Here is a 114,198-nt window from a genome sequence, read left to right on the forward strand (position 1 = left end):
AGAAGCAATAATCCATCCACGTGACTTCTTAACAAGAGAAGTTTATTACTTTTCACTGAAGGGATGCCGTTATCAACAGATCAGAGAGGACCAATTCCAGGGCAAGGATGGTCTGGATGAGTCAGGGTCTCTGCTCTGTTCCTCTTTGAACTTCCAGAAGCTCAAATACAGGAAGTATCTTGCAAACACTAGAGAAAGGGAAGGGACAGGAAAGAAAAGTTAGTAGGAAGTTGGCAGGCTGCTTTGTGGCTGCTGAGGCAGAAAGCTGACCTGACTGTGTCTCAAAGGAAATGAGCAGAAAGAGGGATCTCAGGAGCCCCTCCAGAGCATGTCCAGGAGCGGCCCACGAAGAGGCCACCTGCAGACCACCCTTACACTGTTGTCATCAGTCTCACTGCCAAGCAGAGACACAGATGTCCCCAGTGTACCTGGATCACATATATGTGTGTCACTGACACCTTGAGCAAGAACAACTTTAATGGTGCAGAAAGCTCAGTACTTGTCCCTGATGCCAATCCAACAATGAGGACCTGGTTTCGAGAAAAAGGAAAAAGGTTTTTATTGCTTTGCTAGCAAGGAAGAAACACAGAGGACTCCTGTCCCAGAGGCTGTGATTCTGCACACCAGCAGGAACAGGGGGCTTTTAAAGAGGTGACTTAAGGGCTACATTCCAGGTGTTCTCTGTCGGAGTTGTAATTCACTTGTTAATTTGGGAGATAGTCGTTTCTGAGATCTTCTGGTGCTATGCCCAAAGTCTGGATTACTTGGTTTCTATGGTGGGTATGTGCTCAAGGAGGGAGAAGTCTGTCTAGGATGGGGAAGAACGGTAATCCTGTTTCCCCTGAGATTAGGGACAGAGAGAGATTAGGGAGAAGCAGGGAGAGAAAAAGGGAAAGAAACATATCTATTTTAAAAATAAGTTGCAGTGGCTGAGGTGCAAGGGCCACATTCAAAGCATAAAGTGGACCACATTTATGTTACATTTCCCCAATGTTAATTTCTACATTCCATTTCTACAGACAAATGAGCAATGATATCTCCAAACTTCTTCCTCCTGAAAGGGGGTAAATTAGGGGGAGTACCTGTAAGAAACCCATGAAAACCACTCCAGATACAGGAAATCACATAAGGGAGTTTATTAAGCAAACAAAGTGTCTCCCTGCAGGGTAAGAGAGAAAATGAGAGGAAAAGAGAAAGGGCACATGCTAGAGAGAGTGGAAAAGCAAGGAGGAGAGCGAAAGCAAGTGAGTAGGAGAGAGAAAAGCATGAGAAAAGATGGCGGGGGTGCTATCCCTAAGCAGTTGAATTCTGCTGGGCTAATAGGGGACCAATAACGGAGAAGGATACTTGCAAGCTGATTGATGAACCAATAGCTAGCTAGGATGTTCACAGACTGACAAGTAGTTGGGAGGCGGGGAAAATGGCAGCAGTGGAAAGGGCAGGGAGAGCAGCTTTCAGTCTGACAAACTAGGTTGTGATGCAACAGAAAGGACGGGGGAGCAGCTTTGTATTACAGTACCCCAAAGTCCTTGTTCTCTATCAGATGGGGCATGGACAGTTAAGGGTATTCAGCATCAGAGGTTCACAGTGGCAGATGGCATGTGACTGGACAAGGCATATATAGGGCAAGGATCATGCTAGGACCACAATTAGCAATACAGCAAAGCATTACTTTTTGTAAACAATTAGCACAAAAGCAATTAGTATTTCAGTCAGTCTCTGAAAACCACAAGGACCATAACTCATAATATTATCAGTGAAAAACAGATCAAGTTTATCAATGTAGAAGTTTAGGAAGATTTGTAGGAATACAAGATCAGACTCAAATTAACTCAGGACAAATTTGCGTCTCTAGAGTCCTTTGCGATCATTATTATTAGGCACTCTTGCACAAGAACCCTTCCTTTATAGCCTCCACTTGAACTTACTTTTGGTACAGCTGACACAAATATACATCTTAAATTACATTAAAAAAAAAAACAATGTTTTTCCTTTTCAATGCCCATGTAGGACTGTGCTCAGGCTATACTCTCCTGCCAGGTGTTTAAGACCAAGATGGTCAAAACTGACCTTGTTCCTATCTATTCTTTAGAGTCAGCTGAGATTCCTAAGGATCACTCCTGAGGACATGTATGAAGTGTCCTGGTTCCTTTAGCTTTCCTCTACCAGTGATACCACCTGCCAGGATGGGTCAGGGTCTGACTGACTATATGTGACTTCTCTTGGAAATATCAGGAACAGTTCCATCTCAGATGACCCTCCTCTTTGCAGAATGTTCACTGGTTGACTTCCTGTTCTCTAGGATCCTCTAGATCTCCCTGATCAGCCGATCAAGTGACTCATGAAGGGTCCCATCATTCTCTGAGTCCTGGCTAAACTTAGAGGACCAAGTCCAAAATCTTGGCGGCTTTTTCCTTGGCCCTTTTACTTCCTTGACTTAGTCTCCAATTTTTTGGTTTTAAATACCCAGCAAGCCAGTTTCACCAGTCTTAAAGATGGAGTAACAGGGTAATAAGTCATATCTATAATTTTACAGTTACCCCTTTCATTTAACTGGGGTCCTATAGTTGATGGCTTATTATCTCAAATTAACCCAGATTTTTGATTTTTTAGAAGCAGTACCTCTGCAACACACCAACAGGCAACAGTTATAAAGTTCACAAGGAAAATGCAAAATGGAATTAACAGAGGGGCTGGGATTTTGGCTCAGTGATAGAGTGCTAACCTAGTACACGTGAGGCAATGGGTTCAATCCTCAGCGCCACATAAAAATAAAATAAAGGTATTGGGTTCCCCTAAAAAATATATTAAAAAAAGAAATTAACAGAGTAAAAACATGATTAGCCTTAAATCTCTTATACATTTAGTAAGCAGTGTTAATGAGCAGAAATTGACTTAGTCAAAGCAAACAGATATGAGACAGGTCTTCAAATGATAGTGTGACCCTTTTATGACAGACACAATGTATAAAAGAAAGCACTTATTGGTTATCTTGCCAGTGAACTTACCTGAATTTTTGTTTTATAAACTTTTACATAACATTAAGAAACGGTATACACAGATATAGTTCTCAGATGCATACATACACCTCGTCACATATATTGGGTGTCAACTATATTGTTATAACATAAATAATAGTTTCTTGTTTAACAGTTACAAAGTAATTATTTAAGACTTTAAAACAGGTACAAACCCTACTTCCTTCAAGACTTAGTTTCCCCAAGTAATAAAACCAAACAAATATAAGAAAATTATTTTGATAGATAAGCCCAGATCAATGTTTCAGACTTTGCTTCATATCAGTACATTAAATTTCAAATAAATTTAACTGTGCTATTTATGCCAATTTAATCACAAACACACACTTTTTCAGATTTACCTTCCACAAACCTTCTTCAACATACTTAGACATTCACCACTTCATTACATTCTTAGGTTTGTCCTCTTTCATCTTGGACTTTAGTACAAGAATATTACTTTAACAGACAAAATACTTTCTCTTGCAGAAACATTTCTTTTACCTTCTAATTTTCTGACTAAAATATATTTCCATATCCATAAATTTCTTTTATCTCTTCTAATTTCAGATCCTTTCTTTAAATTCATATTCTGAAACAATCCTTGTGAATGTTATCTGTGCATTTAATTTATACAACAAATTTCATCCCAGGAGAGGGTTAGACAATCCAGCATATGCAAAAACTGTGCCTTAATCTTTGTTCTCCCAGGTTGCATTCAAGGGGTTGGAGCACATGAAATTTTTGAACCTGACCTATCTCCATTATCATTATCACAATGCCATTGACTTTAAGTGAGTGCCCCACTGTCAATTGTACCAAAGGCTCCCTTTTGGGCTTTTTCCTTATACCAGGCACATTGATATGCAATAGAGGAGGCCCTTTCCATCCTTTTCTTTAGGCTTCCTGGAAGATCCCTTTGCAGAGACTGCCTACAAAACACAGATTAGCCTTAGTTTCTGTCTTTTTCTTTTCTGGGTGCAGTTATTTATTCTGCCAGCTTCCCTGGGCATTTGGTTGGATGGAATACTATTATAGCAAGAAATGCCTTGCCCCAGTGATGAATATCCCCTGGCCAAAATGGGGTGTCCTGTCAGATCTTAAAAGGGGAGACTATTCCTGTCCCCAGTTCATAAACTGACAGTGCTAGAATGAATTGCCACATCACACACACACACACACACACACACACACAAAGTATAAGAACCTTTACAATGTCTTCACTTCTCTGGGATAAATGCCAATGACGCAATTAATGTTTAACATGGTCATCAAGACAATTTCTGTGATTGAGTCTTTTTTTGTTGTTGTTTTAAGTAAAATAGGGGGCATGTGTTTGTTTTCTCCAGTACCCTTCTTTCTTCTGGAAAGATGCCCCTTTTCTTTGGGAACTGCTTTGTGCACATGGCTATTAGCGCTCTTGCCAATCACAGCAACTGCTCCTTTGCTGTGGGGCATGGAGGGCCTACCCTCCCCCAGGATTTTTCAGATTGTAATGAAGGGAAGAATAGCAGTTCCCTCAGGTAGTGAAGAAAACTTGAGATTCCTTTCCTGGTTATCAGGTCAACCTACAGATGACCAAAGAAAGTTAACACCATACTCCTGGGGAGTTGCTTGCCCTTGGGCCGATTCACCCTGAAGATACCCCTGCCATTCACTCAGAATAGAGAAGGAGATAAAAACTATTTTCGTGGGGGTTTTGTTTTGTTTTGTTTATTCATTTTGTGAGGGGGGGTACATTCTGAGGTGAATTTCTGTGATGTGGACTATAAGCAAAGGATCTTCCATTTCCCAGACCTGAACTCTTTCGTGCTCCCTGCTCAGAGTTCTGACTCTCCCGGCTGAGATTTGGTCCATCAGAAGCCCCCAAACTATGCACATTCCTGATGTGTCCTGCATAGGTGTCAAGAAACAATTCTTTCTGTTTTCCCAAAGGTTCAACCCTGAGACCTGGAGTCCCATGACTTCCTTGGGACTGAGAGTCAGGAAAAATCTTCAGAAAAGAACAGAGTTCAACACAATGAATGAGAACCAAGGGAAAGAGGCCTGGGATGAATTTCAGGGCAGGGCAAAACCCTGGGCCTGATAGAGAAGGCCCCAGATGCAGGATGTCTACTGTGCTTTGGGCTCCAGATCAGAGATGGCATTCTGGGTATGTAGCCTGTGCAGTCACACAGGGCTCTGCTCTTGGTTTTGTGCTCTGCTGTCATCATTGTTTTGAAATTCTTAATTTTGAATAAGGGCCCAGCACTGTCGATTTGCTCTGGCTCCTGCTCCAGGCCAATGTGTCATTGTGGATGAAGGCACTGTGGAGGCACTGTGTGTTGGCTCCTTCAGATGATGAAGCTGAGGAGCAAGAGGCAGAGGAGTGGCTGTTGAGCCTCCATCCAGGCCTGCTCTCCTTACAGGATCCTGGAAACTTCTGGTTTAGGGCAAGTTTTTCCAAGGAATTGCTGCCTATTCTCCAGGACCCCAGACATACCCGACTTGGCATCTCCTTAGTGACCCCCATGATCCCTTCAAGCAACACCCCCTTCTTATCTTCTCTCTCCAACCCGTAGGCCCCTGGACCTACTGGTTCCAGTTCCCCTCATCTCCCTGCAGGCTCTGCTGAGGCTAAAAAGGTCTCTGGCCTCTCTCTATGTTATACATGTGTCAGGTGTTCAGAAGTCCTCACTCTCCCTGGAAAGTACCCGGCCCTTCTTCCCCTTTTCTGACACTGTTGGCTTCCTATCACTTCCTGAGGTCAGTGGTTAGAACCCAAGTTTACCTGATTCTAAGGCCTATGTTTGTTCCATTAGAGATTGCTCTTGATACAATAGTCATTATCTTAACAATAGTTACCACGGATGGAAGTTTTCCTGTGGGCAGGTCAGGACCAGGGTGCAGGGAGTCAGTCACTGGCATTACACACCAGTGGGGTGCCAATAAATTTGATTCAGGATAAATGATATTTTAATGTATTATTTTTAAAAATCAAAATAAAAAAATCCATCATGTATAAAATATTTTTAAAAATAAGGATAAGTTGAGCACTGTGGCACATTCTTGTAATCCCAGCAGCTCAGGAAGCTGAGGCAGGATTGCAAGTTCAAGGCCAGTCTCAGCAACTTAGTGAGATCCTGTCTTAAAATAAAAAGGGGCTGGGAATGTGGCACAGAGGCTAAGTTCCCCTAGGTTCAATTCTAGGTACAAAAAACAAAAAAAGGAGAGATCCAAGATGGCGGACTAGAGGGAGGTTGCATTCCTTGTAGCTCCGTAACTCCGGTTTCAAGCAGAGGATATCTGTTTCTTGGTTCACCTCCCAATCGTCCGACAACAGTCAGCAAACTGATTGCCGACCGCCAGTGGAGCACCAGCTGCCTGCTGTTGCCTGGAAGTTCACTGTTACAGTACCTGCAGGTTTGATTACACGTGGCTGCTGCCATTTTGAGACAACAGTCAGGCCTCGTAAGATCCCTGGCCGTACTGACTGAGCCCCATCTCCAGGATCCCTCAGCCCGACCGATCACTACCTGCCTCTGGGGCCCTCACATGGACTGACTGCTCCCTGCCACCAGGACCCCCAGACCAACTGACTGCGCCCTATCACCAGGACCCCAGACCGACTGATTGCAACCGGTCTCCAGGATCCAGCAACCACACCAAACACACCCAACCTCCAGGACCCCTGCCTGACCAACTGCACCCTGCCTCCAGGACCTCCAGCTGACCGTGTCCACACCCCGAGCTGCAGCTCCCCATTTGCCAACACATTTCGAAGCCAGAGCAGCCATCTTGGATAATCCTGGAAGCCGTAGCTCCGATCTTTAGGTGGGGCAAATCCCATCCTGAGACACCTGCTGGAGGTTTGAAGCTCATTTTCAGGTACCTCTCATGCATCAGACTACTGAAGACTGGGAGTTTTCATTACTATATGACTGTTATACTGTAGATTTTCTTTTTTCTCCTTATTGAAAAATTTTAAGTTTTTATTTCTTTACCTTTCTTGTTCTCTTTTCCTTTTGTTTACCTGTTCACTCAGAGTCTTTTTCTCCCTTTTTTGCATGCTAACATCCAATTTCTTTTGATTACACTCTCACCCTTTTTATTACCTAGAACTTCTGTATATTCTTTTCTTATCCCATTAACAGCCACATTCTACATCCCTCTGCATCCTCTTTGTCCTCCATTTGAAACTGCAGACCTTATTGCAAATCTGTTTGTTTTACTGAAGATAATATTTGAACTCATTCTGTTTACTATGACAATTTTGTTTTTGTCCTCATAGGGGCTATTTGGTCTAGGATTGCATAGTGTCTGAATTGGGCACTGCTATTATTGATCTCCCCTTAAAGAAAGGGTTTTGGAAACCTATAGGGCCACTATAAGCCTATAGGGGGAAATCTGCAATATTGCAGATCTGCACTGCTAGAGGGGAAGATACATGAACAACATGAAAAAACAAGGGGAGAAAATGATCCAAATAAATCTAGATTCTATATTAATAGAATCCAATGACAGTATGGTAGAAGAAATGTCAGAAAAGGACTTCAGATTATACCTGATTAAGATGATTTGTGAAGCAAAGGATGAGATAAGAGAGCAAATGCAGGCAATGAATGATAATACCAATAAGCTGAAAGAGCAACTGAAGGAAGCAAAAGATCATTTCAACAAAGAGATAGAGATTCTCAAAAAAACCCAAATGGAAATCCTTGAAATGAAGGAAACAATAAACCAAATAAAAAACTCAATGGAAAGCATCACCCAAAGACTAGACCACTTGGAAGACAGAACCTCAGACAATGAAGACAAAATATTTAATCTTGAAAATAAAGTTGCCCAAACAGAGAAGATAGTAAGAAATCATGAACAGAACCTCCAAGAACTATGGGACATCATGAAAAGACCAAATTTAAGAATGATCAGGATTGAGGAAGGCACAGAGAAACAAACCAAAGGAATGAACAACCTATTCAATGAAATAATATCAGAAAATTTCCCAAACCTGAAGAATGAAATGGAAAATTAAATAGAAGAGGCTTACAGAACACCAAATGCACAAAATCACAACAGATCCACATCAAGGTACATTATAATGAAAATGCCTAACATACAAAATAAAGATAGGATTTTGAAGGCTGTGAGAGAAAAGCACCAGATTACATATAGGGGAAAACCAATATGGATAGCAGCCGACTTCTCAACCCAGACTCTAAAAGCTAGAAGGGCCTAGAACAACATATTTCAAGCTCTGAAAGAACATGGTTGCCAACCAAGAATCCTATACCCAGCAAAACTAACCTTCAGATTTGAAGATGAAATAAAATCCTTCCATGATAAACAAAAGTTAAAAGAATTTACAAATAGAAAGCCTGCACTATAGAATGTTCACAACAAAATATTCCATGAGGAGGAAATGAAAAACAACAATGGAGGTCAGCAAAGGGAGGAACTACCTTAAGGGAAAAACCACTCAAAGGAGAAACCAAACCAACTTAAAAACCAAAAATAAGCCAAATGACTGGGAATACAAATCATATCTCAATAATAACCCTGAACGTTAATGGCCTAAACTCATCAATCAAAAGACATAGACTGGCAGAATGGATTAAAAAGAAAGACCCAACAATATGCTGCCTGCAAGAGACTAATCTCATAGAAAAACTCATCCACAGACTAAAGGTGAAAGGATGGGAAAAAATCTACTATGCACATGGACTCAATACAAAAGCAGGAGTTTCCATCCTTATATCAGATAAAGTGGACTTCAAGCCAAAGTTAGTCAGAAGAGATAAAAAAGGACATTTCATACTGCTTAAGGGAACCATAAATCAGGAAGACATAACGATAGTAAATATTTATGCCCCAAACAATGGTGCATCCCTGTACATCAAACAAATCCTTCTCAATTTCAGGAATCACATAGACCACAACACAATAATTCTGGGTGACTTTAATGCACCACTGTCATCACTAGATAGATCTTCCAAACAAAAACCAACCAAAGAAACCATAGAACCCAATAGCACAATCAATAACCTAGACTTAATAGACATATATAGAATATTCCATCCATCAATGAGCGGATTCACTTTCTTCTCAGCTCACATGGAACCTCCTCGAAAATAGACCATATGTTATGCCACAAAGCAGCCCTTAGGAAATGCAAAAAAGTAGAGATACTGCCTTGTGTTCTATCAGATCATAATGGACTGAGAGTAGAAATCAATGACAAAATAAAAAACAGAAATTACTCCAACACCTGGAGACTAAATAATATGTTATTGAATGAAACATGGATAACAGAAAACATCAGGGAGGAGATAAAAAAATTCTTAGAGGTCAATGAGAATGACAATACAACATATCAAAATCTCTGGGACACTATGAAAGTGGTACTAAGAGGAAAATTCATTGCATGGAGTGCATTCCAGAAAAGAATGAAAAGTCAACAACTAAATGACCTAACATTACAGCTCGAAGTCCTAGAAAAAGAAGAACAGAATAACAGCAAAAGTAGTAGAAGACAGGAAATAATTAAAATCAGAGCTGAAATCAATGAAATTGAAACAAAAGAAACAATTCAAAAAATTGACAAAATGAAAACTTGGTTCTTTGAAAAAGTAAACAAAATAGACAAATCCCTAGCCACACTAACAAAGAGAAGGAGAGAGAAAACTCAAATTACTAAAATTCGTGATGAAAAAGGAAATATCACGACAGACACCACTGAGATACAGAACATAATGAGACGCTACTTTGAAAATCTGTATTCCAACAAAATAGAAACTACCGAAGACATTGTCAAATTTCTAGAGACATATGATCCTACCAAACTGAACCAGAAGGACATACACAATTTAAACAGATCAATATCAAGCAATGAAATAGAAGAAACCATTAAAAACCTACCATCCAAGAAAAGCCCAGGACCAGACGGATTCTCAACCAGGTTCTACAAGACCTTCAAAGAAGAACTCATTCCAATAGTTCTCAAAGTATTCCAGGAAATAGAAAAGGAGGGTACCCTACCAAACTCATTCTATGAAGCTAATATCTCCCTCATACCCTAACCAGGAAAAGACACATCAAGGAAAGAAAATTTTAGACCAATATCCTTGATGAACATAGATGCAAAGATCCTTAACAAAATATTGGCAAACCGTATCCAAAATCATATTAAGAAAATCGTGCACCACGATCAAGTGGGGTTCATCCCTGGAATGCAAGGATGGTTTAACATCTGTAAATCAATAAATGTAATCCATCATGTCAATAGACTTAAGGATAAGAATCATATGGTTATTTCAATTGATGCAGCAAAAGTGTTCAACAAAATACAACATGCCTTCATGCTCAAAACACTAGAAAAAATAGTGATAGTAGGAATATAACTGAACATTGTAAAGGCTATTTATGCTAAGCCCATGGCCAACATCATTCTTAATGGAGAAAAACTGAAACCATTCCCTTTAAAAACGGGAACAAGACAGGGATGTCCTCTTTCACCACTTCTATTCAACATTGTCCTCGAAACTCAAGCCAGAACAATTAGGCAGACCAAAGAAATTAAAGGGATACGAATAGGAAAAGAGGAACTTAAGCTGTCACTATTTGCAGATGACATGATTCTATATTTAGAGGATCCAAAAACCTCCTCCAGAAAACTTCTAGACTTCATCAATGAATTCAGCAAAATAGCAGGTTATAAAATCAACACACGTAAGCCTAAAGCATTTTTATACATAAGCAACGAAACAGCTGAAAGGGAAATGAGGAAAACAACTCCATTTGCAATAGCCTCAAAAAAAATAAAATCCTTGGGAATCAATCTAACCAAAGAGGTAAAAGATCTCTACAATGAAAACTTCAAAACACTGAAGAAAGAAATTGAGGAACACCTTAGAAGATGGAAAGATCCCTATGTTCTTAGATAGGCAGAATTAATATTGTCAAAATGGCCATACTACCAAAAGTGCTATACAGATTCAATGCAATTCCAATTAAAATCCCAATGATGTACCTTACAGAAATAGAGCAAGCAATCATGAAATTCATCTGGAAGAATAAGAAACCCAGAATAGCTAAAGCAATCCTTAGCTGGAAGAATGAAATGGGGGGTATCGCAATACCAGAACTTCAACTATACTACAAAGCAATAGTAACAAAACAGCATGGTATTGGTATCAAAATAGACAGGAAGACCAATGGTACAAAATAGAGGACACAGACACAAACCCAAATAAATACAATTTTCTCATTCTAGACAAAGGGGCCAAAAATATGCAATGGAGAAAAGATAGCCTCTTCAACAAATGGTGCTGGGAAAACTGGAAATCCATATGCAACAGAATGAAATTAAACCCCTATCTCTCACCCTGCACAAAAATCAATTCACAATGGATTTCAATGGACCTTGAAATCAGACCAGAGACCCTACATCTTATAGAAGAAAAAGTAGGTCCAAATCTTCAACTTGTTGGCTTAGGATCAGACTTCCTTAACAGGACTCCCATAGCACAAGAAATAAAAGCAAGAATCAATTACTGGGATAGATTCAAACTAAAAGCTTCCTCCCAGCAAAGGAAACTATCAGCAATGTGAAGAGAGAGCCTACAGAGTGTGAGAATATCTTTGCCACTCATACTTCAGATAGAGCACTAATTTCCAGAATATGTAAAGAACTCAAAAATCTCTACACAAAGAATACAAATAACCCAATCAACAAATGGGCTAAGGATATGAACAGACACTTCACAGAAGAAGATCTACAAGCACTCAACAAACATGAAAAAATGTTCACCATCTTTAGTAATAAGAGAAATGCAAATCAAAACTACCCTAAGATTCCATCTCACCCCAATTAGAATGGCTATTATCAAGAATACAAGCAACAATGGTGTTGGAGAGGATGTGGGGGGAAAGGTACAGTCATACATTGCTGGTGGGGCTGCAAATTAGTGCAACCACTCTGGAAAGCAGTGTGGAGACTCCTTAGAAAACTTGGAATGGATCCACCTTTTGACCCAGCTATCCCACTTCTCGGCCTATACCCAAAGGACTTAAAATCAGCATACTACAGAGATGCAGCCACATCAATGTTCATAGCTGCTCAATTCACAATAGCCAGACTTTGGAACCAACCTAGATGTCCTTCAATTGATGAATGGATAAAGAAACTGTGGTATATATATACAATGGAATATTACTCAGCTATAAAGAATAATAAAATTATGGCATTTGCAGGCAAATGGATGAAATTGGAGAATATCATGCTAAGTGAGATAAGCCAATCTCAAAAAACCAAAGGATGAATGATCTCGCTGATAAGCGTATGATGACACATAATGGGGGGTGGGAGGGGGGCAAGAATGGAGGAAGGAGGGACTATATAGAGGGAAAAGAGGGGTGGGAGGAGTGGGGGAAGGAAAAAATAACAGAATGAATCAAACATCATTACCCTTTGTAAATGTATGATTACGCAAATGGTATGCTGTTACTCCATGTACAAACAGAAACAGCATGTATCCCATTTGTTTATGTACTTACACAATGTAATAAGCAATACAATAGAAAATAATGTTTTAGGGATCAGAGATATGCCTGAGAAAGTGGCATCTAAGCTGAGAATTGTAAATTTGTAACAGTGATCCACTTTCTGCTTTGAATGTAGCCTTTGCTTCTCTGCCACTGAAACTTATTTTATTTATTTATTTATTTTGCAATACACATACTTGTTTACAAAATACACAAAGACTGTAAAACTCAACAATCAGCAAATAATGCAATTAATTAGCAAAACACATAAACAGGTATTTCATTGAAGAGGATAATCAAATGGTAAATAAGCATATGAAAAAAGTACCCAGCATTATTTGTGGTTAGAGAATTTTGCATTGAAACCAGAAACTTATTATTATTATTATTATTTTGAGTGGTGCTGGGGATTGAACCCAGGGCCTTGTGCATGATAGGCAACTGAGCTATGTCTCCAGACCCAGCAACTTTTTTTTTGAATTGTCAAAATATATATGAAAAAATGTTCAACATCTCTAGCAATTAGAAAAATGCAAATGAAAACTACACTGAGATTCCTTCTCATTCTAGTCAGACTGGCAATCATCAAGAATACAAGCAACGATAAATGTTAGTGAGGATGTGAGGAAAAAGGTATACTCATACATTGCTGGAGGGACTGCAAATTGGTGCAACCACTCTGGAAAGCAGCATGGAGATTCCTCAGAAAACTTGGATTGGAACCACTTTTTGACGTAGTTATCCCACTCCTTGATTTATACCCAAAGGACCTAAAATCAGCAGACTACAGTGACACAACCACATCAATCCAGGACTGCTAAATGCAGCTCAATTAACAATAACTAAACTGTGAAACCAACCTAGGTGGTCATTCAACAGATGAATGGATAAAGAAACTGTGGCATGTATACACAATGAAATATTACTCAGCCTTAAAGAAGAATGAAATTATGGCATTTGCTGGTAAATGAATGGAGCTGGAGAATATCATGCCAAGTAAAATAAGACAATCCCTCCAAACCAAAGACCAAATGTTTTCTCTGATATGTGGATGCTAATTCACAATAAGTGTGGGGGACTAGGAAAGAACAGAAGTACTTTGGATTAGACAAAAGGGGACTGAAGGGAAAGGAGGGGGAATGGTAAAAAGGAAAGATAGTAGAATGAATTGGACATTACCATCCTATTTTCATAAATGACCACACAACCACTGTGACTCTACAACATGTACAACCAGAAGAATGAGAAGTTATGCTCCATTTATGTATGATGTGTCAAAATGCATTCTACTATCATGTATAATTACAAAAAAAAGTCGATTCATTCAAAATAAAATAAGTATTTACTTAAGTTTCTGAATAACTTATGAGAGATGCCAAAAAACCCAAATAGATAAAAATTTCTGCTTTTGGTCAACTTATAATCTTTGGTGTTAATTCTTTTTTTATTAAAATCTTTTTTATTTTTACAGACTGCATTTTGATTCACTGTACACAAATGGGGTACAACTTTTCATTTCTATGGTTGAACACAATGTAGATTCACACCATTCATGTAATCATACTTACACACAGGGTAATACTGTCTGTTTCATTCTACTATCTTTCTGTCCCCCACCCCTCCCACCCCATTTTCCTCCACACCATCCAAAATTCCTTCATTCTTCTCTTCCCCCCACCAAACCCCTTGTTATATATTGTCATGCACTTATCAGAGAAAACATTTGGCCTTTGGTTTTTTGGGCTTGGCCTATTTCATTTAGCATGATATTTTCCAACTCCATCCATTTACCAGCAAATGCCATAATTTTACTCTTCTTTATGGATGAGTAGTATTCCATTGTGTATATATACCACAGTTTCTCTATCCACTCGTCAGTTGAAGGGCATCTATATTGGTTCCATAATCTATCTATTGTGAATTGAGCTGCTATGAACATTGATGTGGCTCATTCACTATAGTACGCTGATTTTAAGTCTTTTGTTATAAACGGAGGAGTGGGATAGCTGGGTCAAATGGTGGTCCATTCCAAGTTTTCTGAGGAATCCCCACACTGTTTTCCAGGATGGCTGAACCAATTTGCAACTCCACCAGCAATGCATGAGTGTACCTTTTTCCCCCATCCTTGTCAACACTTACTATTGCTTGTGTTCTTGATAATAGCCATTCTAATTGAAATTAGATAAAATCTTAGGGTGGTTTTAAGTTGCATTTCTCTAATTGCTAGGGATGGTGAGCACTCTTTCATATGTTTGTTGATCGCCTGTATATCTTCTTCTGTGAGGTGTCTGCCCAGTTGCTTATCCCATTTATTGATTGTCCCGGCCCGCGGGACATCAACGCGGAACGGCAAACCTGAGAGAGAAGGAATGAAGGGACAAGAGACACAGGGAGAGACAGCAAGACAGGAATTCTGATCAAGCTGCAAATTTTTATTGTTCACACAGGGGTATTTATATGCTCAGGGAATGAGGGGTATGACGAGGTGCAGCCTGGTTGGCTGTGTTCTTCTATTGGGCTCCTGATAGGCTGCAAGTTTGCGCCGGTGGGAAGGTGAGGTTCGCAACGGCGGGAAGGTGAAGTCCCGGAAGAGAAGCAGGGACGGCACCATAGGCGCCATACTGTCAGAATTATCAGCCAGGAGGGGGGAGGGGCGCTGCTGCTTATTGTAAAGGTCAGAATGTTCTCAGAATGAGAACTTCTTGGTCCCTGACAATTGATTGAGTTCTTTGTATTTTGGGTGTCAAGTTTTTTTAAGTTGTTTATAAACCTTGGAGATTAGTGCTCTGTCTGAAGTGTGTGTGGAAAAGATTTTCTCCCACTCTGTAGGCTCTCTTTTCACATTATTGATTATTTCCTGTGCTGAGAAAAAAACATTTTAGTTTGAATCTATTGATACTTGTTTTTATTTCTTGTGCTATGGGGGTCTTGTTAAGGAAGTCTGGTCCTGAGCCAACGTGATGGAGATTCAGGCCTACTTTTTCTTCTATTTGGTGAAGGGTCTCAGACCTAATTCCTAGATTCTTGATCCATTTTGAGTTGAGTTTTGTACAGGGTGAGAGATAGGGGTTTAATTTCATTCTATTGCATATGGATTTCCAGTTTTCCCAGCACCATTTGTCGAGGAGGCTATCTTTTCTCCATTGTAAGTTTTTGGCACCTTTGTCTAATATGAGATAACTGTACTTATGTGGGTATGTCTCCATATCTTCTATTCTGTACCATTGGTCTACCTGTCTATTTTGGTGTCAAAACCATGCCATTTTTGTTACTATCGCTCTATGGTAGAGTTTAAGATCTGGTATTGTGATACCTCCTGCATCACTCTTCCTGCCCAGGATTACTTTGGCTATTCTGGGTCTTTTGTTCTTCCAGATGAATTTCATGATTGTTTTTTCTGTTTCTATGAGAAATGTCATAGGATTTTAATTGGAATTGCATTAAATCTGTATAGCACCTTTGGAAGTATGATCATTTTGACAATATTAATTCTGCCTGTCCAAGAACATGGGAGATCTTTCCATCTTCTAAGGTCTTCTTTGATTTCTTTCTTCAATATTCTGTAGTTTTCATTGTAGAGATCTTTCACCTCTTTGGTTAGATTGATTCCCAAGTATTTCATTTTTTTTTTTTTTGAGGCTATTGTGAACAGAGTTGTTTTCCTCATTTCCCTTTCAGATGTTTCATCGCTTATGTATAAAAATGTTTTAGATTTATGCGTGTTGATTTTATATCCTGCTATTTGGCTGAATTCATTTATGAGGTCTATAAGTTTTCTGGTAGAGTTTTTTGGATCCTCTTAATATAGAATCATGTCATCAGCAAATAGTGACAGCTTGAGTTCCTCTTTTCCTATTCATCTCCCTTTAATTTCTTTAGTCTGTCTAATTGCTCTGGCTAGTATTTCAAGGATGATGTTGAACCCAGCAACTTATTTTTAAAATGGATATGTTTCTTTTCCTTCCTCTCTCCCTGCTCCTCCCTAATCTCTCCCCCTCCCTAAACTCAGGGGAAACAGGATTGCCTTTCTTCCCCATCCTACACAGAGTCATATGTCCCTGAGCATACACCCACCATAGAAATGAAGTAATTCAGACTTTGGGCATGGCACCAGAAAATCTTGGAAATGACTATCTCCCAAATTAACAAGTGAATTCCAACTCCAACAGAGAATATGGGGTATGTAGCCTTTGAGTCACCTCTTTAAAAGCCCCCTGTTCCTGCTGGTGGGCAGAATCACAGCCTCTGGGACAGGAGTCCTCTGTGTTTCTCCTTTGCTAGCAAAGCAATAAACCTTCTCTTTCCTTTTTCTCAAAACTGTGTCCTCATTATTGGATTTGTAAGAAAACCACACCGGACACGGGAAATCACATAAGGGAGTTAAGCAGAGTGTCTCCTTGCAGGGTAAGAGAGAAAATGAGAGGAAAAGAGAAAGGGCATGCGCTAGAGAGAGTTGAAAAGCGAGGAGGAGAGAGAAAGCAAGTGAGTAGGAGAGAGAAAACATGAGAAAAGATGGTGGGGTGGCTACCCTTAAGCAGTTGAATTCTGCTGGGCTAACAGGGAGAAGGATACTTGCAAGCTGACTGATGAACCAATAGCTAGCTAGGATGTTCACAGACTGACAAGTAGTTGAGAGGCGGGGAAATGGCTGCAGCAGAAAGGGCAGGGAGAGCAGCTTTCAGACTGACAAGCTAGGTTGTGATGCAAAGGGCGGGGGAGCAGCTTTGTATTACAGGATTGACGTTGGAGGCAAGGACCAAGCTTTCAGCAGCAAATTTGGCAACCCAGATGGGACCTGAGAGCATCCCCCACTTCAGCTTCTTTGGGCAGGCCTTTCTCTCCAAGGAACCCCACTTCCATGCTGAGGATTCAAGGTGCTGGTGAACTTATTGACAGCCAACTACAGGAGAGTTAGGAGATGGAATGAGTTTACCCCTGGTTGGACCAGAGGAGCTATTCCTGTGAGTAAAGGGAGGGACTGAGGGACCACCCCAGCAGCTGTGGCAGATCCTTTTGCTTCAGGGAACTCCTGCCTTCTCTCCCTGACTGGTACAGGTTGCTCCATCATGGTCTATTTTGAGAAAAAGGAAATTAAACTCAGGAAAGTCATGACAACTAGCCATTTGGTAAATCCCCTGAGCCAGCTCAGCCGGGATTCGTTGGTCTAGGATGCTCTCTTGCAGGGGATATCTGGGATCCTTCTCCCATGTGATTTCTCCTTCTTCAGGAGGTATCAAGGTTCCCAGCAGCAAAGCAGTGCAAGTCTCAACACACCAGCCAAGATCAGACCCAGAATGGGAAAGGACTCTGCAAGATCATGCACATGAATGGGAGGAATTATTGCAGTCATTTTTGCAAACAATCTACCAAAAGATAGAATAAGTTTAAATATTTGAACTAAGAGTCAATTTCAAATTATCAATGTGGTTTGGGAGAAACATTTGCATTACTTGAATTAGTTCCTACTAACTCAAGTTAGTTGGGGAAAAATTGAAATGTCTTTCTTTGACTTGGTGTTCTACCAAAAAGATAAACATAATACCTAGCATACAGGAATTGTCAGAATATATTTGAGGGACTCCATCTAATTACCACCCCAGAGAAGTGTTAATTGTGCTGCACAGCATAGACCTGTGGGCCTCTTTAAAAGGATTGAATTTGAGTCTGTTTTGTTTCTTGAAGGAAAGCCTGGGTCCAGTCCTACGGACATCAGGAGAAACAAAAGGATGGGTTGGTAGGCTCCATTATTTCCCCTAGAACTTAAGAATACTCTTCTCATGCAATAGTCAGGCACTTAAGATCACGCACACAATTATTTCCAATTGCAGATATTTATGGTTAGGATATGCAGGAAGTCATCCATGGTTCATATGAGAACTGAGCATAGTTCAAGCCATTAACCATGAATAGCTGGTCTCTGGAACTCACAGTTCCTAATAACTATACAAGGACGCCTGAGTCATGTTGTTATCCTGTGTTAGCTCACAGTTCAAGTTCTATATAAGCATCAGAGTGGGAGTGACCCACTAGAGACAAATGGCTTGCTTACCTCCACCTCCCCATTCCAGTTTCCATGGAAGAATCTCCCACCTGTCCCTTTTGATCTGTACGCTATAAATAAAGCAAGCACTGGCTCTTCATTAGAGCTAGACCCTTCTGGACTGCTCAACTGGTCACACCCCTGCTCTTAAGATAATTCTGTCTTCTGTCTTTATTTCTGATAAATAAATTTCATAGCTTTTATTTCACAGCCAGCCCATCCCGTCCCTCTGACAGGAACCCTTTCCCTCGCCCACCCAGGATGTGCCGGCGAGAATATATGGGAGATGCTGTGGGTCAGGAACTCTCCTCACCAGCCACCCTGGTTCTGCCAGTCCTGATCAGGCCTGTTCCTAACATTTGCCAAGACAAGAATCCAAAAGGAAGTTCCTATGTCAAGTGTGACAATATTTTAAACTTAAAAAGGAGGCTAACCAGGAGTGGTGGCACATGCCTATCATCCCAGTGACTCAGAAGGCTGAGGCAGGAGGATCACAAGTTCAAAGCCAACCTCAACAATGGCAAGGCACTAGGCAACTCAGTGAAACCCTGTCTCTAAAAAAAATACAAAATAGACCTGGGGATGTGGCTCAGTGGTTGAGTGCCCCTGAGTTCAATCCCTGGCACCAAAAAAAAAAAAAAAAAAAAAAAGTTAATGTACAGATTTGAGAGTAAAATGCATTGCTTAATATTCTATCCATGTGCATTCATTTGCCTATTCAGTCCAATTTTGTGAGTTCTACTACACAGATTGGAACACAAAAAGGAGCACCCCAAGAGAACAGCCCTTCATGATGCAGGAATGTATTGCATACCTGTTATCTGAGAGGGAAGATTTCGGCAGGCTGGTTGACTTCTCTTCCCAAACTGCTAAGCACTTCTGGTGCTCAAGTCCTCCCTGCAACCAAAGGGTGTCTGTGGCTAGTGTGGCAGTGACACCCACCACCAGAAACCTTCCCAACGTTCAGACTCAGGCAGACTTTGTTTGAAGGCCATGGGGCAAGAGAGGTGGAGAAGCATTTTTCTTTGAACAGAGTCCATACCCGAAGTGGATGTTTAGAGTCTGCGCTGTGCTGCACCAACCCTGAGCACCATGCCTCAAGACAAAGCGGTCTTTGTGCTCCCTGGTGAATTTGGTTTGGGTGTGTTTGTGATGTGAAGGGTGCTCTAAAGCATGGGGACTAAGACAGGGTCAGAAGAGCAGCCTCAGGTTGTTAACCCACTGTGTGGTTGCAGCAGTCAGGATCACCAAGAAAGATACATGAGCCCCGGGCAGAAGAACACTTTCTCACACCCAGAAGACCGGCTTCCATAGTGAGCATTGGTACCCTGTGGCTGACTGGCAGATCCCACTGCCAACAGAGGGCAGATCTACTCTCTTCCCACCAGGAACAAACATAGGAGTGAGGTTGGCCCGGTGCCATATGACACAGATGCTTACGAACAAAGGAGCACACATTGAGTCTGGAACAGAGAAAGATATTCTCACACAAGGCAATAAGCCCAGCACTTTATAAGAAGGGCGCCAGGCCCAAGGCCACTCCTATGTGCCCTACTGTGCAGGACTCCACTGCCCTTCTCAACAGATGCCAGCTGGCCTGAGAGAGCTGGATCACTCCCTTGCCTTTGTTTGGGATAACAATCTGAGCTCAAGGGAACTTTTTGGCTCATCTGGCAGTTTTCACTTCACAACTGAAAGAATTGTACTGGTTTGCTTGTCACTACTTAATATGAATAAATGCCTGGCAGGAAAAGTTCCCGCTAAGTCAGTTCAGAGACAGCTGGCATGGCCCTATCCCGCTCCACCCCTCACAGGTGACTTTGGCCTTTGCCCATCTCTAGTCCATCAGATGAGGTCAAGTGACCAGGATGGCTTCACTCAGAGACTCAAGGAACAGTGCCCTGTCCAGTGTAGGGCCTCCTTCCTCAGCAGGGAGCTGTATACATTGAGTCTGGAACAGAGAAAGGTATTCTCATTTTCAGCCATTTTCAGGCTTCATGACCAGTCATGGACAGACCCCCAAGGCATGGACCAATATGAAAGGGACAGCAGGTAAAATTGAAAGTAACAGAAGAAAATTTCCATAGATTAAGATCAGGACTGAGAAAGAAGGTGGGCTAGCCCAATGAGGAGACATTTTCTCTCCATGTGCCTATCCTTTGCCCTACACACCCATTACGGGTAGCTCAGCTCATTCTAGACATATGTGTTGTGCAAGCATACATGATGGGCTGTGGTGCCAGGGTCCAGCCCTAGCAGGGGTCAGGGGTCCTCAGTGGACGGGAGGCGTCGGTGTGGTGGAGAAACAGCACACGGAGACACCAAGTGCTCTGACAGAATCTACCTTTATTTTTTCTGCCAGCCTTTTTATAGATATTTTTCTTTAGTAATGATTATATCATTTTATGTTTAGTTTAAAATAAGAAAAACCTTCAAAAGTACAATCCATGCTTCTTCTCAAAGTACACATTCTCTCTGTATGACAGTCCAGACCAAAACAACCTTATTTCCCAGCTAGATTAAAACAACCTCGTCTCCCAGGTAAACTGAGGGCACCATGATCTGTCAGCCTTTAACCTTCAGAACAAGCACGTCACTAGATTTTCTGAGAAACCACCCCCACCATGAACTCCAGTGTTTAACAGTGAGAAGCTTTTACTATTATTAAAGGACAAAGAAATCCATTTATAGTTAATATTTAATCTATTTTAATTTCATATAATAGCAGACTACAATCTTATTCTGATTCTCAAAGAATTAGACAAAACATAGGAAAGGCACAAATTATATTTATGACTAACCTAACTGTTTTTATTATGTAAAGTATCTCTAGAATCAACTATTGAAACTAAGAAAGCAATAAAGGCTAAACATTGCATCCAAGTTCAGAGGAATGCCTCTTTATCTATTATTATACTAAAGCAATCACAGGCTCCTTTTAACTCAAGCTCAGCTACAATTGTTTATTTTCATATATTTTATCTATGTATTACTGCTAAATTTTTATTGTGCACTATTTTATGGCCCAATACAGTAAAATCTTCCCAATGTTTTTTCCAATAAGTTTCTAATGATATATTGATTATTAATGTTAAAAAGCAACTACACATGGAGACATGCCATGCCTATGGCCCTCAAGAGGGAGGACAATCAACAGAACTGTGTTGAGTCCTTTATTCCAACACACCGTGTCAAGTGTCAGATCCTCTACTCCAACAGAGCTGTGTCAAATGTCGGAGTGCCAGGAAATAGAAGCAGCACTGTGGTAAGAGCTGTGTTTACAGGCAGAAGTGGCAGGATATTAGGCATTTCTGTAAGGGCAGAAGTCATGGGGTATGCTAGGAAACACTGTAAAACAATTACAGTAAACACCTGGTAGGACCGTTGTGAGGTGGTGTCTGCAAAGTGCGTAACACAGATTCTGGAACACGGAAAGTGCTCAATAAGCATTAGCTGTTTTTATTATTAGCCCTGTGAGACCTCCCAGGCTGGAGCTGCCCTGTGGAGTAGTACAGTGCACTCCCCGGATTATGCCAAGCTAAGTAACAAATAGAGCTGATCTGAATCTTAAATGTCACCGAGGTGCTTGGTGGTGAAGGAGAAGTCACAAAACTCAGGAAGCAGACAAAAACCACCCATGAATGTTACAAATGTTTTCTATATTGAAGAGGTCAGAAATAGTAATATGTTATGAGATCAGACATTTGTTCCTTCACTTTTTTTGTTTTGTTTTACTGAACAAATATGCATTTGATCCTGTGGCTGACTCCTTGTACACCACTTCATCCCATCAGCCCCCTCTCTTGCTCCAGCCACCGCTACAGCAACCGCTGTGCATAGGCTTGCCCAGCTTCATGTAGACAATCTGACAACTCACCTTGGCTGTGGTATTACCCCTTCTGTTTCTGCATCAGGGATTCTCTGGTGCTGGGATTGAGAGGAAGCTGCTCCATATTCAGGAATGTGTAACCTGGACAAGTATTCATGATGGAACAGGCTCCAAAGCCACCGCACACACTCTTAATGATGGAAAAATTCATTGAGCATACACACAGATTGCCTTGTCTCCTGGATGCTAGCTGCCTCTCCCTCAGCCACAACAGAGCTAGTATATCAGGTTCATGAGCAGAGAGGCCGTGGTGGTGAGGACAGCAGCTTTGCAGTGGCCCAATCCCATGGGCCTCTCTTTCGCCAAGGTCACTTTAGCTACTACCACTGCTGAAAGCTACTTGGCAGTAGTAGAGGAGACTGTTGAGTCTCCATATGGTACCTCTCTGTCTTCCTCAAGGAGAAAAGCCAACCATATGAGTTTCTTGGGCTCTTGAACCCTGCAAGGGAAAACAATCCAAACCTAGCAGAGATGCTTACTCTAGGTCTGCTGTTCTTTCCCTCCCAGTAGTTCCTCTGTCTGCCCAGTCATCCAAGGACTTACAGCTTGTCTGATTAGATAGCATGGTATTATAGCATGCCCAACATTGCCTCAGACAAAGGGATCCACTTTATAGCACATGATGTGAGATAGCAGGCACAAGGAATCCACTGGGATTCCCAGGTACGTTATCACTTGGATAACAGTGGAGTGTTAATAACTTAGCTAAGGGGACAATACGTTTCAGAGTTGAGACCTGTCCTCCAGGATAGAGCTACTAGAAATAGATCTATCAGTGTATGCACTGAAGCAAAGGTTGTTATATGTTATGTCCCCAGGAAGTAAGAGGTTGATGTAGGATTGATCCCTCTCTCCAGGATTCCCACATGTATGGTTCCTTTCTCTGCAACATTAGGCTCTGCTGGATTAGAGGTTCTGATTATTGGCAGCAAGAGTAGAGCAGTAGAGATACACCAGATTACCCAGTATGGGTTCCACTGAACCTTACAGATGAATGAAACCAATGAACTAGACATCATAAACTAACATACTGGAGGGAAGCAGGGGGTGGACTCTAATCAGGTGCTGCTACAAATCCTTTTGATGCCACCCCTTACCTCAGCAAGTGCTTCGGTCACTAGGCTTCCTAGATTAAGAGAAGCCTCCCTCAGGTGTCTTGCCTCAGTCTGTACTTCATAACTTCCTGCCCTATGGCTTCTCTGATGCTGAGGTATGAAACGCCTACAAGAACACAGTCGACACAGCTGCATGAGCAAACCAAAAGGGTGGAGAAATTAAGATCTGTGATCCGTTATCCATAGACCAATGCTATCCAACAGACATGTGAGTCACATATGCAACTTTGAATTTTCTGGTGGCTCTAGTCAAAAGGTAAAAAGAAAGAGATGAAATTAATTTTAATGACATTTTCTTTCTCGATATACCCAAAATATTATCATTTCAAAAAATGGTCAACATCGATTTATTGAGATATTTTACACTTGGGAAGAGGTATTAAATCTTTGAAATTCAGTGTTTAGTTTACACGTTCAGCACATCTTGACTTAAACCAGCCCAGGGATTTGAAGAGCTCAGTAGCCACATATGGCGGTAGTTGCAACATTGGACAGTGAGTCTCCCTCTCACTCCTGTGTCTGGGACCTAGGCTGGGATGACTTGAAGGCTATGCTCATTTGGAACTGAGATAGAATTTAGGAGTACAGAGAGAACACTGAGTTTCAAAAGAGAAATACCCATAAACCACTAGAAAATAAAACAAATAACTTGGGATCTACCCAGCCTGTGTTTTTACACTTGCCTCCTGACCTGAAGCTTGCCAACTGGCTGGTAAAAGCAACAAAACCACAAAATAATGTCGGAAGTAGTATGATTAAAATATGTAGGACAAGTTCAGGGAAAACTGGCACAAAATTGTGTAACTCTGCCCCAATTCCACCTCTAGTTCAGCCCTCTAGCTATGGTTCCCCTACAAATGCTAAAACCTCTGACCAAGACTATTCATCTCTCTCTCTCTCTCTCTCTCTCTCTCTCTCTCTCTCTCTCTCTCTCTCTCTCTGAGTCTGCCTGCACTCCCATTCTTGAATGCATACTTTCCTTTATAATAAATCTCTTACTCTGCTATTTGTACCTATACATCCTCAATATACTTTCTATGACATGGTCAAGAACCTGGAAGATCTGAGTAGAGGTATCCTTCACTTCTGGAGACTTCCTCAGACCCTCCTACAGTGATAGAACTTTCTATCAGAGCTCAGGCATGTGGCCTGAGCTTCCTCACAGTATGGTAGCCTCAACCTAGTCAGCCTTGTCTCTCATGGTAGGTCAGAATGACTGTGGGCAGTGATTGAGGGTGACACTCCAAAGCTTTTTGTGAACTACCCTCAGAGGTCACATGGCAGACCCTGGTGGTTAAACCAGCCACAGGTCCTCTTAGTTTCAAAAGGAGAGGACGTAAATTCTACTGCTCAAGGTAAAGAGTGTCCAAGAATTTATAGCTATATTTTTAAAGTGCCACAGGGATAGACACCAGAAGATAAATGCTTTTCCTTCACTCTTCCAAATAAAATATTCTGAAATGCATTTCATAAGGTTTAAAAAAAAAAAAAAAAAGTCCAAGCAGAAGCAGGCACCAATCCCAATAAGTGATCTGGTCGTACATTCCTATCCCTGGAATATTCTTCAAATAAATGAAGCGCTCCCAACAGTTTTTATGCTCTGCTTTCAGGGAAACCTAGGCTAAAATAAGAACCTACAATATGTCACAGACAAAGGAAATGGCAGTGAACAATGTTCTCATGAGCATATGTTCTAGCAGCAGAGATAGACAGTCAAAGGTTTAGATATGAAATATGAAGTATGTTAGGTAATGTTGAGTGCATAGGAGAAAAAAATATTGGGACAGAAGAGCTTATAATTTTAGATAGTGTCCAAGGAAAAAGTCACTGAAAATATGACATTGAGACCTGAGTGAGTGAGAAAGCAAGACTTACAGATATTTGAGAGAAGAGAAATTCAGGCAGAAGGAACAGAATGAGCTGATCTGCATAACTGGAGCATATTAAGAGGAGGAATATTTCATACTCATTTGGTCTCTTCATTCACATGAAAACAGACCAAATTCATAAGAAAGCAGACCAAATAGGGACCAGGCTACTAGGGACTTGTAGCTTATTTTGAGAATTGGGCTGCAAATTAAGTGGAATTTAAAAGCTATTTGTAGGGCTTTGCACAGGATTGACTTGATCTAGCTAACACTTTGGATCATTCTGACTACAGTGTTGAGAACAAACTGCAGCAGGGTCAGCAGAGAATTAAGGAAAACTAATCAACAGGCTTTTGTAATGATTCTGGTGACAGGGTGGCTTAGACTAGGTGGAGGTGATGAGGACTGTAATATTATGATGTAATAAAAAAAAATCTTACATTTTGGTCTTTGTCCCGAGTTCCTGACTCAGAGTTCCAGAAACCCTTTGAGTTTCCTGAGTGATGAGTCCAAAGAAGCGAAAGAAGTATCATTTTTTATTCACAATAAGCAACTTTAAACCACATTTGAGTTTATGTTACTGAGGAGACTTTCGGGAAGCCCCTGAGAATGGAAGCTTGCTGCCAGGAGAACCAACCACTAGAGGGTTGTAACTTTCAGTTTCATTTCCCATTTCCAGGGAAGGGAAAGGGACTGAAGATCGGTTTGATCACCAATGGCTAATTATTTAATCAATTGTGTTTATGTCATGAAATCTCCGTAAAAATCCAAAAGCATGGGGTTCAGAGAGTTTCTACACTATTGAACAAGTGGAGAAGCTGGGAGAGTGGAGCACCTGGAGAGGGTGAGGAAGCACCACACCCCTTCCTCACACCTCATTCTATGCAATGTGAAAATAAAAGGAAAATTATGATAAACATATTGAAAGAGCTTTTCAAAATGGAGTTGGGAAACCATCAAGGGAGAAGGACTTGTGTACAACTAGGAATGTGAGCTAGGTTACTAACCTCTGACTGCAGATAGCGACAACAGATAATTACATCAGACCCAGAGACTCAAGATACATATCAAAAAGTTATCAGGTTCTTGTTTTATGGACTTTTTTAAAAACCCAAAGTATATACATTCTTTTCTTTATCTTCTATCAGTTATATATTCCTGTCACACAGCACCTGTTCTCAACGCCAACAGCAGTTTCGCCACAGAAGAGTTTATACCGCCTCGTAATAAATCAGCATTGTTTGCTTAATATGAGCTGATACTCTTTTTGACTTTTTGGAACAGCAGGTTAGAGTAATTTGAATCTGTGTTTCCCAAACTGCAATTCCTAATGTTACCAGGCTAATATTTAGGCTGCTTGCCAATGAAAGCCAATATTTCAGAGATGAAGGTGCATAGAAAGGAATCAGGCTCATTTAAAAGGGTCAGCACCTTGGGGATGTGCTACCAAACCCAGGTTCAAAAGCCCATCCCATGAAAAAACCAATCTCCTTGAGATGAGTGTTAGGGAGAAAGAAAGATTTTATTCAGTGGTCAATGAATGAAGAGGAGGAAGCTTTGGTCATGAATCAACTTCTCAACTTCAGGTATATAGGATAGGAATAACAAGCGCCGGGATAGAGTAATAAAGGGGAGGGCTAGTCATGTATGCCCTGGGAATGGTGGTGATCTTATAGGAGTACTTACAGATCTTGAGTGCCACCTCTTTTCACTCCTTTCATAGTTTGGTATTTCTGGTCATGGCAACTGGTAGGTATCTTTAGCCTTGAAAAGGGAAAGAAGAGATCTAGGCAGGTCTAGGTCTAGTTAACCCGTTGTGGAAACGACAAGACAGCACCTGGAAAGTAGGAGAAACCAAACTTTATTTTACGTCTGCAGGCCCAGAGGAGATTAGCACTCCAAACTTCTGAGCCCCGATCCACAGTTTCTCACAATATTTATAGGTTATTTGACATCCTCTTAGACCCATCCTATCATTGGGGGTTTTTCCTCTTTTTTTTTTTTTTTTTTAATTCCTAATCTAAGCAGCTGAAGGCCTGTGCAGGGTCTCTAGCATAAAGCATGCTCACAGAACAGATAAGAAGAAACAGCTCTTTTCACAGACATCTATTACATTTCAGAAGGAAGTAGTCAGACTCTTAGGGTATTTATTGACAATGCAAGAGGTAGGGACCCAGGGTTAATTAGGATTCCTGGAGAAAGGCTGAGAGAGGGGAGGGGAACTGACCCCTTCCCCAAGCATGGTCTCTTACAATAATGTTTTTGTAATTTCATTTTACAACCAGGTCTGATTTGCCATCGCAAACCCTATGGTAGAGTCTGAGACAAAATGTGTCTCAAATGGTCCACATGTCTACATGCAGAACTGAGGAGAATCTGTCCCAGAGGTAAAGGCAACAAAGGAGACAGACAAAATATAAAGACAAAGATGCCAAGTGAAAGCACCCAGAAACCACTCCGGACATGGGAACTCACGCATGAGATTTTATTAAGTGAATAGGCAAAGTGTCTCCCTGCAGGGTGTGTGTGTGTCAGAGAGAGAGAGAGAGAGAGAGAGAAAGAGAGAGAAGAAGAAGAAGAAGGAGGAGGAGGAGGAGAAGGAGGAGGAGGAGGAGGAAGAGGAGGAGGAGGAGGGAGGAGAGAGAAAATGACAGGGGAGCTATTCTTAAGTAGTGGAATTTCGCTGGCTAATAACAATGGACCAATGACTGACTAGGAAGTTCTCGGGCTAACAATCTGGGTTGTAAAGTGGTGTGAGGGAGGCAGAATAATGGTGGCAGCAAAATAGCAGATCTGATGCCAATACCAAGTGTTTTCATCATGTTCCAGTCACCCGTAGGTCATCAGCAGGCTCTTGTGAAGACGCACCATTTTTAGCAAAAATGGTCTTCGGATCCCTTAAAAGCAGCCTACACAACCATTATCATCATAACCCACATGTCGGAAGTATTATCTACACCAAAGCTAGTGGGAGACTAAAACTCTGTTGCCCAGCTGCGTGGCCTCCAAAATTAATGACTTTTAAGTCAACTAACAGCAAGTGAAGCTAGCGGGTTCACATTTTCCTCAGTAACAAAAGCTCCATCTTGGGGCAGTCAGGGCAGGAAGGGCTTCAGTAGGGAAGGAGAGGAGGAGCAGGGCAGGAAGGCCATGTGCCCATTGGGGTCTTTTCATCCTGCGCATGCGTCTCCTCTTCTCTTCCCCTCAGAGCCATCTCAACAGAACCTGGACTTCCTGGGGTTGGTTCCTGTGGTTCTTCTTAGACAAACATACACTTTTCTGCAAGTTAAACCTCACAGCAACTTACATGCTCTGTATCAGTATCAACTAACAAGATTTCAAGAATCAGGAGGGGCATTGCACATTCTGCTGTGGTCTGAGGGTCACCAGCTGCTCCAGACTCTGTAAATAGGAAGAAAGATTACTTAGCAGTTAACATCTTAACCCTGTAGGTGGGGCTTCTCTTTAGAATTGAGAATGGACATGTCCTTGCAAAAGGATTAGGGAGGGAAAGCAAGCTTGTGAAAGGGCAGAGGGAGGAGAAGTGAAATTAGTCCTGCCAAGGAAGGCTCCAACTGGAGTGGCCACTGTTACCCAAGACCCCAAATAACCTCTTTTTAGTGTTTGTTGGTTTTGAGTTTGGATTGATCAACAACACCTCTTTCTCCTGGAAGTTCCAGAGCTGTAAACTTTATGATAAAATGGTAATCTCAAAAGTAAATTCTTTCCCTGAGCATCCCTAGATGCTTTGACTCTATCCCTTGTCGCTTTGAAACTTACATGTTTTTATCTTTTTTCCAAGCTTTTCCCTGACCTTCTCCTCCCTGATCTTCTTTTCTCTGATCTTCTCCTTCCTGATCTCTTCTCCCTAATTTCATTGTCTCTGAATCACTTCTTTAAAGAAACCCCTGTTCCCCATGATGAGCAGAATCACACACAGCTTTGAGACAGGAGTCCCCGTGTTTCTCCTTTGCTAGCAAAGCAATAAACCGTCTTTTTCCTTTTTCTCAAAACTGTGTCCTTGTTATTGAATGGGTATCGGAGTCAAGGACAGAGTTTTTGGCAACAAACTGTTCTAGCAAAATATCAAGGGGGTCATGGGATCTTTCTACTGTAACCAAGTCAGACAGAAATTATGGGCAGCCTGCCACTCATGACTGACATTTGAAGCAGGGGCACATCTGTGGGACCAAGCCCTCAGCCTATGGGATCTGTGTAGATAGTCACAAAAGAAGTATTGAGAGTGATAATAGAAAAGAAACTGGGGGTTTTCTTCCAGGGAGTAGTAAAATTCTGGACAGTTGAACATTGTACAACTGAGTTGTACATTGAAGCTACAGCTGTAACTGTGATCTGCTTTATGCTCTGTCACTGTAACTTATTTTTTAAATGGACATGTTTCTTTCTCCTTCTCTCTCCCTGCTCCTCCCTAATCTCTCTCCCTCCTTAATCTCAGGGGAAATGGGGTCACATTTCTTTGCCATCCTAGGCAGTCACCTGTCCCTGAGTACACAACCACCATAGAAATGAAGTGAGTAATCCAGATTTTGGGCATGGCACCAGAAGATCTCAGAAAAGACTATCACCCAAATTAACAAGTGAATTACAACTCCGACAGAGAACACCTGGAATGTAGCCTTTGAGTCACCTCTTTAAAAGCCCCCTGTTCCTGCTGATGGGCAGAATCACAGCCTTTGGGACAGGAGTCCTCTGTGTTCCTCCTTTGCTAGCAAGGCAATGAAACTTTTTCCTTTTTCTCAAAACCATGTCCTCATTACTGGATTGGCATCAGGGTTGAGGACCAAGCTACACAGTCTAAAGAACTTCCTAATAAGTAAAGTATATCTCCAGCCACTGTGAAAGGAATCACGTGACTGGGTTTACAAGTCGGTGTTCTTGTTGGTGGACCACTGCGTTTATAGGATCCTGGGTACTTGATGGTTAAGTCCTGGGGGGAGGGGATCCCATGATTTAGAAGAATAATGAATCTTCCAGAAGGAAGGATCCTTCTTAAACTATTCACTCCCTTTGCCTGTGCCCATGAGGACAGTCTGGGAGCCCCCCAGGGTTGTCGGAGTCACTTGGTGGCGGTCTCTCTTGTTTGGCCCTCAGCCCTGCACTTCCTTCTGCACTGTCATCTCCGTGCCCTCTTTTAGAAATAGCCTACTAACTATGACGCAGCCAGTGAACAGCGCTCCGACCTCTGCCCGTGACTTCCTGATTCTCCTCTTATAAATACAAAGACAGGACAGGGAGTCAGGGAGCAGGGAGCCCAGGACTCCTCAGCCCAGCTCTGCCTGCCCACTGGGAAGATGAAGGTCTCCACAGCTGCCCTCTCCTTCCTCATTCTTGCTGCTGCCCTTGGATCCCAGGCCCGGGTCATACATGGTGAGTCCAGTGAACTTTCTCACTGGTGGTCAGGTCCTCAGTAACTCATGGTCTGGGGAGGAGATGCCGTGGGCACCAGTTTCCTCTAGTGACTCCTGTCCGTCCCAGACTTGGTGACGAAACTTACTTAATAGAAGAGCAGGGTATAGACCTGCTTCTGGAAAAGGTCTGCAGCCTGGAAAAAACTGTACACAGATGACTGCTCCCATTTGTGGACAATTATTACCCTTTTCATGGCGAGAATTATTCAATTCCCTTACTAGACATAGGACTATGAAGAACTGTAGTACAACTGGAATTTTTTGGAAAGAAGCATAGAATTTGATGATGTTTGAGCTGTTATATATCATCTAATATAAATCTATGGCCTTGGAGAGGAAGTGGTCCAACCTAGGCAAGTGTCTCACACAAGGTCACCTAACCATTCTATTTCTTATTTAACAAAAAATTGTCTAGTCATTCCTATGTACAGGGAAGGCACTATTCCAAGTTTCTTATAGATGTTAATACATTTATTCCTCCTAACAATCCTGCAGAGTAGATAATATGTACCTAATAGGACATCAGTCATTTTATAAAATTTTGCATATTATTATTGTTGTTGTTCTCATTTTGTAAATGAGACAACTGAGGTTTAAAAACTTTAAATAACTTGCTAAAGATCACCCAATTGGTAGGTGATGAAACTAAGATAGGAGCTAGTTTGAAAGTAGTTATGGGAAGGTAAGACCACTTATGATACTTTGTACAGACCACCTTGATCACCTCTAGTATATTACAATGTATACCTGTGCTTCATTATATACAATTCATATGTAACTAATGCAACCAGCCCTTGGTGTCCTTGGGGAATTGTTCCAGGACCTTACATGGAAACCAAAATCCCTGGATACTCATGACCTTATATAACCCATGCAGATCTTCCCCTGTGCTATAAATAACTTCTAGATTACTTATAATACCTAAAACAATGTAAGTGCTAGTAAATAGTTGTTATACTGTATTGTTCAGGAAATAATGACAAGAAAAATATGTCTCTACACGTTCAGTACTGATGCAACTTTTGTTTTTGCTCTGTTTCATTTCTGAAGTGCTACGTATCGAACCCAGGCTTCACACATGCTAGGCAAGTGCTATACCACTGAGCCACAACCCCAACCCCTTCATACAACTTCTTTCTTTCTTTCTTTCTTTCTTTCTTTCTTTCTTTCTTTCTTTCTTTCTTTCTTTCTTTCTTTCTTTCTTTCTTTCTTTCTTTCTTTCTTCTTTCTTTCTTCCTTTTGAATATTTTCAACCACAGTTGGTTGACTCCATAGGTGTGGAACCCCCAGGTATGGAAGGTTGACTATTCATAAGAAATAACAGGGGGGCACAGTGGCACACTCCTGTAATCCCAGCGACTTGGAAGCCTGAGACAGGAGGATCACAAATTCGAGGCTAACCTCAGTACCTTAGTAAGCCCTCAGCAACTTAGTGAGACTCTGTCTCAAAATAAAAAATAAAAGGACTGGGGATGTAGCTCAGGGGTAAAGTGCCCCTGCATTAAATTCTTAGTACAAAAAGAAGAAGAAGAAGAAGAAGAAGAAGAAGAAGAAGAAGAAGAAGAAGAAGAAGAAGAAGAAGAAGAAGAAGAAAGGAATGAACTAAGAACAAGAAAGCAATTGCTGAACTAAGTTGGTAACTGAATCCTTATTGCAAAATCATTAATCTATTATTTTTTTGTACACAATGTAGATTCACACAATTCATGTAATCATACATATACACAGGGTAACACTGTCTGTTTCATTCTACTATCTTTCTGTCCCCCAACCCCTCCAACCATCCAAAGTTCCTTCATTCTTCTCTTCCCCCCAACCCCCTCCCTCATTATATATTGTCATGCACTTATCAGAGAAAACATTCAGCCTTTGGTATTTTGGGCTTGGCGTATTTCACTTAGCATGATATTTTCCAACTCCATCCATTTACCAACAAATGCCATAATTCTATTCTTCTTTATGGATGAGTAATATTCCACAGTTTCTCTATCCATTCATCAATTGAAGGGCATCTCGAGTGATTCCACAATCTAGCTATTGTGAATTAAGCTGCTATGAACATTGATGTGGCTCATTCACTATAGTATGCTGATTTTAAGTCCTTTTGTTATAATCTGAGGAGTGGGATAGCTGGGTCAAATGGTGGGTCCATTCCAAGTTTTCTGAGGAATCCCCACACTGTTTTCCAGAGTGGCTGCACCAATTTGCAACTCCACCAGCAATGTATAAGTGTGCCTTTTTCCCCACATCCACGCCAACACTTATTATTGCTTGTGTTCTTGATAATAGCAATTCTAATTGGAGTTAGATGAAATCTTAAGGTGGTTTTAATTTGCATTTCTCTAATTACTAGGGATGATGAGCACTCTTTCATATATTTGTGGATCACCTGTATATTTTCTTCTGTGAAGTGTCTGCCCAGTTCCTTATCCCATTTATTGATTGGGTTCTTTGTATTTTGGGTGTCAAGTTTTTTAAGTTGTTTATAAACCTTGGAGATTAGTGCTCTGTCTGAAGTGTGTGTGGAAAAGATTTTCTCCCACTCTGTAGGCTCTCTTTTCACATTATTGATTGTTTCCTGTGCTGAGAAAAAAACATTTTAGTTTGAATCTATTGATACTTGTTTTTATTTCTTGTGCTATGGGAGTCTTGTCAAGGAAGTCTGGTTCTCAGCCAATGTGATGGAGATTCAGGCCTACTTTTTCTTCTATTTGGTGAAGGGTCTCAGGTCTCACTCCTAGATCCTTGATCCATTTTTGAGTTGAGTTTTGTACAGGGTGAGAGATAGGGGTTTAATTTCATTCTACTGCATATGGATTTCCAGTTTTGCCAGCACCATTTGTCGAGGAGGCTATCTTTTCTCCATTGTAAGTTTTTGGCACCTATGTCTAATATGAGATAACGGTACTTATGTGGGTTCTATTGTGTCTTCTATTCTGTATTCTGTGGTCTACCTGTCTATTTTGGTGCCAATACCATGCTGTTTTTGTTACTATTGCTCTATGGTAGAGTTTAAGGTCTGGTATTGTGATACCTCCTGCATCACTTTTCCTGCTTTGGCTATTCTGGGTCTTTTGTTCTTCCAGATAAATTTCATGATTTTTTTCTGATTCTATGAGAAATGTCATAGGGATTTTAATTGGACTTGCATTAAATCTGTATAGCATATTTGGAAGTATGACCATTTTGACAATATTAATTCTGCCTATCAAAGAACGTGGGAGACCTTTCCATCTTCTAAGGTCTTCTTTGATTTCTTTCTTTAATGTTTTGTAGTTTTCATTGTAGAGATCTTTCACCTCTTTGGTTAGATTGATTCCCAAGTATTTCATTTTTTTTTTTTTTTGAGGCTATTATGAACAGAGTTGTTTTCCTCATTTCCCTTTCAGATGTTTCATCATTTATGTATAAAAATGCTTTAGATTTATGTGTGTTGATTCTATATCCTGCTATTTGGCTGAATTCATTTATTAGGTCTAGAAATTTACTGGGGAAGTTTTTTGGATCCTCTAAATATAGAATCATGTCATCAGCAAATAGTGATAGCTTGAGTTCCTCTTTTCCTATTCGTATCCCTTTAATTTCTTTAGTCTGTCTAATTGCTCTGGCTAGTATTTCAAGGATGATGTTGAATAGAAGTGGTGAAAGAGGGCAACCATGTCTTGGAATGCTTTAAAAACTGAAATGCTTAATGAAATGCTTTCATTAAGAACGGTGCTGCAAGAATGCAAATAATCCAATCGACAAATGGGCTAAGGAAATGAAAAGACACTTCACAGAAGAAGATCTACAAGCAATCAACAAACATATGGAAAAATGTTCAACATCTCTAGTAATAAGAGAAATGCAAATCAAAACCACCCTAAGATTTCATCTCACCCCAATTAGAATGGCGATTATCAAGAATACAAGCAACAACAGGTGTTGGAGAGGATGTGGGGAGAAAGGTACACTCATACATTGCTGGTGGGGCTGCAAATTAGTGCAGTCACTCTGGAAAGCAGTATGGCGACTCCTTAGAAAACTTGGAATGGAACCACCATTTGACCCAGCTATCCCACTCCTTGGCCTATACCCAAAGGACTTAAAAATCAGCATATTACAGAGATACAGCCACATCAATGTTCATAGCTACTCAGTTCACAATAGCCAGATTGTGGAACCAACCTAGATGTCCTTCAATTGATGAATGGATAAAGAAACTGTGGTATATATATACAATGGAATATTGCTCAGCCATAAAGAATGATAAAATTATGGCATTTGCAGGCAAATGGATGAAATTGGAGAATATCATGCTAAGTGAGATAAACCAATCTCAAAAAACCAAAGGAAGAATGATATTGCTAATAAGTGGATGATGATACAAAAGGGGGGGTGGGAGGGGTTAGTGTTAGGGTTAGAGTTAGGTTTAGGGAGGGGGGCAAGAATGGAGGAAGGAAGGACTGTATAGAGGGAAAAGAGGGGTGGGAGGGGTGAGGGGAAGGGAAAAAAATAACAGAATGAATCAAACAACATTACCCTATGTAAATTTATGATTACACAAATGGTATGCCTTTACTCCATGTACAAACAGAGAAACAACATGTATCCCATTTGTTTACAATAAAAAAAAAAAAAAAGAATGGTGCTGACCATGGGCTTAGCATAAATTGTCTTTACAATGTTGTGGTATGTTCCCTATTTTTTCTAATGTTTTGAGCACGAAGGCATGTTGTATTTTGTCAATTGCTTTCTCTGTGTCAATTGAAATAACCATATGATTCTTAATCTTAAGTCTATTGATATGATGAATTACATTTATTGATTTCTAGATGTTGAACCAACCTTGCATTCCTGGGATGAACCCCACTTGATTGTGTTGCACTATCTTCTTAATATGTTTTTGGATGCAGTTTGCCAGGAGTTTTTAAAGGATTTTTGTGTCTATATTCATCAAAGATATTGGTCTAAAATTTTCTTTCCTTGATGTGTCTTTTCCTGGTTTGGGTACTAGGGTGATATTAGCTTCATACAATGAGTTTGGTAGTATTCCCTCCTTTTCTATTTCCTGGAATACTTTGAGAAATATTGGAATGAGTTCTTCTTTGAAGGTCTTGTAGAACTGGCTGAGAATCTGTCTGGTTCTGGGCTTTTCTTGGTTGGTAGGCTTTTGATGACTTCTTCTATTTCATTGCTTGAATTGATCTGCTTAAATTGTGTATGTCCTCCTGGTTCAATTTGGGAGGATCATATGTCTCTAGAAATTTGTCGATGTCTTCAGTATTTTCTATTTTGTTGGAATATAGAGTTTCAAAGTAACTTCTAAGTTGTGTTATGTATTTCAGGGGTGTCTGTCATGCTATTTCCATTTTCATCACAAATTTTAGTAATTTGAGTTTTCTCCTTCTTTGTGTTAGTGTGGCTAAGCATTTGTCTATTTTGTTAACTTTTTCAAAGAACCAAGTTTTCATTTTGTCAATTTTTTGAATTGTTTCTTTTGTTTCAATTTCATTGATTTCAGCTCTGATTTTAATTATTTCCTGTTTTCTACTACTTTTGGTATTGTTCTGTTCTTCTTTTTCTAGAGCTTTGAGCTGTAATGTTAGGTCATTTAGTTGTTGACTTTTATTCTTTTCTTGAATGTGCTCCATGCAATGAATTTTCCTCTTAGTACTGCTTTCATAGTGTTCCAGAGATTTTGATATGTTGTATCATCATTCTCATTGACCTCTAAGAATTTGTTTATCTCCTCCCTGACCTTTTCTGGTATCCATGCTTCATTCAATAGCATATTATTTAGTCTCCAGGTAATTGGAGTAATTTCTGTTTTTTAATGTTGTCTGAATGTGTTAATGTCACCCAGAATTATTGTGTTGTGGTCTATGTGATTCCTGGAATTGAGAAGGATTTGTTTGATGTACATGAATGCACTGTTGTTTGGGGCATAAACATTTAAGATCATTATGTCTTCCTGATTTATGTTTCCCTTAAGCAGTATGAAATGTCCTTCTTTATCCCTTTTGACTAACTTCGACTTGAAGTCCACTTTATCTGAAATAAGGATGGAAACCCCTGCTTTTTTACTGAGTTCGTGAGCGTGTTAGGTTTTTCCCCATTCTTTCACCTTTAGTCTGTGGATGTCCTTATCTATGAGATGAGTCTCTTGCAGGCAGCATATTGTTGGGTCTTTCTTTTTAATCCAATCTGCCAGTCTATGTCTTTTGATTGATGAGTTTAGGCCATTAACATTCAGGATTATTATTGAGATATGATTTGTATTTCTGATCGTTGGGGCTTATTTTTTGTTAACTTGACTTGGTTTCTCCTTTGAGTGGTTTTTCCCTTAAGGTAGTTCCTCCCTTTGCTGACCTACATTGTTTTTTTTTTTCATTTCCTCCTCATGGAATATTGTGTTGAGAATACTCTGTAATGCAGGCTTTCTATTTGTAAATTCTTTTAACTTTTGTTTATCATGGGAGGATTTTATTTCATCTTCAAATCTGAAGGTTAGTTTTGCTGGGTATAGGATTCTTGATTAGCAACCATGTTTTTTAAAGCTTGAAATATGTTGTTCCAGGTCTTCTAGGTTTTGGAGTCTGAGTTGAGAAGTCGGCTGCTATCCATATTGGTTTTCCCCTATATGTAATCTGATGCTTTTCTCTCACAGCCTTCAAAATCCTATCTTTATTTTGTACGTTAGGCATTTTCATTATAATGTACCTTGATGTGGAGCTGTTGTGATTTTGTGCATTTGGTGTTCTGTAAGCCTCTTCTATTTAATTTTCCATTTCATTCTTCAAGTTTGGGAAATTTTCTGATATTATTTCATTGAATAGGTTGTTCATTCCTTTGGTTTGTTTCTCTGTGCCTTCCTCAATCCTGATCATTCTTAAATTTGGTCTTTTCATGATGTCCCATAGTTCTTGGAGGTTCTGTTCATGATTTCTTACCATCTTCTCTGTTTGGGCAACTTTATTTTCAAGATTAAATATTTTGTCTTCATTATCTGAGGTTCTGTCTTCCAAGTGGTCTAGTCTTTGGGTGATGCTTTCCATTGAGTTTTTTATTTGGTTTATTGTTTCCTTCATTTCAAGGATTTCCATTTGGGTTTATTTTGAGAATCTCTATCTCTTTGTTGAAATGATCTTTTGCTTCCTGCAGGTGCTCTTTCAACTGCTTATTGGTATTATCCTTCATTGCCTGCATATGCTCTCTTATCTCATCCTTTGTTTCACAAATCATCTTAATCAGGTATAATCTGAAGTCCTTTTCTGACATTTCTTCTACCATACCATCACTGGATTCTATTAATGTAGAATCTAGATTTGTTTGGATCATTTTCTTCCCTTGTTTTTTCATGTTGTTCATGCATCTTCCCTTCTAGCAGTGCAGATCTGGGGTATGGGGTATTGCAGTTTCCCCCCTGTAGGCTTATAGGTTTCCAAAACCTTTTCTTTCAGGGGGAGATCAATATTAGCAGTGCCCAATTCAGACAATATGCAACCCTAAACCAAATAGCCCCTATGAAGACATTAACAATATTGTCATAATAAACAGAATGAGTTCAATTATTATCTACAGTATAAGAAATAGATTTGCAATAAAGTCTTCAGTTTCTAAAGGAGGGCAAAGAGGATGGGGAGGGGTATAGGATGTAACTATTAATGGGATAAGAAAAGAGTATATGGAAGTTCTAGATTGTAGAAAGAATGAAAGTGTAATCAAAATATGTTGGCTGTTAGCATGAGAAAAGTGAGAAAGAGATTCTGAGGAAACAGGTAAACAAAAGGAAACAAGAGCAAGAAAAGTAAAGAAATAAAAACAAAATTTTTCAAAAAGGAGAAGAAAAAAAATTTACGCTATCATAGTCATATACTATTCAAACCTCCCAGTCTTCAGTAACCTGATGTATGAGAGGTACCTGACAATGAGCTTCCAGTCTCCAGCAGGCATCTCAGGATGAGATTTGCCCCCACTAAAGATGGGAGCTACGGCTTCCAGGATAATCCAAGATGGTCACACTGACTTCCAAATGTGTTGGCAAATGGGGAACTGCAGCTTGTGGTATGGGCATGGTTGGCTGGAGGTCCTGGAGGCGGGGTGTGGTTGGTCTGTTTGAGGGATCCTGGAGGTGGGGCACAGTCTGTCTGGGGGTCCTGGAGGCAGGGAGTGGTCGATCAGGCTGAGGGGTCCTGGAGATGGGGCTCAGTCAGTCCGGCCAGGGGTCTTACAGGTCCTGGCTGTTGTCTCAAAATGGCAGCAGCCACTTGTCCAGTTATAGTTTAATGGATACAGTGTTTGAAATTTGCAAGGTGGAAAAAGTTGTGTGAATGGATGGTGGTGATACTTGCACAGTCTTTGGAATGTATTTCAGGCTACTAAACTGGACACTTTAAAATGTTTTAATAGCAGCTGGGCGAGGTGGCTCATGCCTGTAATCCCAGCAGCTTGGGAGGCTGAGGCAGGAGGATGGAGAGTTCAAAGCCAGTCTCAGCAAGAGTGAGGTGCTAAGCAACTCAGTGAGACCCTGTCTCTAAATAAAATACAAAATTGGGCTGGGGATGTGGCTCAGTGGTTGAGTGCCCCTGAGTTCAATCCCCAGTACCCCCCAAAACAAATATTTTAATAGCAAAAGTTTAAGCTATATAGATATTTACTACAATTTTAAAATTAAATTTCTTAAAAGACAATACACACCTGCATGTTACTTATCCTTTGTAGAATCTGGAAAGCACACTATTTCTATGAAATGCAGCAATATTTCTGTTATGGTTTAAATCTAGAAAGAGTCCCCAGAAATCCAAGTTTGGAAAGCATGATCTCCAGTGTAGTAAGGTTCAGAGATGGGCTTTTTAGGCAAGGGTGAGAGCTGTAAACTCATAGGTGGATTAATCTATTTTATGGATTAAGAATTTGAGTGAAAATAAAATTTAAAAAAAAGTTGATAGAAAAAAAATGGAATTTGAGAGGGTGATACCTATAGGCAAGCGGGGCATGACTGGAGTAGGTCATCGCGGGCATGACTCTGGGGATTGTATACCTTGTCCCTGGCTCCTCACTCTTCTTCTCTGCTTGCTGGCTGTCATGAGCTGAGCAGGTTTCCTCTCCCGTGCCCTTCTGCCATGATGTTCTGCCTCACCTTTAGGCCTACAGCAATGGAGTCAGCCAGCCATGGAATAAAATCTCTGGAACCAAGAGCCCCAAATAATGTTCCTTCCGCTAAATTGCTTTTGTCAGGTATTTTGATCATAGAGATTTAAAACTGACTGTCAGGAATCCACCCAGGTGACAGTGGTAATGGCAAACACCTGTCATCCCGGGGACTTGGCGGGGAGGTGCTGAGGCAGGAGGACCACAAGTTCAAGACCAGCCTCATCAACTTAATGAGACCCTCAGCAACTTAGTAAGATCTCATCTCAAAATTAAAAAGTATAAAGGGCTAGGGATGTAGCTCAGTGGCAAAGAGCCCCTGGGTTCAGTCCCCAGTACCAAAAAAGAAAAGGAAAAGCTAACCCAATTATTCAGCAAACATATAAATATTAATACCAAATGGGATAAATAAAGATTATAAATAGGCTCACTTCATTTCAAGGGACATTGTGCCACCAAATGAGTTGATGAAAAAGCTTGCCATGTGCCAGAGTCTTATAGATTGCAAAAACATGAAGAAAGAGTGTGAACTGAATCACATTATGAATACATTCCTTTAACTTAGCCATATTTGATTTTCATTATGCTATTAGTATTTAGGAGACAGTAGAATGTTTTTGTATCTCAAACATTTTCAAAAGGGCCCTGAAGAATCACAGGGCAAAATAGAACAAAGGGGCTGAGGCAGGCCTAGACCCAAACCGGTGACTGTGATCCAGGATCGGGGCCTCTCTGCCTTGGGAGGGGGTGAGGAATGGGGTGAGTGGAGATGCTGAGTTGATACTGAAACGATGCTGCCTACCAACAAATGCCACCCCCTCCTGTTTCTTTCAGATCTAGAGAAAAGTGAACTCCTGAGGGAAAGTTTTCCGACTCAGTCTCCTGAAGGTAAATGACCAAATATGGCATATTTAAAAGCAGCAGGAGGGCCCAGACCTGCACTAGAGATTCATCCACCCTGTTTATAGGACAGGCTGAGAACAAGAGGGCCCCTGAGTGTGGTGAAAGTCTCCAGGGAAGATCAGGATGGGCCATGGGTCCCTCCTTCAGTATGCCTTCTCTAGTCCCACCCAGCTGTTCTAAGAGTCTGCCCAGCTGGGGCCCAGGGATCTCTCTGATGCCTGCAGTTGCTTTCCCTTACAGGGATAATGCCTCTGTCCCTATCATGGTCCACCATGGGACCTTCGGACACACAGTTCAGCTCTGGGGTGGGAGTTCTGAAGCAAGGAGACGACAGTGAGTGCTGGCCAAGGAGGAAGCAGCGTCCCTCCTGAGTCCTGGTCCCTCACTATGGTACCCTTCACAGCAAGTTACATGGTACTCCTGATGCAAAAACATGACCCTCAGATGACCTTTCTCCACCTACAGTCTTTCACTCTCCTGCTGATTGCTGCTTCTCATATACTCCACGAAGAATCCGGTGTACATTCATGAAAGGTTATTTTGAAACGAGCAGTGAGTGCTCTCAGCCAGGTGTCATGTAAGTGCTAAGCTCCCCTCACCATGTGCTGGGGGCCAGGGAGCCAGCAGAGTCTTGGAGGGAGGACATGATGGATGGTGTCTAAAAAAGCCCCATCCTGGGATCCTTCCTGGCAAGAGACAATTTGTGACCTTACCAGGATCCTGCAGGGCATGAGGGATGAGACCTTCCTAGTGGAGAGGAGGAGAGGGGAGGAAGGAGACAGCAGGCAAGAGGCTGCCAAAGGACACTCCCATGAATCATCAGGGAGCCTCTCAGGCAGAGGAGGGTCTCAGAGGGGAGACTGGTTCTGAGCTGCCTTCTGCAGAGAATGGAAAGAACAGAGTGTTGGGTGGTGATCCCCAGGGGTAAGGAGGATGGGGCTCCTGTGTCCACTTGCTGAAGACAACTCGTAATCCTCTCCCCATTTTTCTCCAGCTTCCTCAACAAGAAGGGACAATATATCTGTGCCAACCCCAAAGATGAGAAAGTTCTGGAGTGCATGGCAAACTTGAGCTTTAACTCACTGCCCATGGATCTGGGACAATAAAACTTGAGGAAAAAGAACACAAGTTGCCAGCCGCCCCACCCCCCAACTCTCTCACCCCAACTACCTTCTGGGAGATTCTTGGCCTGAATTATTTAAAAAAAAAAAAAAAAAAAAAAAAAAAAAAAAGCCTGTATTCTCTTTGGTGTTAAAGCAATGCCTCTAATAAATAACATCTGTGTGGATTCAGCCTGATAGGACTGCAGATCCTGAGTTATAACCACCCACCATGACAGCCCCAGAATAACTCAAGTTGCTTTTTCCTGCATAGTTTTTCAGAAAACTATAAAAGGATAAAACCATTAGAGTGGTATGTGGAGCTTTATAACCAGTCTGGCTCCAGGAGTGTGCCTGACTCTTTTATATCAGTCTAAGGTAAACCAGGTACATTCCAACTTTGATGATGTCACTTTTCTCCAAACCTGGTTCTATGCCTTTCTTCCTGATTCAAATTGCTGCCACTTGAGTTCATGTGTCCATCAGTAAGTCCCCACTTAATGCTCCATCTATCTGCCTCTCAGGTCTCACAGCACCCTGTGCCAGTCCTCATACACCAGGACTGAGCATTATCCAATTGTTTTACCAATTTATTTTGAAATTTAAGCAGAAAAGGAAACAGGGAATTACTCATCTTGGGATAAGTATTATCATCAAAACAAGAGACATAATAGTATTGTTTTTTTAAAATAATTTCTAGTTGTTGATGGACCTTTATTTTATTCATTTATTTATATGTGCTGCCAAGACTCAAACCCAGTGCCTCACACATGCTAGGCAAGTGCTCTACCACTGAGCCACAAACCCAGCCCACAGTATTATTTTTAAATAGCTAAAACCCTGACATTCAAATACAGATTGAATGTGTGGATTTAAACCATATGTGATAGAGTTCATAGAGTTAATTGCAGGTGATATTCTAAAACATGTTTGCCAAATTTGAACATAAATGAGTACCTATATATAAAGCAATCATAAGCCTATCCCCTTTGGGGTTGTCTTCTAGGGGACAGAAATCATTTGCATGTGTTCTAGTCAAAATTTTCAAGTTAATATGTTATTTAATAAACTCTGGGAACTGGTAAGAGTAAGTAGAACGTCAACCCCCTACCTACATTCCTGTATACTTACAGGAATCCCAGAGTGGGCCTGTTAGACAACATTCCAAGATGACAAAGGAAGGCATGCATTTCCCTTTTCCCTATTTCTAAGTACTGTTTTTGTTTTTTTTTTTTTTTTTTTTTTATACATAAGTTCTGAAGAGTTTTTTTTTTTCCTCTAAAGGATATTTTAAAAACCATTTAAACTAGGCATGGTGACATATGCCTGTAATATCACCTATTTGGGAGGCTGAGGCAGGAAGATTGCAAGTTCAAGGTCAGTCTGGAAAACATAGGAAGATGCTATCTCAAAATAAAATAAAAAGGGCTGGGGATGTAGTTCAGTAAGAGAGCATTTTCTTAGCATGGGAAGGGCCTGGGTTCAATCTCCAATACTGCAAAAAAAGAAAAACAAAACTTTTAAAGATAGAGTAGATGCCAAACATATGCACACCTCTATTTAAACATATAAGCTTATTTTTACAATCAGTACATCTTGGCTAACTATCTCATGAAATCCAAAGGACAGCACTGAATTTTAAATTACAACAAAATGTTTTCTATTTGAAAAAGTTTTAAACCTATGTCTATCTACTTTTAGTATGATTTGCCTAAGAAATCAATCGGAGGAAACTTATAATCAAATAACTTTTATAGCAATAAGTCACTATTTGAAAAAAGTCCTGAGATAACAACAAAAACTGGGGATTATTATAACCCAAGGAAAATAAACATAACTTCACATTATGTCTCATCTTCTTCTCCCTACAAAAATAGCTAGTAATTTTTAAGGTTTTGTGGTAGTTTGGGAAACAGCATCTTTTACCACCAGGTGCTCAAATGACACAACATTTTTACCCACTTAAATATCTAACCCATGAGAATCTCATGTCAATTCATAGTTTTAAGAATTGTTCATTAATTTTTAGTTTTATTAACCAAAAGAAAATGATTTGTAAAAAAAAAACAAAACAAAACAAAAAAAAAAAAAAAAAAAAGAAAATGATTTGTCTTCATTTCATTATCACCATTCTGCATTTGCTCAGGGAAACTGGCACCTCTGGATTTACTTTATTTTCTAATAACTACCTCATCATTGCAGATATTCAAGGACCTTGTAACTGTGCACTGGGGGTTTTGTTAAGAGAATGGAGCTCCTTTGTCCTTTTAACCACACTCACTCGCCCATGCGGAAAGAGAAGGCAGCTGTGGGGATAGGGATTAGGTAAACAAGCGTTAGAAATAGTATGTGACTGGAACTATATATTTAAATACTAGATGCTGTGGAAGCACTTTGTAGGAACACCTGGCCCAGCCTAGAAGGAGCAAAGGCCTAGAAACTTCCTGGTAGAAGTCACTGCTGAATAGCGTTGATGAGTTAGTAGGAATTAGTATTAGCACAGCACCAATTTATCCATTAAGCACAACTACTATGGTCCTCAAGTATATATGTCCACTCCTAAAGAAGAAAATCTAAATTTAAACAATGCACCTTTAGCTGTTGAACTTATTATTCATTAAAGTGTCACTGTATTGGAAAGTGGAGGGGCCATGCATGGGAAGAGAACCTAATTCTTCAGGGCCTTCTACACTCAAAGACTTTGATGTTGGCCCAAATTCCATGAGAAGCCCCTGGAAGATCCTGTGTGATGAATCATATGGCCAAGGCTGCATGCCAGAGCATGCCTTCTGGAGTTACCCAGATTGCAGGTTTTGGGGCACTTGAGAGTCCAGGGTGCAGTGATTAGGCCTTGAGATCATCAGAGCTTAGGAAAATCTCCTGGTCCCTAATCTTGAGACACTCCTGATCTTTATTCCAGTGGGCCAGAAGAGAACTGGAAATGGGCAGTGTCCACCAAGTCCCAACCCTGAGTCAGGGAGTCTGGCAGAAACAGCCACCCTCACCCTGTGGTCAGATTTACAAGAGCCAATGAATCTCCTAACAGAAGAATCCTTCTTGGAATAGTTCTTCTCTGTGCCTGTATACTGGGACAGCTGGAAAATCCCCATGTCACCTTTGCCCTCTACTTCCTGTTACATTCTCAGTCTCTGTCTGTCTTATAGAAATAGCATGTTCACTATTAATCAGCCAATAGACAGCATTCTGACCTCTGCCCTGTGACTTCCTGATCCTCCTCCTTTGATAAATATAAGGACAGGCCATGGAATCAGGGAACTGTGAACTCAAAATTCATTTCTCAGAACAGATCTGCCTGCTCACGGGGAAGATGAAGGTCTCCGCAGCTGCCCTCTCTTTCCTCATTCTCGTTGCTGCCCTTGGATCCCAGGCCCAGGTCATACCCGGTGAGTCTGGAGAGCCCTCCCACCGGTGGCCAGGTCCTCGGTAACTCTTGGTCTGGGGAGGAGATGCAAAGGGCACCATTGCCCTCCCTGGCTCTGTCTGCAGCTGTCAGTCCCTGGGAGAAACTGCACACAGGACTGGTCCCATCTGGGGAAAGAGTTATCGTTCTTTGCATGGCCGGAATTATTGGATTCTTTCTCTTAGCTGGCATTTTAGCTGGATCAAAAGAACCACCATTAAAGTATAAATGTGTGGAAAGAAGTACAGAAATCTGTGATGTTTGCACTGTTATATATCATCTACTGTAGAACTGCTATTTTCAGAGGAATTGGCACTTGCCAGGTAAGTGACTCACCTGAGGTCACTTTCTCATTTGAACATGTTGAATTTTAATTTATGAGGGTGACTGAATCTTTATAAAGGCCAATGCCATCAAAAAAAAAAAAAAAAAAGAATGAATTACTTACATTTCAGGGGGCACAAGCAGGAGGGAGGGGAAACCTATGCCAGAGCCTTTTTTGAGGTTTCTGAGGAGGACTCAGGACAAAACACAGCATGCTGTTTAGGACTGGCTAGTTTGAATACATCCAGAAAGCTTTGGATGTAGGGATGGTCTCTCATTATCTGGTACCCGGCTGTAGGATGATTTGGTAGGGGAAATATTGGCATGGCATTTGAGAGTGAGATAAAGGGGGGTCTGGGCAGAAGCATTCAGCTTTAGTTGGTTTGAACCTTTTACTATCTCTAAGAATTGACCAGTCCTCGGAGAGGCTCTCTCCCAGCTGTCAAGATTCTTAAGAAGTTAAAATGTCACAAGTTGCAGGGGAAAAAAAATAAATAAACATGATTAGCAGTCACCTCACCATTCTAATTTTTATTTAACAAACACATTGCCTAATATGTGCCATGCTGTCACTATTCTGAGTGTCTGATGAGTGTTTAAACATGAGTCTTCCAAACAACTTTGTGAGTTAGGTATTAGTTTGAACAAGTTGTTAATTGGCCATTCAGGGAGGGAACAAAATAGTAGTATTAAAGCAATTTTATATACTTTGTGTATTCTTGTTGTTCTTCTTATTATAGTCTCACTTTCCAAAAGAGAAAAGAGTGGTTTAGCAATCTTAAATAACATGCTTAATATCACACAGCTAATAAGTGTTGAAATCAGGATATGAGCTAGTTCAGAAGTAGTTATGGAAAGATGAGGCTATTTCAGATTTCTTTCTCCTTCTTTTCTTTTTTTTGCACTTTGGGTTAAACTCAAGGGTGCCCTACCACTGAGCCACATCCCTAGTCCTTTTATTTTTTTTAATCTTGAGACAGTGTCTTGCTAAGTTGCTGAGAGTTTCGTGGGGCTGCCTTCCAGCTTTTGATCCTCCTCCTCTGCCTTCCAAGTCACTGAAATTATAGGCATGAGTCACCACTCCAGGCTTAGATCTTATTTATTTACTTTCATTGCAATTCTAACCATATCATATCAAACATGTAGAGAAATGTTCACATGCCTCATTAATTTTTATTTATTTATAACTATTTAAGAAATGAGCTAGAAGTTAAGTCGCACTTGCCTAATTAGAATGATGCAGGCCCACAACCTCTTACCAACAATCTTTTGGAGTTAGATGGTTTCTGGAATGCAAAATTTTTTCTGGTTTGGAAAAAATAATACATCCCTAGACATTACCTAACCTCCCTGGTGGTCTCTGGGGAACATATTTGAATTGAATACCTGGGAATATGTATCCTAAGTTAGATAAATAAAGACTGGAAATAGCTTCACATCATTTCAAGGGACATTGTGTGCCACCAAATGAGTAGATGAAAAACTTGCTGTTTCCAGAGTCCTGAGATTCCAGAAGCATGTAGAAGGATTGTGGACTGTTTCACATTATGAAGACATTCCATTAACTTATTCATGTTCAACTTGCAGTTTGCTTTTAGTGTATCAGAGTCAGTAGAATGTCTTCATTGTCTCCAACATTTTCAAAAGGACCCAGAAACATCTCAGAGCACTCATGGTACAAAAGGGCTGAGACAGGCCTAGACCCAGAAAGGTGACTGTGGTCCGGGATCAGAGCCTCTCAGCCTTGGGCAAGGACTGGGGTGAGTGGAGATGCTGAGATGATGCTGCCTCCCAGCTATTTCTCTCCCCACCTTTCTATTTCTTTCAGATCCAGAAACAAGAGACCTTTTGGAGAAAGAGCATAAGTTTCAACCTCCACTAGATAATAAGCGTAAATATTCCATTTTAAAAAATTATTTTGTTTTAGTTGTAGGTGGACATAATACCTTTATTTTTATGTGGTGCTGAGGATGGAACCCAAGGCCTCACGCATACTAAGCAAGTGTTCTACCACTGAGCCCCAGCCCCAGCCCCTATGGCATATATTTAAAAGCAGCAGATGAGTACAGATCAGTACTATGGTTCCATCCACCATATTTACAGGATAGAGAGAGATCTAGAGGGCCCTGGAGTGTGTAGAAATCTCCAGGGAAGATCAGATGGGCCATGGGTATCCCCTCCAAAGATGCCTTTTCTGTTCCCATTTGGCTGTCCTGAGAGTCTACCCAGCTGGGGCCCAGGGTGCTCTCTGATGCCTGCAGCTGCCTTCCCCTTCTGAGGAAATGCTACTGCCCCTGTCATGGTCCACTGGGTACCTTTAGACACACGGTTCAACTCTGAGGTGAGGGTTCTGAAGCAAGGAGATGACAGTGAGTGCTAGCCAAGGAGGGAGAAGCTTCCATTCTGAGTCCTGGTCCCTCTTCATGGTATTCTTCACTGTAACCTCCATGGTACTCTTTTTTTTTTTTTTCTTCCCCCCACCCCTCCCACCCCTCTTTTCCCTCTATACAGTCCCTCCTTCTTCCATTCTTGCCCCCTCCTATCCCCATTTTATGTCATCATCCGCTTATCAGCGAGATCATTCATCCTTTGGTTTTTTGAGATTGGCTTATCTCACTTAGCATGATATTCTCCAATTTCATCCATTTGCCTGCAAATGCCATAATTTTATTATTCTTTATGGCTGAGTAATATTCCATTGTATATATATATACCACAGTTTCTTTATCCATTCATCAATTGAAGGACATCTAGGTTGGTTCCACAATCTGGCTATTGTGAATTGAGCAGCTATGACCATTGATGTGGCTGCATCTCTGTAGTATGCTGATTTTAAGTCCTTTTAGGCCAAGGAGTGGGATAGCTGGGTCAAATGGTGGTTCCATTCCAAGCTTTCTGAGGAATCTCCACACTGCTTTCCAGAGTGGCTGCACTAATTTTCAACCCCACCAGCAATGTATGAGTGTACCTTTTTCCCCACATCCTCGCCAACACCTATTGTTGCTTGTATTCTTGATAATCGCCATTCTAATTGGGGTGAGATAGAATCTTAGGGTAGTTTTGATTTGCATTTCTCTTATTACTAGAGAAGTTGAACACTATTTCATATATCTGTTGATTGCTTGTAGATCTTCTTCTGTGAAGTGTCAGTTCATTTCCTTAGCCCATTTGTTGATTGGTCTTTTGAGAGAAAAGACTTGTCTCTAAAATGATCCTTTCTCCACCTACAGTCTTTCACTCTCCTGCTGATTGCTGCTTCTCATATACTCCACGAAGAATCCGGTGTACATTCATGAAAGGTTATTTTGAAACGAGCAGTGGGTGCTCTCAGCCAGGTGTCATGTAAGTGCTAAGCTCCCCCCACCATGTGTTGAGGGCCAGGGAGCCAGCAGAGTCTTGGAGGGAGGACATGATGGATGGTGTCTAAAAAGCCCCATCCTTGAATCCTGCAAAGTAAGGGACAACTTGTGTCCTCATCAGGATCCTGCAGGGCATGAGGGATGAGACCTTCCTAGTGGAGAGGAGGAGAGGGGAGGAAGGAGACAGCAGGCAAGAGGCTGCCAAAGGACATTCCCATGAATCATCAGGGAGCCTCTCAGGCAGAGGAGGGTCTCAGAGGGGAGACTGGTTCTGAGCGGCCTTCTGCAGAGAATGGAAAGAACAGAGTGTTGGGTGGTGATTCCCAGGGGTAAGGAGGATGGGGCTCCTGTGTCCACTTGCTGAAGACAACTCAGTTCATAATCTCTCTCCTTCTCGTCACCCAGCTTTCTCACCAACAAGGGGCAACGTGTCTGTGCCAAACCCGATGATCCATCAGTTCAAGAGTGCATACAAATACTGAAGCACTAACCATCATCCTTGGATTCAGGAATTATGAAACTTGCATAAGAAGAAAGCAGAGAATGGCCAGCCCTCCCACCCCCAACTCTCTTGCCCCAGCACCTCCTAGGAATTTTTTTGCCTGAACTGTTTTTTAAAGAAATTTACTGTTCTGCTCTGGTTGTAAAAGTAATGCATCTAATGAAGAGTATTCAATTTCACTTTGCTTGGATTTTCAGAGGAAATAAACTAAAATAAAACTGAAAGAACTTCTGAACCCCAAAGAAATTAAAAGCAAGTTCTCATGTCTCAGCTCCTCTCTTCTGAACTGGCTAATCTTTGAAGGTTTGGTTACAATCTTCTCCATCACTTGCTCAAATCACAGTACATTTTTACTTAATATCTGACCCACAGTAATCTTTTGAAAGATTCTTGTTTATTCCATAATATTCTCCTATTTACCAAAAGAGAGATTCTAGTCTTTGTTTCATTATTCTTGACTCGCACCTGCAGATTCACACCATTCATGATTTCCTGGCAACGACTTCATTCTAGGAAACATTCCTCAAGAACATTCTAACTTCCTATTCCAGTCTGCAGAGATGATTCTGGACCTGCCAAAAAAAAAAAAAAAATAGTCATACTGGGATTTTTTTTTCTCACCACACTCCTGAGTTCATTATCTTGTGACAAATGACCCACAGCTTCCCTCTTCCTTGAATTTTTCATCTTGCTAGAGTATATCCTCCAACTGCCTCCTACAGGAAAAGATGACAAGGCAAACACTCTTCCTTGCCTCCTGGGGTCGACCAGGGCAGCAAATCTGACCATTCTGATGCTCCCTTCCAGTATTGCAGAGAAGTAGGAAAAAATAAATAAAAAAGGAATCCACCTAGGGGACAGTGGTCATGGCAGCAGATTCCAGAGGTGGTGGTACTAGCACACATGTTCATGACCAGTTCTGGAGGTTGGCCTCGCCAGCTTCAGTGCCCAGCCGGGGCGTCAGTATCCACACCACTGGCTCCTGGTGCATGATTTTGGCTGTGGCATTCAAGCTGGTCTCTTTAGGTCTCTACCCGTTTTTCAAGCTTTCTTGACATTTCTTTGCCCTACTCAAGACCGATGTGATCCTACAATATGTATAATCAGAAAAATGAGAGATTACACTCCAGTTATGTATGATCTACCAAAATGTATAAATGCATTCTATTGTGTAAAACTATAGAACAAATAAAATTTAAAAATTTAAAATTAAAAAAAAATTGTTGTGATAGATTTCTCTTTTGCTTAAATCAACCAGAGTTATTTTCTACCGCTTTGCAACAAAAAACTCCAACTGATACAAACAATAAACTTTCTGGGATTTTGAGGATCTAAACCTTTTGATAGTTCAGCTGACTATGAAAGTCCCCTTTCAAAATCATTTTCTCTCAGAACACTGTAGACATTTCTCAATCATCCTCTCCTATTTCCTATAATGCCAAAATTCCAAAGCCAACTGATTTCTTATTACTGAATAAAAATACATTCTTAGAGCTTTTAGGAAATTTCCTTTAATCTTTGGAATTCACACATTTTACCAAAATGTATCTAAATGTGTCCTCTATTTATTATCCCTGCTAGTCCTTCAATTAGCTTTTTACTCTGAAGACTTGAACCTTATTTTAACTCAACTTTTTTCTCCTGTGGGTTCTTTACTTTCTTCCCTCCACTCATGCTATTGCAGGCTTGTAGATCAACCAATGAGTATTGGATTTTGTGCATCTATCCTTTATGAATCTTAAATTTTCTCTCATATTTTATAGTTTATCATGTGATGGAAATTTTCTTTTGTCTTTATTTATGTCCTTTCTATATTTAATTATCAAGAATTCTTTACTGACCTCAGACAGCTGACTTTTGTGTGAATGAGGAGAGATGGGTAGGAAGTGGCTGGGAATAAGGAACAAGGCACAAGTGCATTCAAGTTAAACCAGTGTCCTAGGTGATTCTTCTGCAGGTGTCCTAGGACCTTGCTTAGAGATAGCACTTGAAGAGGTGTGGGTGAACAGGTAGGCGGGCTAGCTGTGGACCATGCATGGTCTTCAGAAATGCCTAGCTTTTCTCCCCATGACACTCTTCTTAGCATAAGAAGAAGTTCCTAATTCTCTGGCTACAAATGCAGATTCTGATCATAGGAGCTCTGGTTCTGCTGAATGGGGAGGAAGGAGAAGTGCAACTTGCCAGGCTTTTACTGATGTGGTCAGACTATTTCCTGGGGCATGTACTGAGGGGTGGGGTGGGGCTTCTTGTGATCTGGGGAACTACTCAATTCTTGCTTTGGCCCAGGGTCCCCTCTGGAAAGCTCCCTCAGCAGATTCCTTCCTGGTTTAGAGAACCACACAAACCCTGCACCCAGCTGCCCTGAAATGGAGACTAGCAAGGTTGCCCCACCCAAGTTTCTTCTGCCAGCACACCTTTCGCAGGAATTCTAAAATAGGTATTTATGTCACTCAAACAAATTATTATTGACTATTTTATGTTGTGCATTGTGCTATACATTAGGAAAACCATGAGAAGAAAATACATTAGACTGCTGTCCTTAAAGAATATCTCAATCCATAGAGGAGCCTGAAAATACAAATAAGCTATAATACTTGGGTATAAAAATCACATCTAATTAAACACTAAATCTCCAAATTATGCAACACTGAACTAAAAAGATGAGGCTGTTTATATTTGAAGGCAAACAGTCTGGGACTCCCCATGCCTAAATTACATTGCCTAAGGGCTAAAGAAACCAATATAATGAAGCATACCAGTTAGAAATCTGTATTATATAGACAAGGGCTTTTGAAATGTTACCAGGCATAAGAATCAGTGGAGGGCTTGTTAAAACACAGATTGTCGGATGCCACCCTTAGAAATCTGATTCAGTAGGAATAGGAAAGGGCCAAAGAATGGCATATAATAATGTGGAAAAAAGTAATGTGGTCACTAACTATATTCCTTTTCATCCTGGTCATAATATTGTATATTTTTAACACCTTTATTCTTAAGTGGGAGTGAAGTGGCTTGATGTTGGCTATGGAATGTGGGTGACAGTAATTTATATTGTTTCCAGAACTGTTTCATGAAAATCTCCTAATCCTCCTCTGCCTCTCCCCTTTGGTAACAAGCTTGGAGGTCTTGTGCTGCAAATGATGGCATTACAAGATAGAAAAGATCCTGGTTCCTGAATGAGCGCATGGAATTGCTCTCCCCACACACACCTTTACCCCACTGCTGACCACCATCAGACTGTGACAGGTGAAAAAATAAACCTTCATTTTGTTAATCACCTAGGTTGTTTAGTAGAGCAGTTAGCATATACACCCTGATGCAGTTCAGAACTCAATAACTGCTGGAAAAATGAAGGGATTTCCTGTAAGGCTCCTAGCAACACTGGGCAGGTTGGCTAATCTTCATGAAAACAGAGTGAACACTTTCTCTTCCCTATTCATATTCTCCCCAGAAACAGCTTGTTTCCTAAGATTGTTCCTAATGACAACTATTGTCATTTTATTTGATGAGTTAAACAGTGTAGTTATGGATGGTAAGAAAATTTCTCATTAATGACTGTCTCCACACCTAACTGTGAAAATTCAACCATTTCCTATAAGATACACATGTATAAATCTGGTTCAATTTATTTATTCATTTTTCCTTTAAAATGCGGATTTTTAAATCATCTGTTATATGCTAGGCTCTGTGTGAATGGACAAAGATGAATGATGGATGTTCCCTGCCCTGACGATCCCAGGCAAAAAGAGATTAAACAGCTATGTAACCACAACAGCATGCAGAACGAACAAAGTGCCCCCAAGAAGAGCATGAGGAGGGCCACTAGACTGAATGGGCAGAGTGACTTCCAAATCACTGTGTGAACATGAGTAGTCACTGGCCCTGTAGTAGCCCTGGTTTCCATTCAGTAAATGGCCAGCTCAGACTAACCTAAGGATAACAGGTACACAGCAGACAAGCTGAACCAGAGCAGAAACCATACGTCAGTCACGGTACTTCTTCCTGAGGACCTGGACGTGGCCTCAGAATAGTTTCTAGTACAGGGCTTCAGTTCACCACTAATCAATAAAACCTGCTAGCTGCCCCTGCAGTGGGCATTCTCTAAGTTTCCCACAGAGCTTCTCTGGAGCAAAAGTCAGAAAGCAGGAGGAGGAGCCAAAGGTATCCATTCCCTGAGCTCAGAATGGGCTAATATTAAAGATCTTACAGAGAACACAAGACAGCCTGGACATTTTTTGGAGTGCTTAGTAGGGGCTGCCATGTTTCTTTAGAGCACACAGACTTGGGAGCCAGAGTGTCTGAGTTTGAACTCCAGTCCCACTAATCAAGTGTCAAAGCTTGGGCTTTGCTTCTGAGCCTGTTTCCTCAACCACTGTTATGAAGACTACATGCACTATTATGCATAATGCATTTGGGACAGCGGCTATGGTGTGCAGCAACCATTATATAAATCAGATGCTACTGAGCATCTTAGTACTTCTTTACACACCCTCCCCGCTGTGTGGTTAGGGGGATGGGGATGACCCGGAAACTACAGGTTCTGCTTCAGAACCTAAGTGAGGATGTCCTGGCCCTGAGCAATAAGGGGGGACCCCAGACCTCATCTCACTACCCGCCAATGTCCTCAGGTCTCCAGAAGAACAGATCCTGAAACATCAGACCCCACCTGGCCTCCTTTATGAGACCTGGAACAGGAATTGGGCACAGGACTCATCCCAACCTTGAGATCTTTGACTAGACTGAGATAGTGCCCCAGCCCCTATCTCGTGATCCACATCCAGGTCTTACATCAGAGGAGTTATTCCTGCTGAGGATGGGAGGCAATTTCCTCCCTTAAATCTTGGCTCTCCATGCTTCCTTCACACCACCCTCAACGAATGCTCAGGATGTGAAATTGCTGAGTCATCTACTGCTTTTTCTGCTTCCTTTCAAAATCTCAGTTCCCTTAGTTAAAAAAAATATTTTGCCTCAGTGATCATTTCTCAACACTTCCTCGCCCCAGGAGCCTCAGAAGCCAACCCTCCTCCTGCAAGGATGAAGTTTTCCATGGCCACCATCTTCCTCTTCCTTCCCCTCCTCTCTGTCATCCTAGGGACCAAGATCACATCTTCCTCACGTGAGTGCAACACCTTGTCTTCCTTCCAACCTAGTTCCTGGGGGAAAAGAAGCAGGAATAAGGTAGCTGGGGAGGTGGAGTCAAGGGGCTCCAGAAGGGGGTCTGCCATCTTCTTAAACTGGTGTCATCTTTACTGGATCCAGGACCAGTGCTCCTTCCCCTCAAGGCCAAGAGTAAGGCCAGCCTTGCTCTCCGCTCCCTCAATTCCTCTCTTTGCCAATAGCATGCGAGTAGCCTGTGCATTGGGGGGATATTATCCCAGGGAGATTGAGCAGCAGGGTTAGGAACCCTTCAAGGCCATTTTGTCTATCAGCAACCCCCTCACCCTGAGATTTGCGCCCAGCCTACTTCTGGCATCACCCCGGCCCTGTGCGTGCAGCATTGCTTGGGTATGGACTAGAGGAACCATGACAGTCGGGGTCCTGCCTGCACCACCCTTTTGCAGTTTAATTCTTAGAATGAGCTGCCTTTACAGAAAACCAAAACTACTCCTTGCCCATCCATTTTACCTTGTTTCTTTTTTCAGAAACTGGAGGGAAATGTACAAGGTTATTGAAATAAAATTAGTTGGAAATTAACAGAGGTAAATCTGGATAGTTTAATTGATCTCTTTGAAAAACGATTTGTCAGCTCAGAGGATGAAGGTGGGAGAGTCAGAGCCCTAAGTGAGCCTTAGGGACCAGGGATCCCTTAGTCCATTCTTCAGATAGTAGGATGCTACCTGGCTTGGGGCTGGGTGCTGGACCAGGCCTTTCTCTTTCCACCCAAGCCCCCCCACCACCACCAGTGACCTCTGAGCCCACTGCAGTGCCCACTCAAGTTTCTGTCCAGCTTGGTCACAGTATGTGCACACACCTGATTTTTCGACTCCATAACCACAGCAAGTGGTTATTTGTACAGGGCCCTTGCTGCTACCCCTGGAATTCAAGTTTGGGGTGACCTCACTGTCACTCCCTTGCATCTCCTAAAAGAGCTATAAAATTTCAGTCAGAAATAGCTGAAGAGTCACCTAATCCAGTGATTTTTAAAACTTTTTAGACCATGAAACTTTTTCTTCAAGAAAATTCTTCCACAGAAGTCAGTATAGAATGCAGGGAAAAGGGTTAAATGAGGTTCCCATAACACTGCTCTCAAATTCAGCAGTTCCTCCAATATAGCCCAGAAGCCCCCAGAGAAGAAAGCTCAGTGTAAAACCCACCAGCCCAGTCCAAAGTCCTCATTAACAATGGAGGAAACAGAGGGAAAATAAAATGATCACAGTACAAAGACAAAGTGAAGATGGCTTAGAATTTGGGTGTCCTGACTCTACCACCATTACCCTTAGGGTTTGGTATGGGACTTCTTCCTTCTCTGCAATCCATGGGCTCAGGGGGGACAGGACAAGGGACTGGGTGGGGCTGAAATGACATGTCTCTTGAGATTTACTGGTATTTTTTTTCCAAGTACTCCTATTCGGAGCATCTTTCCTGAGTAAGGCACACTTGACCTTGGGCAAGTCACTAGCCTTCTCTGTGGGTCAGCTTCCTAGAAATGTGTGCTCACTGAGGAGTTGGAAGTCATCCGCTGACCTTCCCATGTGGGGTTGAGGGAAAGGAGGGAGGGTGGGTGCAGATGAGGGGTGGGGGAGGAGCTGAAGAGTGCTAAGGAGAGGGAGAGGAGGCTGAGTTTCTCCAAAGTCTTCTCTCCAGCTCTGCAGGGCTCTCCCCTCCCTCCTTGCAGAAGCAGCAGCAATGTATCCTTTGACAGGAGTCCTCACCTCAGGGTGCCCCTTGCTTTCTCCTCAGGAGGACCTTACTACCCCTCAGAGTGCTGCTTCACCTACATTTCCCACAAGTTCCCGCGTCATCAGATCATGGATTATTATGAGACCAGCAGCGAGTGTCCCAAGTCCGGAGTTGTGTAGGTGGCAAGGCCACACCACACTTGGGGAGAGGGAGCCTGTGGGCCCTGGGGAGAGGGGCTGGGGGGGATTGGAACAGGACTCCTACCACGCCTCCCAGGTGCGTCCACCTAGGAAGAGGCAGCCAGAGGGCGCACTGGGGACTCTATGACTGAAACCTGCTGAGAGAGTCGCCTGAATGCTGACCCCTTGATGGGGAGGCGTAAGGAGAAAGGAGGAGGCACAGAAACACTTCCTGGGTCCGAGGGGGACACAGAGATTAGATGTGCTGAGCCTGAAGAGCATGTCTCTGAAGAGAACCTGACCCAGTGCTGCTGCTAACAAGGAGAGACGGCATAGACCCAGTGGGGACGTGACGGGGAGGTTGGATGGGCTTTCTTCCCAGCTGCCGAACCCCTTGGTTTATGATCCTCCCTCTTGTTCCATAGCTTCATCACCAAAAAGGGACACTCCATCTGTGCCAACCCTAGAGATAAATGGGTCCAGGACTACATCAAGGACCTGGAGGAGAACTGAATGATCCAGAAGCTCTGGAGAAGGGCTCAGCTCAGCCAACCGAAGAGGCCAAGGCCCCTCCACCCCAGCCTTCCCCTAGCCTCCGCCTGGGAGCTGCCCTGGCTTGAATTAAAGACCTTTCTTGCCTTTCCCTGTCCTCATTCATTTCTACTGAACTTATCCATTGGTGGTAGACTGGTGACACCAGTGAACTGAGCCTGGTGTGGCACCTCAGCACCAAGTCTCACTGTGCACAAGTTTTCCCAGAGTCTGGTACCAGAAACTAGGTCAGGCCTGTGAATGGGGTAGTGGGAAGCTGAGCAGAAAGCAAGAGAGGAACACAGTGTGAAGCCACCTCCTCAATGTCAGTGGTAACACACACCGTGTCGTCAGTGCTAGTCACTCTGCTAAGCAGCCTGTCTGCACCACCTCACTTAAGCTTCACAACAAGTATGGAAGCTAAGATCTTCATAAAGGCCTCTCCTTAGCGGTCAGGCTCCAGAGTCTCTGTGTGTGTGCACACATGCGCACAGCTTCCAAGGCTTTTCTTTGCTGCTGATTGGGATAGATATGAGTCCTCCACCTTTATCCCCTTCTTCCCCCTTCACTTACATATACCAGGTTATACTGTTTGCCTTACTCAGTGTTGCATCCCCCACAAGGCCTAGCAGAAAACCTGGCCCATATTAGGTGCTCAAGAAGGGGATGGACAGTGTTGGGGAGATAGCTCAGTTGCTAGAGTGCTTACCTTGCAAGCACAAGGCCCTGGGTTCAAATCCCCAGCACCACAAAAAAAAAAAAAAAGGGATGAACAAATGGATGGATGGAAGGAAGAAAGGAAGGACAAAATGAGAAATTGAGAGGTCTGTACCCTAAGAATGGGCTCTCAGACTTATGTTCAGGGCTAAGGAGGAAATTTGTGTACTTGGAAAAAGAAAATGCCTGGTGTAAGGACCATGACCTCTCTCCCTGGGTTTCAGCCTTTCACAGACAAGGGTTTATGCGCCGAAGCAACAGTCAGGAGGGGGCCACTGGGCTAAAGGCACACCCAGACTTCCTCAGTGCCCCACCCCCGCCCCAGTTCCAATAAACAGAGGTCAAAGGGGCACCTCACAGACCCTCCCTCCCTGACCACTGACTGCCTTGGACCCACCAGGACTAATTGTATTATGTGTGTTTCCTGTTTATGAGCAGTCACACCAAACAGCAGGCCCCTTGAGGATCTGCACATTTCCTATTCTGTCCCTGCTCCTGCTAACGGCTGACACTTCCCTTATGCCTCTGAAGTTCGCAGTCCATTAGCAGTAAAATCCCTACATCATCTTTCTCCTCACAGAATGCTGACATAAACCTGGAACCAGGTCTTGAGGCCATGGAAAGAGAGATGTTGTGCTGCAAATCCAGCCAGAGCCCAGGACTGATGGGGGTGGGTGCAGGTCCTGCTGAACTCCCGACCATGTAAGCTGCCTGTCAGGCTCACAGTATGGGAGCGCCCTCTGCTGGGCACAATTGGCCACGGAGGCAGGGTTGGGTGAATCTGTATTTGGAACACCCACTGCCGAGGTCAAGGTCCAAAGAAATATATAAAAACACTGACAAACTAAGCACCTCAACAACAAACGGGGGTCCAGGGATCAGACTTACTGTTTTATAAGAACATTAGTAGCATAACCTGTGACAAGAAAGAGCGAGAGCTCAATTGGTGTCTTCAGACTGGGGCTCGGGGCCATCCTTCTCCGAGGCCACTAGAGCCTCAGCGAGCCTCTCTCTAATCCTGCCTTATGCTCACCCACCCAAAGGCCGGTCACCAGAGGGAAACTGGGACTGTTCAACCCTCGCTCCCTCATCAACACAGAGATGGCGGTAGGTGACACAGTGAAAGCAAACAGATCTGGTTCTCAGTACTGCTGGTGTCTTCAACTCTACCTTTGTGGCCTCCCCTCTCTAAGTGACAGTGGCCTTGGAGTAGTGATTGCCTCTTCACTGGCAAGGTAAGTAAGGTGGCTGGCAGTGACCCCTGGCCACACAGTCCTCCAATCACCCCCTCGTGTGAATTCAAATCCTGCTGAACTCAGCAGCACCAGCCCATCCTCCATGGTCCTCCCTTTCAGCCAACACAGAGGCCACTGTTTCTCCTCCTCCACCACCTCTGTGGCGGTCAGAGTCCAGAAAGCTGAGCAGTGGGCGCTCCCGACGACCAGCGGCAAGGTGGACACCTCTGCTCAGCTCTCCCTGGAGTTGCGCTGCCCTGCTGAGATGAAGGCTTCGGTGGCTGCTTTCCTTCTCCTTGTCTTTGCCACCACGTCTGCGTCTCTCTTCCAGCCAAGTGAGTTCACTGGACCCTGTGCGGTGGGATGAGAAAGGGGAAGGGGTGGCTGGCAGAGAGGTGACACCAAGAGTACTGTCAGCTCTCAAACTACATCGGCCCCAGGGCCTCTCCCAGCCTTCGCCCCAGTTGCTGTTCTCAGTTCCTCCCCTTTGTAAGTAGAGCTGGGCTTGGTCCAGAACGTTCTGGGGAGGGGCAGGTCTAAGAAACTGAGTTAAGGTTTCCTTGAGGAGTCCGGAGGATGGATTCAGGGAGAGGAGCCTAGCAGAGAATGCAGAAATAAGTGTAGTAAGTAAAATATGGGCGAGGCATGTGGGAGCCATCACCTGGGACCCAGTCCAGAAATGGGGAGTCTGCACTAGACACCCCCCTCCTGGCAGCGGCTGGCATGGATTGCTGGGACTACCAGATAACCAAGATGAGTCCCCATGGGATGCCCAAGTATGCCGTTTGGGGATTTGTGGCTTCCTTTTCCCATGCTTATCTAAAGAGAGGGGGAATTGGGACCTATGGAGAATAGGGTTTGCTTTGCCCACTCCCTATCCCCTGCCTCTGCCATTATTTATAAGGACTGGTGACTACGGAGACACAAAGACACTCAGCCCTTCTATGTAGCCACCTTTGGTGGCTCCAGCCCATCTTTTCTCCCTTGGGGCTACCCAAGTTTGTAGTCTGGCCTGGCTTGACCTGCATAAACACACAGAGGAGCAAAGGTCAAGTGCATCATGCAATCTGTCCACACACTCAGGGTGACTAGCCCTGGTCTTTGTAAATTCTGTTTTGAGAACCAGGGACATAAACATCACTTATAAAAGAACTGTACACAGAGTCATTTATGGAGGGACTGCGTGTGTCTGGTGGGTAGGAAGGGACAACAATGTCCTCTGGAGAGGTCAGTCAGCCTAGTTCAGCGGGTTCAGACTTCAAAAACAAAATAGTCCACCTGAAACATGGATCAGCCAGAGGGCGCTCTTGAGATATCCCAAAGTTTGTCATTGGTTGGAAACAGAGGGTCAGACTACATAGGGACTTACTGGCATTCTGCAGGTTTGGGGGCTGGTCTCTGGCCTGACTTCCTGGGTAGTATCTCCAACTGGTAAGTAGTCAGGGGAACTCAAGAAGGCACTAACCTATCAAGTCCAACATCCTGGAGACATCTCAGAGAAGGAAAAAAGCTGTTTGCAATCAAAAAAAGTGGCCATTACTACCATTTGTTCTCAATTGTATTCTAATAAGCACCAACTGAATTTTCAGTGAGCCAGGCTGAGTTAGACACCTTCTCAACTATTCTCACCTTGATCTTAGAAGTATCTTAGAGAAATTAAGAAAACTGCCCACAGCTGAGCATGATGGTGTCTGCCTTTAATCATAGCAATGCAGGAGGCTGAGGAAGAAGGATCGCAAGTTCTTGGCCAACCTCAGCAACTTAGTGAGACCATGTCTCAAAATAAAATTTTAAAAAGAACTCGGTAATAGAACACCCTTGGGTTCAATCCCTAATATTGCAAAGAAGAGAAAGAAAAAGAAAATAGCTCATGATTCAAATCATTTATTCAAGATTTTGACCCCAACCACCGGAGGCCTGAATTGTACCGTTTTTCCTCTTGTTCATGGATCCCCCACACCCTCTTCCCTACCTCAGCATCTCTAATGCCTCTAGGGTGGAGCCTAGATTCCACCATTGTTGGTTCATGTGTGTCCCATCCTTCTTGCTCGGTTTCATCTCTTCCCACTCCTTCCTTCTTCCCTGGCACCCCAAACTGCTCAGCGATGGCTAGATACACTGAGTGAGCTTCCCCCAACTTTAGGCCTCTTTCTTTCTTCCACATCCTACAAATTCTTTGTCTGTCTAGATCCTACTCATCTTCTGAAAACCAACTCAGGCACCCACGCCCTGCTTTGGGACTTCCTGAACCACCAAGGCTGCGCTCAGTACCCCTCACTCTGTTTCCACAGCACCTTGTACCAGACCACCTTCTATGGCAATGTTTAACATTTCACTTTCTTTTTTAGCCTGGCTTGTGGTGGTCACATCTTCTACCTCTTTTCACCCCATAGAACCCCAATATATACTTGCCAAATTCAGTCACAAGTAAATAAGAGTGAGCCAGTTTCTTTAGCAAGGATGAATCTCTGCGCCATTTGTATTTGATGACACTCAGTTCAGAGACTGAGGGATCCAGGTGTGTGTCCCTGAAAGGTTTCATCTCTTTTGCTTTCCCTATTGCCCATCAAGCTGTCATCAGTCCCTGCAAACAGGTGGCTTTGCTTTCAGAGGAGTGGCATGCAATCGATGGGAGATGGAGGTAGGCAGCCTTGGTCTCTCTCGTGGTCTCACTAGCTCAACTTGCAATATGATTCCTTCAGAAATCCCTGAGTCGGTGAACATTCCAGCTGTCTGCTGCCTGACGTATAATGAGAAAGTATTGCCACGGAAACTGGTAATAGGATACCGAGAGGCCCTCACCTGTCATCTACCAGCAATCATGTAAGCACTTGCCTGCCAAGATGACTGTGGAAATGGGAGGGAAACTCTGGGGCAGGAATGGGCTGCATAAGACAAAGAGGTCTCCATGTTAGAAGCAGTGGAATCTAGAAATTTTGAATCTCAGGGACCTGGGTTTAATTCCTGATTTTGCCACTTATACCTGTGTGTTCAATAAGCGGCAGCCATTGTGAAACCCAAGCCTAAGAGTCTAGACTGAGTGGGGAAGGGATTGAGAAAAGGAAGGGTGGGGAAGTCTGAGGGGACCCAGACAGGGGAGCTGAAGCGAGGCTGTAGAGGACATGAGCCATGTGAGCTACAGGGGGGCATGTGGCCTGGATCTCCAACCTGCTCCACAGCCCATGACATCTGACTCTGCCTCCACAGCTTTGTCACCAAGAAGAACCGAGAAGTCTGCACCAACCCCAATGACGACTGGGTCCAAGAGTACATCAAAGATTCCCATGTACCTTTGCTGCCTCCCAGGAACTTGGCCTCGGTTAAAGTCACCAGAACAGAGAAAGGCCAGTCCCAGCTCCACTCCCCATGATGATGAGGCCTCCATGGAAGCCCAGGTGTAGGGAGAAAGGATCCCTATGGTCTGAAGTAGCACAGTCATAGAGACACAGGTCAATGATCAAAATAAAAGTATTTTGAATATTGTCTTAATCTTGGGAGGAAATGTCAAAGTTAAGGGCAGGGAAAAAGACAGTCTCGATTCAGAGAAAAATCTTTCACCTTTTCTTACTCTGTGTCCCATTTCTCACCTTCCACCAACACACCAGTTATTCTAAATATTCCAGTTTCCAACCAACCAAACCATCTCTGGCTTCTGGATCTTGGCCTATTAAAAGTCCCATAGAACTCTTGATTTCTCCTGTTTATCTTATTCCTTTCCTGGATCTATTTTTCTCCCATTATTCTTTTTTTCCCCAAAAAACATAATTTGGTGGTCGGAAGAGGGGAGACCAGGGTGAGAATATTCACATGTTAATAGCTTTGTACCCTGTAGCAGAGACCTGGCTGCAGCCCCACCGCCAGGTTTGGTCCTCCTCAGAAGGTCATGGAAAGGATTCCAGACCCAAAAGCAGAGGTGTGCACCTGTAGCTTCCACCTGTTATGCAGGGCAGAGAAAGGGCCTTAGGTTAGGCTGGGGGTAAACTCTCAATCCAGATCTTTTAAGCTTGCAAATAAATGAAGTGTCCTTAATTGCCAATTTGATTCTTAACTTTCTGCCTCTTTCCTACTAGTATGAAAGAAACTTAATCTCAGGGTTTTTTCAGGGGCCTCTCTACATTGCCTTGATAATTTTGTCAAGATTGGGAACTGCAGCGTTCGGTAGCACCAAGGACAGGAACACACAGTAGATCTCCCCTGCTCTCTAATCCTCTCTCTCCAGCTCAAAAGCAGGGAACTGAATTCAACAGAATCCAACATTTTCCAAAAATGCTGTTGAGCAGTTAAAACAAAAATCAGGCAACTGAAGTTAGATGACTAAGAGAAACTACCTGGTGAAAACTGGCTCATGAATTAGATTCTGGTGAACTGACTCATAACTGTCCCCGGTGGCCATGTGGGTAATACACGAGCCTGCCTCCCCAGCCCAGCCCAAGCTCATCCGCCCGCGGCATCCCCACCCTGCTAACAGACTCAGAGAGATTGGAAATTTGGACCTGAGAAACACAGACTGCTTGCGGCTGCAGCAGAGGTGTAATTCTGGCAGCATCCCAACGGAAGAGACCTATGAACTTCTGCCCTGAAGTTCCTGATGCTGCTCTGCTTCCGGCCCTGCCCCAAGGTTGGGAGTCTAGCTAGTCTTTCAGTTCCATGAGATAGCCCAGCAGCCTGACCATTATCCCACCTTTAAAAAAAAATTGTCATAGGGCCACGGTGCCACTTAGCACCCCTGGAGTAACTTTTGCTGGTTTAGCTGGGTTCTGGATTTGTGTTTGTGGGTGCATTGAAATATACATTCATATAAAACTGATCGCTTGAATCATTTCTAAGTGTACCGTATGTTCACATTGTTGTGCAGCCTCACCACTACCATCTCCAGAACCTTCTCATGCAAGACTGAAATTCTGTACCCATTACACACCAACTCGCCCTTCTCCCCTCCCCCGCCACTGGTAAGCGTCATTCCATTTTCTGTCACTATGAATTGACTACTCTAGGTTCTTCTTGTAAGTGGAATCCTTTAGTGACTGACTTACTTCCCTGAACATTCTGTCTTCTAGGCTCATCCGTGTTGTAACATGTCAGAACCTCATTCTTTTTAAGGCTGAGCAATATTCTATTTTACATGTATCCCATATTTTATCTTGCCACCTGTGGACCTGTGGTATCTCCCTTTTCTTTCTGTTAACCAGAGTTAGCAGAGCTTGGTTTCTGTTACTTGCATCAAAAGCACCTTAATGTGTACAATGACCCATCAACCATCACTATACTTCAGAAGGAGCTCAGAGGCAGGCGAGGGCTCTACCCCACATGCTTGCTTCCATTTGTCCTCCACAAGAGGTCAGTGCTAACCTGTTTTTGTCCTGCCCTGGCCGTGAGCTCCTGTTCAGTGTTCTAGGAGTTCTCTCTGCATACCTTCCTATCAGAGCTCAAGTGCTACAGCACTTGATCAAACACCTCCCTTCAGGGACTCACAGTCTGAGTTTCAGAGAATCACTAGCAAATACAATGTAGTCAGGCTTGCAGAGGCCAGAGTAGACATGAGTTGGGGTGGGGACAGTGACAGGGCCTAATTGACACAGGAGCCAGGACAACATCAGAGTACATACCCAAGGCCAATAGGAAGTTTCAAAGTCCTCAGCCAGCACCAGGGTCAAAGTCAGGGAACCAAGATTCAAAGGCTTAAAGGACAGGGATTGACTGAAAACAGGAAGCACAGGACCATGCTTCTGGCAGGTTGGAAATGAAATGTCATTGTCTTTTTTTTTTTTTTTTTCTGTTCATCAGAGGAGTTCAAGGTTGAGTTGCTAGTATGAAAATTTGACTAATTGAGTATTTATATATACAAAAGCAAATCCCTACTCAGCACATAACATTAATCTTGCCAAAAACTTCCAGGAATTCAGAACCAGAAGGGTTTATCATAGGTGCATTCCATTGTTTTTCAAAAGGGCTATTCCTAAGCGGGGCACAGTGGCTCACACCTGTAATCCCAGTGGCTCAGGAGGCTGAGGCAGGAGGACCTTGAGCAACGACAAGGCGCTGAGCAACTCAGTGAGGCCCCGTCTCTAAACAAAATACAAAATAGGGTTGGGGATGTGGTTCAGTGGTGGAGTGCCCTGAGTTCAATCCCTGGTATACTTCCCAAATAAAGGGCTATTCCTAATCTTTTCAAGGAAGGAAGATGGATACCTCACACACACACACACACACACACACACACACACACACACTTCCTCATTCTGGCACACAGGGGTTTCCAGCCCATGCCATCCTCAAGTGAAACCTCACCCACATACTCCTACTTCCCATCAGCTTATGGAAGGGACTGTCAGTTTTGGGAACAGAGGTGGCCAGTTGGGAGGGAGTGGAATGTACAAGTTTTATGAGGGAATTTTTTTCAGTCTTGTGTAAGAGAAAGGGGTGGTTCCAGTGAACGAGGCCCAAACAGAAATATGGGGGAACCAGCTGGGTTAGAAAGAGAAGAAAGTGAAAAAGCAACTCTGGATAACAAAAGAGCATGTTCCTCTCTACGCTATGAGGATTTGGATCAGATGGCCAAATGTCCTGAGGCTATCTTTAGAAATGTTATCAGGTCCTCTAATGTGGGCCAAGTGAGCACAACACACTTTCCCCAGGGAGAGCACATGTGTGCATGTTCACGGGCAAGCAGCCATTGAACGTTGCCAGTGGCCTGAGTTGGCACTTGGGCACTTGGGGGACATAGCTGATGTGATGGTCTAAAATCACTAGATCCAAACCTGGATAGACAAATCCAGATTCAAATCCCAATTCTACCACTTCCTCTGAGACCTTGGGTAACCACTAACTCCTTCTAAGCCTCAATCTCCTCATCTGTAAAACCGATCAATAGCAGTAGCTACCAGTCGATGTTGAGAGGATTGGGAGGTGAAATGAGGAGTACTTAGCAGACAGCAAGTGCTCCACAGATGGACCTTTTTTATTCCTGTATCTGATGTTCCCTTGGGACCATAGAATATGAGTCAGGAAGCAGCTTCTCCTCATTTGTGAAGATAAAGGAACTAGAGGTTAGAGAAGAATGCTGATGTGCCCAATGTCACACTATGACACATCTGGCACTAGAACTGGGGACCATATTTTAGACAACACAACAACAATAACAACAACAACAACAACAAAAAAAAAACTTCAAATCCACATAAGCCTGAGGTTCCTATGAGTATGGGAAAGGTTGGAGTCACCTGACTGAGGAAGCAGTAGCTCCAGCCCTGAAGATCCTCTCCCCTGACCTGGGCTACATGGGGAGCCTGGTCTCCAGGCCAGTGTCCTCTTATTCCTGTCAAGAAGCAATGGGTAAAAATGCAGAAAGGTTTTCTGAATCTCTCCAGAGTCCAGTATTTATTAGCAGTACTCTCGTCTCTCTGAGACCGCTTTTCTCTTCTGCAAAGTAGAACTAGTACCTTAAAGGGCTTCTGCAACCATCCCCAGCTCCCAGCACAGAGTCTGGAACAAGTATTACAAGAAAAGAGAAAACGCTGTTGTTCTCTTAAAAGCTAAAACAAGGGCTGGGGATACAGGTCAGAGGTAGAGTGCTTATCTAGCATGTGTGAGGTCCTGGGTTCAATGTCTCATACTGGAAGAAAGCTAAAACAAGAATCTCACCTATGGATGAAACAACCTTGGTCAAGAAAATACATTGGTAACCCCAGTTGAAACAGGAAACGCCTCTAGAACGTGGTTACAGACTGAGGCAGATACTTCAGAGGAAAAGATGAAGAGAAGAGTGAACCAAAAAGGAAGTTTTGCCCCTGAGAGCTAAAGGGAAGGAAAGCATGGAGTCAAGGAACAGGTTGGAGACTGTGCAATGAACAGCAGGAACACCCCCGGAGCTCTGGAAAGTTCCACCAATTATTTGGAGTGGTTTTAGGGAAAGTGAAGCGGGAGATGAATCCACTTCAAGTGTAACACACTTGTGATATATGGCCAGTATCCCCAGAACAGTATCCCCAATTCTTAGACATTAAGGACTGTGAAGCAAGTCCTTGGGGATGAACAGAGATCTTAGGAAAACTTTGGATTCCAGAATTGGGAAAAATGAAAAAAATCTCAAACTACTCTCAAAATCCAGAATGGCTACATTAGATTGGGTGATGTCAAAGAACTCACTGAGAAGATGACATGTAACCTGGGAGTTAAATGCCTAAAGTGTATCAGTCATGAAAGAATCCAGAAAGAAAGAACTTTCCAGACAGAGGGCACAACCCGTGCAAAGACCCTAAGGCAGGCACTAGCTTGGCACCTGGATGGGGTGGCTGAAGCATAGAGGAGGGGGAGAGCAGGCTGGGTATAAAAGAAGACAAAAGCAGGCCCTGCAGGGCTGTGCACACCAGAGCAAGGAGTGAGCAATTTATTTCATGAAAGATGAAAAGTCACTGGGATTGTTTAAGCAGTCATGTGAGATCATCTGATTTACATGTTTAAAGAAACATTGGCTGCCATACAGAGATGGATTGCTGAGGGAAAGGAGCCTAGTTAGGAAACCACTGCAGCAGACCAAGCTACAGTGATCGTGGCTTGGATCAGGGATTCGATTGGAACATATTAAGAAAGACTTGGGCTTGAGCAACTAGGTGGATGTTGATGAGATCCATAGAAAGGGGAAGTCTGGTGGGGTTAAAACAGGTATCAGGAGTTCTGTTTGGCTCTTGTTAATTTGAAGATGCTTGTTAACTGTCCATGTTGAGTAGGAGGTTGGTTATTTGAGTCTGCAGGAAAAGTTCAGGCTGGAGATATAAAGCCATGGGACCATCTGGAGTCAGCCAGAGGGAGTGGGTAATGGGTAAGAGGCCCAGGAGCACCCAAAAATTTAGTGGTAGAGCAGAGGAAGAATAGTACAAAAATGGAATGGACAAGTGGCCAATGAGATAGCAAGAAAAGCAGCAGAGTGTGGTAACCCAGGAGACCAAAGAAGAAATACTGCCAGAAATAGGAAATAACCAAACATGGTGAGTGCTACCAGGAGACAAAGGGAGACTAGAGAGGTGGCCATTGGATTAGATTCAGGGAGGTCATCAGTGACTTTGATGAGAAGTTTCAGGGGCAGACCCAAAACCCAACCAAAATGGGTGGGAGAGGGAATGGGGTTTGTGGAAGTCAGACCAGCACTGTTGGCAACTCTAAGAAGCTTTTGTGAAAGGAAAGCAAAATTTAAGGCGGGAACCAGAGGCAGGTATGGATTCAAGGGAGAATTTTTAAAGATGTGAGAATGTGGAACATGTTTACATGTTGATATGCAAAATATTCAACCTCTCTGAGCATTCGTTTTCTTTGCTATGAAACAGAGGCTGAGATACTCATGATTGTAGGTAATTAGTATAATTATACACATCAAGATAGGCTAAGCGCCTACTACCATGACCAGCTCACAGCAGAGCTGCTCCCTTCCCCTAGAAAGACTGCTTGAGCCGGGCAAGTTCTTCTGGTAAAAGAAAGACAAGAGTCAGATGACAGCTCTCAGTTCCCATGTTGTCCATTACAACAGCGAAGAAGAAGTTGGTAGAAACAGAGTCACATTGTGAACAGCAGAATTAAGACATTATTTGTGATCACATTTACTCCCAGCATGAGCACACACTAGAACCTCCCATCTTCTCCTCCTTGCATTCTGACGGAAACAGGAGTCTTTCCCTCTGGACTCTACACATGGGGTTTCTCATCTGGACCACAGAACACAGATAATCTAAGTTGGCTATTTTCTCAATTCTCCTAAGGACAATACATAAACCAGCACCACCCTAGATGCAAAAGAGAGAAGTCCATTTATTACATCCAACTCAAGGCTTAAGCCAGTTGGACCAGCTGGAAAAGGCTGCTGGGCAGAAGCCAATTCTAGCTAGAGCTCTTCCCATCCAGGGCCTTTTGAACCTGGTGGGCTTCCCCAAAAACCTGTTCATGAAATTCACACAAAGACCTGGGGTGAGGAGTAGAAGTCATTTTCATTGATCCTTTTTGGCTGCCAGTCAGGGGTCAGGACAGAGATGGCATTTAGCTTTTTAAGTTGGGTCCTGGAAAATGGAAAGGATTTAGTTACTGAAAAGCAATTCTAGACCGATTTGATTTTAGGAAATTTGGTAGGCAACACCACCCAGTGGTTTAGAGCCACACGACTAGTCTCTGTTCCTTAAAGAGCTAGCAAACTATAGTGTTTAAGAAAGACCAACTTATGATAAATTTAGCCACTGAGATGGTCCCTGCTGGTGTCCACATTGTCCCAGCTCTCCTTGCTTTCTCCCTTTTTGCATTCAGTCCACACTAAGAGCACAGTTAGATAAAGATCCTACTTGGAGAGCTTACCTTAGCAGAAGTGCAAAGAGACCATACACAAACACACATACACAAAGTCAGGCTCTATAAAGAAGAATGAGCAGAGTAAGGGTGATGGTAAGGAGTGCAGGAATGAAAAATATTATTTTGTATTGTTTGATAAGAAACTTTGTGTGGGGGTGGCAAGGCACTCTACCACTGAGCTACATCCCAGCCCTCTTTTATTTTTTATTTTGAGACAGAATCTTGACAAGTTGCCTGGGCTGCCCTCAAACTTGAAATCCTCCTGCCTCAGTCTTCCAAGTAGCTGGGGTTATGGGCATAAGGCACCACTAAGAAAAGCAATTTTTTTAACAGATTGCATTTTTTTAAAATTTTTTAGTTGTAGATGGACACAATACCTTTATTTTATTTATTTCTATGTAGTGCTGAGGCTCGAACTGAGGGCCTTGCATGTGGTAGGCAAGCTCTCCACCACTGAGCCAAAACCCTAGCCCAACAGATTGCATTTTTTTTACCTTTATTTATTTATCCATTTTTATGTGGTGCTGAGGATCAAACCCAGTGCCTCACACATGCTAGGCAAGTGTTTTACCAGAGTCACAACCTCAGTCCAAGAAAAGCAATTTTTAATAAGACTCTTATTAAAGTTCTTATTACATTGGTCACTCTGGATCCCCAGATTCTGCTTCCATCTAACAGACTGGTCATTCTGCAAGTAAAATTTTAAAAATGCAACTGAGAATTTGAAAGACTTACAAAAGCAGGCAGATTTTAGTGGGGCATTGAAAATTGGAGTAAGCAACAGGAATGGAGTGACTTCCTATTTTTTTGTGGCTTTGGACTGGAGGGAAATGCAGTTGTTGTGAAGGATGCCCCAGGATCGACTAACACTCTAATGGGAAGCCTGTGGGATCTCCAGACCAATGAACCAGGTTTCTGGTTGACTCCTGAACCCTATAGAGGGGTAAACTGAAACAGCTCACAGCCAAAACTTAAAGAAGTGAACTAAACTCTGAGTTTCCACCTGCTATAGACATGAAAGTTTGCAGTTTGACTCTAAGTTAACAGCCTGCTGAAATAAAAACAGAAAAAAACCTTTAAACCAATCTGACAGAATCCAGAGTCTGTACAACTTAATATTCATGAAGTCTAAGGTACAATCCAAAATTATTCCAATAATTTTGGACAATGTGATCCAGTCTCAGGAAAAAAAACAATCAGATGCCAACTCTAAAATGAACCAGATAATAGCATCATCAGACAAAGACTTTTATTCTATTTTAGTACTGAGGGGTTGAACCCAGAGATTCTTTACCACTATGCTACATTCCTACCCCTAGTCCTTTTTTTATTTTTTGAGACAGGGTCTTGCTAAGTTGCTGAAACTGGCGCAAACTTGCAAACCTCCTGCCTCAGCTTCCTGTGTCACTGGTATGACAAATACATGCCACCATGCCCACCCAGCTCAGACAAGGACTTTAAAGCAGCTATTATAAGTGTATTTAGTGAGGTAAAGCAAAATATGTTCATAATGAATGCAAAGACAGAAACTGGCAACAAAGAAATAGAATTTTAGAGCTAAAACTTCTTAAAATATATTTGAATTTTTTTAAATTAACTAGGTGAGCTTAATTATAGAATGAAAATGAGTCAATAAAGTTGAAAATATATCAACAGAAATTATGCAATCTAAGTTAAAAAAAAGAAAAGAAAAGAAAAGAAAAAAGATTAGAAAAGAATGAACAGAACCTCAGGGACCTATAGAATAATTTCAAAAGTTCTAACACATGGACACTTGGAGTCAAGAAGGAAAGAAAGAGAACAAACTGGGAAAACATGAAGAAATAATGACAGAAGACTTCCCAACTTTGGTGAAAGGAACATATTTACAAATTCAAGGCAGAAAAGCTCATAGAGAATAGATTCAAAGAAATTCATGCTTAGGGGTATCAAAGTCAAACTGCTAGAAACAAAAGAAAAAATCTTGAAAACCGGACAGAAAAATGATGTGTTACAAGGAAAACAGCTATTTGAATGACTGAAGACTTCTTATCAGAAACCATGAAGGCCAGAGCACAATGGGACAGCACCTTTAAAGTGCTGAAGGAAAGTTAGTTACCATAGGTGAGAAAAAGTATGCCTGATCTTTCTTCTTCGCTGCAACTTGATGTATAAGAATGGGCAAACATCTCTTCCAGCAGTTTCTGCTGGTCCATGCACCCAGTAGAAAAGCAGCAAATGGTCTTCTTTTCCAGGTGCTCACAGTTAAGAGTATTTAGTTCAGCTAAAACCATCCATGAGGACCAGGAAGAACTTAAATGAACTGTAAGTTGTTGAGGTTACCCTGAAGACATCATTCTGTAGAGGTGCCTTTAAACCTTTAGGGAAAGAGTCAAGAGGACTGGGTGCATTGGAATTAAGACTCTCAAACAAAAGCAAACATTGTTCCCAGCTTCCAGGGGATGCATCCAGGGAAGACAGATCCCACTTGGGGTTGATATATAATAGACTCACATATGTAGCAGAGCAAGAGAGAAACAATTGCCATTGTGCACATACTTTTCAAGCCTCCATTTGGTCTCACCTGCTAAAATATCACCAACCAAATCAAATTTCATGAGTCAAATTTTCTTGAGTCATGAGGTAAAAAAAAAAAAAAAAAAGAAACTATACCACAAAATCACATAGTAAAAGGTGTAGATAGATTAGCCAATTGCTGAAGGGAAGGAAGAATTAGAACAACAATTCCTTTTAGCATAAAGCAAGACCCTGGAAAAATCTATTACAATCTTAGCTTCATTTTCCTTTATTTATAAGACAGTACCTACTTGTTGAGAGATCAATCAAATAAATCAGTGTGTGGATAGACAGATAGATAGATAGATAGATAGATAGATAGATAGATAGATAGACAGATAGATGAGGTTCAGGACACAGCACCCAAAATATGACTAGGAGACCAAAATACGCAAACATAAATATGCCTTTTTGTTGCAAAAATTAGTTTGAACTGATTATTTTGGGAAACAGTAGACACAGAAGAAGCTCTGCAAAAAAAAAAGGAAGGTACCCTTTTGTAAGAGAAATTTATATTTATAAAGGAAAAACTCTACGTGTAAAGGTGTGTATCCCTACACTGGGAAGAGAATGACTCTAAACCACTAGAAACTCAATCAGAGGAGAAGACAGCGACTCAAATCTACATAATAAAACTCGCCCTTGATTGATGGTGCTTTTCCTGGTCATAATAACTGGATCTTCCCCATAAGCTTTTTTCTTTGTTCCAGCAGAAGATGTGAAGCCATCTCTTAGAGAGTCATTCTTCCCTGGGAATCTCCCATATATGCATGAGGTATACATGTTATTAAATTTGTTTTCCTCAGATTAATCTGTCTTTTCTTATAAGGATATTTCTCCAAATAAGAACTCAGAAAATAATGATCTTTTCCTCTCCTACGATATAAAGAACATATGTGATCTCCCTTGAGGTTCATAGTAATCTAAAAGAAAGTCTCCTATGTTTCACTGCCTCTTGTCCTATCCTAAAACACCCTACCTAATGTTCCCCAGAAATGGGCATAGGGTGAGTAAGGAAATCAAGGCTCAAAGAGATTGGGTGACTTGCCCAGGCTCACATACTTGGTAAGAGAGAATCATACCGATGGGGTGCAGAAAGCACTACACCAAAGTACAGCACTTGGCACACTGAGAACCCTAAGCTGAAGGAAATTGAGAAAATCACAGGCATGGAAAGTTCTCTCCAACCTTCTCTTTCTCTGACCTTCTTTCTCCCCTGAAGCATGGGCATAATGGAATTCTCTGACCTACATCCCCAAAAGCAGGTCATAAGACCTTCATTCCATGAGGCTCCTGCCCCATACTGGGAGGCCAAGAAGAATCTGAAGGGACCTTGCTAAGCCCCTCCCAGTATATCACCATCAGTCACACCCCCTTTTCGTCTAATCAGACTGTTACATGACTGTCCATTCTTCACCAAACCCCAAGCATAAAAATGCAGTTTTCCCTAGATCATCAGGGTTTCATTTCTGAAGTTTCCATGTCTCATAAAACTTTGGTTAAATTAATTCGTCGTTTTATTCTTGTTAATCTATCTGTTGTTATTAGGGTATCAGCCATGAACCCTGCAATGGGTAAGGAAAATATATTACTGGGGTGGAAGGGAGGAAAAAACAACAGAATGAATCAAACACCATTACCCTATGCAAAAGTATGATTACACAAATGGTATGCCTCTACTTCATGTACAGACAGAGAAACAAGATGTACCCCATTTGTTTACAATAAAAATAAATTTAAAAAAAAAGAAAATATATTACTTCTCTACAGTACCCAATTCTTTCATATTTTTCCTCTCCACTCCACAGTTTCAGGGTGAAGTCACAGGTTGATTTGGCCAGTTTGGGTTGAAGAGGTCATCTGGAAACAGATTGTCAAGATGTTCGAATGCCATACAGAGGGGTCTGAGTTTTATTCGTTATGAAATAGGAGTTGTTGAAGGGGAACTTTGGAATCAGAAAAATCTATACGAATTGTAGGGAGAAAAAGTAATATCTTTATCATTGTTGCAAGGTCCATAACTAAGACCCCTATGACAAAATAGATTAATAAGAGAAAATCATGCAAATTTATTTAATAAAAGTTTTATGAGACAATAGTCATCAAAAATTAAGACCCAAAGACTCAGAGAAAACTATTTTTATGAACAGTCATGCAGAGGTATGACTGAAGGACAAGAGTGCAAGTTCTCAAGGCAATAAACCGGGATGGGGGCTATTTAACAAGGCCTGCTTGTTCAGATCTTCCTGACCTTCAGGCCAGGGCAGGACTCTTCGGGTGTGAGGGTTTTATGACTTACTTTCAGGAAAAGTAGGTCAAAGAATTCTCCTAGTCTGGAGTCCAGGCTCCTAGAAAACAGTGTCAAGAGCAAGACTAGTTCTTGGTCTTTAGGGAAGTTTTAGGAAGCACATAGGGACCAGATTGTGTAATTTCTGGTCTCTTGGGATGAAGCCAGAAGTCTTGTCCTGCAAACTGCTATCTACAATTGGTAAATGGGTTTGGGAATATCCAAGAAGGCCTCAGGCTTGGAATTCAGGACAAAACAAGACTTCAGTCCTCTCTGAACAGACAAAAAAGAAAGGTAACAGGAATTCAATAAGTAGAAGCCATGTTCTTTTATCAGGAACCTGTGATGAGATAAAGAAGGACATGGGGAATAGTAAGAATTGCTATTAACTAAGCACCTTTCCTGTGCCAAAAGGTGTACAAGATACCTGGAGGGGAGTTGTATGACTTGGAGCCCCAAACAAGTGCTGGGTCATTGCCTTGAGAGTCCAACTTTAAAAAGGTCCCCAACCCCTGGGTATTCCCAAGTCAGCCTTGATCTGCTTAACAAGGAGCAACCAAGCCTGCAGGTGGAGATTAGCAAGTCCAGCTGTGGGAGGCCAGGGTGAGGATGGCTCTCACATCCCTCACTTCGTACCTCTACAGGGGCTGTGTCAGTAATGACAGCTTAACAACAAAATCTTTCCTGGTGTCCTTTTAAAATTACATTTGTGAATCATTCGGATGTTAAGAAAAACAATAAAAACCCATCGTCAACATGAGTACAATTTAAACTCCAGTTGCATCGATAGCACATTGTCAGTTCATCGGATGAGCAGATCTTCAATTTGGTCACAACCAGTTTTGAAACCGAGTCAGTGTGTTTCCTATCTGGAGCTGCTGTGGTTTGGCATGTAGTAATAAATTAAAATGCAGCCAGATTCTTCATCCCATGAGTTTCATGAAATCATAAGAAGTGAACCCACAGAGTTACAATGGACCCAGTTTCTGACAATGGATCTAGTTTCTGACATTGAAACTGATATCATCTGAAGGTAAGAAAAGAAGATAAAGACTCCAGTCAATGATCTCAACCACTGGCACCAGAGTTGCTTTTAAAGAGTGGATTGTTTTTGTTTAGGAAAGTACCTTGAAAGGCGAAATGAAGAGTTGAATGGAAGATAGGAATCTTAGGACATGGGTTAGGAGTGGGAAAGAAAAGGGAAAGGGAGGGCTGTGGTTGTGGCTCAGTGGTAGAGCGCTTGCCTAGCATGTGTGAGGTACTGGGTTCTATTCTCAGCACCACATATAAATAAATAAATAAAAATAAAGGTCCATTGACAACTAAAAATATATTTTTTTAAAAGTGGGGGTGGGGAGGGACTAAAGTGGACAGGAAGTTGAGAGTGAGGAAAGCAAAGAAAGGAAGGGAGATGGCTGGGGAACAAGAGAAAAGACTAGTCAACACAAGAGACTGATCAAGAGTCCAACATTTCAGGTGAGAGGGAGGCCAGAAGACATCTAAGACCAGGGTGCCTAATATTTCATTCTGAGTTGCTTGTATCGCTGCAATATAAACCACCATCTCCCCTAAGTTTTCAGGGAAGTCTGATATGTCCCCTACCCTCTTGCTGATAGTGTTACAAGAGAAAAAGGGTCAGGATAGTAGAGGGAAGTGGGTCCTGCCCCACATCCACCCCTCATGGCGATTGTGGGCGGTTTAGCGTCTGCCCCCTGGGAGGGTATGCTCCTAGGCTCCTCCCAAGCCTGATCACAGAGATTGGCCTGTGAGAGGGACACAGGACCCACACAAGGCCAAGTGGAGTCCCTCCCCAAGACTGCTAAGGAACACTGGGAGAAAGCAGCTCGCTCCTTACTGGGATTGGGTGGGCTAGAACAAGGAGACCTAACATGTGGCTTTGTCCGTTTCTTCCACCTCTGCATGAGGAAGTCCCTCTTCAGGGAAGAAAATTGGCCAATATATAGAAGGAACAGAAATGAAAAGTGGAATGTAAGAACTCCCTGAAGACACATGGAACATCATTTATAAACAAGAATGAAATCCTGTTATTTGCAGCAAAATGGATAGAACTGGAGGATTTTTTTTTTTTTTTTTTTTTTTTTTTTTTTTTTGCGGTGCTGGGGATTGAACCCAGGGCCTTGTGCAAGGCAAGCACTCTACCAACTGAGCTATATCCCCAGCCCCAGAACTGGAGGACATTATAAGGTGGGCACAGAAAGATAAGTGCTGCATGTTCTCTCTTGTATACAAGCCGACGAAAGGAAGTAGACTTGAATGTAGAATAGTGATTTCTGCAGGTTGGGAAGTGGTTGGAGAAGACAAAGGGAGATTGAATTGATCAGTTCACACTGCATGCACTAGCATCACACTGAACACCATTAACAAGTACAATTAATATGTATTATTAGAAATTTTTAAAGAAGTCCCTGAAGACATTATTTAAGCTTTGGATCAAGCTGGGCCTGAAGCGTGAACTGCTCACACATGTTCCAATTACATGAGTCATTTCCTTTTTGACTAGGTGGTTTTTGTGTTTGTTTGTTCTGCTTTTTCAGGGTTAGGGATTAAACCCAGGGGCACTTTACAACTAAAACACATCCCCAGTCCTTTTAATTTTTTAATTTTGAGTCAGGGTCTTGCTAAGTTGCCCAGGCTGACCTAGAACTTGCAATCTTTCTGCCTTAGCTTCCCGAACTGCTGGGATTACAGGCATGCACCACCATACCTGGCTTGATTAAGCTTATTTGGATTACATTTCTGCCACTTTCAACCAAAAATTAATGAGCCCTTCTACTGATCTACTGATGCCCATGTGGGGTAGGATCTCTCTTTCTCTCTCTCTTTCTCTCTCTCTCTCTGACAAAGTCCAACAAAAACAAAGTCCATTCTTCCCATGTGCAGCAGAGCTCGAATTGAGCTCCTCCTCAGTAAATGAGTTCTCTCCCTGTCCCTTATCAAGGGGCCCTAAGGGAAAATATAAAGCCAATGCTGCCCCAGAGAGAGGAAAATATGACTTAGAGACAATAGGAAAAAATAGAAAGTCTGGTCCTTTATCTTCAGAGGCAGGGGCAGAGGAGTGGAGAGCTGGAGTCCAGGGTTAACAAGCAGTATGTCATGAAGTTCTGCCTTCAGATAAAAGAGGGTGCGAGAGACCTGAAATCAGAGAAGATCATGTTTAGCTTTAGTAATTGTGGTGTATCCATGCAGTGGAATACTACATGGCAATGAAAAGGATAGACGATGGATAAGCACAAGATGAAGAAGTTTCACAGGCACAATTTGGAGCAAAAGAATCAGACCATAAGAACATATACTACGTTGTCCATTAATACGACATTCAAGGACAATCTAAACAGTCAAGATGTCAAATACTTGTTACCTCTGGGGCATGAATTTTCACTACGAATGAACAAAAGGAAGCTTCTGTGGATCCAAATGTGTTCTTTACTTGGAATCCTGGAGTGGTCTGGTGGTTACATAAGAACATTAAAGTATAAAAATCCATTAAAGCTGCAGGTTTTATACACCCCAGTCCATGCAAGTTATACCTCAACAATTTTTTTTTTTTTTAATGGAATGGAGGACTAAGAGAGTAGCAAAGCAGAGGTGGTGACTGGTACTGCTCCCTGGGGAACCGTGTTCCTGTGGGGAAGAAGGGAGGTGACAACATGTGGAGAAGGCTGATGTAGCCAGCTCCCATGGCCCCCTCTCCTCTGCTGCCCGCTAGCATGGAACCGTTTTAAAGGTGAAATGGGCCTGGGGAGGGGCAGCGAAGCGCCCTGGGGGTAGAGGAGCATCACTCTCTTAGGGACTAGCACAGGTCACCAAATCTACCTGTGTGAAAAAGAAGGACAGACTTTTCCTAAAAGTGACTGTGGGAAAGAGGGCACTATGGGAAGATGGGCTTTCACGTTTTATTTTCTGGTAGGAAATTTGTGAGATATTTTTCTATTTTTATCCACTTTCCCCTTCTGTCATTCGAGAAGACAGTCCAGTGTATACATCTCTGCCCCTCTCAGGGGAGAGACGAGGCAGGATAGAAAGCAGAACTGTCTCTGGCTTGTGCGTTCTAGAATCCTGAGTGTCCTGCAGTGAGAATAAGAGGATATACATTCAGTGTCTTCGCCAGAGGAGGGAAGTTGTCTTCCAAGCCACAAAGAGCCTCCCAGTTTGAACTGGAGGGAGGCAGATGCTGCATCCATGTCCCAGCAGAGGCAGGCGGAAGCCTCGAGGGCTGTGGGGAGCCTCCAGGCAGATGGGCCAGGGTTTCCACGACCTTCCTCAAGTGTGACCTCAAACTTCCCAAAAGCCCACAGCTATGCTAACTCCAGGGAGCATGGTTCAGCAAGAACTTGGGGAGACAGATAATCCCGTGGGCCCCCAAATACCTGAACCTGATCCAGAAAGGCTGAGGTTAAAGCTTCCTATGAGGCCAGCAGGAAAAGTGTACATCAAATTAAGTTGTAGGACTGCAATGTATTTCTTGTCAAGCTGAGTTTGTAGATTTCGATTCCTTTTACAACTCTGAGTTCTTCCGTATCACTCGAATCTCTTGTAAGGATTTAAATCTTTTTCATTTGAATCTCGGATATGTTTGTGTTCCGTGCACACTCGCCATTAATTTTTTTGTCAGTTATGTTTCTGGATGGAGAACTAGGGAGGGAGGCAGGTGTCGCCCTGATCTGGTCACAGACCCCCTCCTTCCACTCTAGGGCTGACCCACAGCGGGCTGCTGCTTTCTCCCTCCTGGGCTGGAGAGCAGCCTGCGGCTGCTGGTTGCAGGACTGGCTGGGTGCCCGCCCACCTCCTTTCTTGTCTTACCACAGGACAGTTCCTGCCAACCTCTAGGGCAGCCCTTTCCTCCCCAGCCAAGCTCCAGAAATCCCCCGCTGGGTGACCGGCTCTGCATTTCCAGAGTCTGCTCACATCTCACAGTGGCAGGGCTCGCCCCAGTTGCCCTCCAGTGGAACTCCTGAGTCAGAGAAGCCCCTCTGCTTCCTCTTTTCTAACCGGGGTTCTCCCTGTCACTTTCTCAGAAGCATCAGTTCTGTCCCAATTTCAGTGGCAGCAACCCTGCCACAGATCAGCTCGCAGGAGCAAGAGGAGGGGCAGCTGCCATGGCAAAGGGAACTCACTCCACTGAGGTCTCGCTGGACTTCGGATTCACATGGCAGCTCCGCCATTCGACTTCTCTGAGCCTTGGTTTCTTTGTTGGTGACACGGGGATGATAATGCTACCTATTGATGACTCATCGTAAGGATTCGATATATAAATAAATACCTATATTCTGGGCTGCCATGTCCTGAGCTGCTTTCCTCTGCCACACTCTTCTGCTGTGATGTTCTGCCTCACCCTGGGCCCAGAGCTATGGAGTCAGCCATCTATGGATTAGGGCCCCTGAAACTGTGAGCCCCACATAAACTTCCTCTTCTCTAAAAAAATAAATTAACACCTGTATGAGGCATTACCTGATATGACAGAGGATTTGGGGAGAGGGGACTGGGACAGGGAGGAGCCACTGTGTGAGTCAGGCATCTCAGAGGCCCTCTCCTGAGAGCAGCTGAGGGCAGACAGTGCTGGTCTAAGGGGCAAGAAAGCTCCAGGACAGGGATGAAGCTCCATGGGAATTCTCCCTCCAACCCATGGAGCACAACTGCTCCCACTTGCTGAGCACCTACCATGTGCCAGGCATTGTTCCCAGACGAGGGAACAGTCCAGCAAGAGCAGGGCAGTCACTTGAATTTGCACAGCTTAAATGGCGGAGGTTGGAACATGAACCGAAGATTGTGCAACTCTGAAGACTGTACTCTCTCCCCACGCAACACCCTCTGTCAGAAGAGATAATGATTTGCCCTCCCTCCCCCGACTCTTCTTCTAGGGGAGGATGGTATTTTGGGTGTCAAAATAGGGTTCTGAAAGCCTGTTTCCCCAGTGTGGTGAAGGGTGGGGTGAGGGGCGGAGACGGTCACAAGACCTTGGGGGACCTCTCTGCAGAGCCTGAGCTCCCACCCATCCAAGGGACAGAAGAAGCTCCAGGACTTGCATGAAGCTCCCTAGGGATTCTTTCTCAACACCAGGACATGACATTAAAATGGATCAAACATTTACATGACAGAAAGTCTAAAATTTACAAACTGATATATAAGGAAAAGGAAGTCTCCCTCCATCCACCAGAACTCCCTCCTTCATCCTTCTTAGCAGGAAGGTAGCCATTACTGGCTTCTTACACCACCTCAAAATAGATGCCTATGCATTTCACAAGGGTGGGGTTGAAGCATACCATGTAGGCCATTCTGTTCCCTTGCTTTTTGTTTGTTTGTTGTTTTTTAATTTGTTTTTCGTTTTTTTGCTTGCTCTATCTTAGAGATCATTCCATGTCTGCACGTACAGATGTCACGTGCACAGCCCAGTTGTGCCAGGGCACCGGGGTAGGTTGCAGGCAGGCCAAAGAAACTGCCTAGAGGCAGGGCGCAAGGGATGTGATTTATTGTGAAAAGCTTTCCAGAGACCAGTAACTGCTCCAAAAAGAGTTCTGTGGCAACGGGCTGACAGAGAGCTCCTGTTACTCACAGTGCCTTGCCAAGCCCCGCCTCCTCTCCCTCCGTGGCGCTTGGTCCAGGGGCCGGATGGATGAGTGGTGTGTATCCTTTCCTCAATGCCTTCAGTTCTTCCCCAGTCACCACGAGTGGTTTTATATCTTAGGCTGCAGAAACAGTGACATCATCAGCATTAGCTCGCTTAGTTTGCTTGTGTGACCAGCATCCCAAGAAGCAACTGTCCTGCTGTACATGCAAGAAGGTAGTTTTCTACAGATAGCACTAACTCACCCTCGTTCCCAGTGTGCCTAAGACAGAGCCTGTGTCCTTCAAGCTGCACTTCCCAGCTAGGCTGGTTTGCTCTCACTGCTCCCTAGTGTTGCAAGGTTTGGGGGAACAGAAAGGGGCATTCAGATTTTTTTTTAAATATTTTTTTAGTTGTTAACGAACCTTTTTCTTTATTTACTTATATACGGTGCTGAGAATCGAACCCAGTGCCTCACACATGCTAGGCAAGTGCTCTGCTCTTAAGCCACAACCCCAGCCCCATTCAGGTGTTTACTGCCCCTTTTTTCTTCAAGGACAATACAAGGGACTTACCTTATTCTTTTTAGTGCTGCCTGACATTCCTTTACCTGTGAGTTACAGAATTACGTCATCAGTCCCTTACTGATGGACAATTAACGGCCTCTAATCTTCGTTACTACAAACCACAAATATCTTGTAGCAATCAAGTTTTACAAGTGTGAATACATTTGTAAGATAAATTCCTAGAACTAGGATTGTTACTGTTTATTAAATACAATTTGTGGGTCTAAGTTTCTAAAGGATTGTCCTCAGCGTTACATCAATGTATAGCCCAACAATGAAAGGCAACCAATGGAGTGAGTTTTACATGAAGAAAAGACCTCTCGGTGGAAGAGATTAGCTAAGGGACAGACAGGCAGATGCATGCCTGGTCCAGCAATTCGGCATAGGACAAGGACAGAAAAGGAGCCAGCACCACCAACAGGTTGTTCCCTGCAGGCAAGTCACCCATTTCACAGATGAGAAAACTGAAGTTCAGAGAAGTGACATGCTTCACTCAGGGTCCTGGGGAATCCTCTAAGTCCAGGGATAATTCCTCCAAACAATATGCTTCACCCTCTAACCTCAAGCTGTGGTCTCCTCTGTTGACTCAGTTACAATTTGGAGAATCCCACTTATTCCTACTGTGAGCTAAAATAGTTGGGCCTCCCACACAGTTCAGAGCCTCCCCTGGGCATTCATTCCCATCCACAAGCAGGCCCAGTCTCACACCTACATCCTCATCCAGGTGCTATTTCCAGGCTACTGAGGCTCACAGAGCCCTGACTGTTCCCTTCTCTGAGGTGGGTTACCGTGATTACCCTGGACATTCACCTATCAGCCTAAGCAACTGAAATGTTCAACAGATCCTCTCCAGAGACACCACTGGAGTGGTGGGCAGTGAATGGGTGGTATGTCAGCCCTCTGGACATGGAAGTAACCATTGTGAAACAGTTTTTTTCTTTGTACTTGGAAAATACTTTCACACCCATTAACTCACTTCACCTCCACAGACATGTGAGGTCTCCCAGGCAGAGAGTCTTGCATTAATTCTTCTCAATTTAGAGAAAAGGAAAAGGAGGTATGACTTGCCCACTGCTAGAGAGAAGCAGAGACTGGAGGCACCTCTGGATTTTCTGGTACCTAATCTTGGTTTCATTCTACTCCGATCCACAATAAGCAGTCTCCTAGTGGTATGGGATGTTCACAGAAAAATCTCATCTGCCCATAGCTATAATGACATGTCGTGTCCCTAGAAATATTCTTTTGAATCCTCCAGAATATCTTTGTTTCAGCAAGGTAAATCCTTTGTGAGGAGACTCTTGAGATGTTTCTGATTGGTGGCCTCACACTATGTACTATATCTAAGTACTTGGCATAACTCCTAGAGCACACTGGGTATCATCACATGATGGATGGATGTGTGGGTAGATGAATGAATGGATAGATGGATAGATGGGTAGCCAGTTGGCTGGAGTAACGGTTGGTCATATTGCTTGTTTATTTTGTTTTTATTTTTCTTCATAGCAATCTCCATTCCCAATATCATCTTGATGTCCTTTGTGGAACTACCCCCACCGGGGATACAGTCTCAGTGATCCTGAAAATCAGATGCTCTATCTTCTACCAGCCAAGAAGCAAGCAAATGACACAAACTTGACTGGTCATCTCACAGCCTCCTAGGACTGTGTATCCTTAGTAGCAGAGCAAGATGACAAGGGGAATATTAGTTGGAACATGCAAACTGATTTGGGGGAGCAGTAGGGTGCCTGCCCCCAAATCCCACTCTAGTGTACTAGAAATCATTTACTTTTTCATCTTTTAACCAAAAGAAGAAAAGTCCTCAGAAATAGTATTTTCAGACCTCCATTTCCCAGATGAGAAAACTGAGGCCCCACAAAGGGCAAATGGTTTAACTGAATCCCACAGCTAGTTTTGGATCTGACCTGGACTAGAACTCAAGTCTCCTACTTTCTAGTCCCTTCCTCCTGCTCTTTGCTGCTCAAAGTTGACTCTAAAAGAAATGACTAAGGAACAGAATTTTCAAACCCCAATTTGAAGAAATTTTCCCAAGAGGACTTCCTCACCCAAGCTGAAGCTCCTCGAAAATGCAAATGTCTAGGGAGGTTCTAAGATACCCAATATTCTAGTCAGAATATTCTGCAGGCCTAAGTGCTGAGGGAGGTGGGTAGAGGGAAGGGAAGCAGCAGAGATCAGAAGCAATGGACAGGAAGCCAAGGGACTTCCAGGATCAACTTTAAAAAGGAACAGAATCCAGACCACAATTAGAGTACGGTTAGGTGCCCAAATTTTGTCACTTCCTTTATAAGCCTGTCTGTGAAACTCCAAAAAAGAGTCTATACACTAGCCTGTGGGCACGGTCAGAAAGGAAGAAGGAGGGAGCACACCTCACTCCATGGCCAGATTTGAAAGAAAGACATCCAGTGAAGGATAGAGGATGAGGATGAGTGTCCGAGGTCTGTTGCACAGTGACAGGAAATCTCAAGGCAAGTCTGAGTCATCCCCATTTTCTATGTATTTCTCCCTAATAAAAATTAAGCTGCCAGGGTCTAGCATGGCACTTGACAGCTCATGGAAAATCCCTGTCCAATTCCCTGCCCCGACCACCAGGCTTCCTAGTTCTCAGCTGAGATGAGCACCTTCATTGAGAAGGAAAGAACATTGAGGGAAGAAAACTGAAACCTGGACTGGGCTTGTGGCTCAGTGGTAGAGCACTTACCTTGCATGTGGAAAGCACCAAGTTCGATCCTCAGCACCACATTAAAAAAATAAAATAAAGGGGGCTGGGGTTGTGGCTCAGTGCTAGAGTGCTTGCCTAGCATGTGTGAGGCACCGGGTTCAATTCTCAGCATCACATAAAAATAAGTGAATAAAATAAAGGTCCATCAACAACTGTATATATGTAAGTTTACAAAAAAAAAAGAAAAGAAAAGAAAGAAATACTGGAAATTTGGAAGTAGAAAGGGAAGGAACTGTTTTATAAGCACCTACTTTGTGCTAGAAATGATGTTGGACAGTTTATTAATTACCTCATTTAATCCTCTGAGGTGTCCTAAGAGCTAGGTATACTTAGTTGCATTTCCAGAAAAGAAACCAAGGTATATACAAGTTAATAATTCATTCAAAGACATTTAGAAAGTAAGTGCTGCCTGATTTCAACCTCCAGGCTTTCTACTGGGGCTTAGGGACAGCAGAAATGAGGGGCAATCCCCTGGCAATAAGAGTTCCTAGAGAGTAAAGGAAAGAACATTTCTTGAAGCAGTGTGCATGAAGAAAGGGGAAGGAAGTTGCCAACACACATAAGAAAAGCAGCAAAGCTGAAAAAGAGGAAAAGCAGCAAAAATGGACTCTGATGTATTAGAAGAGTAGGACCAGAAGTCACCTGCCATTCAGCAATTTTGAAAGAACCAGTACTTTCTGCAGGGCCTTGCTCCCTGGGTCACCCCACCCTAAGGTAATTTGTGGTGGGCTCCTCCAGTAACCCCAGGCAGATGAGCACCGTTCCCAGCAACAAACACACCACATGTGCGGTCTCCAGCTGCAGAGACCAAGTGGGTGTGCACAGCCACTGTCCTGTGTGGGGAAGGTGAGAAGACTGGGGGGAGGCCAAGTCGCAGCCCTCCGTCTGAATGTGGTTGGAACAAGGACAGCAGTTGTTAAAGTCAGAACCTCTGACACAGTCAAACACACATTTGGTGACAAGGTGTTAAAGTCAGCACCCCTGATATAGTCAAACACACATTTGGTGACAGGGAGGGAAAAGAAGGGAAGAAAAGGAAGGAAAGAGGCAGAGCAAAAAAACACAGAAAGAACGATCCAGAGCTGGACCAAAAGGCAAGGGCAGGAGGCAGTAGAAATAGTCCTGGATGGGGTTTGGACCTGCCACCACCTGGTAAGTCCCCTGAGCCTGCAAGGAGATCCCAGCTTGAACCTCTGCACAGCTGCCTCCTGCAGGTCCCGCAGCCAGCACCAAGCAGAGCACCTGCCCCAAGCAGGGTCCTGCAGAAACAGGAGTGAGGCAGGGGCTTCCTGTCCCAGGTGGGAAGGGCAGAGAAGGAGAGATCAACAGGGGAACAGTTCTCTAATTTGCACAGGGGAACAGTTCTCTAATTAAAGTCCATGGGGAGAAATGGCTTTGCCTCTGGCTATTTTGGGGGGACCAGATTCCTAAAGGATGTGTGGACATTCCCTGCTTCAGGCATTTTGTTAAGAGTAGCCAGAACTGCCACCTACACCATCCTGGGGAAACTCCACATGTGACTCCTTGGAATCCAAATGGAATAGGATTTCACTTTCCCTGCCTAGGCTTAGTCAGCTTAGGTCAGCATATAACTTGGCTGGCAGTCAGATTAGTTTAGGAAGAGTGAATGACAGAGGAAAAACAAAGAGTGGGCCAAGACAGGAGGGGTGGAGTCAACTGGAAGGATGTGTGCATGGCTTCAGTGAGACTTATGGAAAAGGTCTGATGAGACCTGGCCTTGTGAGCTGGAGCAGCTCATCTACGAGCTGGCCAGGTCTATGAACCAGCTGTATGCCAAATAACAAGTGTAGGTCACTATATATTTGTGGAAAGTGTTCATAGCCTCCATCAGATTCTCAAAAGGTTCCATTACCCAAAACAGGTTTGGTCACTTTACAGATGAGGAAACTCGGGCCCAAAGGCAGTAAGAAAACTTATTCAAAGTCATTCTTACCAGCCATAAAAGAAAAATACTGCATAATCTCGCATATCTGTGGAATCTTAATGAAATTTGAATACATGGAAATGAAGAGTAGAACTGTAGTCACAAGAGGCAGGGAGGTAGGGGATAGGACAAAGCAGACAGAGGTGCAATAATATAGGATGAATAAGTCTAGAGACCTAAACTACATCACGAAGACTATAGATCATCATACCATATAGTATACTGAGAATTTACTAAGAGAAAGGTGGAAAGGTGTGCACACCATGCACAGAAAGCAGTAATTATATGAGATGAATATGTTAACTTGTTTGCCTGCAGTGATCATGTCACTATGTTTATGTATTATCAAAATTTCAAGTTGTACATCTTAAATTTTTTTATTAAAAATTCATAGAAATAAGTAATGGAGCTGAACTTCTTTTTTCAGTATCGGGGATTGAATTCAGGGTTGCCCTACAACTTTTATATATATATATATATATATATATTTTTTTTTTTTTTTTTTTTTTTCAGTACTGGGGATTGAACTCAGGGCCTTGTGCTTTCGAGGCAAGCACTCTACCAGCTGAGCTATCTCCCCAGCCCTATATTTTTTATTTTGAGACAAGGTCACACTAAGACAGGAAAACTGATGTCACACTGGCTTCCAACTTGGGATCCTTCTATCTCAGTCCCTTGAAGCAGGAATTACAGGCATGTGCCACCATGCCCAGCTCAGAGCTGGATTTTGAAGATGCTATATGAAGTTATTAATTTAGCACCTATCATATCCAAGACAATTGATAAAAGCAGGGGGAGATTCTAAAAGACAAATAGAAAAGGCATAAGATAGGATACTGTGTTCCTGGAGTTAAGACCAGTGGAAAGATGAATCACAATTAAGGAGTCTATATATTTACTTGTTTGTGGTCTGTCTCCCTCCCCAGCCTACTCCCACATGGTGCAGCCCCAGAAAGCAGGTCTTTGAACACCTTGCCTACCAGGGTGTCTGCAGTGCCTAGAACAGTGCCTGCATCACAGCAGTTCTCAGCAGCGATGTGTTGAGCAGTGTAGACCATGCACCCTGAAGGGACAGGGAGGGCAGGAATGGCTCCATGCTATTTGTACCTTACTTCACAGCCCCCTAAACACATCCTGGGCATTATGTCCCTTATCCTCTCAACCATCAGTGCAGTGGGTCACACAGGAAGGAGTTCCTAATTTTCAGGAACACAAAGTACTAGGTGAATAGTAATGAGAGTGGCCACTCATTAAACCCCCACCCGGTACCAAGTTCCATACCGTTTACACGGGCTTTCTCATTTGTTCATGGAATCAGCGCATTAAAGCCAGAGAATAACTTAAAGATAACTTGGTAAGTCAAGTCTAAACCCTGAAGAAGCACAAGAAGAAGCGAGTGATAGGAATGGGGGGGAAAAAAAAGAAAAAAAAAATATATATGATCTTCCCCTTCCCTGCTCCTCACAATCCACTAAAACCACCAAAATGGAAGAAAAATGCTCCTGAGATTCCCTGTGCCTATTCCCATTCAACCACTATCCTACCAACTCATCGCCACTCCCCCACAGACACACTTACACACAGTAGGAAGGTTCATTAGGATGCATAGATGAAAACATGTTATCCCATCTGTGTGTGGGTTGCTCAACTAGTGTCCCAACTCAGCATATCTGGTGCCCAAGAAATATTTTCCTTTCTTCCTTAAAGAGGGAAACTGATACCAAGAAAGGAAACAGAGTACCCAGGGGAAAACTGCCTTGGCAAGAGTTTGGGGATTTCTTTAGAAATAATAGAGTGTGGTAGAAAGTGGTCATGGGTTCAACACTGAGTTCTGTCACTAATAGGCAATGACCCTCAGCTAGTCACTTAACCTCTCTAGGCTCAACTGACCTCTGTTTAAAGGAAGACTTCTTGGGGCTGGGGTGTAGCTCAGTGGTAGAGTGCACCTGGCGTCTACAAGGCCTCCAGGGCTGCCTCCCTGATGTGAGCCACACAGGCATCCAAAAAATCTGGTCTCAGAGCCCACTTAAAGGTTGTGGGCCCCCGTAGATGCAAAGAACCTCCTTGAGCCTCAGTTTCCGTTCTTTAAAGTAACAATGATGACCGCCCTGCCGTAGTAAGGAAGGTGATTTAGTCAACCCCAGCCACTAATTACATGTGACAGTAGCTGACAAGAAAATATTCTCAGTACTGGGTTACATTTTTTAAAATTTGTTTTTGTTACTGTCAATAAACATTTTTCTCTTAATTCGGAAGCCCATTTTCACCCCCACCCAGGCTAAATTGTCGGGAATAATCACCACCAAACAAAGGTGGGCGACCCTGTGGTCGTGATCAAAGCAAGAAAGCCCCTGTGGAGAAATGGCTCCCGCGGAGGGATCATTCAACTCACATCTGGTGAAAAAGTTCCCACTAACAAACTCAGATCCATTGTCCCACAGAGTGGGTTCCCTCACCTCCCTTGGGGATTATATGTCCAAAGGACCCTCCCCAGTAGAACAGCACCCACAAGCAGGACCTGTAAAAGAAACCAAAAAGATCCACTGGCTCTGATCCTGTCCTAACCATGCCCACCCCACCCCCTTACTCCCACGATAGCAGCTTCCTACTCTCTAGGGAAGACCCTGCCCTGGAGGTGATGCTGAGGATGCCTGCAGAAGAAGTTTCCATCGCGGTACTTGGGCCAAGGGGGAGCTGATGAGCTCACTCTGGATGGGAGGGCAGGAAACAGACACAAATTTCCGGAGGCTATTTCAGTTTTCTTTTCCGATTTATGCAATTTCACTTATGATATCACCCAGTGCTTGGTCACTACTTTGGAAACTCCCCTCGGGGGCGGGGTGCTCCCTCTACTGGCCCTGAGTCCTATAAAAGGCCAGCCTGAGCTGCAGAGGATCCTGAGACAGCACTTGCATCACCCACAGCCTCCTTCCACAGGTACCATGAAGGTCACCGCAGCTACCCTGGCTGTCATCCTCACGACTGCTGCCTTTTGCATTCCTGCATCTGCCTCCCCATGTAAGTCTGGGCCCTGACACCAGAGTAGGTCCTCCCACGGCCTAGAAGGTCCACCCCATCCTGTTATTCCAGCTCTTGCCCTCTTTTCAACTATAGCATGTATACTGTCTGCATCACGTTATTTACGTTCTTAAATTTTGTTTTACCCAGATGTCCTGTTACCTCTGATAGATCTTTATGCCACTTGTGGCAGGGCCCCTAGTTAACTTTTCTGGGTCTCCAAGTTCTATAATCCTTGAGTTTTGCAGGTGCTCACTGAGTGTGGTCTGATGCTGGGGGTATTGGTAGGCAGAGGAAGCTGGACTGACCTTGAAAAATGAATGACTCTTCCTGTCCCCAGCAGGATTTCTAAGAAACTTCTAAACTCTCAACAAAACCCTCCTGAGATGGTCATGGTCTCTCATTTCACAGATGGAAAAAAACATGGGGCTCGTGAAAGAATAATTAAAACAAATTAAAAGTCTACTGTGGATTAGGGATTGTGCTGATTGCTTTACCTGTCATTTTATTTTATACAAGTATTCTCTGAGTAGCTGTTCTAGATTTACAGATGGGGAAACAAAGGCCCAGGCAAGTTAAATAACTTGCCTAAGGCACACCCATCTAGGAAGTATTCAAATCCATCTCCATCTGACTGGGATAAATACTACTGCTCTGCTGGGAAGAGACAACTACACTTTCCAACAGCATCTTATTAATGGACTAACAAGAGGTTCTCTATTCAAAACCCTTCTTCCTACAGTCCCATCAAGAACTCCCGGGATGCAATATGCAAATTTCTGAATCCATTTAGGATCTTGGCTGAGCCAAGGAGCCAGCTTTGGAACCAATTCCTCCCAAACCTACCCTGGGTTTCAAATAAATCAAGTTTTGAATTCATCAGGGATTCTGGAAGGGTGAGAATGAGAGCAGAGAACCCATGACAGAGGAGAAGGAGGCCCAGCATGACCTGAGAGCCCAGGGAAGTGGGTTATGATATAAAGGAAAGGATATAAGCTTGGCTCAAGGATCAGTTGACAGGGAAGAGATACTTTCAGGCTTCTGTTGGAATTTCTATTCTGCTACTGTGTGTCCATTACCAAGTGCCTTTACCTCTCTGAGCCTCAGTACCTCCAAGGTGGATAACAGTCTTTTCAAGATCAGTCATGTAAAATAGCAGCACAGTGCCCAGAGTGCACTGGCAATGAATAAAGGGGGGTGTCCTTTCTTCCTCCCTTCTCACAGATGCCTCGGACACCACACCCTGCTGCTTTGCCTTCATCTCCCGCCCGGTGCCCCGCAACCACGTCAAGGACTATTTCTACACCAGTAGCAAGTGCTCCAACCTAGCAGTCGTGTGAGTCTCAATCCCATGGATTCCTCCAGGGGGGTGAGGAAGGGATGACCTGGCTCCCAGAGCCAGTCCCCCCCCAATACCAGGCACCCTCTCAGAGGGGGCCCCACCCACTCCCACCCATCCTCCAGCTACTCAAGTAGCCACAGTGCTTCCATCTTTAGCCTCGGGGTTCCCAGCTACAATGTAAAAGAACTAGACAAGGTGTCTTTGGAGGACCCTGCCCACCTCCTGGGCTAGGTCCTGGGTTCCACTTGCTGGTGCAACTTTTACTTGAAAAAAGCCTGAAATGCCCCGACATAGAGAAGATAGACTCCATCATTCCTTTCCAGTGAAGAACCCTAGAGTCCCCCACATCCCACACCTAATCAAACCAACCTGGACCTCAGAGGAACTGGGGAGGAGGTCTAAGTTCAGGGGCAAAACAAAACAAAATAGCAACAGTTAAAAAAAAAAAAGAGAGAGAGAGAGCTTTTCATTTGAGAAGAAATTTTAAAAAGAGAGATGTTCACTTTTAAGTATGCAAGCTAATACATTTGGGGAAATGTATAGTCCCTATTGAATGGGAAGTGCCTACTATGTGCCAATACCTTATGTACATCACTTCTAAATTTCTCATGATAGCCCTGACAGGTAAGCACTATTCCATGTTTCAGATAATGAAACTGAGACTCCAGAGAGGTTTGTTGACTTCTCCAAGATTGCACAGTGAGGACAGAGCTTGTCTCTGGAGCCTCCTTAGTTGCTTAAGAAATGGAAGATGATAAGAGACTGAAAATGGGGCTTGACCCAGTGGCACAGGCCTCTAATCCCAGTCACTTGGGAAGCTGAGGCAGGAAAATTGCAAATTCAAGGCCATCCTGTCTCAAAATTTTCAAAAATATATATATAAAAGCCTGAAGATGTTCAGTGCTTGCCTTGCATGTGCAAGGCCCTGGGTTTATTCCCTAGTACTGAAGGTGAGGGGGATAAAAATGGGGCTATCATCAAATTTCCTATGAAAATTCAAAGTTTTTAACCCCAAAAAATGTTCATGACATGCAAAGTTATAGGTATTCAAAAGTGAATTTGGGGCCTGGTGAAACAAAATATTCTGGTAATATTTTACATTACCGATTTTATTTCTGAAAATGAATAGTTTTCAAAAGGAAACAAACTATTCCCTAAGCATCTCTTATGGGCAGAGATTAATAAAACCATCATCCCCGCACTATGGGCTCACAATCTAATAGGCAATGAGACAGACACAGCAATGACTAGAGTACCCTTCAAAGAACATCACGCAGGATGAGAGGGAATGTGGCCAGTTCCAAGGGTGGAGAGAGGATTTAGAGGAGGTTGCTGCAAAAGGTGCTGTTGGGCATGATTGGGATGGCAGGGGAAGCCTGTGGGGTGGAATTCACCAGGCAGAGGGTGTGCCTGCAGGATTCTACTTTGGTTTGTGTAGAGACTCCACGTAGGGAAGCCCAGGGGACCCCTCGGATGTCAAGAAAACCAGCAAAAACAGAACTGTCAAGTGTAAAATGAGCCAGAACAGGGAAAACCTAGAAAACTGGGGTCCAGTTAAAATGCTACTGTAGCTACCACATGTGTGGCACTGGAAGGAGGAGGAAAGGAGAGACAAGAGAGAGGAACATTCGAGGTGGAATTAGCCGGGGCAATGGACTTGAGGTCAGGGCCAAAGGGGAGAGAGAGGTTGACAGTGCAGCTGAGAACTCTGCCTGCGTAGTTAGAGAAGAGTGGAATGCCCTTAAGTCTCAAGGACAGGCTGTTTAAAGAGGAAGGAGGTAAGACAACCCTGTGGAAACAGCTGGGGGATGGAGGAGAGTGTAAAGTGAACAAAGAGCTGGTAGCTGAGGACATTCTCTTAGAGGAGGAAGGGGCCTTCCAATACAAATAAGGCAGGGTGGCATTGCCTTGGTGGCATTGCCCTAGAGCAGGTCTGCCATATCAGAACCATGCATGCCACCTGGTAAGCTTAGGTCCCTCACTTAACCTTCTGAACCTCAATTTCCTCCACCAAAATGGAATGATAGAAGCATTTCCCTCCTTAGGTCACCATGAGAATAAAAATGCTTCAACTACTCCCTGACATACATAAAAGTAATAAGTGAAATTTAAGAAATGAATGCAATCCATTCTTCTCCTTGCTCATTCAATAAATATCTATTAAGCACCAACTCTGTGCCAGGCCCCAGGGTCCAAGACTCAGGAAAGAACACAGAGAAAAGGGCAGCAATTGAGATTGCCAGCTCTGAAGTTGGAAGGAAGGAAGTCAGACAAGTAGAGGGTCCTGAAAATGGGTGAAGGGAAGGAAGAGTTGGCAAGGTACCTGTTCTTTGGTACCATGCTGCAAGGAGGAGGAAGTGGAGATTGAGCAAGGCTCACCTCAGGTGTTGGTTTCCTGACCTTTTGACTTCCTGGCCACAGGCCAAGGGTGCTGAGGAGAGAGGGCTGAAAAGGACAGGGTCTATGTCTGAAGCTTCCACACCTTTCCAATAAGAAAACAAATGGTGGGGAGGCAGAAGAGCCAAGAACACCCCTTCCACTGCTTTCCTCATCAGCTCTGCTCAGCAGGGACACAGATGGACAAGTGATCTTGGGTGAAGCTCAGAACAGCAGAAGAGTTGCCCTGAGAACAAATAGTATCCATGATAGAGCCCAAAGAGCAACCAGAAATCCTCATTCTCACAACACATCTAAACCTTCACTTTGTCTGAAAATATTTGGGCACAAACACATGCAGAATATACTTTAAGATAGTTAAAACAGGCTGGGAGTGTAGCTCAGTGGTAGAGCATTTGCCTAACATGTATGAGATATATGAGGCCCAGGGCTCAATCCTGGGGAGAAAAAAATTAAGATGATGTTATGTGTTTTACCACAAAATTTTTAAAAAAGTTCAAATGCTGTTAGACATGGAATCAGAATTACACAAGGTTAGTGACTTTGAAAGACATATGGATAGATGCCTATAGAAAGAATGAAATCAAACTATAAGAATGAATAAGATATTTAAATGAGGTAGGCATATAGTGTATCAGAACGTATTTGAGCATAATTCTTCATTCTAGGGAATACACAGTATTTTTAAAATATGATAGTTATTGCAAAAACAGGCTGATTTACAAATTACCTTTGTTACTTGGGATACATAATTAATTCCTTTGTTAGGCCATATAATAATATGGCATACTGTGTGGTTCAATAAGATTTTTAAAATGAACTTCCAGATAGCTGCACAATAGTTAATTTTCTTCCTATGAGAACCTCTACAATATTTAATCTGATATACTAACTTAAGTAAAACACATGTTCAAATCCCCCCCAAAATAAGAGTAATGGGTAGGAACACATCCTAAAGGAGAAGCCAAAATGAAAAAGGGCCAAGTAGGCAGGGCTGCCCCCACCCCAAAATATGTGTTAATGGGTAGCACTCCTACCCAGCCCACAGTCTGCCCCACCAAAAACCAGGCTCCCAGCAGAGAGGCAAGGCTGAACTGACCTTCATGACTCCCGGTTTTTATACTTCCAATTTATACCATCAACACCTAGAGATAAGGCCTCCTACCTTCACAACCTTTACATTCTGGTTGGTAATTTGGTAGAAGCATTTTGGCACTGCCAATCTCAAGTCCCTCAACCTCTCTGGGCCAAGGTTCAGGACCAGGACCTTGGTCTCATTTTGCTCTAATCCACCCTAAAGCAGAGGTCTCTTAGCATTCCAATAACAATAACTATACACGTATGTTATTCTTGTATAGCATTTTTCAAAACTCATTATGTCATTTGAGATCCACAACAATTAAGCAAAGCAGGAATTATTTCTATCCACATTTTAGAGGTTAGCAAATAGGCTCAGAGGCCCTATGTGATTTGTCCACAGTGATCCAACTATTAAGTAGTGCAATGAAGACTCGTTCTTTCATTCACCCACCTGTGCATAGATATATTCATGGGTTCATTTGTCGAGTGTCTACTCTGTGCCAGGCACTGTGTTGTCTACAGTCAAATCATGTGTTCCTTTAAGCACTTCTCTTAAGCACATCCTGGGGGACATTTTTTCTCTTTGCATGGTGAGCACCCGCACAGGGCCTGGGAAAAGGGAAGTGCAGAGAAAAGGCAAGTGGTTAGCCAGTTCAATCCTGGGCTCCGGAGTCCCCATATCCCCTTAGCATTGCAGGCTGCATGTGCCTGGGTGGGGGTCACAATGTATACAAGTTTGCTTCTGGCTTGGAGCCCTTAGACCCAACAGAGGAAGAAATGTCTTTTTCTAAAAAGAAATAAAACTTCACAGAACTCCAAAAAGGCCATACTCCAGTCCCATCACCATCTCCTTTAATGCCTCAATCCGCTTCATCCCCTAAACTAGCTGTCCTGGTGCTTACAAGGCCTCGCTCTCTTCTCCTCTCCCACAGCTTTGTCACCCGAAGGAACCGCCAGGTGTGTGCCGACCCAGAGAAGAAATGGGTTCGGGAGTACATCAACTCTTTGGAGATGAGCTAGGACACCTTGAACCTCAGCTCGTGTCAACTCATCTGTTGCTTCCTGCTCTCATCCTAACCACCTTGGGAAGCTTCTCCCCAGCCTCCCACTCCACTTACCTGTTGGAGGGGAGATTCTACCACACAGCAGCAATTAGAAAAGGCTCCCTGACCTAAGCCCGACGGCGTTACTAAGGTCCTGCCTTGGCAATAGGAAGTCTCTAGTCCCTTGGCTTGGCTATGGTTCTATGACTAGATAAGGAAGTCAGCATGCCTCTCAAGGAAAGAAGGAAGACTGGGATCCTGTAGAACTCTCCCATGGCCAAAGTTGCCATCTTAGGCCCTCAGGAGGGTTGACTATCCAACATAAGAAATCAGCTATTTTTTCTCTTTTTACCCAGTGCTGGGGATGGAACATGCTAGGCAAGTACTCTACCACTGAGCTAGATCCCAAGCCCTTTAATTTTAGAGACAGGGTCTCACTAAGTTGTCCAGGCTGGCCTCAAACTTGTGATCCTCCTACCTCAGTCTCCTGAGTAACTGGGACCACACCACTAGATATGGCAGAAATCAGCTTTTCATTAAAATTTTCAGTGTAATTACAAAGCTGGCTCCTGGATTGATTTCTTCCTTGAGAACCCTCCTTCCCCATGAGCACTAAGTGACAGAGGTCGAGGTCTGAATATATCTGCTGCCCACACTAGACTTGGGGGCCATGGCCCGACCCAGTGAGCAGGGTTGGGAGCAAAAACTCTCTCTCTCTCTCTCTCTCTCTCTCTCTCTCTCTCTCTCTCTCTGTGTGTGGAGCGGGCAATGGCAGTTAGAGCAGGCAAAGTAACTAACGAGTGACTTATCCACTGGGTAGAAGGGACAACAGTCACTATGTCCCAGCCCCAAGCCCCAGGAATTTATCTGTCTCCCTGTCATGGTACCTCCCTGTTTCCTCAAACTTTGGTTGGCCCTTCCACATTAGCCTACCCTCTACCTAATCCCCAGTGGGTTTCTTTACCACCCTTGCCCTTAGAACAGGATAGTGGCAATCCTGAAGTTTCCAGTCATTCAAATCAGGAGAATGAGGCATTCTGTGGTTTTCACAACTGTACCAGTACCTCTAAAGTGAAGTACTCCAACTTTCACAACTATGTGTCCCTTCACATGAATATATACTGACAACAGATATAGGCAACATTAATTGAGCACTCACTATGCACCAATCCTGGGCTCAGTCTCACAAATTCATCATCCTTTTTATGGGGAGTAGTTGTTATTATTAGCCCTGTTTACAGTGAAGAAAAAACATGGCAAGAGAGGGAAATGATTTGCCCACAAAACCCTACACCCCCAAAAAAAGTAAGGTCTAATGCCAAAGGCCATATTTTTTGTTTTTCACCTTCAAATTGCAAATTTTCAAACTGACATAAATTTGCAAGAATCCATTCATATGTTCTCACCTGGATTCAAATATTAACCTTTTACTGTATTTGCTCCCCCACCCTCTCTCTTTTGTATGTATGCTTTTATCAGAACAATTTGAAAGTTGCAGAGATGATGTCACTTAAGCCCTAAAAGTTTCAGTATCTATATCCTAATAGTAAGAACGTTCTACAGAACCACAAAAAGAGCAAAACACTCAGGAAACTTAGCAGTGACACAATATTATTTTCTAGTATACAATCCATCATCAGATTCCTCTTATTGTCCCAATAATGTCCTTTATAGCTATTTTTTAAAATTAAGGATCCAATGCTAACACACAACAAAGGCAGGGGGAGAATAGAAGTTCATTGGAGTAGAAAAAGGAATTAGAATGAAGGGAAAGGAGGGGGACAGGAATAGGAAGACAGTGGAATGAATCTGACAAAACTGTCCCATGAATATATATGAATACATTACAATGAATCTTCACATCCTGTACAGCCATAAGACTGGGATCCTAATTAGCAAAAGATAGACTCCATGTTTTCATAAATATATCAAAATGTACTCTACTGTCATGTACAACTAAAAATAACAAAAAAAAAAAAAAGAAAAGTAAATTGCACTAATGGAAAAAAATCAGGATACAATTATGTACACATATTGGATTTATGTGTCTCCTGTCTTTTTTTTGTGTCCTTTAGCATATTTTTTTCATTTTTTCATAAGGACACTGATAATTTTCAGTTCAGTTCAGATTTTTTTCCCCAGTACTAAGGATTGATCCCAAGGCCTTGTGCATACTAGGCAAACACTCTACTACTGAGCCACATCCCCAGTCCCAGATCAGATGTTTGTAGAATGTTTCTCATTTGGGGTTTATCTGATTATTTACCCATAATTAGATTCAGGTTAAACATTTTTGTAGGCATATCATGGGCTGATGCTGTCTTTCTCAAAACACTACATCAAAGTACATCATGCCAGTTTTCTGGTGATGTAAAGTCTGATGACTTGGTGGCCCATGTACTTTTGCTACAATGGGTTGCCTGCTGTGTGCACTGTGGTAGGCACTGAGGGTGGGGTGGGGAGATCAGAATAAAGAGGTGCATAGTCACAAGCCACAATCTTCACCTTTAGGCAGGTCACAGTTCAGTGAGGAATATGGCCCTATGAACAGAGTAAACATATGATAAACACCTAAAAAGAAACAACTGTACAAAAGGCTGTGGTGACATGTGGGGTGGGGCAATTACATCACTGAGTGGGGTGGGGCTGGGATCCTGGGGAGGAGAATTCAGAGTTGAGATACTTTTTTTTTTCTGGTACTAAGGACTGAACTCAGAGGCATGCTATCACTCAGTTGTGTCCCCAGCCCTTTTATTTTAATTTTTCAGATAGGATTTTTCAGATAGGGTCTCACTAAATTGCCAAGGCTGCACTTGAACTTGGAATCCTCCTGCCTCAGCCTCCCAAGTAGCTGGGATAGCAGACATGGGTCACCACACCTGGCTAATATGAGGGAACCATCATATGGCGTTTGAAAGATTTGAGTAAAAGTTTAACAGGTAGAAAAGGGAGGGAAAATACTGATAGGTACAGGGAACAGCATATGCAAAAGTGGGAGGCAGGAAAGACAGATCTTTGGTATCTTTTTGCTTGTTTGCTTGTTTTGTCCCCAACGCTTTTTTTTTGACTCAGGATTGAACCCAGGGATGCTTTATCACTAAGTTACAAGCAGCCCTTTTTATTTTTTTAATTTTTTTGAGACAGGGTCTTGCTAACTTGCTTAGAGCCTCGCTTAGTTGGTAGGCCTTGAACCTACCATCCTCCTGCCTTAGTTTCCTGAGTTAGTGGGATGACAGGCATGCACCACTGCACCCTGCTGGTACTGTCTCTTACAACCAAGGAGGGAGTGTGTGTATGAAAGGGGCTGTCCATCACAGCCATCTTCCTATGGCAAATCCTGAGAACAACCCCTGCCCCTAACGTGGGCTTACTTGAGCCCAATGGTTCACTGAATGCTTTGATTTTCTTTTTTAATTTATGCCTCACCACAGCCCTCATAGTTGGCCGGACAGGCATGATTTTTCCACTTTTCAGACAAGGAAAGTGAAGCTCAGATAAGTCAAGTAACCAGGTCTGTCCACCGGCCATTAGATGCCAGGAGTGGGTCTCAAGAATGGAACTTGAAGGCTGGGGAGATAGCTCAGTTGGTAGAGTGTTTGCCTTGCAAGCACAGGGCCCTGGGTTCGATCCCCAGCACCGCAAAAAAAAAAAAAAGAATGGAACTTGAGTGTTCTATTTACCAAGGCGATCTGGTTGCTAACACTTGGAAGCTTCTACCTCCAAAATCTGGACACCTCAGTGGTCCTTCTTGTTCGAGAGGACAAGTCTCCTCCAGTTGTGCCACCACTCCCCTACAGCCCTGAATTCCCTGCTGCCCAGAATCCCTCTAACTCCACCAGGATAAGAGGATGGCCTACGAAAAATCAGGAGATATCTCTGAAATCGCCAGGTCAATGATCAAGCACCCATGGCTAGACTATGAATACAGGAACGAAGGTGAGGCTGGAAGGAACAGGAACAGAGTCAGGGGCAGGGGCCTGAAAAAGCAAGGCTACTGGGCTCCCCATTCCAGGCAGGGGCCTGAGTTCAGCAAATCCATGAGAAAGGTCAGGGCAGGCCCTCGGACATGTTGATGGCTCCTGGCAGCCTTCAAAGTAAGTCTCTAGCCCTGTAGCAGGGCTTACAGGGTCCTCTTAAGTTGGGACACCTGTGTGTCTCCCCAGCTTCTGCTCCCACACCTGCACCCTGCTCTCCGCCCCAACTTCATGTCACCAAGTCTTACATAAGATGTTCCCTGCGCCTGATGCTCTTTCCCCTTCTCTGTATGGCTTACTCCAACTTGTATGAAGACTGACTTGTGTATAATCTACTCTGGAGAACTTCCCAGATCTTTCCAGCCAGGTTAGGTGGGGTGCCTGTGAGGTGTAACACTTGTTTCTCTCCGTTAATCACTAAGAAACATTTCTGTTTCCTTTATTCTCAAAATGTGGTCCCAGGAGCAAGAGCACCACCATCTTACTAGAAATGCAAATTATCAGAGCCCACCCCAAATCCAGTGAATCAGATACAAAGAGTCCCAGAAATGATACTAAGAGGTCCAGAAATCTGTGTTTGAAACAAACTCTGCAAAGTGATTCTTACACTCTTTTTGAGAAACTGAAATTTGTTTGAGAAACTGAACTAGACCAGTGGTTTTTACCCTTAGCTGAATATGTGAATCTTCTGGGAGCTTCCTAAAATGCCTAGGCCCTTTCCCCACAGAATCTGATTCAATTAGGCTTACCTGGGGCCTAGACATGCTCAAAGTTCCCCCAAATAATTCTATTATGCAGCCCAGATTAAGAATACCCTGCTAGTCTCCGTGTTTCTTAAATTTCAATCATGTGGCAATTACCTGGAATCTTGTCAAAATGAAAATTCTGATCAGTAGGTCTAAGGGGGAGCTGAGATCAGCATTTAGGAGGAGCCCCCAGGCTCTGGTACTGCCACCACCCCACAGACCACATCTCGAGTAGCAAAGTCCTGTACTGTGAGACTATGAGTCCCTTAAGGGCAGGAATCATACCTTACTTTCTTACCTCCCTGTTATCTGGCAAAATATCTGATGCTAGTTTTCACTAAGTGTTGAATAAACAAATGCCTGAATGAATGATTTTTTTTATTAAATTTTTTTTTATTTTTACAGACTGCATTTTGAATTCATTATACACAAATGAGGTACAACTTTTCATTTCTATGGTTGTACACAATGTAGATTCACACCATTCATGTAATCAGACATGGGGTAATACTGTCTGTCTCATTCTACTATCTTTCCTTCCCCAACCCCTCCTGCTCCATTTTCCTCTACACCATCCCAAGTTCCTTTATTCTTCTTTCCCCCCCCCCCACCCCACCACACTCCTTCATTATGTATCTTCATCCACTTATCAGAGAAAACATTCAGCCTTTGGTTTTTTGGGCTTGGCCTATTTCACTTAGAATATTTTCCAACTTCATCCATTTACCAGCAAATGCCATAATTTTATTCTTCTTTATGACTGAGTAGTATTCCATTGTATATATATACCACAGTTTCTTTATCCATTCATCAGTTGAAGGGCATCTCAGTTGGTTCCACAATCTAGCTATTGTGAATTGAGCTGCTATGAACACTGATGCAGTTGCATCACTATAGTATGCTGGTTTTAAGTCCTTTGGGTATAAACTGTGGAGTAAGATAGCTGGGTCAAGTGGTGGGTCCATTCCAAGTTTTCTGAGGAATCTCCATACTGCTTTCCAGAGTGTCTGCACCAATTTGCAACTCCACCAGCAATGTATGAGTGTGCCTTTTTCCCCACATCCTCGCCAACACTTATTATTGCTTGTGTTCCTGATAATAGTCATTCTAATTGGACTTAGATGAAATCTTAGGGTGGTTTTAATTTTATTTCTAAGCCATTTTGCACCTGCTGTCTTACTGTACCATGCATACATACTCTTATCCTCCTGCCAGAACTCAGAAAAGCCATGACTCGTGCTCTACCGCCCTTGTCCTACTACAAGGTAAGATCTCTAATTTTGGCCACCCCAGGAGATGTGTCAAAGCACAAGGGACAACAAACTACTCCTTTCCATGCAGACTAGTTCACAGAAGACATTCTTAGATGAGTCGCGTTCTTCTCTGAGCCTCAGGAGCTTCCTCTGCCACAGGCCAGCCCCTGCCCACCTGCTGGAGTTGCTATGACACAAAATCTACAAGGCCTGTGCCATGCATGGAGTGCTTACTAATGGGAGTCTTTTTTATTCATTAACATGGGGATTCTCTGACACAGAAGGCCCAATTAAGTTTAAATTTCAGAAAAACAATTAATGTTTTTTAGTATAAGTATATTCCAAATTCCCAAATATTTCATTCATTACCTGAAATCCAACTTGAACTTGAACTTGACATCCTATTTGGGTTTTTGTTTTGTTGTTTGTTTGTTTTGCTTGTTCTTTGCTAAATCTGGAAACACTATTCATCATAAGTCAGTGCTCCATTTTCTGAAATCATGACAATCACTTAAAAGCCTATGACTGAAGTCCCTTTTCCCTGTTGCACAGAGAGATATGTTGTAAAGATAGGAGGGTTTGAGAAGAGATAAGGATGAATCCCAGTCAAATCCTCAGAGAAAGTCCCTGACCCACCCCAAACCCCCATACAGGAGAGCTGTAGTTACAGTTAAGAGCTGGGAGTGTGGTTCAGTGATAAGAGCACCTGTGTGGCATGAATGAGGCCCTGGGCTCCATTCCAGTACTGCAGGAACACACACACACACACACACACACACACACACACAGTTAAGAGATAGATTATCTAAAGAAAGTCTGCTTTCCTAACTAACCTATTACATTCATGAAAGCAGGAAAGATAACTGCATCCCTAGCAGATAACAGATACTCAATAAATATCTGAATGAGCAGTCATTTGTATTTTCCCCACCTTTAGTCCATATCACCCAACTCTTACCTTTTCATGTCCCTAACCAAATGACCTTTTCAAAATGCTTTAAGATCCTCAAATAACCAAACAGTATTCAGATCAACTTACAGGTTGCTTTGCAATCTGGTCCTCCTTTGTTCTTCATGACAACCTCAGGAGGGGAACAGAAGAACAAGGATTATTAGTTCCATTTTATAGACGAGAAGTCTGAGACCTTGGCAGGGTGAAGTAACTTGCCCAAGTCACACAATGAGTTAGGAGATAGCTATAACTCCAGCCCAGATGGGAAACTAGAGGGCGTGTTTCTCACCCCACCCTCTTCTCCCTCTATTCTCCCCTCCTGACCCCCAGAACTCAAGTAAGAACCTAGGGACCCCTCTAACAACTCTGCACTTGCACCCTCCAGTCACCAAAAGAAGAGTTTCCCCTAAGACCAGAGTTCTGGCGGCAGCACCGGGGCAAGCTAAACTTAGTCCCTTACTGCTACTCCAAGAAGTTTGATTTGTACGAACACTGGCACACCCTGTTTGATCAGCGAAAGGAGCACGAGAACCAGAAGATGTTATGGAAAATGAGAGACAACAGTAGGTGTGTTTTCTTCATACTTTCCACATCTAGGAAAGAAAGGAAGGACAAGAACAGGGTGGGCCTGGGGACCGGGAGGCAGCAAGTCTGCCCACAGGTCCCAGAGAGGACTGGGGTAGATATCACTTGGCTTGGGTGGATATCACTGTGCTCTCATTTGTCTTTCTCTGATCTGAATTGATCTGGACTGAGGCCCTGTGGCAGAGTGGGGTTGTGACTTGAGGAAAGAGCAAGGAAACCAAAGATGCTTGTGCAATTTCTCACTCAGGTATCTCAAAGAAGGTACCCATATCCAAAACTTCTATACCCCCATGAACAAGTTGGTTCCAAAATATCAGGTGGGATCCAGATCCTTTGAACCTACCGGTGACCCCCAGAAGTGGCAAAGATTAAAGGTTAGGACCATGGTGGGAAGGAGAACGCGGAGACTCCCTCCTTGTGGGTGCCTTTACCTAGGGCTCACACCATCCTTCAGTCCTCAGTCTTTGCCTGCTTTTGCAGAGGGTGGTAGGGGAAAGGGGGTACACTGGCTGAATTCCTTTCAGTTTGAAGTTCTTTCTCTTTCTTCCCTTCCACTGACTGCCTTGAATTGGCAGGAACTTACAGAAATGCTGAAATCTCCAAGAGAGGAGGAGCAGTCCTATGCAGCACACGTAAGAAGTGGCAAGGGTGGAGGAGGGTGGTTACAGGTAGAGCTTGGCTGAGCTGGACAGTCTAAAGCAACTGGAGGTGAATGGTGGGTACAGAGGTGGTGTTCCAAGTGTAAACTCCAGCCATGTCCAGAAAACAGTAACTCTGAGAGGCCAACCTCTCTTCCCTTTCCTCCAACCTCTTTCTGCAGGCTCTGGGGTGCCTGGGCAGCAGAGACCAGTTTGTCATAGAGGCACTGTGGCAGACGGTGAGTCCTGGGGCTGCATGGAGTTCAAGAAAAGAGGAAACAGCCTCTGAAGTGTGCAGAGGATATGCACACAGGCACAAGACAAGGCTCCCCAGGATGCCAGACTGATAGGTCAGATCCAGTCGGGAAAGAGCTACCAGGTGTAGCATGTCCCCATCTCATGCCCTTGACTTCCTTAAAGAGCAGCTTGAGGAAAGGGGAAATCTGAAGACCTCCTTGGCCTAACAGAAAAGCAGCTGCATTGAATAGACAGGAAAGAACTGGGGTTCTTAACTGAAACAATACTCCAGGCCTATATTTCAATTTACAATCAGGAGCAGGTGTTCTTATCTATAATCTCATTTAAATTCTACAACACTAGGAATAGTTTTTAGTATGTAATTTTCTAATAAGATAATAAAAGCTCTGAGAATCCAAGTGTTTTTACTGAAGGCCAAGTAGCTGCTAGATACCAGATAGAGATTTGAACAAATGTCTAACTCCCGGGTTCAGGGTCCCTTTCATTGTGCCATCCTGCCTGTACTCTATCTGAGCACACACAGGTTGTTCTCTAGGTCTGTTTCCTCTTTTGTAAAATTGAAAAGTTAAGCTGAAATGATCCCTAAAGCTGACATTCCATCACTTGATTCTGTTTCCACCACCAGGCCCAAACTGGTACAGAGAAAGTGAAGTATGAGGCCTATCGAACCCTGGCCATCCTGGGTGAGTCTGTCCTCTCCCTGGGCAGGGGATCTCGGGGAGGTGCAAAAATGCAGCCACTTTCTCCTTGGGTAAGGGCAGAAGGGAGTGGAGTTTACACCCACTCCAACCTAGCATTTGGCAGGGCCTGGGAACTAACCTAGGTGCTGTTGAGTAGAGAAAGGAAGGTGGAGGGAAAAGGGAGAGTGGACTGGAGAGGGAGAAGAGACCTCCTGGAACTGTATTCATGCTCAGTCATCTGCTCAAGTGTCCTGGGAAAATTGGCAACACCTTGAAACCTAGTACTGGGAACTTCTGTCTTGAGAATACAGTATAGTTCAGAGGGTCCTTGGAAAGAGGAGCAGTCCTTGCAGTTCTGCCCTGATCTGAGAACCCTCCCTGTCCAGGTTGCTTGAATAAGCACGTGATCCAGGCTTTCATCAAAGAGTTGAAGGGGGAAAATGAGGGTCGAAGGATGGAGACTCTGATGGGACTACGAGCAGCTCTGAATTCCTGGGCTGCTGCCCCTAAAGACAAGGTGATTGGGATGAGAGTCTATAACTGGTGTAAAGCAGGTCAAGGTAAATGACCAGTTTGGGGGCTGGGGTAGTGACTCAGTGGTAGAGCACTCGCCTAGCATGTGTGAGGCACTGAGTTTGATCCTCAGCACCACATAAAAATAAATAAAATAAAGGAATTGTGTCCATCTACAACTAAAAATATATTTAAAAAACAAAAACAATTTGACTGGGGGTTGGAACAGAAAGATGACCTACTCCTCAGCTTTAATAAAGCATTGTCCTTGTGGAGTCCCCTCTGTAGCTGAATAGAAGCATATGGCTTGTCCACTTAATAGTCAGACAACCTCTGAAAAACCACCTTTCAGAGCCACAGTTTGTTCATCTTCAAAATGGAGATAGTTATTGTCTTGCAGCATTATTGAAAAGATTAAGTGACATAATATGTTTGCATGTGTTCTTTTTTTTTTTTTTTTTCAGTGCTGGGGATTAAACCCAAGGCCCTGTGCTTGCAAGGCAGGCACTCTACCAACTGAGCTATATCCCCAGTCCTGCCTGTGTTCTTTAAATGGTAACCATCAAGCCAGGCCTGGTGGTGCCCACTTGTAATCCCACAACTCTGGAGCCCGAGGCAGGAGGATTGCAAGTTCAAGGCCTGTCACAGCAATTTAACAAAACCCTGTCTCAAAATAAAAAGTTTGGGGCTGGGGATATAGCTCAGTTGGTAGAGTGCTTGCCTCACAAGCATAAGGCCCTTGGTTTGATCCCCAGCACCGCAAAAAAATAAAAAAATAAAAAATTTAAAAAGGGGTATGGAACTACTATGTATAATTATATAAAAAAAAAAAACTCTAAATGGTAACCATTATTATCTCTAAAATAACCTATTGGAGCAAAACCTCTGTTAATAGGGGACAAGAACCACGTGAGTTCTCTTGATACTACTCTCAGTTTGGTTTTGGGTCCCCCCCACCATTTAGGGTCCTCTTCCTTTGATTCCATCACTGCTCCATATGAAAGAGAATCCATCGTTCATTCATTTATTCAGCAAATATATAATAAATAGTTTCCACATGCCAGGCATTATCATAGGCCCTTAGGGATACATCAGCAAACTAAATCAGATCCCTGCCCTTGTGGAGCTTCCATTCTAGTGGAGGGAGACACAAAATAACCAAAAAAAAAAAAAACAAAAAAAAACAAAAAAAAAAAAAAAACTACATAGTATGTCAGGTGACAAGTGCAATGGGAAAAATTATATAGCAGGGGGAGGGTGACCAGAAATGCCAAAGAGATGGAGATGGAATGAAATTTAAGCATAATAGGGAAGGACTGATTTAAAGGGTCCATTTGAACAAAGCTATAAAGAAGGTGAGGGGGTTAGCCTGACAGATGTCTGAGGGAAGACATGCTGAACATAAGAGGATCAGTAGATGAAGATAGGAGTGTGCTTGCTGTGGTCCAAGGATAAGCAAAAAGTTGGTGGGGCAGAAGTGTAATAGGAATAGAGAGAGCAACAGGAAGTGAAGATCAGGTCAGAGAAGTTAAATCAAGAAGCTAGATGTCTATGGCCTTTTGGGCTACCTAAGTACTTGGGCTTTTACTCCGAGTAGAATAGGGAAGTTTTTGAGCAGAGCTGTAACAAGATTTAATTTACATTTCAAAAGGTTCACTCTGACTGCTGTGTTGTAAAAACACTAGGTGTAAGGAATCTAGACTGGAAGCAGAAAGAGCAATTAGAGGCCACTGAGACAATCCTGGTAAGATGTAATGGTGACTTGGACCATGGTAGTCACAGTGGAGTTACTAAGAAGTGATTAAGTTTGAGATGTAAGTAAAACTCTGTTGGACTGAACATGAGCTCCAATGAAAAAAATCAGGATAAAGCTAAGTTTTGGGCCTAGCAACTAAAAGGACAGAATTGTCATCAATTAAGGTTAAGGGAATTTCCAGACAACAGGTTTGGAGGTAACAGCCAAAGTCCAATTTTGGACAGGTTATATATGAGATGTCTTTTGGTAACTCCAAGGAAGATGGCAAGTAAATTGTTGGATATGTTTGGGAGAGAAGTTCGAACTAGAGAATGAAGGTGGGATTTGTGAGCATACAGATGACACTTAACAACACTAAACTACATGAGATTTTTAAGACCACAAATTCAGTTTAGGGCATTCCAATGTTAAGAGGTCAGAGAAAAGAGAAGGAACCAGTAACTATTGAGAAATACCCAATGAGGTTGGAAGACAACCCGAAGTGTGGAATTCTGAAAATCAAATGAAAACATATGTCAAGGGAAGGACCTTATCAAGAAATGTAAGCACTGAGAATTGATATGTGGATATAACAATGTGGGGATCACTGATTGTCTTGACTGAACCATTTTCATGGGGTGTCAGGGGTGAAGGACTGATTGCCGTGGATTTAAGAGATTTGACAGAAAGAAATGTAACAAGTTTCTATGCTGAGGAAAATAATCCATTAACTTAAAAAATGATTTTAAAGAAAATGGGAAGAGTTGTTGCATCTATGTCTTTGAGTAGGTGAGAGATGAGATCTGTCCACAACTGAAGAGACTGGTATAGTTCACAGCAAAGAGCAGAAAGAGGAAGTAAGAAAGAAGTGGTGGTAGTGTATATGGGAGTCCTTTTCTAGATGCTTTTATTTCTTGGTCAACTAAAAAGCAAAGACGTCAGCTGAGACTGAAATTGAGGAAAAGTGTTAGAGACTCCAGAGGGAAGGGTGTGAATTAAGATAAAGGGAATGGATATTGCCCAGAAAAAAACTGTGATTACTGATTTAAAAGGAAAAAAAAAAAAGGAGTGAGCAAATAGCTCAGCCTATAGAGTGCTTGCCAAGCATGTGCACGACCCTGGGTTCAAACCCCCAGCATCTTGGAAGAAAGCAAAAAGTGGAAAAAAAAAAAAAGGATATACCTAAAGTTTGCACTCATGCATGTAGCAAGATGAATTGTGACTATTTTTCTCCAGAAAGTGCAGGCACAGAGTAAGTGGGAAGTTGGATTTAACTGTTAAGGGAGTACAATGAAGCAAGAGTGGGTAAAGAAGATGAGGGTGAATCAGGGGAATGATTATAGCAGAACCATGGAATTCAGGTTGGATAGAGGGAAGATGAGGAGCAGTGAAAAGGTGGCAGGCTCCGTGGATAGTGGTATCCATGAAATGGAGATTATGGAGAAGTTGCCGTGATGGATAATGACTAAGTTTCTCTGTGGGATTATTGGCTGAGGTAGAGGGAGGAAGCTATTGGAGGAGAGCTGTTGGATCGATTACATGTATATACTTTTTTTAAATACCAGGAATTAAGATAGCAGAAGCATTAAAGAAAGTAACAGTGATCCCTCTACGAGACAGAGAGAAATAAGGAGATATGATGTAAAAGTGACCTAAAAGTGATTAGTGGCAGCAAAATAAGGTGAATTGGGTGAAATAATGCAGTGGCATGAAATTCTTTTTAGAGAGAATGGAGACTGGTCTAGAAGTAATAAGCCCTTTTATAAAGCATGAAGTCTGACTGAAGACATAGCCTCGCCAACTGTCCATTTCAACTACTATCTCCTTCTCAGAGGATTCAAGTCGGGGATGAAGAAAACCTAGCATGTGTGCTGCAGACACTGATAAAGAAGTCATCACATGAAGCAGCCCTGGAGGCAGCCCTGTGCTTAGGTTTCCTGAGACCTGGCAACAAAATGGCCCAAGAGTTCTTGCTGCAGTGCCTGGGCCAAAGTCCCAAGACTCAGCAGATGAAGGTGTGAGGGGAAGGAGGCTGGATTCTAGGGAGCACTGGGGAAACAGAGACCACTGCTGACTTGTGTGGGGATTGGATCCAGTCATATTCATCCCAAGAAAATATGCTTCAGCTGGAAGCACAGAAGGGACCTTTGTTTATGAATATACTTTTGCATAAGTATAGGATTATGTGGACATATAAATGTGCAGGTCTGTGTATATTTGATATATATGTGAGTTCATTTATGTACGTGCACATACGTGCATAAATAAACTTGTGTTTTCACTCAAGAGGTGAAGAGGCAGAAGGAACCAACCTGTTCCCCACCAGTTCTAGGCCCAGCTCCCAAATCCATCTGGCCATTCAGACACTTCTAAGCATACACTTGCATACCCTGTCCCACCTTATCCCTCACAGGCACTTAGGATGCTGGTTAAGATGATGCATGTGCACTCAGTTGCAGTCATCAGGGCCATTCTGGACCAGTTATCTTCTGCTATTATCCTTGAGGTGAGATCTGGGCTGCCTTCTACTCTTCCTACCTTGGCATTTGGACAGGGTTTGATGATAAGAAAGGGAGGGCCTATCCTCCATACCTCCCCTAACCCTACCCTCAGGACCGTTTTGAAGCCACCCAGATGCTCAGGATCATTGGGTTGGAAGAGATCCAGGCACATGGACTAGAAGAAATCACATTTGACCTGCTCAAGAGGAAGACACATGATGAACCCTTTCTTGTGAGATCATAGTTCCCAAGCCCAGGCTGCCCAAACCTGTCTCCTCTCCCCTCTCTGCAGACCTTGGTTCCCACACCACCCCGACTCATCTTAACCCACTCCATTCCCCTAACACCACCATGTTTTCAAACCACCTTGCCTTTCACTAAGACAGTCCTCAGCTCAAAATGCCCTGAATCATCCCTCCCTTACTTAGAGAAGTAAGGTTAAAAAAAAAAAAAAAAATTGCTTCATACTATAAACTCCCTTGTCTTCCACCTATTAAAATGCTGTTACTCCTTCAAGACCTTTCCAGATGACACCTCCTATGGAAAGTTTTTCCAAATCACCAATCAGATTCAACCTTGCCATCTTCTATGTTCCCTTACTTTTATCAATACTATTGCTTGTTACAGAACCAGCCACAGTACTCCTGTGAACATTTTTCTAAAATATAAAGCCCATTGTCACGCCTCTGCATAAAACTTTTCAGTAGCCCCTGGTGCCCTCACGATAGCTTACTTTGCTTCACAACTAGAGCCCTGCCTACCTCTCTAGCTTCGTCTCCCACCTGCTCTCCCTCAGAGACCTATGTCAGCTATGCTTAGGACAACCAAGTCCCGATTTATACCTAATGTCCCAGTATAATTACTCTAAAGAGTCCCAGTTTGGTCACCTCACTGTACTGAACTAGTTTCAGCTCCCTGTCTTCTGCACTTTTTCTTGCCCCCAGGCTTTTGCACAAGTTCCCTACTCCAGTTAAGTCCCACTTACCCTTCAAGTTTCAGCTGAGGCATCACCTTCTCCTTGGGAGAAATCTTCATAGTACCCAAAACTAAATCACAAGCCCTCCTTGTGCACCTACACAGTACTGCAACTGCCTATTCATTTGTCTGCTTCCTCCATCAGACTCTGCACTCAAGGCACACCCTACATAGCAAAACGGAAGTGTTCGATAAAGGTTTGTGCAGTTCCCTCTCTGCTGTTCCACTTTGATCCCCCTGCAGGCTATGAGGCAGGCTGTGGCTGAAACTGCAGAAGAGCTCAAGATGAAACCTATGATGCTGAACTTGATGGAGGAGTGAGTGGCCTGGGCTGGGAATTGCCAGAGCCAAACGGTAGGCTGCGGAAAAGGAATAGATGGGTTGGCTTAGAGCCTTGCCTGTGCTGCTGGCTAAGTCACTCTTTGACCCTGGAAGTTTTGTTCATCTGTAAAAACAGGCTATTAATATTATTAATACTCAGGGTTGCAGTAAAGCTCAAATTAATGTAACTTGAAAGTATTTCTGGATAGGTGTGAGTCCTGATCACAAGTGCCTTGTGGCAAACTATAGTACCTACTTTCCCTCTCCCAGTTCCTTTCCCATCCTGAGAAATGAGGGAAATGAAATTAGCATTGCACATCAGCATTAGATCCAACTCACTCTGGGCCTGAGAAGCAGCCAGTCTCCTACTTTCCCCCTTAATTGGACATTTTTACTCCCTTCTGCACAGGCAACTGATGGACCCAAATGCTGCTGCACGCCAGGAAGCAGTCACTTCTTTGGTAAAGTGGGCTTTGCTTCTCTGACCCAATTCCTGAGATATGTGGATGGCAGCGGGTATGGCCAATTGAGCAGTCACAGAGGGAAAGGGCTGTCAAGTTTGGGGAGTTGTTAATTTTAGAATCCTAGCCCTCTCAAGAGTTCAAGGTAAATTTTTCTTTGGGTTTCGAGGTGGACAGGATAAGGGACAGAAGATGGGTGTTATTGAATATTGCATGAATTGTCTCAACTCTTCCTCATAAATAATGGGAAACAGAACCCTATGCAGTGGCTCAAATGGTAAGGAAGGGGTTATTTCAGCTGGGAAACATCACCTCCTCCTCTTTCTGGACACAGGGTCATCCTAGAGGGACTAGAATGGGAAAGAGGATGGGGCATTTCCCTGGGACTGGCTACTTAGGCAGGCTCACTCTGCCTCTGCCAGGGTGTCCTGGGGATCCGTGGTTCACAGGTGTTCTTCTTGCTCATGGATATGTTAGACACGGAAGAGAACCAGGCTGTGAAGAAAAGCGTAAGACATTCCTACCACTTTCTCATCTTCTCTCCCCTTCCTCCAAATCTCTTCTATTCATCTCACCAATTCCTCCTTGTTAAGAGGGAAGAGGGGTAAGTTCTCAGACACTGTACTTGAGGCCATAGTGGCCTGTGGCTAGTTTCCCCTCTCTTGGGTAACCCCTCCCCTTCCAACCAGAGTCCTCGGTGAGCAAGCCCTAAGGCATTTGCTTCAATGCAGCTACAAGAAACATTAATTCTCTGTGCCTCAACTGATCCCTGGATCCAAAACATGCTGAAGAACAAGGTTTTCTATGTCTATGAGGCACCTAAGACCAATGAGAAGGCGAAGCCTACACGATTCTGGAAGGAGCCTGAGAACCCAGAAGAGTTAAATATTCAAGATTTTCGACTTGCTAAGCTGAACCCCTTGCTTATTGCAAAGTCCAGCTCCAAGTCAGATCAGAAGAAAAAGTTACCTGCCTTCCCACCCTGTTTCCCTAAACCACAAGAAAAAAGGCCACAGACCACAGGCCCCTGGGCGCCAGGGATAAGGAAACAGTTAAGAATCCTTGCTAAAACCTCCAAATAAGTCATTGCTTGATCTCAAACTTGGCATCTCCCTAATGACATTCCTCTGAACAAGTAAGTCAGCTTTTTGGGCCTAACCCCCATTCTCTCCCTGGGGATGATTCCTGAGCTTCCCTGAGAAAACAATCCATATTTCTTTGATGAATAAAGGAATATCAATATACCTACCATATCTCTCTGAATCACCATCGCTGTTTCTTCATCAGAGGCTGCACAGAACACAGGTCTCCTAACTCCTGATAAGGGGTTCTTTCCATGCAGTCAGTCACATGTCGTTTCATCACAGGAAAGAGGGGACAGAGCCACAGCTTCTCTGGATTGCCAGTCTGCCTCCCTAAATCAAGTCCTTATCTGTGCCCAGAATTTGATGACAAAGCTAGAAAACTGAGTCTCTGCCTAGAGGGGCTGCTGAGGGAAACATAAAACATACTGGGAGGCCTAGTTCTTGGAACATTTCCTCTTCCCTGCAGCCCAGCCCACTAAGGTGTCTAGGAGATAATTAAGCTTTTATTACAGCCAACCAACCTTTCTGCAGCACCTGCTTGCTAAGTACATACCTGCTTTCTACTGACCCTCAGGGTCATCCCCTTTGAGACTCTATTTACCCTATAAAACAGCCTTAGTTTTTCCCTTATTTCTACTAGTGTTTCAGTTTTCCTTTGCCAAAAGGACCCAACCACATTAATCCCAACAAGCCACTACCCGTTTCCAGAAGGCAAAGTCCAGACTTAGAAGTTTGACAAATCTGAAATCTAATCTTAGGGCCCATGACTTATTAGACCTTTGACTTTGGATAAGTTATTTAACATTTCTGATATTGTTTTGCCACCTATAAAATGAAGAAAATCTTGCCTATTACCTCAGAGAGCATCTGTGAAGGTTAATATAAAGACTAATAGTGCCTGGCATTACATGGTAAACATTCAAATATAAACTTCCTTTTCTTTCTTCAGTAGTGTCACATGAGCCTGTCTCCTGCCACCTTCATTTACTCCTGAAATCATAATGAAATGATCTCATGGGAGGTCAAGTTCTTCCCGCCAAGCATAGAGAGGTCAAATGGATACTCTCTTCCACTTTCCAACACCCCAGGCTCTAGAGCAGATCAAACAGTTATTCCGAATTTAGTATATTGTGTTGCTCAGCTGTATCTCTCTATCTGCCCCACCACTCCTAGATTTGTGCCTTGCCTTGGGGTTTTAAGTAAAAATTCAAAGGGTGATTTTGCTATTCTAGCATAGAAGCAACATTGCCTGGGGACTCCTCTATAGAGTGGCACAAAGTCCTAAGATAGAGAAGAGTCTTCCTGTCTTGTCCACTCTATAGTTTTGGGACCATGAGCAACATAAACAAACTTGTCTGGGTGGATCCATGGCCTTATAAATCCTAATTTCACCAGTCCTCACCACAAGACTTTAGACAAGAGTGAGTATAAATCTCTTCACAGAACACCTGCCATTTGGTTCATCACCATTGTGTTCATCCCAGTACCAAAGTAACCTAGATTAAAAACACTTAGAAGCAAACTTAATTCAAGTAATGGTCCCCTTCTTTAGGAGTCCCAAGATGCCTAATCATCTCAACTATTAAGACCTACTGGAACTGATCCTTGGACACCATACAAAATGTTAAGCCCACTCCAGTTCTCTCTCCTATCCCAAATGCTTCCGCTGATGGCTAACTAAAGGCATCAACCTGACATCCTGCTCTCTGGACCAGCCTTCTTCCTGACATCTCAGATGATGTTCATTTTTCTACATTCTTTCCAATGTCACCACTATCCTGTACCTTTATATAAAAATCAGTGCTTCTATGAGGGTCCTACTCTTCAACCAGCTATACCACCCTCTGGTCCACTTCCCCATTTCTTTTCATTGCTTGACCTCAACCTTGGCATTTCCCTAATGACATTCCTCTGAACAAATCCCTCTGCCCTTGATCTCAATTATAGACTTTTCCCTTCCATGAACTTCAGCTACCTAACTTGTCATCCTCAGGAATCGCTTCCTCTCCCAAATCTTAAAACACCCTACTTCCTGATCCAAACCTTCAACCTGTCCAGTTATTATACTTACTACAAGTTCTTTGAATATCATACAACACTAAGGTCTTGACAATCTTACTACTTCCACTTCCACTTTTTCTTCCTATTCTCCTGGACCCCACTCATCAACCATTCTGACCCTAGCATCTCTCTGACCAGTAAAACCTGTACACTGATTCCAATTGCTTTTGTTCCTAAAACCCCAGTGCTGATCAAAGCTGGAGAAAAATCACATGTCCATGCAGAATCATACCCCACCTACCTCTCTCCTGCCTTCAGTTAAACTTTATTGTTGCCTAGCAATTTTATGGGTTCCTAGCTACAACACTTCCCAATTTCCCATTGGTTATTTCGAGCCTTCTTTTCTATTCTCACATCTCTTAGTCCTTCAAACTTTCCGTATCACTGCCTTCAACTTTTAGCAGGTCATTGCACTTTGTCATCAGAAGAGGAAGGAAAAAAAAAATGACATCAGATGGAATTACCTCAAGTATACCTC

General features: G+C 43.0%; 6 protein-coding genes across 7 annotated transcripts; all 6 read left to right on the plus strand.

Moving 5' to 3' along the window:
• Nucleotides 1-30,680: 30,680 nt before the first annotated feature.
• LOC124981025 (C-C motif chemokine 15-like) lies at nucleotides 30,681-42,114 on the plus strand. The gene is made up of 4 exons (XM_047547184.1): nucleotides 30,681-30,839; nucleotides 40,847-40,900; nucleotides 41,381-41,492; nucleotides 41,910-42,114. The coding sequence occupies exons 1-4, from the start codon at nucleotides 30,764-30,766 to the stop codon at nucleotides 42,019-42,021; spliced, it is 354 nt and encodes a 117-aa protein (XP_047403140.1). The 5' UTR covers nucleotides 30,681-30,763; the 3' UTR covers nucleotides 42,022-42,114.
• A 2,974-nt stretch (nucleotides 42,115-45,088) lies between these two features.
• Nucleotides 45,089-50,814, plus strand: LOC124980095 (C-C motif chemokine 15-like). 2 transcript variants are annotated; one of them, XM_047545292.1, is made up of 4 exons: nucleotides 45,143-45,419; nucleotides 47,589-47,651; nucleotides 48,991-49,102; nucleotides 49,525-50,814. In XM_047545292.1, exons 1-4 carry the CDS (start codon nucleotides 45,278-45,280, stop codon nucleotides 49,607-49,609), a joined length of 402 nt encoding a protein of 133 aa, XP_047401248.1. In that variant the 5' UTR covers nucleotides 45,143-45,277; the 3' UTR covers nucleotides 49,610-50,814. The 2 variants fall into 2 exon arrangements, with proteins under 2 accessions (XP_047401249.1, XP_047401248.1); XM_047545293.1 differs by lacking the exon at nucleotides 47,589-47,651 and having other exon boundaries at nucleotides 45,089-45,419.
• Nucleotides 50,815-54,594: 3,780 nt separating this feature from the next.
• Nucleotides 54,595-57,282, plus strand: Ccl14 (C-C motif chemokine ligand 14). The gene is made up of 3 exons (XM_047545294.1): nucleotides 54,595-54,737; nucleotides 56,522-56,636; nucleotides 57,066-57,282. The coding sequence occupies exons 1-3, from the start codon at nucleotides 54,656-54,658 to the stop codon at nucleotides 57,151-57,153; spliced, it is 285 nt and encodes a 94-aa protein (XP_047401250.1). The 5' UTR covers nucleotides 54,595-54,655; the 3' UTR covers nucleotides 57,154-57,282.
• Nucleotides 57,283-58,823: 1,541 nt separating this feature from the next.
• Ccl16 (C-C motif chemokine ligand 16) lies at nucleotides 58,824-63,159 on the plus strand. The gene is made up of 4 exons (XM_047546083.1): nucleotides 58,824-59,123; nucleotides 59,244-59,458; nucleotides 61,826-61,946; nucleotides 62,331-63,159. The coding sequence occupies exons 1-4, from the start codon at nucleotides 58,990-58,992 to the stop codon at nucleotides 62,491-62,493; spliced, it is 633 nt and encodes a 210-aa protein (XP_047402039.1). The 5' UTR covers nucleotides 58,824-58,989; the 3' UTR covers nucleotides 62,494-63,159.
• Nucleotides 63,160-85,179: 22,020 nt separating this feature from the next.
• On the plus strand, nucleotides 85,180-95,694 carry Ccl5 (C-C motif chemokine ligand 5). Its single transcript, XM_047545690.1, has 4 exons — nucleotides 85,180-85,309; nucleotides 89,040-89,120; nucleotides 90,345-90,456; nucleotides 94,872-95,694. Exons 2-4 carry the CDS (start codon nucleotides 89,045-89,047, stop codon nucleotides 94,957-94,959), a joined length of 276 nt encoding a protein of 91 aa, XP_047401646.1. The 5' UTR covers nucleotides 85,180-85,309; nucleotides 89,040-89,044; the 3' UTR covers nucleotides 94,960-95,694.
• Nucleotides 95,695-98,657: 2,963 nt separating this feature from the next.
• Heatr9 (HEAT repeat containing 9) lies at nucleotides 98,658-111,727 on the plus strand. The gene is made up of 15 exons (XM_047545689.1): nucleotides 98,658-98,918; nucleotides 100,918-100,967; nucleotides 102,293-102,474; nucleotides 102,740-102,866; nucleotides 103,068-103,124; nucleotides 103,313-103,369; nucleotides 104,014-104,071; nucleotides 104,455-104,585; nucleotides 108,149-108,331; nucleotides 108,730-108,822; nucleotides 108,930-109,049; nucleotides 110,036-110,109; nucleotides 110,523-110,574; nucleotides 110,997-111,083; nucleotides 111,306-111,727. The coding sequence occupies exons 1-15, from the start codon at nucleotides 98,831-98,833 to the stop codon at nucleotides 111,654-111,656; spliced, it is 1,710 nt and encodes a 569-aa protein (XP_047401645.1). The 5' UTR covers nucleotides 98,658-98,830; the 3' UTR covers nucleotides 111,657-111,727.
• The last annotated feature ends 2,471 nt before the right edge of the window (nucleotides 111,728-114,198 follow it).

The sequence above is a fragment of the Sciurus carolinensis genome, chromosome 3, assembly GCF_902686445.1.
Source record: "Sciurus carolinensis chromosome 3, mSciCar1.2, whole genome shotgun sequence".
NCBI classification, from domain to species: Eukaryota; Metazoa; Chordata; class Mammalia; order Rodentia; family Sciuridae; genus Sciurus; species Sciurus carolinensis.

Coding starts and splice junctions, on each gene's coding strand:
- LOC124981025 (XM_047547184.1), top strand. CDS start 30,764: ATGAAGGTCTCCACAGCTGCCCTCTCCTTCCTCATTCTTGCTGCTGCC. Junction 30,840..40,846: donor CCAGGCCCGGGTCATACATG/GTGAGTCCAGTG, acceptor TGTTTCTTTCAG/ATCTAGAGAAAAGTGAACTC. Junction 41,493..41,909: donor TGCTCTCAGCCAGGTGTCAT/GTAAGTGCTAAG, acceptor ATTTTTCTCCAG/CTTCCTCAACAAGAAGGGAC.
- LOC124980095 (XM_047545292.1), top strand. CDS start 45,278: ATGGAATCAGGGAACTGTGAACTCAAAATTCATTTCTCAGAACAGATC. Junction 45,420..47,588: donor CCAGGCCCAGGTCATACCCG/GTGAGTCTGGAG, acceptor TATTTCTTTCAG/ATCCAGAAACAAGAGACCTT. Junction 47,652..48,990: donor ACCTCCACTAGATAATAAGC/GTAAATATTCCA, acceptor CTCCACCTACAG/TCTTTCACTCTCCTGCTGAT.
- Ccl14 (XM_047545294.1), top strand. CDS start 54,656: ATGAAGTTTTCCATGGCCACCATCTTCCTCTTCCTTCCCCTCCTCTCT. Junction 54,738..56,521: donor CAAGATCACATCTTCCTCAC/GTGAGTGCAACA, acceptor CTTTCTCCTCAG/GAGGACCTTACTACCCCTCA. Junction 56,637..57,065: donor TGTCCCAAGTCCGGAGTTGT/GTAGGTGGCAAG, acceptor CTTGTTCCATAG/CTTCATCACCAAAAAGGGAC.
- Ccl16 (XM_047546083.1), top strand. CDS start 58,990: ATGGCGGTAGGTGACACAGTGAAAGCAAACAGATCTGGTTCTCAGTAC. Junction 59,124..59,243: donor ATTGCCTCTTCACTGGCAAG/GTAAGTAAGGTG, acceptor CCTCCCTTTCAG/CCAACACAGAGGCCACTGTT. Junction 61,947..62,330: donor TGTCATCTACCAGCAATCAT/GTAAGCACTTGC, acceptor CTGCCTCCACAG/CTTTGTCACCAAGAAGAACC.
- Ccl5 (XM_047545690.1), top strand. CDS start 89,045: ATGAAGGTCACCGCAGCTACCCTGGCTGTCATCCTCACGACTGCTGCC. Junction 89,121..90,344: donor TCCTGCATCTGCCTCCCCAT/GTAAGTCTGGGC, acceptor CCCTTCTCACAG/ATGCCTCGGACACCACACCC. Junction 90,457..94,871: donor TGCTCCAACCTAGCAGTCGT/GTGAGTCTCAAT, acceptor CCTCTCCCACAG/CTTTGTCACCCGAAGGAACC.
- Heatr9 (XM_047545689.1), top strand. CDS start 98,831: ATGGCCTACGAAAAATCAGGAGATATCTCTGAAATCGCCAGGTCAATG. Junction 102,867..103,067: donor AGAAGTGGCAAAGATTAAAG/GTTAGGACCATG, acceptor TTGAATTGGCAG/GAACTTACAGAAATGCTGAA. Junction 111,084..111,305: donor ACCAGGCTGTGAAGAAAAGC/GTAAGACATTCC, acceptor GCTTCAATGCAG/CTACAAGAAACATTAATTCT.